Genomic DNA, 144,179 nt, shown 5'->3' on the forward strand with positions numbered 1-144,179 from the left:
TTGCTTTAGTAAAATCAGCAAGTATCCCATCTACTCCATCTGAGCTTTGTCTATTCACAGTTCACGGGGGAAAGGGAGTTTGTTTTTTTTGTTGTTGTTTTTCTTTTTCCTTTGTCTTTTCACTTACCTCTAGTATCTTGTGTATATTTTTAGAAGCCAAATCCTGTGAAGACATTCAGTGCAGTGCTGGGAAGAAATGCTTGTGGGATTTTAAGGTTGGCAGAGGTTGGTGCGCCCTCTGCAATGAGCCATGCCCTGAAAGCAAGTCAGATGAGGCAGTCTGTGCCAGCAATAACACAACTTACCCAAGCGAGTGTGCCATGAAAGAGGCAGCCTGCTCCATGGGTGTGCTTCTAGAAGTAAAGCACTCTGGATCTTGCAACTGTAAGTGAGATGTTTAACTCTGAAGGCAATCCCTAGGTAATGAAGACTTATGCCTTTAAACATAAGAAAGCTTGATTTAGAGCTTCAAGATACGGTACAGGTACCATATAAGTATGTCTCTATCACGCGTACACTTTAGTTACTGATAAAATGCAATAGATCTCCAACAACCAGTTGGCTTTCAAGTTGGAGTTTTGGAGCTATTTTGAGGACAAGTCATTTTGTCAGAAAGGGGTTGCCCTAGGAGCGTAATTCTAGTGATTTTTTTCCTGATTTGTCTGCTCTCATGTACTTCGCTGATTGCTTTATTAACATCCGGATAAACTCTGTGTCCAAAAAAAAAAGCTTAATGGTAGCACATGGGCACCTGGTTTAGCACAGTTGCCTCTACTAACTCTGAATGAAGGACACAAAGCAGTTAAACCTAGAACACGAGCACTTTTTATTTGATTTCAGGAATCTGCCAATAAAACCTGATCCATTGATTCTTCAGAACTTTCTGCAGTTACGACTTCATAGATTGTGTATAAAAAACCTTATTGCATAACAGCAGATGCCAAAGAGCATCTCACTACAAGTCACATAAAATGCAACGCTGTATTATGGCTGTTTGAAAACATGCGCTGAGCTGCTTCTGTGCTGTTGTCCTTATTTAAACAACAGCTCCCCTGTGTTCCCCCATCTAGCCATTAATGAAGACCCAGAGGAAGAAGAGGAAGATGAAGACCAGGACTACAGCTTTCCTATATCTTCCATTTTAGAGTGGTAAAACCTCCATCACTATTGGAACAGCCATTGGGCACAAAATCAATGTCCATACTGTAAATAAGTGTATGCTTATTTATTTTGGGGAGAAAAAAAGTATACATATAGTTGAGTCTGGTAGACATTTATTTATACTATGTCATGTTTTATAATTTATACATAAAATGTCTGGTTGACTGTACACCTTGTTTTTTGAAGAAATTTATTCATTAGGGGAAGAGCAGTGTTATTTATTGAGGTCTCTTGCTTGTAAAGCTAAGCTTTTCTTTTTTCTTGTAAACTATAGAAGTCCATTCCTTAGAGCTTACCCTCATGATTTCATCTCTTTGTTTCACTGATGTTAACTCTTTTCCACTTTAACAAACTTGCTTGTCCTTTTCTGTTATGTTTATTTATTGGATTTTTTGCTTGCTGGTTCTGTACATCAAAGATTCCTGGGGTTTTGTTTACAAGGAATCTTGACTGACCAAAAGGCATTGTAACTGACTTAAATATACTTCCAGGGTGCAGTGAGGTGATATTTAAGGAATCTTCTTCCACTTTACTTTTATCTACTTCTGATCACATCATGTACTGAAGTGATTTCAATGTGCTGAGCATATATACTGTACTATATGCATTCTGGACTCAAAGAAATCAGATTATGAAGGTTGTTAATAACTACAGGGCTAACTGTAATAAGAATAAAGGGTTTGTTTTATTTTTTTGGCATGCATAAATGTTTTGTCATGTGTTTCCCTTAAGATAGTCTTGCAGTACCACTTTCAAAGTTTTGTTTTCCCAATCAGTGTGTCACTAAAAGTTATATCAAAGCTTTATCAGTTCAAGTTTCTTGCTTTTCATAATACTTTTTTCTGATGTCATTTTATATTTTCAAACATGGTGAGTTAAATATAAATTCATTTAAATATATAGTTTTGTACTTTTTCTACCATGTAAATGTGCAATGTATATAAAAGTTATAATGTGTATTTGTAAATAAACAATGAGTGAAAAAATAAAAAAATGGAGTTTTCCCTAGGGGCAGTCCTCAGTTTTTGGTTCTAAAGGGTTCTGGCCCTCTGGTGTAGAGAAGACATACTGGTGGTTAGGGGAAAGGAGGCTTGTGTATGACGTAGCAGCAAAATGCACTGGTTAAGGCCAAAGCTTTCAGCTGACATTGATTCAAGAAACCCTTTTTTCAGAGAGGAGCAATGTTTCCAGTTCTTTGGTATTAATTAATTTTAAATCCAAGTACACTGATAGAGGAGAAGAGATTTGGCATTTTTGTTTCCCTCTCCATCCTCTAAATAAAAAGTCTGTCGTTTCTTGGACATACTTAATTTTCATATTTCTAGGAGGTTTTGAACATGCATTTGAATTTTTGCTAAGATTCAGATCCGTGTTACTGAGGGTTGAAGTTGTATCACCATTTTAGATGACCGATAGAAAAAGCAAAACATGGCCTAGTTGTCTAAATGCATGATGTGTAACAATTAGCACAAAAGACCAAAAAAACCCACCCCAAACCATCAAAAACACATTATCACTTGGAAATTATTTGCCCCCAAAATGAAGGTTAATTCAGAAATTCTTTTTGATGAATCAATATTCAGGCTGGACACACTTTTAAGAGTAGATACTAATGCAGTAAACTGAAGAAAGGTAACAACCATAAGCACAGCAAGGACCAAAATGCTACCTGGGTTATGCTGTTCTCCCAAATAAGGCCCCACTTATAAAAATTTCTCTATCATACTGCATAAAACCATAAAGCATCTTATTCAGAAGTGTTTAAGTACTTTGCTGAACTGAAGTTTGAGAGCAAAAGTTGACTTACCCATTTTGTTTAACTACAGATTATATTTAAAGGGTGTTCCTGCTGTAGAGTAAACTCTAATTTGTTATGGATTGTTTAACATTATCCAAAGCAAATATAATGTATTCATCTATGAATACATAAAAACTACAGGTGTGCATTTATAATATGGTATTATAATAAAAGAGAATGGGGGCTGGGAAAACAGAGGGATGGAAAAATAAACTATCAGAAAAGCTCTTGAGGAGCTAATAAACTTATGACAATGATATAAAGACAAAATGTTTAATAGATGTGGAGAGTATCAAAGGAGCTTCTTCTCAAATTCAGACAGGTGCCAGCTACTTCATTTCCAACAAAACAATGGCATTAAAAGACTGTTTTTAATTGTAAATATATTTACATTTCTTACAGAGAGACTGTAGCAGAGCAGGATTTCTGGGTTCTAATCTTATGCTGGTTGTACTAGTTTTGGCTGAGAAAGGGTTAATTCTCTTCACTGTAGTGCCTGTAGTAGTCAGGGTCCTTTCCAGCTTCCCATGCTCTGCCATGTAGGCAAGAGACCAGGAGGGGCAGGACCACAGCCAAGAGAGCTGACCCCAACTGGCCAATGGGACGTTCATTCCATACCATGTGACACCATGACCAGTATATTAATGAGGGCAGTTGGCATGTGGGGGTTGTTGTGGCTTGGGGACTGGTGGTGTTGGGTCGTCAGGTGGTGAGCGGCTGTGTCACGTGGGGTTTGTTTTGGTGGTTCATTCACCCTTTCCCTCCTTCCCCAGCCCCAGGTTTCACGCCTCTCATTGTTTTCCTTTCCATTGCATTTTTGTTGTTGTTTTATTTTAATTATTAAACTGTTCTTATCTCAACCCATGAGCTTTACCCTTCTGATTCTCCCCCCGTCCCACCGGTGGGGGAGTGAGAGAGCGGCTGTATGGGGCTGAGTTGCCAGCTAAACCACAATGTGGTTCACAAAATGACTTTGAGAAAGTCAGACAGCCAAATTCAAAAAAGCAACAAAAATGCCAAGAAGCTATATTTGCGCGTGTACATTTATGTGAAACAGCCATAAAAATCTACACCACGTTTTTGCTGATAAAATTATGTAGAAGTTCTGCTACTGCATTTCCCATTGCTATTGCTATTTCTGTACAGCTGAATATCTTGAAATGTACCTTGCACTTGCCCAGGCTTCATGAGGTAGGCATCTTCTGAGCATGCCTAACATACACCAACCTTGGCATGAAGCAAAACAGTCCCAGAGACTTTCTCACAGAAACATGTCCAGAGGTTGTGGCAGCATAACTGCCAACATTTTACATAATAGCATACTTGTAGATAAGGCACTTGTTCATGGAGTGGGAGATGCAGGTTCACTGCCATTCTTTTCCTGAGGAGATCATTCCCATATCTCCCAAGAGTGCATCCATCATTAGCTCCAGGTGAAGCTCAAGCTGGAGAACTGTCTATCATGCCTGCTGAAGCCATACTTCTGTATAGGAGAGGAAGCAAGATTCATTGACAAAGGACAAGAAGGCCAACAACATCCTGGCTTGTATCAGGAATAGTGTGGCCAGCAGGAGTAGGGAAGCGATCATACCCCTGTACTCGGCACTGGTGAGGCCACACCTTGAATATTTTATTCAGTTTTGGGCCCCTCAGTACAAGGAGGACATTGAGATGCTGGAGCATGTCCAGAAAAGGGCAATGAAGCTGGTGAAGGGTCTGGAGACCAAGTCTTATGAGGAGAGGCTGAGGGAACGGGGGTTGTTTAGCCTGGAGAAGAGGAGGCTGAGGGGAGACCTTATCGCTCTCTACAACTACCTGAAAGGAGGTTGCAGTGAGGTGGGTGTTGGTCTTTTCTCCCAAGCTACTAGTGATCGGATGAGAGGAAACGGCTTCAAGCTACATCAGGGGAGGTTTAGATTGGATATTAGGAAAAATTTCTTTACGGAAAAAGTGGTTGGGCATTGGAACAGGCTGCTGAGAGAGGTGGTGGAGTCACCATCCCTTGAGTTATTTAAAAGACGTGTAGATGTGGCAATTCAGGGCATGGTTTAGGAGACATGGTAGTGTAGGGTTGACGGTTGGACTTGATGATCCTAGAGGTCTTTTCCAACCTTAATGATTCTATTGTTGTCGTGGTTTAGCTGGCAGCTCAGCCCCACAGAGTCGCTCGCTCACTCCCCCACCGGTAGATGGGGGAGAGAATCAGAAGGGTAACGCTTGCGGGTTGGGATAAGAACAGTTTAATAATTAAAATTAAAAGAAATAACAACAGAAATGCAATGTAAAGGAGAACAACGAGAGGCGCAAAACCCCAGTGTGTGGGGGGGGGGAAGGGAGGGGGGAGGGGAATGAACCACCAAAACAAACCGCACGCACCGCAGCTGCTCGCCACCCGCCGACCCAACACCGCGCCGCTCCCGAGCCGCAAACTGCCCCCCCTTAATATACTGGTCATGGTGTCACATGGTATGGAATGAACATGCCATTGGCCAGTCAGGGTCAGCCACCCCCACCATGGCCCTGCCCCTCCCAGCCCCCCGCCATGCGGCAGAGTGAGGGAAGCTGGAAAGGTAGCCGACCCCCCACGGTGAGGAGAATTAACCCCTTCTCAGCTAATACCAGCACAGTCACCCATCAGGACCAGGTTCTGTTGGCCAGAAGCTTGCTTTAGTGCCCCAAGTATCACTTCATCGGCTTTGTCACCGTGGTTAGGAGGTCGGTAGCAGATGCCCACTGTGAGGTCCTGGTTGGAGATGACCCTTTTGACTTTAACCCAGAGGCTTTCGATAGAGCAGTCTCAATCACCATAGTTGACTTCGATACATTCAAGGTATTTCTTGATGTAGAGTGCAACTCCTCCACCTCTTCTACCCTGCCTGTCCTTACGAAAGAGCCTGTAACCATCCATTGCGATCCCCCAGTCGTTTGAGGTGTCCCACCATGTTTCAGTTACTCCTATGATGTCATAACCTTCTGGGTGGGCACAGAGCTCCATTTCCTCCTGTTTGTTTCCTAGACTGCGTGCATTCGTGTACATAGACTTGAGGTGTTTGCTCTTCTGTTTCACATCTTGGGAGACAGCTAAGGAACCTTTATCACCACACTGCTTGGTCTGACTTACTCCCCCGTTGGACGTGCTGGTGTGAGTGTTTTTGCCATGGAGCTCACCCCCCAAGTCCTTTAGTTTAAAGCCCGCCTCACCAAGTTAGCCAGCCTACTGCTGAAGATTCCCTTACCCCTTTTAGACAGATGGATTCCATCCCTCCCTAGCATGTTGTCGTCATTGAAGAACACCCCATTGTCATAAAAGCCAAACCCCTCATGGTGGCACCAGCCACGTAGCCAGGAGTTGATATACATTATGCGCCTGTTTCTGGCTGCTCCCTTCCCTGGAACTGGCAAAATGGAATAGATCACTTGGGCGCCGATGTTTTTCACTTGCTCCCCTAGGGCTCGAAAGTCTTCCTTGATTTTACCCAGGTTGTGGCTCTCAGTGTCATTCATGCCTACGTGAAATAGGAATAGTGGATAGTAGTCTGTTTTCCTGATGAGGTGTGGCACCCTCTCAGCAACGTCTCGGACCTTGGCTCCTGGGAGACATCATACCTCTCGTGACTCCCTGTCAGGTCGGCAGATGTGTGCCTCAGTACCCTTCAACAGAGAGTCACCTACCACGAGCACTCGTCGTTTCTTTTTATGATGTCCACTGTGTGTTGCTGGTACAGGTTCCCCTTGTGGGGGACTTTGCAGACCTTGCTTATGGGTATCCTCAGTCATTAAGGCTTCATATCTGTTTCTGATTGTGATGGTGGAGGGTGCAGGCTGATGTGGAATCCTGCTCCTGTGAGTCACCAGGGTCCACGGTGCCTCATTCTCGGCAGTGTCTGCCACAGGAACATGATTCTGAAGCCACCTGTCTATCTCTGCCTCAGCTCCTCTAATACTGTGCAGCCTCTTAACTGTTTCCTGCAGTTCGGCCACCTGACGTAACAGGTCATCAACCTGTGCACACCTTGTGCAGGTACTTAGCTTTTCCTCAGGAATGGGGTTTGGGCAGTTGCCGCAACCCACTGCCTGTACTGGTGTGTCCTTTCTTACCAGACCTGTCTGGGTGGTTGAGTCTGACATCTCAGGGGCTTTTGCTGAACAAACAGTGGTTTTAGCTCTGAGGCGAGTGCCCACCATTTCGCCCAAGGCCGAAGCACTTGCCTGAGCTGTAGACCTACAAGCGGGCTGCAGCGTCCCTCCTGCTCACCCTGCCTGCATGAACTGCTGTGCAAACTGCCGTGCCATGCCCTTCTGACGCGTCACGCCCTGTTTGCCTGTCCTGTTCGCCGCGCTCCCTAAGGGCCGTTTAAATCTCCCGCCGTTGCTTCAGGCAACGCCTCACGCCGCGTCAGCTGCACGTCAGCCGAGCTGCCGGCTCACTCCCGGGCTTCTCAGGTACGAGAAACCGCTTTGCCTGCCCCGATCTAGCGCTGAGCAATGGGACTTGCCCTTGCCGCCGCTGTGCTCCTTGCCGACTCAAGTTCCTTCTTCCTGAGACCTCCCTTTTTTTTAACACTCTATTTTTGATAACAATGATTCTATAAATTTTATTTGCCTGAGCTGATTTGAAATATGTTGGATCTCATGTACTGAAATGTTCAGGCAAAAATGCATAATAAGATTTACATTTTAATAGGGCTGCATACATAAGAAAAGTATGTTTTTGAGATTCAGGTGCTTCTCAAAATCATGGCTGTTTTTGTTTCTGAAACATATTACAATAGGTACACTTATCTTTTTTAGATGTGCTTTATGAACTAAAACTTTTAAGTTGAGCTCTGTGCAGAGTACTGGTTATTAACATTCTGAAACAAGTAGATTTAGAACAAATTTCACAAGCACAAGATAACTCATGATTTTGTTAAAATAAACAGTGCCCATTAGTCTCCTCAGATGTAATACCAAGAAGGAGCTTTTTGCTTGTATGCGACTGTACACATCTGTTAATTCAGAGATCTAAATGTGAAATCCAGCACTCAGGGACACCAGGTGGATATCTGATAGTCTCTGAGGAATTTGGGCTTCAGAAACCATTGTATGGATTACTCACAGCCATGCATTTTTTACATGCTTGTGACAGAAAAAAAAATGGATGAAATATTTGCATCAGTAATTAATCCTGGTATAAATCCATACAGGTTACTAATAAATGAGAAACAGAGACATGTCACTGCTAAAAAGTCAGCTGTTAATGCCTCTCCACTTACTGAAATGACATGCTACATATCACAAATGTTCTATTACTAACTACAAAATATTTCTCTAGGTGAAAGTCAGAAATATTCTCCAGCTCTACTGTGAATGCTGCAGTCATAGCACAGTATAATCTGAGATTGGATTAAATGTGCATAGAGCATGAGAAATAAGGAGATATAACTCTTTAAGTCTACTTTTAATGACTGTATTCAGAAGTACGTACATGATTTAGGAGCCTAAGGGCTCAATTAATTTGTCCACACATATAGATCTTGTTCCATTTAAAACTCATTAGGGTATCCAAGCTTCCTCATGGGGTTGTCAAATATGACACAGGAGCTACGGAAGAATTGTGTCCTTTGGGAACAGCAGCTGAAGACCAACCAGGATATCCTAGCATGCCTGAAATGCCACTAGGTGAGTGTGTACTGGCAACTGAACATTAAACCTTCAAAGTCCAGGCTGAATTCAAGCTTAGGATTTGTTCTTGAAGAAGATATCTGTGCCAATTCTAAAGAACCGAGTAAGACAGAGTCTTTTTTTCAGAGTGGCTATGCCTTTCTATTCAGTATGCTTGCTCAACATACTGACTCTTTCCTTAATCAAACATTATCTTTCCTTGCCCAAAGATCATGCAGGTGGTATGGGGCAGCCACCACCTCCCATGCTAACACTGAAGAGCTGGGCAAAACCCATAAACTTGCCTACATCCCATGATAATGCCCTGGTTATAAGATCACCCTCCTGAAAAATGGCAGAGGTGAGTGTGTCAGGGAAGTGCTCTAATCAGTAGACTGTAGCTACCAATGGATATTTTAAAGAAAATGGTGGCTCTGTCTTCAGTACATGATGGGCCTGATCTTTTCAAGATGTAATACGCACAATTCTGAAATTAATTCTCAAATGTCTCTGTATGTACCTGAGAACTTGTGCTGGTTTTGGCTGAGAAGGGGTTAATTCTCTTCACTGTGGGGGTCGGCTACCTTTCAGCTTCCTGCCCTCTGCCACATGGGCGGGAGGCTGGGAGGGGCAGGGCCAGGGCAGCTGACCCTGATAGGCCAATAGAATGTTAATTCCATAAGTTGTGACACCATGACCAGTATATTAATGGGGGCAGTTGCAGCTAGGGAAGGTGTGGTGTTGGGTTGGCGGGAGGTGAGTGGCTGTGTCACATGAGGTTTTTTTCGGAGGTTCATCCCCCTTGCCCCCCCCACCCCAGGTTTCGAGCCTCTCGTTGTTTTCCTTCCCACTGCATTTTTGTTGTTAGGGTTTTTTTTTAACTTTAATTATTAAACTGTACTTATCTCAACCCATGAGCGTTACCCTTCTGGTTCTCTCCCCCGTCTACCAGTGGGGGAGTGAGCGAGCGACTGTGTGGAGCTAAGTGGCCGGCTAAGCCACGACAGTCTTTTTGGTGCCCAATGTGGGGCTCAAGGGTTGGAGATAATAACACCTGCTGGTCACAGCACTATGTTGTCATTTTTGCAGTTGGTCTTCAAGGCTGGTGTTGGTTGGTTTAGTCTGCTGTGTTCTGCTGTGATTAGTAATGTTACGCCTACAAGATTTGTTATGCAAACACTTGTTCTCAGCATTATCTGGTATTTGGGGTTTTTGCTGAAACCATTACTGTACTTTGGATACCACCTTGATGAGGCAATATCTCACCAACAGAGACTCTCTGATCCCCATCCATGAGCACATTCAACAACTGAAGAGCCAAGGAGTCATCAGTAAGACCCACTCACCCTTTAACAGTCTCATATGGCCAGTGCGGAAGTCTAATGGAGAGGGGAGGCTAACAGTAGACTATTGTGGCCTGAATGAAGTTACCCCACCATTGAGTGCTGCTGTGCCAGACATGCTAGGACTTCAGTACGAGCTGGAGTCAAAGGCAGCCAAGTGGTATGCCACAATTGATATCGCTAAGGCATTCTTCTCAACCCCTCTGGCAGCAGAGTGCAGGCCACAGTTTGCTTCTGAAAGCTGGTTTTGCCATAAAACAAAGTAAGGTGAAGGGACCTGCACGAGAAATCCAGTTCTTAGGAATCAAATGGCAAGATGGACGTCGTCAGATTCCAATGGATGTGATCAACAAAATAGCAGCCATGTCTCCACCAACTAGCAAAAAGGAAACACAAGCTTTCTTGGGCGTTGTGGGTTTTTGGAGAATGCATATTCCAAATTACAGTCTGATCGTAAGCCCTCTCTACCAAGTGACCCGGAAAAAGAATGATTTCAAATGGGGCCCTGAGCAACGACAAGCCTTTGAACAGATTAAACGAGAAATGGTTCATGCAGTAGCCCTTGGGCCAATCCGGGCAGGACAAGATGTAAAGAATGTGCTCTACACTGCAGCCGGGGAGAATGGCCCTACCTGGAGCCTCTGGCCGAAAGCGCCAGGGGAGGCCCGAGGTTGACCCCTAGGGTTTTGGAGTCATGGATACAGAGGGACCGAAACCTGCTATACTCCAACTGAAAAAGAGATATTGGCAGCATATGAAGGGGTTTGAGCTGCTTCAGAAGTGGTTGGTACTGAGGCACAGCTGCTCCTGGCACCCTGACTGCCAGTGCTGGGCTGGAAGTTCAAAGGAAACGTCCCCTCTACACACCATGCAACAGATGCTACGTGGAGTAAATGGGTTGCACTGATCACCCAGTGGGCTCGAGTAGGAAACCCTAGTCGCCCAGGAATCTTGGAAGTGATTATGGACTGGCCAGAAGGCCAAGATTTTGGCTTTTCACCAGAGGAGGAGGTGACACGTGCTGAAGAATCCCTACTGTATAACAAACTGCCAGAAGATGAAAAGCAGTATGCCTTGTTCACTGATGGGTCCTGTCGCCTTGTGGGAAAGCACCGGAGATAGAAGGTTCCTGTATGGAGTCCTAAAAGACAAGTCGCAGAAACTGATGAATGAGAAGGTGAATTGAGCCGGTTTGCAGAGGTAAAGGCCATCCAGCTGGCCTTAGACATTGCTGAACGGGAAAAGTGGCCAGTGCTCTATCTCTATACTGACTCCTGGATGGTGGCAAATACCCTGTGGGGCTGGCTGCAGCAGTGGAAGCAAAGCAACTGGCAGCATAGAGGTAAATCCATCTGGGCTGCCACATTGTGGCACGATATTGCTGCCCGGGTAGAGAACCTGGTTGTAAAGGTACGTCATGTGGATGCTCACGTCCCCAGGAGTCGGGCCACTGAAGAACATTGGAACAACCAGCAGGTAGATCAGGCTGCCAAGATTGCAGTGGCTGAGGTGGATCTGGACTGGCAGCATAAGGGTGAACTATTTCTAGCTCGGTGGGCCCATGACACCTCAGGCCATCAAGGGAGAGATGCAACATACAGGTGGGCTCGTGATCGAGGGGTGGACTTGACCATGGATGTTATTGCGCAGGTTATCCACGAATGTGAAACATGCGCTGCAATCAAGCAAGCGAAGCGGGTAAAGCCCCTGTGGTATGGGGGACGACGGCTGAAATATAAATATGGGGAGGCCTGGCAAATTGACTATATCACACTCCCACAAACCCACCAAGGCAAGCGCCATGTGCTTACAATGGTAGAAAAAATCACTGGCTGGCTGGAAACATATCCTGTCCCCCATGTCACTTCCCGGAACACTATCCTGTGTCTCAAAAAACAAGTCCTGTGGCGACATGGCACCCCAGAGAGGACTGAGTCAGACAACGGGACTCATTTCTGAAATCACCTCATAGACACCTGGGCCAAAGACCACGGTATTGAGTGGGTGTACCACATCCCCTATCACGCACCAGCCTCTGGGAAAATTGAATGGTACAATGGACTGTTAAAAACTATACTGAGAGCAATGGTGGGTGGAACATTCAAGCACTGGGATACACATTTAGCAAAGGCCACATGGTTAGTCAACACGAGGGGATCTGCCAATTGGTCTGGCCCTGCCCAGTCAGAAATCCTACATACTGTGGAAGGGGATAGAGCCCCTGTAATGCATGCAAAATATATGCTGGGCAAAACAGTCTGGATTCTTCCTGCCTCAGCAAAGGCAAACCCATTCATGGGATTGCTTTTGCTTGAGGACCTGGGTGCACTTGGTGGGTGATGCGGGAGGATGGAGAAGTCCAGTGTGCGCCTCAAGGGGATTTGATTTTGGGTGAAAACAGTCAATGAACTGAATGGCACAATGCAAACTGCTATATTGTTGCTGTACGCTTCTATGGGAGAACTGTCTGGTAGGCCGGGTTGGAGAGGCCCCATGTCCTCAATTTGCTGATTTACTGCTCTAAGGTCATGCAGCATCCTCCATTGGTTTTTATCTTTCTTTTTTATAGCAAATATAGGGGTGTTCCAGGGGCTCATCGAAGGCTCTAGGTGCCCCGCTTCGTGCTCTCATTTTACTATAGCTCTTACAGCCTCTATTTTCTCTGTTGTCAGGGGCCACTGCTCCACCCAGACGGGCTGTTCGGTTTTCCACACCAACTTGTGCTGACAAAGCCCCTCTGAGGCAGTGGCCCTTATGCTAAATTTTTCAACCCGATCCCCATCTGGGCAAGGGCATCTCGCCCTAACAAGGGGCTTGCTACCCCATCTGCTACTAGTATGGTCACTACGGCCATGAGCAGCTTCCCTGCCTCCTCGTCCATGACTTCAAGTTTCACAGGGCAAGTACTAGTCCTCGTCTGTTGTTCTCCTCCTACCCCTATTATACGCTTTCCCATGGCGAGGGGCCAAGTTGGTGTCCACCGTTCGAGTGGCATCACTGTGACATCCGCCCCGGTATCCACTAACATTCCCAGGCATATCTGTGCTGGGCAACTCGGCTCTTGCGGGGTAATCATCACCGCTGCCATGGGTCTCTCGTTACAGCCTATGACCAAGGCCACGCGGGGGCCGTAACCTGCAAATCTTGCTGGTTCTGCTCCCCTGCCTGAAGGTTCACTCCCCCTTGGCCCGCTACGGTGGGCCAAGCTCCTGGCACTGGCACCATGATGGGGGCCATTTGACTCACAGGAGGCACGAATCCCCCTCGCTTCACCCTCCTTTGGCTGTTTCCCGACTTTGTGGCTGGACAATCTCTTGCCAGGTGTCCTGGCTTCCCACACGCCCAGCACCTCCCTACTGGGCGCACTCCTCCTCCATTAAGTCCTCCCCTTTCCCCTAGCGGGCACCCAGCTTTAAAGTGCCCTAGCTGTCCACACAAATGACATCTTGGCCCCTCCCCGGCCGCTTGTACCATCACCCTTTCTTCGCTTCCACAGTCAGGGTTCTGGCAGATGTGCGCTCCCACACCGCCATGCTGATTCAATGCCTCCTGGCGCAAGACGTGCCTGATGGTTTGACCCAATGATGCTCCTGCTGCCAGGGTGCGGAGGACATCATCTTGTGTCTGTGGATTTGCTTGACTTCGGAGGCAATCCATAAGGACTGCCTCCTTGGCTGCTGGTGGCAATTCTGATTCTATAATAGCCTTCTGCAACCTGTCATAAAACGTTGTAAACAGCTCTCCTAGTCCTTGCTGTATCTTTTGCCAAGGATCCGCTTTTTTTTTTTTTTTTTTTTAATACCTGCCCACTTCGCTATACGCTCTACGGGAACTCTCCATCACCACTTGCAGCTCCCTGCCCCTCCTCCAGGAGCTATTCGGACAGGGAATATCCCGGGCATCTCTATCCTTACTCCATCTAGGCTACAATCTCTGGCTATCAGCCGCCAGTTAGGTAACTCGACTGACTGTCGCTGGGGCGCACCCTTCATTAAGAGTCCTGTCTGCCTCCGAGTTACTTCCCCTAGTGTGCGCATAGCCTGCTGCAGCTGCCACAGCACTTCCTCCGCGGACCCCTCTGGAGCTGCAGCGCTTCGGACCTCCCATTTTGGCAGTCTCTCTCTTCTCTCACTCTGACTGGTCCTCCGAATCCCTGCTGCCTTATGTCTCTTTTTTGCGCGCTGAAGGCAATCGGCCCCATCTTCCCACATGTGGACATCGGTTTCTCCCCCTACTTCTGATTCGCTGCTACTCGAGCTTGATCTATACCCATCCTGTCCTCCCCTCCAGGCACCCCAATCCTCCTCCTCGTCCGACTCCCATCTCAAGGGTTGCCCTGGGAGCCAGTCTCGAGGGTCGGGCAGAGGGCAGCGCCGCTGCCGGCACTGATCATCCTCCTCCTTCTGCTCCGTCGCTCACGCTGCGTCCGCCGTCACGTCCCCCTCCCTGCGCACAAGTACCCGCGCCTGTGCCAAATCGTCCCAGGGGTATGCAGGGGGGCATTCCAAAGGTCCTGTTGGCTCAACAGGGAACACCGCTGCTTCCCGATCCGCCTCTTTGGGAGCCTCAGACTGAGTCGCTGGCCAGGCTACTCCATCCGAACTCTCCGCTTCTTCCCCATCCCCCGCGATGCTTGCCCCTGTCTGTGTCCCCACTGCCCATCCTGGGTCTATTTCCGGGCTACTGTCGCCTGTAGCACCGTGCAGGCACAGCCGCGCCTGCTGCCACGCCTCCTGATCATCCCAAGCTTTCAATAGCAATCGGTGTATTTTTCCCCAGAGCTGTATGTACTGGGGTTTTCCCATCATAGCCCTTTCGGCTAACTCCTCTTTAATTCTCACCCAATTATCTTTATTAAATATGTCTGCGGGACTCCGTATGAGCCCCTGAGTAATCATCCATTGGATGGCCTTTGAGGTAGGCGCCTTCGAAATCGAAGTTCCATATTCCTTCCCCAATCCCTTCAGTACCTTTACGACTGATTCCATGGCGTGCCCGCCGTCCTGCGGCTCCCCGTCCCGCCCCTGCGTGCCCCAAGCTATCTTTTCCCCCCGGCGAACTTGCCATGTCGCCCCGCCGATCATGTCAGGGTCACCACTTGTTGCTGTACGCTTCTGTGGGAGAACTTATCTTGGGCCGCATATCTCCGGGACACAGGGCTCTACCCACCCTGGGGACAGTGATGCACAGACATCAATATGATGGATACAAAATGTCCGTTTATTTAGCTGCGTCACACGCTTACATAGCTCTTGCGCTTCCTGTTCCTGCCACTCCTATGGGGAGGAGACTATCTTTCCGTCACAGCCCGTGGTCTTCCGGTCGCCGATCCCTGTCTATTCCCCTACACTATATAATATTGTGCGTCACCTCTGTGTTGTATCAATGATATCAGAGTACGAGCCTCCCAACCCATGGAAGATAAACTATGAAACAAGCCGTGCAGCAGTGATGGAATGATGACTGACTCGGTATGCAGCAACCCAACACCACACACCACCTCTCCCACCCTGACAGACTGATACGACAGATGGAGCCCAGAGTCATGGACTGGGTGAACTCAATGGACATTTTAATGGACATTTTACAGGGAAGGTCCATGAAGTAAGGGAATGATGTTTGTGTATTATGTTAAAGGATGGGAAGGGGAGGGTTGGTGGTTGGTAATTCCCTTCCCCCCCCCCCGGGGTTTTGCGCCTCTCGTTGTTCTCCTTTACATTGCATTTCTGTTGTTGTTTCTTTTAATTTTAATTATTAAACTGTTCTTATCCCAACCCACGAGCGTTAACCTTCTGATTCTCTCCCCCATCTACCGGTGGGGAGTGAGCGAGCGACTGTGTGGGGCTGAGTTGCCAGCTAAACCATGACAGTGACTTCAACTACCCAGACATCTGCTGGAAGAACAATACGGCAGCTTGCATGTCATCCACCAAGTTCCTGGAATGTCTAGAGGACTGGTTCCTGATACAAATGATTGATGTGCCAACCAGGAAGGAGGCGCTGCTGAACTTGCTATTCACAAACCAAGAAAGCCTGCTTTGTAATATCTCGGTTAGTGATAGCCTTGGCTGCAGTGACCACAATATTGTGGAGTTCGGGATCCTGCTGAGTGAGCTGAAGGTCACCTCTAAGACAAGGGTTCTGGATTTTAGGAGAGCAAACTTCAGTGCAGTCAGGGCTCAATTTGCAAGGAATCGATGGGAAGCTTCCATGGAAGACAAAGGAGCTAGTGAGCGCTGGGAATTCTTCAAGAACTCTCTCTTGGAAGCACAAAACCAGTTTATCCCCTACAAAGGAAAAGGAAGTAAGCGGAGCAAGAGGCCCCCATGGCTCAACCATGACCTCCTGGGTCTACTCAAATCCAAAAGGGAAGCACACCAGAAATGGAGAAGGTGAGGATTACCTGCTGAGAACTACAAGTGCATAGCCAGAGAGTGCAGAGACATAGTTAGAAAAGCAAAAGCCCAATTTGAATTGAAACTGGCTGTAGACATAAAAAATAACAAGAAAGGTTTCTTTAGACATGTCAACCACAAGCAGAAAAAGAAGGAAAACATAGGCCCATTGTTAAACGGAAAAGGAGAATCAATCACCAATGATGCAGAAAAGGCAGAGGTCCTCAACACCTTCTTCACCTCTGTCTTTACCAGCACTGTAGGGTCCCAGGCTTTGGGAACAAAATTGCTGATTGAACCAAACACCGACCCACCATCAGTGAAGTAAGAGTTAGTATATGAATTACTACAGGAGCCCATCAGCCTTACTTCATTCCCTGGGAAAGTTATGGAACAAATCCTTCTGGGAGCCATCACAAGTCAAATGGAGCACATGATTGGGAAAAGCCAACATGGCTTCACTAGAGGCAGATCGTGCTTGATAAACCTGGTGGCCTTCTATGACAAAGTGACTTGCCTGGTTGACATGGGGCGGGCAGTGGACATTGTCTACCTGGACTTCTCCAAGGCCTTTGATACGGTCCCCCGCAGTCTCCTGCTGGAGAAATTGATGCATTATGGCCTACGCAAGTGGTCTGTGCAGCGGGTGGGGAATTGGCTGACAGGCCGCACCCAAAGGGTGGTGGTAAATAGCTCCTTTTCCAAGTGGCAACCTGTCACTAGTGGAGTCCCCCAGGGATCGATATTGGGCCCAATGTTATTCAATATCTTTATAAGTGACCCGGATAACGGCATCAAGTGGAGCCTGATGAAGTTTGCTGACGACACCAAGTTGAGTGGGGAAGTAGACACTCCAGGAGGGAGAGCTGCTCTGCAGGGAGATCTGGATAGGCTGGAGGAGTGGGCCAGCAAGAACCTTATGAAGTTCAACAAGGACAAGTGTAAGGTCATGCACCTGGGAACACATAATCTGGGAGTGCAGCACAGACTGGGATCCACCTGGCTGGAGAGCAGCTCTGTGGAAAGGGACCTGGGTGTCCTGGTGGACAGGAAGCCCAACATGAGCGAACAGCGTGCTGCTGTGGCCAAGAAGGCCAACAGGATGCTGGGTTGCATCAAAAAGGTCATCACCAGCAGAGATAAAGAAGTCATTATCCCACTCTACTCAGTGCTTGTCAGGCCACACCTGGAGTACTGTGTACAGTTCTGGTCCCCGCTATACAAAAAGGATGTGGACAGGCTGGAAGGGGTCCAGAGAAGGGCTACCAAGATGATCAAAGGACTGGGAAGCCTGCCATATGAGGATAGGCTGGGAGAACCGGGTTTGTTCAGCCTTGAGAAAAGGAGGCTCAGAGGGGATCTCATCACCATGTACCAGTACTTAACAGGTAGCTACAAAGAAGATGGAGACTCCCTTTTTACACGGAGTCACATGGCGAGGACAAGGGGGAATGGACACAAGTTGCTCTTGGGGAGATTCCGATTGGACATGAGAGGGAAATTTTTCACATTGAGGACAGTCAACCATTGGAATAATCTCCCCAGGGAAGTGGTTGACTCGGCCACGTTGCACACCTTTAAGAGTCGTCTGGACAGGGTGCTGGGCCATCTTGTTTAGACTGTGTTCTTCCCAGAAAGGTTGGACTAGATGATCCCTGAGGTCCCTTCCAACCTAAGATTCTGTGATTCTGTGATTTAAAACTTACAGTACAGTATTTTAAAATACTGCACATTTCAGATCCTTCTATTTTCTGTGTTAGAAGTGGGAAGTTTAAGAGCATTTCCAAGCTTTTTCTCCACAACTATGAAGGCTAAAAAGATGGTCTAATGTGAAGCACAGACCTCTATGTATTCATGTTATGCAGGAACTTGAGGATTTTAAGAAACAAAAGAAAAACAAATATTGAAAAACTTTATAAAGTTGTAAGCCAGCAGGCCTGACCGCCAAGCAGAGAGGACTTTATTTATTCAGAACTGTTCTGTGTCTATGAAACCGAAGCCTTGTCTGCACTTAAGAATATCTCTTTTTATTATTCCCACATAGGGCAATCATTCCCCTCATCTAGAAATGGTAATTCTAGCTTAAAGATATTTTAAAGGTATATCCCACTTCTGGTCAGTGAAGCAAGAGTCATATCTTCAGCAAGAGCATTAGCATACCTACATCTGTGGTAGGGCAGTGTGAAGCACTGTTACGATGATGAAAAAAATTGCACTGTTAGCAAACATAATCATGCCAATAAAATTTATTAAGTATAGACCAGACTTGAATACACTATTTTCTGAAGAACCACGGAAACCAAGTTGGCATTTGGGATTTGCTGTTTCACAGGAGCAAGTAGCCACAGCTGCTTATAACGTTTTAATAGATGCATTTTTCACTACAGTAGCAAATCATATAAGAACACATCAAATAAGCTTTTATTATGGTCTTGTAAAATAGTCAACAGCATTTATCAAGCCCAAAACCTATGTTCTCACTCTTTGTTCTGATGATGCTAACAAAGAAAAAAGAAAATTTATATATATCTGATCCAGAGAAAAGGAAGAGTTTAATATGTCTGTCATTGTGAAATTCTTATATTTTTCTAATGAAAAGCAAAATATTTAAGGTCATTTTTTCAACAACTCATAGAAAAAAGCTTGTACAAACTATTTGCATATTCAGATCAAATAGCTGTCATTACTTGCACATGCAATCACTTGATGTACTGCCTGTCTCAGGCAGATTTGCTGCAATCATGTGCACAGCATCCTCAAAGCTTCCTTGGATTTCACAGAAACTGAAAATCATAGATGATATCTTTGTTTAAAGCTTCCATGAGGGGGTGGTGGCTCAACAAAGCAGAGGGAGCGTAACAACTGTTGCTTATTTTCATGAGGGAGGTTAGACAGTCCCACCATTACGTGCATTCTTTCTTCCCTCTCCCCAAGTTATGGAGCAGCAATGCTGCCAATAAATAAACCTAGGCTGAGGAAGGAGGTGGAGTTTTTGTCCTTCCACCTCTTCCATGAAGGCAAGTAGCCCTAAGCCACTGGGTTCAATACAGATAGCTATGCTGGGGCTTAGGTTAATGAGCTAGAAAGGGACCCTGAACAGTATCCTGAGGCAGGCAGAGATACAATTAAAACTTCTGATAACATTGCACTGATAAGCTCAGCAGGACCACAGCATGGATGTGTGACTGTAGCATAAAATTGTTATCAAAGTTCCTGGCATAGTTTTGGCTCAGGCCAACTACTTCTCTCCCACAATTCAAAGTCCTATTTCATGGTTTTGCACAGGCCAAGGATCATCCCCGATAATAATACAGTTAATATAGTCAGAAGGGCAAAAGAGCTAGCCATATGGACACAGGCCTTTGCATCCCAGTTAGCTTCAGGACCAAAGAACATTCCTTAGTGCATTTTAATTACTAATACAGACACAGCCTTCAAGTCAGATTTATATGCTGTATGTGTGAAACCCCTTATTTATATGGTCTAGGAATTGCTTGTATAACTTGCAAGCAATGGAATGACATGAGACAAAGCCACAAATGAGCTGTGCATGATACTCAATTCTCTAGCAAAGGCACACGTGTATCAACTTGTCTATGTTCCTTACTCCTTTAAATGTACTACAGAGATTTTTCTTGAAGAATCAGGAGAGACAACAGGTAAGTGAATATACTCAATATCTTAATATGCAAATAGTGTACAAGTAATACACTAATAACAGAACATTTTCTTGCTATTAAAATACTCAGGGAAAAAAATTGATTGATTTGAATAACTCAAGTGAACTTCACAATCTGTGTTTCTGAATAGGAGAAACGCCAGATTTGGAATAAGTTGTTGCCTTATGGAATTTTGGCATTTTCTCCTGCTAAGAAATGCAAACTGTGAAGTTCAACTGAGCTATGCAAATCATCTTGTCTTATGCTTCTTTTATTAGGCAATTCTGTTTTGATATTCTGAGTAATGAACTACATAATTCAGATTCAATGGTACATGGAATCAATGTGTTACTTCAAGAGCAGAGACACTCTTTGTAAATAATTGCTTAGAATAATTTCTTTCATGCTTAAATTAAAGAGCTGCTGTCTGCACAAATATAGCTAGGCAGACTGAAGCAAGGAATGAGAAGGAATGAATTGCTATTGGACACACCTCGTGGGTTCCTGATATCACTAGGAATATCCAGCTGCATAGCTCAGTCTGAGATGCTATCTTAGCTATGAGATGTGGGCAGATAATTCCCATTTCCTTTCTTCTATGTCACTGATCTTTCTGCATGAGAACAAGTTATCTGACCTGCTAAACATAAATACATCATAAAGCTTTGCTTTAGAAAGGATCACAGAAATTTTTAGAAGGTTAAAGCAAATGCCAAAATACATAATTAAAGGACAGAAAAAAAGGAAGAATGCATGACAATAAATCACATTAAAATAGTCAGATGGACTACTAGTCCTAGCAAGCAAGAGGAGTTAAATCACAGATGCTTATGTGCCTTTATTTTTATTCCAGAAAGTTGATTTTACAGCAGGTAATTAAAAGCTGCTTGCTTGTAGCATCCCAGTGGAGAGAAAGCACTCTAGTTTCCCAGAAGTAACTAAGCAGAGTCAATGCTATTACCTTCATACTTCAGAGCAGTAAAAGAATTGCTTTGCCTCCAGTAGGATTTTACAGGCTTAGTTAGCAGGTACTAGTCGATCCACTGGGGGAAAGAAAATCCAAGCAAAAAAAGGAAGCAATGAAACCACAGCTTCTGAGCCTTCACTGCAATGCTAGCTGGAGAAATCTGCACCTGATTTGAGCATCCAGGTTAGCCCAGGCCCAGGGAGCCCAGTGCAGTATTACTCCTCCACTCATGAGAGCTGTACTCCCTTTATATGTTATATGGAAGATCCCCTTTTATTTCCCCTGCAATAAGATGAGCTGTTCTCAAATTTTTCCATTGGATGAACTTTCTGTCTTGGGTTGAAATGTCTGAAAGTAATAGATAGCCAGCAGCACTTTGATGATTTTAGCTTAGATTTTTGCTGCAAAGGAAATGGGCAACCAGCCTTGGTTAAAGTGAAATCCAGGCTCTAGCAACATAAAGGTAAGCAGTGAGAAAGGCACAAGAAAACTACAAAGAAGTGATTTGCATTTCCGAGGCTAATTTTTGCAGTGTGATTTTCTAAGATTCATTAATTATTCCAGCAGATCTAATTGCAACTGAAGACATCTGTCATAAAATTCTCCTGATATAATCTGAAAATGAAGTCTTGATCTCACTTACTTGGTCCATGCATGGAGGAAGGAAAGACTGTTCTAGTTTTCTATCAACATGAGGATTTGTGGGCCAGTTGCCTTTTTTGACATCATCTCTACTTCCATCAAGGTATCTAGACTGCTTGTACACCCTTAAAAGATACAGCCAGGAAGTCCTTTACTGGGGAAGTTACATCCATCCCTAGAAATTATGCTCTTTAAATAAAAGAAAATGGTACCCATATTTTAAAAAAAATGATTTTTTTTCTCTATATAAAAAATAAGATTAAGAAGATGGACGTTCTGAAAAATTACTACAACCATCCTGCAAATTAACAGGGATCTTTTTGTAGTATTTTGCTATCAAAATCCATACAACTGTGGGGTTTTAGCTGTTGGAAAACAAAAATAATTATTTCGTTTTTTGAGTTGGTCTTTTTTACCAAAAAAAGCCCTCTCATATAAGAATCACAGAAAATAAACAAATGAAAATATATTTTCTCCATATATTTTGCTGAAAATAAAATACATTTTCAGCCATCATGAGACACTTCTGCAAGAGGTCTTCAAGTCATATTTGGACAGGCTACATGGTAACTGTATTCTAATTCTGGAAACCTATTGTGAGGAACTGGTGATAGGATCATCAGGTGCTTAGGATACTACAAAGAAATACAACCTTCCTTCAAATATTTAGATAGAATGATACAGAAATATAAAAGGACCTTCTGTAATTTTTTTCTGCTGACTCTTCTCCATCTACTTTTGCTATAAAAAAGAGGATGACCTATTGTCATGGTTCATCCCCAGTCTGCAACAAAACACCACGCAGCCGCTCACTCACTCCTGTTAGATGGGGGAGAGAATCAGAAGTGCAAAAGCAAAAGAAACTTGTGGATTGAGATAAGAACCATTTAATAATTAAAATAAAATAATTATTATAATAATGATTATGATACTAATAACAATTATTATAATATAATAAAAAGGAAAAGGGAAAAAGGGAAAAAATAAAAACCACAAATTATACAACCACTCACCACCTGCCGACCAACACTGCCGGTCCCCAAGTCTCGGTTGCTGCCTCCCTCCCCTGGCCAGCTCCTCCCAGTTAACATACTGGGCATAACATTACATGATATGGAATATCCCTCTGGCCACTTTGAATCTGCTCTCTTAGCTGTGCCCCCTCCCCTCCCAGCTTCTTGTGCACCTGGCAGAGCATGGGAAGCTAGAAAAGTCCTTGACTAGTATAAACACTACCTAGCAACAACTAAAACATGGGTGTGTTATCAACATTATTTTCGTACTAAGTCCAAAGCACAGAACTATGCCAGCTACAGTAAAGAAAATTGACTCTATCTCAGCTAAAACCATGACACCTATGCTAGAAAAAAAGCATGACTCGGTGACTTGTCAAAAAGGGAATGAATAATACAAAAACTAGAATAAAATTGGACTAGGCTAGAATCAACTTCCAATAAAAACATTCCCTAGGAAGTCTGAAGTTGGAGCTTATTTTTGCATGAAAGTATTTAAACTTTCACCAATATTTAGAGTTGCAGACATCCCAATGCTGTCCTTTTTCATTAATAAGCAAAGTTTAGTTTCTGTCTTACATTTCAGCTGGTTGACACAGCAAATGGCAGAAGTGAATGACATTCTGGGAAATCTATAGCTCATAATTCTTGTTTCTTAAAGATGTGGCACAAAAAGCTTCAGGTTCCATGAGGCTGCCCTAACAATGTGCAAAAGTTCATAGCAGAAACCAAGAATAAATGGGGGGGGGAAATTAAGCCAAAAAGAGACAGGTAAAATGCTAGATGTAAATTTCATCATGCTGACACTGTGTGGCCAGATACTGACATTCTTTGACCAGATAAAATATTTTCACACAAAGGAAATGCATCAGCAAAAATTGTGTTATAACACCATAAAGGAAATTTTTAGTTATGCTAGAAGAAGGTGGGGATTACTGGAAGAATGGTAAGGCAGGTAAAAAAAGGTCAAAAAGAGGAAAACGATGATTGCAAGTACTCCTGAGAAAGGAAGCATCCAACCAGAGTGTTCATCAAGTATAATGTTTAATATATTTGTTAACTTAACTTTGAGACAAAATCCAAGCATACATATGTTGATAACTCTGCTGGTTTTGGCTGAGAAAGGGTTAATTCTCTTCACTGTAGTGCCTGTAGTAGTCAGGGTCCTTTCCAGCTTCCCATGCTCTGCCATGTGGGAAAGAGGCCGGGAGGGGTGGGGCCACAGCCAAGACAGCTGATGCCAACTGGCCAATGGGATATTCATTCCATACCATGTGATGCCATGACCAGTATATTAACGGGGGCAGTTGGCATGTGGGGGTTGTTGCAGCTAGGGGACTGGCGGTGTTGGGTTAGTGGGCAGTGAGCGGCTGTGTCACGTGGGGTTTGTTTTGGTGGTTCATTCCCCCTTTTCCACCCACCCCACCCCCAGCCCTGGGTTTTGTGCCTCTCATTGTTTTCCTTTCCATTGCCTTTTTGTTGTTGTTGTTGTTTTATTTTAATTATTAAACTGTTCTTATCTCAACCCATGAGCTTTACCCTTCTGATTCTCTCCCATCTACCGGTGGGGGAGTGAGCGAGCAGCTGTATGGGGCTGAGTTGCCACCTAAACCACAACAATAACAGAAGTTAGAATACATGGTCAGTACAGATGAAAACACAGGTACCATCCGTGTAGAACTGGATGGCATCGATCATTGGTAAGTTACAACAGAAAAAAGAATGAGACTCCAGGGACTACTAACAATGATACAAGACAATTGTGTGATATGGACATCCAACAAGTTAAACACAATCCCAAGACAGGGTAGAAAGAGCAATCAAGTTCTTGAACAGTCTTCCAGGAGGATCAATGGGGCAGAAATAGCCCATATCCTCTTAAGATGGAACTTCATCAATTTATTAAAAAGACTATATGATGTGGTAGCCTGAAATAGGAGACTGGATGAGCCAGAAGATCCCCTTCCGTCTTGGTTAAAAAGACCATAACACCTTGCCACTATTTCTAGAAATGTGACTTACAAGCACAATAACCTGCATTCAATAATTTTCTATTAAAATTTATTTTCTTGTTACAGTTCATGTTGAGAAGCTATCACTGCAAAACCCTTTAAGCATTCAAGAAAAGGAAAATCCAAATACAGAAATCCAAGTTGCGATGGAAAACTTTTAACCTGATGAGGCAACAGTCAAGCCATAATAAATAGAGGAAAGAAACCATGGGCTTTGCCTTCTTTAAGCCTGAAGGCTGTGGTGATGGAGAGGGTCATAAAAATAATTATTCAAGGCAAAGTTTAAAATAATTAACATAAGAATTCCTGAAATTCCCCTTCATTTTGTAGCAAATCAGTAGCAATTAAACAAAGTTGAATATCAATGTTGAAAATTCTGGATTTTTTTCTGAATCTATAATTTTCCTGCTCACAAATCAAACACTGTACATTAACTACAGAAGTCATGTTGCATATGGACTTCATAACTTGGACATTTTTCAAGAAATATCCCTAGAAATTAAAAGTCAGAAACGTAAAAGCAAGTTTCAACACTGTTGTCTGTGTTCTTAAAGACAGAAAATTCCTTCTCTATGTTTACTATACTTTACAATTCTAGTTGTCCTTCTGAAGTGCAAATTCCAAGTCTGTGAATAAAGGGGGTATTTCAAGTCACTGCAAAATTTTGCATTTGTTTTATCCAAGCAGAAAATTGTGACAAGTTTTTTTAAAAGCTTCTTTTGAAAGTTGTATTTATTTGCCATTCTTTCCTAGTTATTTGAGGATCTCAGTTTTGTTTTACATTTCAGTTCATTGGAATTGGAGGCCTCAATTCAGCAATGTATTTACCATGTTCCAAATTTCTTTAGGGCCATGAATATCTCCACTGAATGCATGAAGGACTCTACATTATATGAATGTGAGAAATAGAGCTGGGTTTTAAACACATCTGAGGAGACCTTATAAAGTATTTTAGGTTAAAATGTGCTCAAAATGCATTTGTTTTTGAATATGCATTGCTAATCAGGTAATATAAATTAGTGGTACATTTAATATCTAAACATGAGGCTATAAAGTTCCCTTTAAACTGACTGAACCTGTTAGATGCTACTTATACAGTTGTCACATAGCTCAACAAAAACTAATCTTCGTTAATAGGTATAAATTATTTTCCATTTCTAATATTAATCAGAATTAGAAAGAAACATGAGGCATGAGATGAAATATAGGCTTCCAGAAAATGTTGCTATTTTCTTAATTTTTTTCTGAGCACCTTTGTTCTCATTGAGAATGCCAGTGATTCTCTCTAGACCACAAAGATTCAATAGAAAACCTTGATTGCTATGTCCATTTTGTTCATAAATGTACCTTTTTATTTCATCTTGTGCTCTCTTTTCAGAACAACTACCCCCTTCTGCAAAAAGAAAAACCCTAATAGCACTCTCCTCTAGTGAATTCCAGTAAAAGGGGGCAAGCAATAATAGAAGTATGGATTCACGGGCATTAAAATGAAACCATATGGAAACATGGGCAGAGGATTTGAGCAGGAAAAGTACTGTTTAAAAATTAATCTTCATGGCTTAATGTGGATTGTTAGGAACACTGCAAAAGTTCTGAAAACTATTAATTCAATGCTGCTACAAAGCTGATGCTCTGAAAAAAACTAAAACAACACTTATGTTGTCGGACTGGCTCATCAATGACAGCCTGGGAAATACACTTTGTGACCTAAACCTAAACTAACAAAAGACCATGAAGAATATTTATTGTATTTGTCACAATTTCTGTGACCACTGACATGTACATGTGTAATATTACTATCCTTCACCTTCTTATGAGGAAAACAGAAAATGAGAAAGAGGAAGGGTCTCCAAAGTCTTACATGGCAAATAAAGTACAAAGACAGACATATGAGACCTATAGTAGCATTTAGCCTGTATGAAAAGGGGGGGGAAATGTAATTTATAGCATTTGTTTTCTGTCTGTTTTTCCACTGTACTTCAAGGGTATAAAATGAAAAACATATGAGAAAAGTAGTCTCAAAGAAGGGTTTTTTCATGATACTTTCCAAATTGAGGAGAAGAATACACAGACACAACAGGGATTACAAGTCTCTCTGATGAAGTCTCTCTCATTTAAACCTGTTTCTGCTTTCTTCATGAAATGAGTTAATCTCTCAATTTATTTTTTTTTTTAATGACTCAAAGAAAGGTAATTGCTAATGTAGGGCTTAGGTCAGAACAAATGTGGGAAGAGAGGTAAGGAGAGGAATAATAAATATATAGATAAAATTCGAAAAGGGCCAAGATGAGGTAATTTCACAAACCAATTAATCTAGCAAATGCTTAACTGTTTCACTGAAGAGCAGGAAGAGAAAAAGTAATGATCATACAGCCTTTTCTATGAAAGAGCCTTTCTTACACAACACATGGATGAGTTAGATCCTCCTTGATTTAATCTCGACATGTTAATATCCGAGTCAAAAAGTACAAGTTTGAATAACTTTACTATTTGTATTAGCTAAAATTAAGCTCACCAGGAATACTGAACTGGGTGGAAAAGACCCATTTGTGCCTACAGTTTCTGTTTTAGATGAAATACAAATTTCTTTCTGTGTTTTTGTTGTATTGCAATACAACTGCCTTTGGTGGAAACTAAATCTGTCATAAAACCAAAACAACAATTTAGTCAAGAAAATGTCATAGAAAATGAAATAAAAATTGACCCCAAATTAAAAAAGGACTGCATGAACTATTTTCTATTGTCATTATATTTTAATTATATGTTTAGGGAATTGTTTTCATTTAAATGATTTATTGCAGAATAATAGTTCATTTTCATTTGACAGGGAATTAATGTCACTTTTGCTTTGCCACTTTCCTGTTGGATGTAAGTCATCTGTTCCTCAGTATGACAGTGTCCTGCATCTGAATGGCTGATAGTGGTGAGCATATTAATATGCTAAGCCTTTTAAGTGGCATAGGATAGAACCATCCTGTTCTCCCCAGATGTTGAAACAGGCCTACAACTTATAATTTAATTTTAAGACTCTGAAGTTTGACTTGGTAACACATCAAGCTAGAGTCTCCAAAATTAAGAACATAACTATTTCTTGTAAGTAGAAATCTTGTGGCATTTGTAGTCCTAATGTTATTATTAGATGACGCAATATTACCTTAAACAAAAAAGAATTGGAGTGAAATAACTAATTTATAGCACCTTTTTAAATCATCAAGACAAATTATGGTATGCAATAGAAATTGCATGACTACCAGAATGATAATCCCATAATTAACTGTGTACACTACTACTGAAAAAGTAGAGATCAGGCCTTTAGAACAAAACTATATTGAGAAACACAGATAACTAGATGACCTTTTTCAGAACTTCGTTTTTGTGATTAGTTTTATACAGGCTATAGTATCTTAGCAAGTGGATGGCACCAGTCCATCATTGGTGTCACTGTGATTTAACCAGTAAAAAAAGTTTCTAGAAACCCATTTAGAGAAGAGAAAAGAGAAAATTAATTGTGAATAAGCAATCGGGTGCCTTAATTTATAAAGCTAACAGCACATTTTGTGAAAGGTGTGGTGGGCAAGATAAATTTGTATTAAAAAAAATGTATTCCTACAGCACACAACCTGACCCAGGGTTATTTTGAGGAGGGCATAGTGTTCCTTCACCAGCGTGTTTGGTAAAACCAGGGCATTCTTCAATACCTTCTCTTATAAATGAGTCAGAAATATTTTTTTCTGGAAAGTTTCTAAATATTCTATTTAGAAAATATTCTGTCTATATATATTTTGGTAATTTACTTCCATGAAAACAGAATCATTAATTCTTAAGAATTTCAACAGCTGCTTTACAGAAATGGTATTATTTTCCTGGCACCACAATCCTTTTTGTAGAAACTAATTGTGTCTCCAAAACCAACATTCCTAGTGCAGTTAATACAGTGACAGTCACAATCAAAATTTAAAGTACTGTACAGCAGGCTGCATTTTAGTAGATTTTGATGACTTCCATCCAAATACAGAAGGTACAGAAATGCATGCGTGGCCTCTTCCAGATCCAGCATGCCAGTGCATAAGGCAGACAGATACAGAACTTAAAATTCCTTATCCAAAGTACTCAGAGCCAAAGCAAGCATAACCCAACTGGGATATTGTCTTCCTTTTCGCAGTCTCTTGGTTTCAGATTCCAGTTGCTATAGGGACATCCATCTTTCATTTCTATATGGACAGTCACAGATATTGCAGACCTTTTAGTAGCTCTCATGAATCTTAGACTCTCAAGCTGTGCACTTAAGAGAAAACTTAATTTTCATTTTACAACAAAGATCTAAAATAATGTTCATGGTTCTGTAGGGTAATTTGAATATGCAAACTGAATAAACCAAAAGGGCCCAAAAGTCTTGAGGCAACCCATGTTTTTATTACTTAAATTATTTTTTTTTTTAGCAAACTCATGACATTTTGGGCCCAACTTCTCATTTCTGAATGGATGGGGTTTGCAATGCTAGGTCTGGGACAGATGAATCAATCCTCACACAAGGTAATACTATGGTCAGCCTTTTGACCAGATGGGGACCTGGGGATTGCCACAGGAGGGGAATCCCAAAACTGCACATTGCTGAATAAACACTGCTCTTTCCCAAAACACGCTAGACACAGGAGCCAGTTGGGGCATGCTGGTAGCATGAGAGCCTGCACACCAGTGTGCTCAGAGCAACACAAGAACTCCTGCGAACAGTGCAAAGAGAGCCAGAAGTGGCCCTTTCTTCAGTCTGGTCAAGAAAACAGTAGCACAATGGCAAATCACATACAGATTGTTATAGCCAAGAGAAAAAGAAAATGCACGCCTTAAAATCTCTTGCAAATTTTACAGCACAATAGTTAGATTCTCAGTCTTTTCTGTGCTTCTGAACTGCAGAAGCCTGGGATCCAGTTCTTGCTTCTGTTCCTATGTGTGGTGGGTTGACCTTGGCTGGATGCCAGGTGCCCCACTAAGCCACTCTATCACTCCCCTCCTCAGCTGGACAAGGGGAGAAAAAATACAACAAAAGGCTTGTGGGTCGAGATAAGGACAGGGAGATCATTCAGCTAATTACCGTCACGGGCAAAAAAGACTTGAATTGGGGAAATTAGTTTAATTTATTACCAATCAAAAACAGAGTAGAATGAGAAAATAAAACCTAAATCTTAAAACACCTTCACCCCACCCCTCCCTTCTTCCCGGGCTTAACTTCACTCCCAATTTTCTCTACCTCCTCCCCCCCAAGCAGCGCAGGGTGATGGGAGGAATAGGGGTTGTGGTCAGTTCATCACACATTGTTTCTGCCACTCCTTCTTCCTCAGGGGGAGGATTCCTCACACTCTTCCCCTGCTCTAGCATGGGGTCCCTCCCCTCCCACAGTCCTCCATGAACTTCTCCAATGTGGGTCCTTCCCACGGAGTGCAGTTCTTCAGGAACAGATTGCTCCAGCGTGGGTCCCCCACGGGGTCATGAGTCCTGCCAGCAAACCTGCTCCAGTGTGGGCTCCTCTCCACAGGTCCACAGGTCCTGCCAGGAGCCTGCTCCAGCATGGCTCTCCACGGAGTCACAGCCTCCTTCAGGCACATCCACCTGCTCCAGCATGGGGTCCTCCATGGGCTGCAGGTGGATATCTGCTCCATCATTAACCTCCATGGGCTGCAGGGGGGGCAGCCTGCCTCACCATGGTCTTCACCACAGGCTGCAGGGGAATCTCTGCTCTGGTGCCTGGAGCACCTCCTCCCGCTCCTTCTTCACTGACCTTGGTGTCTGCAGAGTTGTTTCTCTCACATATTCACACTCCTCTCGCCTCTGGCTGCTGTTGCTGTTGTGCAGCAACTTTTTCTCCTTCTTAAATATATTATCACAGAGGTGCTAGTACCGTTGCTGATTGCCTCAGTCTTGGCCAGTGGCAGGTCTGTCTTGGAGCTGGCTGGCACTAGCTCTGTTAGACATAGGGGAGATGTCTAGCAGCTTCTCACATAAACCACCCCTGTAGCCTCCCCACTACCAAAACCTTGCCACACAAACCCAATACACTATGGGGTGGAAAAAAGCACGTGGCCTTGAAAGTCCCATTTATATGAAAGTGAGGTGGGGCTAATTAAAAATTTAGGACAATAATTTTAAAAACCCTATACAACACATGACTGGCTTGTGGTGTTTACTACCATAGAATATTATCAAGCTCATAAAAACTGCATCTTTAGAAGAACTTTTAGGAGTAGGAGTAATCTTGACATTTAAGGATTTTACTTAGGATGAGAACTTCAGTGTGGAAGACTCAATGTCATCCTTGCTTGCAGTGGTCTCAGAAGCATCTGGTAGTGGTGACTATTAGGGGCTACTTTCATACTGACAGGAAAGTACCTCAGTCTGATCTAGTGTTGCACTGTTTCTATATTTCTGTTCTATACCTCGGTTCTCATAAGGCTAAAGCAAATTCGTTTCATATGTATCTTATTGGACAGCCCGGTTGCTTCATCAAAATAAATTTTTATTACATATTTTAATAATTTCCTGCTAATATCTCAAAAATATTTAAAAGCCTCTGCCTTCAACAAAACTGGTGCCATTCAGTATCTATCTGTAGTTGATGCCATTCAAAAAATAGGTAAACTGAAGAAGAGAGATAATATTTAAAAACTATATTAAAAACATTTAAATTTCTCTTAAAGATCGATGGTATTCTGCACAGTACCTGATGGTGTGAGTGAAGAAAGCTCTCTCTCCATGATGACCAACCTGAAAAGTGTTTTTGAAGCCCAGTGGGCTAATGTCACTTACACGGATGGTGGATGGTGGGATCTGTCAGGGTGGCAGCCTGCGGGAAATGAGCTGCAACACCAGCAGCCAACCATCACTCTGATGGCAGGAGGTCAGCTGGATTCTTGGGTGGCCTCCTGGGCAATAGTTAAAAAGAAGATTTCGGTTCACATGTCAACATCTAGCTTGAAAACAGGGAGTACAAAAAGTGATTTTTTTTTAAAATTGTGGTTCACCAGTGGCAGCAGTGCAGCCAGGAAGGGGAGTTTCCCTGTGAGGCCATTTGATTGCATGTGACACTTACAATGGGGCTGGCACCACCTGGTTTTAATTTTTTTCTCCCCTATGAGCTGAAATGTTTTATTCCCCCATACCAAGGAGGGGTGGGGGGTGGGAGAATTAAATCCAGACAGCTCTGACTGCACTTTAAATTTCATATGCAATCAAACAGACTTTGAGAATATTGTCAGCTTCCTTACCAACCTAGTTACCATATAGAGAATGTACATAAATACTAAAATACCAAAACATCATGTTCTTATGCTAATTCATCTTTTAAAGCAGAAATTGACATCTGGGACAAAATCTGCATTAAATTTATCCTGGCACCTAAAGCATGGTAAGGCTTGCAAAGGACTATATAAGAGAAATAGTCTTTGTCCCACTGCAAATATTAACACCCCCTGCCCCCCTCCATAGGCATAACTGCAGCTGATATTTCACAGACTCACAGAATGGTAGGGGCTGGAAGGGACCTCTGGAGATCATCTTGTCCAACCCCCCTACTTGAGCAGGGACACCTAGAGCAGGGGGCACAGGACTGTGTCCAGGCAGGTTTTGAATGTCTCCAGGGAAGGAGACTCCACAACCTCCCTGGGCAGCCTGTTCCACTGCTCTGTCACCCTCACAGGAAAGATGTTTTTTCTCGTATTCAGGTGGAACTTCCTATGTTCCAACTTGTGCCCATTGCCCCTTCTCCTGTCATTGGGCACTATTGAAAAGAGCCTAGTCCCATCATCCTGACACCCAACCTTTAGATATTTATAGGTCTTGATAAGATCCCCCCTCAGTCTTCTCTTCTCCAGGCTAAACAAACCCAGGTCTCTCAGCCTTTCCTCATAAGAGATGCTCCAGCCCCCTGATCATCTTGGTTGCTCTCAGCTGGACTTGCTCAAGTAGTTCCCTGTCCTTCTTAAACTGGAGGGCCCAAAACTGGACACAGTGCTCCAAATGTGGTCTCACTAGGGCAGAGTAGAGGGGAAGGATAACCTCTCTCGATCTGCTGGCCACACTCCTTTTAATGCAGCCCAGAATACTGTTGGCCGCCTTTGCCACAAGGGCACATTGCTGGGTCAGGGTCAGCTTGCTGTCCACCAGCACTCCCAGGTCCTTCTCAACAGAGCTGCTTTCCAGCAGGTCAGCCCCCAACATGTACCGGCGCATTTCATCAGCAAAGAAATTCTGGACAGGATGCAGCCAAAAGAGTCACTACTTACAGAGTAAGGTCTTACAAAGACAGAAGATGCTTTTCAAATTAAGAATTAGTATTTTAAAAACTAAGTTCCAGTCTTATAAAATTTAATTAATGTGAATAACTTAGTGCATGTTAAGCAACTGTCATGCTTACATGTCTGAAGGGTCAGAATCTGAGTGTTATCCAATACTGAAATGATAGTTTCTGTATGTAAAAGCAGTACAACTGACAAACGAAATGGAACTGAGAATACATGTAGCTATAGCCAGAATAATCAGTTTGCTTGTATGTTGTACTCCTTTTCTACCAGTTCTTTGCCACATTAGGCTGTTGAGATCTTTGAGAGTGATGCTACTGCTTCCTACATAGTTCCTCTACACCACCCAGAATAAAATAAACCAACTCAAAGCAACAGTACATCAAGGAATATCTCTAGAACTCTGCTTGTCACTGCTAACTGTGGTTTGTTGATTCAAGACTATGAAATTAATTGTACCAAAATTTATTTGCTTGGCCATGGAGTAAAGCTGTACAACCTTACTCTAACAAGAAAAAGTAAAAGGTTAAAGTTTCCTTTCCAATTCTTACAATGTGTGCAGCTCACATATGTGAAGAGAAACTATGACTCAAACTCTGTATAGTTAAGCTAATAAGCTTCCTCACAGAGTGAGAGAACAGGAACTGTGAGCATATCATACAGCACAATAACTGCTGGCACATGAACTATTTCAGTCTTGAGGGACCGTGTTTCACAGTTGTGCTGGTTTTGGCTGAGAAGGGGTTAATTCTCCTCACTGTGTGGGGGTCGGCTACCTTTCCAGCTTCCCACGCTCTGCCGTGTTGGTGGGAGGGGCAGAGCCATGGTGGGGGCGGTTGACCCTGACTGGCCAATGGGATGTTCATTCCATACCATGTGACACCATGACTAGTATATTGAGGGGGGGGCAGTTTGTGTCTCGGGGGAGGCGCGGTGTTGGGTTGGCGTGTGGTGAGTGGCTGCATCGCGTGCGGTTTGTTTCAGCAATTAATTCCCCTCCCTTCCCCCCACCCTTCCCCCCCGGGTTTTGCGCCTCTCATTGCTCTCCTTTCCATTGTATTTTTGTTGTTTCTTTTAATTTTAATTATTAAACTGTTCTTATCCCAACCCATGAGCGTTACCCTTCTGATTCCCTCCCCCATCTACTGGTGGGGGAGTGAGCAAGCGACTGTGTGGGGCTGAGCTGCTGGCTAAACCACAACAGTCTTTTTGGCGCCCAACGTGGGGCTCAAGGGTTGGAGATAACAACAGCTGCTGGTCACAGCACCATGTTGTCCTTTTTGCAGTTGGTGTTAAAGATCGGTGTTGGTTTTTTGAGTCTGCTGTGTTCTGCTGTGAATAGTAACATTTTGCCTACGAGATTTGTTATACAAACACTCGTTTTCAGCTTTATCTGGTATTTGGGGTTTTTGCTGAAACCGTTACTGTACTTTGGATACCCCCTTGTTGAGGCAATTAGCAATTATACCTCCTCCTCTGAGAGATTTTATATGGAAGAAATACAGAATAATACCTTTGCAACTTTGTTCTATGATGTCTCTGCCTCTATTACAACCACCTTTTTGTATCTTGAACATCCTTGGGTGGTTAAGGTGCACTTATTGTTAGTTTTTGGGCATGTTGTTTTGGTTTGACTAAGCAACTTAAGAATATCACCCAGAAATCTGCCCCAAGGCTTGATAGTTACGAGTGGCAGGGCATGTGGGACAGCATGGGCAAATACCTAGGGCAGTGGGCACCCCCAGTGTTTTGGAGTTTCACCCCCGAACAAGTGCAGAATCCTAAAAAACTAGTAGAATATTTGGAGAAAGTATGTTGTTACGCTGGGAACTCCAGAGAGACACAGATAACTGCAACATGCTGGGGCCTGGCCCATGCATACCAAGCCCTGCTCAACAGTGTTCAGTGCTCCCAAGGGGAAGAGAATGTCTCTGGATTGAAAGGCAAAGTGACAGGCACTGTGGCCACTCCAGCCCTGACAACAGGCACTGCAGCCACTCAAACCCTCACGACAAGTACCGGAGCTGGCTCAGAGAATCAACCCGTACCAGTATCAGTTGCCCCCATACACAAGAAGAAATACTGGAAGCGGACGTCAACTCGTTTAGAACGGGATGATGAAAAAGCAGGGCCGTCACGAGGAGAGGAGGAAGCAGTCATAAATGAAATAGAGACCACCCAATCCCTGTCCTTAAGCGAGTTGCGAGATATGCAAAAAGATTATAGATGTCGTTCAGGTGAGCACATTGCCACCTGGCTACTCCAATGCTGGGATAATGGGGCCAGTAGTCGGGAACTAGAGGGAAAGGAAGCCAAACAACTGGGTTCCCTTTCTGGGGAAGAGGGTGTTGATAAAGCGATTGGAAAAAAAACACAAGCCCTCAGCCTCTGGAGGCGACTCCTGTCTGGAGTGAAGGAAAGGTATCCCTTTAAAGAAGATGTTACATATCACCTAGGAAAATGGACAACCATGGAGAAAGGCATCCAGTATCTAAGGGAATTAGCTGTGTTTGAGGTGATTTATGGTGACCTGGATGATCAACGGTCATCCAAAGATCCAGATGACGCCGAGTGCACACGACCCATGTGGCGGCAGTTTGTACGGAGCGCACCATCTTCGCATGCAAACTCATTGGCAATAATGTCCTGGAAAGATGACGAGACACCAATGGTGGCGGAGGTGATTGATAGACTCTGGGATTATGAAACAAATATCTCTTCCTCGCTCGTCTCTGCTGTGGAGAAACTATCCCAAGAGGTCCAGCAACTCAAAGAAGATATGTCCTACTCCCCACCTCTACAGAGTAGTGTCTCAGCTGTTAGGAATAAGCGTCCTTTGGCTCAAAGGAGGGGATACACACCACAGGCCACCCTGTGGTTCTACCTGCGTGACCACGGAGAGGGCATGATGAGGTGGGATGGCAAGCCTATCTTGACCCTACAGGCACGAGTGCGTGAACTGCAAGGAAGGACAATCACTCAGGGAGGTTCTTCCAGGAAAGCTGCTGCTCCAATTTCCAGTGAGCAGGTCCCCAGACAGAGGAGTAGAAGTGCCGATTTTATTTCTAAGCATAATAGAGAGACTCTTGATTCACATTAACAGAAAGTGAGTTGCAAATGCCATGATCAAGACTAGAGGGGCCCTGCCTCCAGCCAGGTGGAGGAAAGGGACAACCGGGCTTACTGGACTGTGTGGATCCAATGGCCTGGAACATCATGCACATAGGAGTATAAAGCTTTAGTGGACACTGGTGCACAGTGCACCTCAATGCCATCAAAATATATAGGGGCAGAACCCATCAGCATCGCTGGAGTGACAGGGGGATCCCAAGAGCTAACTCTATTGGAGGCCAAAGTGAGCCTCACTGGGAATGAGTGGCAGAATCACCCCATTGTGACTGGCCCAGAGGCTCCGTGCATCCTTGGCATAGACTACCTCAGGAGAGGGTATTTCAAGGACCCAAAATGGTATAGGTGGGCCTTTATTCTAGCTGCCTTGGAGACGAAGAGAATTAAACAGCTGTCTACCTTGCCTGGCCTCTCGAAGGACCCTTCTGTTGTGGGGTTGCTAAAGGTCAAAGAACAACAGGTGCCAATCGCCACCACAACAGTCCACCGGCGACAATATCGCACCAACAGAGACTCTATGATCCCCATCCATGAGCTAATTCACCAACTGAGGAGCCAAGGAGTCATCAGTAAGACCCACTCACCCTTTAACAGTCCCATATGGCCAGTCTGGAAGTCTAATGGAGAGTGGAGACTAACAGTAGGCTATCGTGGCCTGAATGAAGTCACTCCACCGTTGAGTGATGCTGTGCCAGACATACTAGGACTTCAATACAAACTGGAGTCCAAGGCAGCCAAGTGGTATGCCGCAACTGATATCGCTAATGCATTCTTCTCAATCCCTCTGGCAGCAGAGTGCAGGCTACAGTTTGCTTTCACATGGAGGGGCGTCCAATATACCTGGAATCGACTGCCCCAGGGATGGAAACACAGTCCTACCATTTGCCAGGGACTGATCCAGACTGTACTGGAACAGGGAGAAGCTCCAGAACACCTACAATACATTGATTACATCATCGTGTGGGGCAACACAGCAGCAGCAGAAGAATGATTTTAAATGGAGCCCTGAGCAACGACAAGCCTTTGAACAGATTAAACGAGAAATAGTTCATGCAGTAGCTCTCGGGCCAGTCCGGGCAGGATAAGATGTAAAAAATGTCCTCTACACTGCAGCCAGGGAGAATCGCCCTACCTGGAAGCTCTGGCAGAAAGCACATGGGGAGACCTGAGGTAGACCCCTAGGGTTTTGAAGCCGGGGATACAGAGGGTCCGAAGACCGCTATACTCCAACTGAAAAAGAGATATTGGCAGCATATGAAGGGGTTCGAGCTGCTTCAGAAGTGGTTGGTACTGAGGCACAGCTGCTCCTAGCACCCCGACTGCCAGTGCTGGGCTGGATGTTCAAAGGAAACATCCCCTCTACACACCATGCAACTGATGCTACGTGGAGTAAATGGGTTGCACTGATCACCCAGCGGGCTCAAGTAGGAAACCCCAGTCGCCCAGGAATCTTGGAAGTGATTATGGACTGGCCAGAAGGAAAAGATTTTGGATTATCACCAGAGGAGGAGGTGACACATGCTGAAGAATCCCCACTGTATAACAAACTGCCAGAAGATGAAAAGCAGGATGCCCTGTTCACCGATGGGTCCTGTCGCCTTGTGGGAAAGCACTGGAGATGGAAGGCTGCTGTATGGAGTCCTGCATGACAAGTCGCAGAAACTGCTGAAGGAGAAGGTGAATCGAGCCGGTTTGCAGAGGTAAAGGCCATCCAGCTGGCCTTAGACATTGCTGAACGGGAAAAGTGGCCAGTGCTCTATCTTTATACTGATTACTGGATGGTGGCAAATGCCCTGTGGGGGTGGTTACAGCAATGGAAGCAAAGCAATTGGCAGCAGAGAGGCAAAACCATCTGGGCCACCACATTATGGCAAGATATTGCTGCCCGGGTAGAGAACCTGGTTGTAAAGGTACGGCATGTGGATGCTCACGTCCCCAAGAGTCGGGCCATTGAAGAACATCGAAACAACCAGCAGGTAGATCAGGCTGCCAAGATTGCAGTGGCTGAGGTGGATCTGGACTGGCAACATAAGGGTGAACTATTTCTGGCTCGGTGGGCCCATGGCACCTCAGGCCATCAAGGGAGAGATGCAACATACAGGTGCGCTTGTGATCGAGGGGTGGACTTGACCATGGATGTTGTTGCACAGGTGTCGTGGTTTAGCCGGCAGCTCAGCCCCACAGAGTCGCTCGCTCACTCCCCCACCGGTAGACAGGGGAGAGAATCAGAAGGGTAACGCTCGTGGGTTGGGATAAGAACAGTTTAATAATTAAAATTAAAAGAAACACAATAGCAATGCAATGTAAAGGAGAACAACGAGAGGCACAAAGCCCCGGGGGAGGGGGGAAGGGAGGGGAGAGGGGGAACGAGTCGCCGAAAGAAACCGCACACGCCGCAGCCGCTCGCCGCCCGCCGACCCGACGCCGCGCTGCCACTGCCCCCCCTTAATATACTGGTCATGGTGTCACATGGTATGGAATGCACATGCCATTGGCCAGTCGGGGTCAGCCGCCCACACCACGGCCCTGCCCCTCCCAGCCCCCCCGCCACGCGGCAGAGTGTGGGAAGATGGAAAGGTAGCCAACCCCCACAGTGAGGAGAATTAACCCCTTCTCAGCCAAAACCAGCACCTTCTCCACCCCTTATTCCATACCATTTACACCATGCCCACGTCCCATACGATGCAATACAACCGTACCAACCACCACCCCTCCCCTTCCCATCCTTTAACATAATACAGACATCGTTCCCTTAGTTTATGGACCTTCCCTGTAAAATGTCCATTGAAATGTCCATTGAGTTCACCCAGTCCATGACTCTGGGCTCCATCTGTTGTATCAGTCTGTCAGGGTGGGAGAGATGATGTGTGGCGTTGGGTTGCTGCATACCGAGTCAGTCATCGTTCCATCACTGCTGCACGGCATGTTTCATAGCTGATCTTCCATGGGTTGGGAGGCTCGTGCTCTGATATCATTGATACAACACAGAGGTGACACACAGTATTATATAGCAGTTTGCATTGTGCCATTCAGTTCATTGACTGTTTTCAGCCAAAATCAAATCCCCTTGAGGCACACACTGGACTTCTCCATCCTCCCGCATCACCCACCAAGTGCACCCAGGACCTCGAGCAAAAGCAATCCCACAAATGGGTTTGCCTGTGCTGGAGGCAGGAAGAACCCAGACTGTTTTCCCCAGCATACTTTTTGTGTGCACTACAGGGACTCTATCCCCTTCCACAGTATGTAGGATTTCTGACTGGGCAGGGCCAGCTCGATTGGCAGATCCCCTCGTGTTGACTAACCAGGTGGCTTTTGCTAAATGTGTATCCCAGTGCTTGAATGTTCCACCCCCCGTTGCTCTCAGTGTAGTTTTTAACAGTCCATTGTACCGTTCAATTTTCCCAGAGGCTGGTGCGTGATAGGGGATGTGATACACCCACTCAATGCCATGGTCTTTGGCCCAGGTGTCTATGAGGCTATTTCAGAAATGAGTCCCGTTGTCTGACTCAATTCTCTCTGGGGTGCCATGTCGCCACAGAACTTGTTTCTCAAGACCCAGGATAGTGTTCCGGGCAGTGGCGTGGGGGACAGAATATGTTTCCAGCCAGCCAGTGGTTGTTTCTACCATTGTAAGCACATGGCGCTTGCCTTGGTGGGTCTGTGGGAGTGTGATATAGTCAATTTGCCAGGCCTCCCCATATTTATATTTCAGCCATCGTCCCCCATACCACAGAGGCTTTACCCGCTTTGCTTGCTTGATTGCAGCGCATGTGTCACATTCGTGGATAACCTGTGCAATAACATCCATGGTCAAGTCCACCCCTCGATCACAAGCGCACCTGTATGTTGCATCTCTCCCTTGATGGCCTGAGGTGCCATGGGCCCACCGAGCCAGAAATAGTTCACCCTTATGTTGCCAGTCCAGATCCACCTCAGCCACTGCAATCTTGGCAGCCTGATCTACCTGCTGGTTGTTTCGATGTTCTTCAATGGCCCGACTCTTGGGGACGTGAGCATCCACATGCCGTACCTTTACAACCAGGTTCTCTACCCGGGCAGCAATATCTTGCCATAATGTGGTGGCCCAGATGGTTTTGCCTCTCTGCTGCCAATTGCTTTGCTTCCATTGCTGTAACCACCCCCACAGGGCATTTGCCACCATCCAGTAATCAGTATAAAGATAGAGCACTGGCCACTTTTCCCGTTCAGCAATGTCTAAGGCCAGCTGGATGGCCTTTACCTCTGCAAACCGGCTCGATTCACCTTCTCCTTCAGCAGTTTCTGCGACTTGTCATGCAGGACTCCATACAGCAGCCTTCCATCTCCAGTGCTTTCCCACAAGGCGACAGGACCCATCGGTGAACAGGGCATCCTGCTTTTCATCTTCTGGCAGTTTGTTATACAGTGGGGATTCTTCAGCATGTGTCACCTCCTCCTCTGGTGATAATCCAAAATCTTTTCCTTCTGGCCAGTCCATAATCACTTCCAAGATTCCTGGGCGACTGGGGTTTCCTACTTGAGCCCGCTGGGTGATCAGTGCAACCCATTTACTCCACGTAGCATCAGTTGCATGGTGTGTAGAAGGGATGTTTCCTTTGAACATTCAGACCAGCATTGGCAGTCGGGGTGCCAGGAGCAGCTGTGCCTCAGTACCAACCACTTCTGAAGCAGCTCGGACCCCTTCATATGCTGCCAATATCTCTTTTTCAGTTGGAGTATAGCGGTCTTCGGACCCTCTGTATCCCCGACTCCAAAACCCTAGGGGTCTACCTCAGGTCTCCCCATGTGCTTTCTGCCAGAGGCTCCAGGTAGGGCCATTCTCCCCGGCTGCAGTGTAGAGCACATTTTTTACATCTTATCCTGCCCGGACTGGCCCGAGAGCTACTGCATGAACTATTTCTCGTTTAATCTTTTCAAAGGCTTGTCGTTGCTCAGGGCTCCATTTGAAATCATTCTTCTTCCAGGTCACTTGATAGAGAGGGCTTACGATCATACTGTAATGTGGAATATGCATTCTCCAAAAACCCACAACGCCCAGGAAAGCTTGTGTTTCCTTTTTGCTAGTTGGTGGAGACATGGCTGCTATTTTGTTGATCACATCCATTGGACTCTGACGATGACCATCTTGCCATTTGATTCCTCAGAACTGGATCTCTTGTGCGGGTCCCTACCCCTTACTTTGTTTTATGGCAAAACCAGCTTTCAGAAGGATTTGGACTATTTTCTCTCCTTTCTCAAAAACTTCTTCTGCTGTGTTGCCCCACACAATGATGTCATCAATGTATTGTAGGTGTTCTGGAGCTTCTCCCTGTTCCAGTACAGTCTGGATCAGTCCCTGGCAAATGGTAGGACTGTGTTTCCATCCCTGGGGCAGTCGATTCCAGGTGTACTGGACGCCCCTCCAAGTGAAAGCAAACTGTGGCCTGCACTCTGCTGCCAGAGGGACTGAGAAGAATGCATTAGCGATATCAATTGCGGCATACCACTTGGCTGCCTTGGACTCCAGTTTGTATTGAAGTCCTAGCATGTCTGGCAGGGCAGCACTCAATGGTGGAGTGACTTCATTCAGGCCACGATAGCCTACTGTTAGTCTCCACTCTCCATTAGACTTCCAGACTGGCCATATGGGACTGTTAAAGGGTGAGTGGGTCTTACTGATGACTCCTTGGCTCCTCAGTTGGTGAATTAGCTCATGGATGGGGATCATAGAGTCTCTGTTGGTGCGATATTGTCGCCGGTGGACTGTTGTGGTGGCGATTGGCACCTGTTGTTCTTTGACCTTTAGCAACCCCACAACAGAAGGGTCCTTCGAGAGGCCAGGCAAGGTAGACAGCTGTTTAATTCTCTTCGTCTCCAAGGCAGCTAGAATAAAGGCCCACCTATACCATTTTGGGTCCTTGAAATACCCTCTCCTGAGGTAGTCTATGCCAAGGATGCATGGAGCCTCTGGGCCAGTCACAATGGGGTGATTCTGCCACTCATTCCCAGTTACGCTCACTTTGGCCTCCAATAGAGTTAGCTCTTGGGATCCCCCTGTCACTCCAGCGATGCTGATGGGTTCTGCCCCTATATATTTTGATGGCATTGAGGTGCACTGCGCACCAGTGTCCACTAAAGCTTTATACTCCTATGTGCATGATGTTCCAGGCCATTGGATCCACACAATCCAGTAAGCCCGGTTGTCCCTTTCCTCCACCTGGCTGGAGGCAGGGCCCCTCTAGTCTTGATCATGGCATTTGCAACTCACTTTCTGTTAATGTGAATCAAGAGTCTCTCTATTATGCTTAGAAATAAAATCGGCACTTCTACTCCTCTGTCTGGGGACCTGCTCACTGGAAATTGGAGCAGCAGCTTTCCTGGAAGAACCTCCCTGAGTGATTGTCCTTCCTTGCAGTTCACGCACTCGTGCCTGTAGGGTCAAGATAGGCTTGCCATCCCACCTCATCATGTCCTCTCCGTGGTCACGCAGGTAGAACCATAGGGTGGCCTGTGGCGTGTATGCCCTCCTTTGAGCCAAAGGACGCTTATTCCTAACAGCTGAGACACTACTCTGTCGAGGTGGGGAGTAGGACATATCTTCTTTGAGTTGCTGGACCTCTTGGGATAGGTTCTCCACAGCAGAGACGAGCGAGGAAGAGATATTTGTTTCATAATCCCAGAGTCTATCAATCACCTCCGCCACCATTGGTGTCTCATCATCTTTCCAGGACATTATTGCCAATGAGTTTGCATGTGAAGATGGTGCGCTCCGTACAAACTGCCGCCACATGGATCATGTGCACTCAGCTTCATCTGGATCTTTGGATGACCGTTGATCATCCAGGTCACCATAAATCACCTCAAACACAGCTAATTCCCTTAGATACTGGATGCCTTTCTCCATGGTTGTCCATTTTCCTAGGTGATATGTAACATCTTCTTTAAAGGGATACCTTTCCTTCACTCCAGACAGGAGTCGCCTCCAGAGGCTGAGGGCTTGTGTTTTTTTTCCAATCGCTTTATCAACACCCTCTTCCCCAGAAAGGGAACCCAATTGTTTGGCTTCCGTTCCCTCTAGTTCCCGACTACTGGCCCCATTATCCCAGCATTGGAGTAGCCAGGTGGCAATGTGCTCACCTGAACGACATCTATAATCTTTTTGCATATCTCGCAACTCGCTTAAGGACAGGGATTGGGTGGTCTCTATTTCATTTATGACTGCTTCCTCCTCTCCTCGTGACGGCCCTGCTTTTTCATCATCCCATTCTAAACGAGTTGACGTCCGCTTCCAGTATTTCTTCTTGTGTATGGGGGCAACTGATACTGGTACGGGTTGATTCTCTGAGCCAGCTCCGGTACTTGTCGTGAGGGTTTGAGTGGCTGCAGTGCCTGTTGTCAGGGCTGGAGTGGCCACAGTGCCTGTCACTTTGCCTTTCAATCCAGAGACATTCTCTTCCCCTTGGGAGCACTGCACACTGTTGAGCAGGGCTTGGTATGCATGGGCCAGGCCCCAGCATGTTGCAGTTATCTGTGTCTCTCTGGAGTTCCCAGCGTAACAACATACTTTCTCCAAATATTCTACTAGTTTTTTAGGATTCTGCACTTGTTCGGGGGTGAAACTCCAAAACACTGGGGGTGCCCACTGCCCTAGGTATTTGCCCATGCTATCCCACATGCCCTGCCACTCGTAACTATCAAGCCTCGGGGCAGATTTCTGGGTGATATTCTTAAGTTGCTTAGTCAAAACCAAAACAACATGCCCAAAAACTAACAATAAGTGCACCTTAACCACCCAAGGATGTTCAAGATACAAAAAGGTGGTTGTACTAGAGGCAGAGACATCATAGAACAAAGTTGCAAAGGTACCATTCTGTATTTCCTCCATATAAAATCTCTCCGAGGAGGAGGTAAAATTGCCAATTGCCTCAACAAGGTGGTATCCAAAGTACAGTAACAGTTTCAGCAAAAACCCCAAATACCAGATAAAGCTGAAAACGAGTGTTTGTATAACAAATCTTGTAGGCAATACATTACTAATCACAGCAGAACACAGCAGACTCAAAAAACCAACGCCGATCTTTAACACCAACTGCAAAAAGGACAACATGGTGCTGTGACCAGCAGCTGTTATTATCTCCAAACCTTGAGCCCCACGTTGGGCGCCAAAAAGACTGTCATGGTTTAGCCGGCAGCTCAGCCCCACACAGTCGCTCCCTCGCTCCCCCACCAGTAGATGGGGGAGAGAATCAGAAGGGTAACGCTCGTGGGTTGGGATAAGAACAGTTCAATAATTAAAATTAAAAGAAACAACAGTAGAAATGCAATGTAAAGGAGAACAACGAGAGGCGCAAAGCCCCGGGGGAGGGGAGAGGGGGAATGAACCGCCGAAACAAACCGCACTCGCCGCCCGCCGTCCGCCGCCCCGACACCGCGCCGCCTGCGCGCTGCCACTGCCCCCCCTCAATATACTGGTCATGGTGTCACATGGTATGGAATGAACCTGCCATTGGCCAGTCGGGGTCAGCTGCCCCCACCGCGGCCCTGCCGCTCCCAGCCCCACCCCCGCCACGCGGCAGAGCGTGGGAAGCTGGAAAGGTAGCCGACCCCCACAGTGAGGAGAATTAACCCCTTCTCAGCCAAAACCAGCACAACAGGTTATCCACGAATGTGAAACATGCGCTGCAGTCAATCAAGTGTAGCGAGTAAAGCCTCTGTGGTGTGGGGGACAATGGCTGAAATATAAATATGGGGAGGCCTGGCAAATTGACTATATCACACTCCCACAAACCTGCCAAGGCAAGCGCCATGTGCTGACAATGGTAGAAACATATCCTGTCCCCCACGCCACCGCCCAGAACACTATCCTGGGTCTCGAAAAACAAATCCTGTGGTGACATGGCACCCCAGAGAGAACTGAGTCAGACAATGGGACTCATTTCTGAAATAGCCTCATAGACACGTGGGCCAAAGGCCACGGTATTGAGTGGGTGTATCACATCCCCTATCACACACCAGCTTCTGGGAAAATTGAACAGTACAATGGACTGTTAAAAACTACACTGAGAGCAATGCAGGGTGGGATATTCAAGCACTGGGATACACATTTAGCAAAAGCCACGTGGTTAGTCAACTCGAGGGGTTCTGCCAATCCAGTTGGCCCTGCCCAGTCAGAAATCCTACAAACTGTGGAAGGGGATAGAGTCCCTGTAGTGCACGCAAAACAGGCTGGGTTCTTCCTGCCTCCAGCAAAGGCAAACCCATTTGTGGGACTGCTTTTGCTCGAGGACCTGGGTGTACTTGGTGGGTGATGCGGGAGGATGGAGAAATCCGATGTGTGCCTCAAGGGGATTTGATTTTGGGTGAAAACAGTCAATGAACTGAATGGCACAATGCAAACTGCTATATAATATTGTGTGTCACCTCTGTGTTGCATCAATGATATCAGAGTACGAGCCTCCCTGTCCATGGAAGATGAGCAAAGTACAGCAGTGATGGAATGATGACTGACTCGGTATGCAGCAACCCAACGCCACTCACACCATCTCTCCCACCCTGAAAGACTGGTATGACAGATGGAGCCAAGAGTCATGGACTGGGTGAACTCAATGGACATTTTAATGGACATTTTACAGGGAAGGTCCATAGACTAAGGGAAATGTCTGTGTATTATGTTAAATGATGGGAAGGGGAGGGGTGGTGTTTGGTAACGTTGCATTGGATGGTATGGGACCTGGGCATGGTGTAAATGGTATGGACTAAGGGGTGGAGAATGTGCTGGTTTTGGCTGATAAGGGGTTAATTTTCTTCACTGTAATACCTGTGGTGGTCAGGGACCTTTCCAGATTCCCATGCTCTGCCGCGTGGGCAGGAAGCTGGGAGGGTTGGGGCCACAGCCGGGGCAGCTGACCCCGACTTGCCAATGGGATGTTCATTCCATACCATGTGACACCACGACCAGTATATTAATAGTGGCAGTTGTGGTGGGCAGTAGTTGTGGCTCAGGGACTGGTGGTGTTGGGTTGGTGGGTGTTGAGTGGGTGTGTTGTGTGGTTTGTTTTAGTGGTTCATTCCCCTGCCCCAGGTTTTTGTGCTTCTCATTGTTTTCCTTTCCATTGTATTTTTGTTATTGTTTTATTTTAATTATTAAACTGTTCTTATCCCAACCCACGAGCATTACCCTTCTGATTCTCTCCCTCAACCCACCGGTGGGGGAGTGAGCGAGTGGCTGTGTGGGGCTGAGTTGCTGGCTAGACCACATCATTTCTGCTTTGGACTTAATATGAAAACAATGTTGATAATGCACTTGCTTTGGTTGTTTCTGGGTAGTTCTTGTACTTGTCAAGGACTTCTCTAGCTTCCCATGCTCTGCTGGGTGCACAAGAAGCCAAACTGGCCAAAGGGTTATTCCATATCATGTAATGTCATGCCCAGTATGTTAACTGAGAGGAGCTGACCTGGGGAGGGAAGGAGCAATCGCGGCTTGGGGACTGGCACTGTCAGTCGGTGGGTATTGAGTGGTTGTATCAGTGGTGTTTCTGTTTTTTTTCCTTTTTCTGTTTTAATTTTTATTATTATTATAATCAATATTTGCATTATTACTTTATTCTAATTATTAAACTGTTCTTATCTCAATCCACAAGTTTTTTTCTTTTGCTCTTCTGATTCTCTCCCCCATCCCACAGTGGTGTCGGGAGTGAGTGAGCAGCTACGTGGTGTTTAGTTGCTGACTGGGGCTGAACCATGACAGTACATTTTGGCGCCCAACGTGGGGCAATAATGGTTGAGATAATAACAGTTGCTGGTCACAGCATAGACACTGTTCTCAATATTAGTTTATCTGATCTGCACCATGCTCTTGTATTTGCTGTGTCTGTTAAGGATTGGTGTTGGTTTTTGTGGTCTGCTGTGCTCTGCAGTGATTAGTGATGTTTTGCCTAGGAGAGTGGTTTTTAAAACACTGGTGTTGAGCATTATCAGTTACTTGGGTCTTGCATGGAAGCTGTTACTGTACTTCGGCTACCATCTCATGGAGACAATTAGCAATTATACCTCTTCCTCTGAGAGGTTTTTTATGGAGGAAACACAGAACGGCACCTTAGCTACCATCTTCTATAATGCCCCCTCCTTCATTACAACAACTTTTCAGTATCTTGAACGTCCTTGGGTAGTTAATATATATCTGCTGGTATTGCTTTGGCAGACAGTGTCAGTTCTGTCTAAGGTTAATAAGCAATTTAAGAATATCATCCAGAGATCTGCCCCAAGGCTCAATTGTTACGAGTGCCAGGGCATGTGGGATAGCATGGGCAAATACCTAGGGCAGTGGGCACCCCCAGTGTTTTGGAGCTTTACCCCTGCACAAGTGCAGAATCCTGAAAAATTAATATAATATTTGGTGGAAGTATGTTGTCACCCAGGCAATTCGAGAGAGATACAAATCACTGCAATGTGCTGGGGCCTGGCCCATGCCTATCAAGCTCGACCTTCTTCAGTGCTGGTGATGGGGGACCAACAACTCCTCCACCCTTTTCCTTCTCCCCTTTCCCTAGCACTCTCTCCATCGCACGTTATCCCCCTCCCTGCCCGCCCCTTTTGCTCCGTCTCGCTCCCTCTTTCCGCTCCTGCCTTCGCGTTTCCTGTCTGGGAGGAGCAGGTTTCGCCTTGCGACGCCACCGTCCCTCAGTGGCTGCGGCAAGCGTCACGGCGGCGGCTCTCTCAATGTCAGCGATTCTGAGACATCTTGTCGCGGCGAGTGGGGTTGTCGCGGCCCGCCTGTAGCCGGCCAGGTAACGGGTACCGCGGGCGCTCCGCCGGACGGGTAGCCGGTACCGCCGCAGCGAGGAGCCCGCCGCGCTCCCGAGGAGCCTGATCCGGGCCTAGGGCTTTGCTGCGGCCGCCTCGAGCGCTGGGCCGGCCTCCACCGCGAACGGAGGGCGGCCGGGCTGCCAGCGGGTGCCTGGCCGAGGCCTTCCTCTGGGGTTGTCCGTGTCTGTCTCGGGCTGTCCTTGCTGTCTTCCTCGTTGTGACCGCCCGCCCGGAGACCTTGCGGCGCTCGGAGGCCGGGAGCTGGTCGAAACGGCAGAGGAGCCCTGGCGTGATGAGCAGCGTTTGCTCCGTAGCCAGGGAGCCGGAGGCGGCGATGGCTCCTTCCAACGCCACCACGATCTTCCCAGAGATTTACTCCCCTTTGCCCTTTTCTGTACCCTGTAGCTTTTCCTCTCCTTTCCCTCCCCAAGTTCTGTTACTTTTTTCAGGGGATACCTAGTTGCTCTTTCTGCTCTTTACTCCTGGAAATAATGCTAGAAATTGCTTTATAATTTTTGGTGGTGCTTTGTTGTTTGTTTTTTTCAGTGCAGAGACCTGTGCTGAAAGTCCAATACATGACCCAACCTGTAACTGAAGATGTGTGCATGTGTTCTCTTCTGTGCATGTTGCAGGACTTAAGTTTTTGTAAGATTCCCTTCTAGTCAGGAGGAAAAAATATAGTTCAATGGCATTTACTGTGATTTGGAGGGTTTCCTTTTCTGTGCTACTTAAATCTTTAAATATAAACATGTATAAAAGATAATTTCAGTAGTTTTTTTTATCTGGGGGTTTTATATGTATCTATATTAAAAACTATACATACAGAAAGCTATATGTACACACATATACAAAGAAAGGAGGACTACAGCCGTATTATTTTTTCCCCCACTTCTTATGCTCTGTCCCATTGGTTACTGCTGCTTTTTCCCCTCTTAAAATGGCACCTGTTTTATAGTGATGAAAATTAATCCTCAGTCTCATAAAAATGCTTTGGAATCTGTGAATATGAAGTTAGGACTTCCTCTATGCTAATGCAGAAACTTACTGTTCATGTTTGCTTGTTTCTACCCTTCTTTTAGTCCTCTCTGGTGTTAACACAGCTGTTGTCTGTGCCATGTGGTAAATTTGATCAGTCAACTGATTAAGGTTAAAAATAATTTTGTTTGTTTTAAAGTTGTACCACTCTACCTTTTAAGCAGTCCTTCCAGAACAAATAGTAGGATTTAGCAGGTGTGGGAATGAACAGCATGAAGATGTGAGGTAAAGACTCTTAAGTTGGCATTTTTTCCAGGAAATTTTTTATTTTAAATAGTGCCCCAGATTCCTTCCCTGCCACAGAGAGAGACTGAAGTATTCATGTCCCTTAATATTTTCAATAAGAGGGAAGTTGGAGATATTTGCCTGAGGGGGACTGGAGCTTACGTTTCGCATTCCTTAGGAGAATGGCCTGATCATAAATCTGCAGGTTTCTTGGAGAAGAGGCACTATGAGTCTCTCTTATTTAAAGTTTTATACCTTTGCAATCATTGCATATTGGAAGAGTGAGAATAAAATTTTCCTTGGAACAAGGAGAAGATGTTTCAGAATAAGTAGTTTTGGCAGAATGAAGGAATAGTTAAGGTTGTCATTCATTGCATATTTTTTTTCAAATAATTATTTTCTTGATGAAGTAGGCACTGAAACTTCTCTCTCCTTTTTTCAGTTACTGTTTTATACTAAAAATATTGTTAAGCAGCCTCTGCAGTCTCCCTACTTGGAAGGGAGAATCAAGATGCATAATTTAAGAAAAGGATTAATGGCTCTAAGTTTTAAATTCAGGATGTCTTCCTGCAGCTCATAGTGAGGTTATAAAATTAGATAGAGGTGCAAGAGAGAAAGTGTATCTCTTGCTTCCAGTATAATAAATTTCAGTAGACTGGTATATGCCTCAAAGCTTAGTAATATCAAAGTCCCATTTTTAGCTTCAGTATCTAACGTCTCATTTTGTAAAACAGGGATAAAGGAACTTCCCTGCCTCACAGAATTGTGAATGGTCTTATGATACAAGCCACTTAGGCTTGTTTTCCAGTTATAATGATCAGCAACTATCCAAAAGCCTACTTTGAGAAGCTGGTGGTTTGCAACATATCTTGCAACTGGATATATAGATCCTGTGATGCTGGCTTCCTTGCAGGAAAGCATTTTGGCAGATATGGTTTGGTGCAAGTAACTTCTTTGTTACAGCAAGTTCAGAGCATATTTAAAGTCTTTGTGTATCTAATTTATTATTGGAGTAATCCATGTATTTGTCAATCTGTAGAAAGAATGCACTGTACCTGTATGCAAGATATGAGTTTTAAAGTAAATATAGGTGTTAGGATTACTAACAATAAAAGATAACACTGTTCTTAGATGACTGAAGAAGATGCTGGAATTGTCAACTGTGAGGGCATTTAAATGATTCTTCTGTCACTTCAGCACTGTACTTTTTGTTTACTCAGATTAAGAGTAAGGTTTGGTCTAGTTTGGTACAACTTTGTTAAATTACATTTTCAAGTTGTTTGCCTAAATTATGTTATGAGAGTAATAGAGCTTATTGTTTCATCACTGTAGGATTAAAGTTAAAACCTTCAAGCAGTAGTTTTATTTGTAGTGGGTTTTTTTGCATGTGAAACTTCTGATAGTTCTTCAGTTTTCAGAACTTCAATTACAGAATAATATAGCTGCCCTCTGATTTTGAAGAGTTCCCAAGATCACTTTCCAATAGTCACAAGAGAGACTCTATACCGATTTCCATGAGTTATACTTGATTCTTACAAATATTATGACTTCCTCTAATGCGAAGATTAAATTAATCAGTGCATGTTTAAGCACTTCAGAAATACGCGTGCCCAAGTTGCTTGATGATTCTGAACTGGTGACTGGTAACACAACAAGAAAATAAGCGTTCAGCCCTAAGTTAAGAGAACATGCAGTAGTGTTTCTGATATCTTCAGGAAGTTCTGTGTGCCTAGTTTAAATCACTGAAGCAGCGGTTATTGAGTCCATCATTCTTCTGTTTAGTGATGAGCCTAATAGACCATCAGCAGATGGCTTGAGCTTATACAGAAAGTAGAAGTGCCTCTTTTGCTTAGATAGCAGTTTTGAAGTTTTCATGCTGTAAGAACTGTCAAGGTTTCAGGAGCTTGAAATTAGGTTGAACGTGCTGTTTGAGTTTGACCTTTTTGGGAAGAAAGATGCACCTTGTTTGTTTGTCTTACCTAATTAATTCAAATTTTACCTCTTAGTTATCTTCAGCCAAACTTTGATTAAAGGGTATAATTTAAATAATACAGTTACATTTCTTCAAGTTTCATGTGAATAGGAGGAAAGCAGAGGAAGGGACTCTTAAATGTCTTAATCTTGGGAAAGATTGCAGTGTTTCCTTGCAGTAGAAAATATGTGTAGGCAGAGCTGGGAAAAAAGAACTTCAAACAAATTTCTACTGAACTGGGAATCAGCTATTTATTCCAAAATCACTTAGTAGTTCATAGGGTCCCTTTATTTCACAAGGTATCGTAGTCAGGATACAAAGATACTAATTTCTGTTGCAGAAACAGAGTATTTTGTGTGTGCAGGTGTAATACCTGGCCATGCAGTCCCTACATTTCACAATAATAGATTGTTCTTGTCACTTTTCAGTGATAGATGATGGTGCTAGCCAGTATGACATTTTTCTCAGGTTTGGAATAAGTAGTACGTTGTAGCAGTCTTATTTTTTATTATATCATCCACCTGTAGTGTGTCTGCTGTTCTCATATGCTGTGCAAGATAACATACGTGTGGTGTTGTCAGGTTCAGACACATCAGAAGCTTTCATTTTCTTTAATAAAAAAAATGTAGTTAACTTCATTTACCTTAATCAAAATTAATTCCAGTGGCTAACTGTGCCTGCAGACACTACCTGGAATAAAACCTCAAGATAAGACCAAGGAAAAAAGTTCTTTGAGGCCTTGCTGTATAAGTGGTGTTTATACATAATTTCATTTTGGTTATTCATAGGAGAAAAAGACCTTTTAAAATACGTATTTAACTTTAATTTTACAGTTTTATCTTGAATATCTAGTTTGTTTTTAACGCATATCAGAAAAAGTACAGTGAATCAGACTTTATTACAACACAATGGTACAACTGTAAACTGAAACGTAAAATAAAGCTCCAGGGAGTTTCTTGATCATAAGATTGTGGTGATATGAAGGTTTAGAGCACGCTAAAGGTGAAAGATGCAGAGAGACAAACGGACCTAGCAAGTGGAAAAAAAGATGAGAAACACTGCAGTTTGTATGCTTAACGAGGACAAGATTAAAAACAAGGCTCCAGGCAGCAGTGAGTGTTCATCTGATCTTGCAGATAGCTTGAAGCAGTAGTTTGGGAGAAGTAGATGTTTCATATATCCAAGTGTATAATTCATTTAAAACCCGTTCCCTTTGACTCTGTCCACACTGTTCAAATAATGATTGGCTGGATAAGAGAGGGTCTAGCAGCCAAATCTTGCGTATTCACTGTGACTGAAAGCATCATCAGTGGTTATTTTTTATTTTCACGTCTTTTGATGATGATCTGGTGTCTGGCTCCCATGATGGAAGGCCCTCTTGTCCCATCAGTTTCACGTGCTTTGAGAGAGAAAGGAGGAGATTTCTGTCAAGTAGGATGACTTGAGTCCTTTTGCAGTACTTTATGTAGGATCTCAAAGTTGCTAATCCATCACTACTTGCTTCTGTCCTGTAAGAGCTGATGGGCCAACAACATAGTCTTATTCATGACTGGTGTGTTGTTTGTGGATATGCACCTTTATTACTTGGTCAGAGTGGCTCCAGTAAACCAGAATGGTGTTTTTGATTTCCTGCTTTTGGCTTCCCTGTTTGGCATTATGGGAAGTAGGGTGTAGGAGTGCTCCCCGTTTCCTTTAAAATGAAAAGAGGAAGCTTTAGAAAGGCCCCATGGAAGAAAGAAAATGTTGGATGTAATGAAGCATTAGGATGTTGCTGTCAAAGTGAAGAATTCTGTCACAGATTAGAAAAATGAAAAAGTGAAAACTACCATGTATCATGTAGTTCAGCCTTCTAATGCACCACTTGTCTCCTAGGGAGCTAAGATCAAGATCATTCTTGTTCTTAAATTTGTATGGGATTCCCATGATGTTTCTTAAAGTTCAGGTAGTTTCAGTATTGGTCCGTGTGAGGAAGAAGATGGGTAGAAAGATGCGAAAGTAAGAGGGGAAAAGAGGTTGGGAAAGTCAAAGTTTGAGAACGGGGGCAAGGGAGGGATGTGTTGTTCTGGAAATGGCTGTTTTTCTAATGTTGTTGCAGAAAACTAAATAGAACAGGAGGTGATGACAGCAAAATGTTCCTGATGAGACTTATTAAATTGCTGCTCATTATTTGGCATATAACTTGGAGTGATGTATTTTAATTGCATTTTGTTCCTTCACTTTTGGAGTTAGAAACTCAAAAGGGGAGGAATGACAGCCTTTTTAGCAAGAGAAGGTTTAATAGAGAGGAGGAGGACATTTAAGGTATGTTTATATTGAAAGATAACCAGTAAATAAGCAGTGTTCTTGCTTCTGCACTAGAACAGCTGAAAGCTTCTCTTACCACCTCCGTGGCAACTAGTCATTGTGGGCTCAAAACTCCAGGTTACTTACCTAAAGTCTGACATATCTTGATATAGATTGATAGAATTGATATGGATCTTGATATGGATTGATAGAAAGATTATGAAATGCCATATGGATACATGGAGAAGGGAATTTGAATGCCAGCTGTCAATAGATACAATCAAACCGATGTTAAAATAAATTTTGCTTTAGTGGTGGTGGTTTAATATATACTGTTTAGCATGTTTAACTTATACTGGAAAAATACTACTTTTTGGGTTACAAAAATGACCTTGATGTTGCTTTAACGTAGGTTTGAGTATTATGATTCAGTTAACCATGTTATTCCGCTATACATCTCAGCTTGATGCATATTTATATATGATTAGAAAAGCCCAGAAGACAGTTGAGCTGGGTTGTATTTCTGACTGATAGGAACTGTCACATTCAAAGCTGTTTTTCACAAAAACAGACAGTATCAAAATGCACAAGTGAGATTCAGAAGTTAAGTTCCAAAACCCAAAGTAACTTGAGAATTTAATTGATACCATCTACCTCAATAACATGCTGCTTTGGCCTTTCACTCACAACTAGACATGAGCAAAATCAGTATCTGGGGTTTCTTTTTTTTTTTTTTTTTTTGAGGAAATAAATACAGATCAAATAAGCAGTAAGCAGTAGGAATTATTAGACCAGTGTATAGCTCTGTGTATTAGACCAATGTAATAGGTCTCCCCTGTGGCACTGTGGGAAATCTCACCTGTTAAGCATATGTTGATGAATGGTGAGGATGGAAACACTAATTACATTAATATGGTTGGTATTTTTAACTTTGAGCTGCATTCTCAATTTTGAATGTTGCTTTTGCTGACATCTTTTTATAACTTATTCTGTGGACAAATAATCTGCTTAGTATGGTAATAATTTATAATCATCCTCAACCTTGTGACTGTTTCTGTAAATTTTTAATTTTTTTTTTTTAAGGAGTCTGTGAACTGTGCTTAAGCACACTTGAAAACAGTGTAAGGCGTAAGGTAAATTTCTGGACATATAAAAGCAATGTCACTACTCAGTTCTGTCTGGGAGTAGCACACAGTCTTGTTCATAGTTATGTTTTATGAAATTCTTTGTAATGCAGGAAAATATCTGTTCCTGAACTTGTGCATTTTTGGTTCTTTAAAAATGAACCATGTCTTCCCACCTCTTTTAAATTTTTTTTTTTAATTCATTGTCATTACCATAGGGCCTGAAATTAAATGTTTAGAATTCTGAGAAAAAGAAGAAATTAAAGATATCCCACTCTCCCAGAAGCTATTGATTTTTCTGCTGTTGATGAAATTGTTGTAGAATAAATTGACTGTTGTGAGAGACTGAAATGGTGAGGGGCTTATAGAGTTAGCAGGGAAGCTTGAACCTGCTCACAAATAGTTTAAAAAAACTCCAACTTTTTTTAAAAAATCATCTTTTATACTAACAGTTTCAGTAAATTTGTATAATCCTTAAGAGCTTATTGTTTAATACATTTTATTCATGTGCATGTTTTAATTCTCATGACAATACAGTGGATTTTGATATGCTTTTTAACTTTTTTGTAAGAATTTGATTATGAGTGTGTTACAAAATACACCTCCAAACTGTCTTAAGATCACATCCTTTACTGTTTCTAATGATATTGTTAAGCTAGCAGGAGGCAAGTTGAACAGTTAACATTACCTTCTTTATAACGCATATTTCCTAAGAAATGAATGGCATACCTCTGTCTTGAGTTTCAAAGTGCAGTTGTTCCCTCCTGGCCAGTATAAAAGTATGTTTAGGTACAATTTTGTTAACAAGCCACTTCCTAGCTGCAGTAATTTGTGTCTGTCTTAATCTTCCCTTGACCTGTGAATATATACTCAATATGTATATTGAGTGCAAGAGAGACCACCTATTCAAACTGGATCCTCGCAAATCCATGGGCCCGGATGCGATGCACCTGCTAGTGCTGAGGGAGCTGGCGGATGGCTGAAAAACAAGTGCACATATATTGCATGCACTTGATGAAACTGAGTTTGATAGGAATTAATGACTAGCAAAGTGTCAGGGAACAGCAAGGGCTGGCTGCTCCTGAAGTGAAGGCAAGCTGGAAGCTGAAGGTGATCCCAGCAGGGACAGTGCCCTTGCTGACCAGGGCACAGTCCCACAGCATTTATACATGAGGAGAGCTGGGTGATGGTAATAGGGTCCATTGACAGTCCCAGGCACAGCAAAGTTATGAGCTAGGTCCAGGGTCCATCCAGGGAGTCCAGTCAGGAGCAAAAGGAACCAGAGATAGGTTTGGAGACAAACTGCAACGTGTGTCTGAAGTCCATCTTGGCAATAGGGTCTAAACAGGACTGGAGTCACACTGAAGCTTGGGTGAGGGGTCTAGCCAGGTTTGGAGACAGGAGCCAGAGCCAGGGCTGGAGACAGTATACTTAATGATATTGCTCAGGCAAGGACTGAAGACCCAGAGCTGAGCTTAAATGGAGCTTCAGGGCCACAGGCAGTGTACGTTCATGGAGGCCCTGGGTGAGGCTGGTCAGGTCTATTACGACCTATTAGTGCCCTCAGGGCCCTGACTCATGGTCTGACAGAGTTTGTCTTCAGACTGTTAATATTACAGCATAAACTGACTTGAAAACGCAAATTATATTCTTGCATGTAAGATGGCACCATTGGTATATCTTCTGTGCATGTAACTCAGTAGGCAAAGAATTACTGACATATCATGGGGATTGTTCCACTCAGAGGTGCGTGAAATGGAGGAGTTGGAAATATCTCAGCAAAGGAATGATGTGGACAGGCAGAAGAAGAAAAAAAGGGCTGTGGTGTGATTAAGGTGTGTGATATACTGGAGAGTAGCAAAGGTACCTGATAACTGGAATGGCAACAGTTCAAAGAGGAGTTGAGGACAAAAGCTTGGTGTCATTGTGCTGGTTTTGGCTGAGAAGGGGTTAATTCTCCTCACCATGGGGGGTCGGCTACCTTTCTAGCATCCCTCACTCTGCCGCATGGCGGGGGGGCTGGGAGGGGCAGGGCCATGGTGGGGGCGGCTGACCCCGACTGGCCAATGGCATGTTCATTCCATACCATGTGACACCATGACCAGTATATTAAGGGGGGCAGTTTGTGGCTCGGGAGCGGCGGGTCGGCGGGAGGTGAGCGGCTTTGTCACGTGCAGTTTGTTTCGGCGGTTTGTTCCCCTCCCCCCCCCCCCCGGGGCTTTGCACCTCTCGTTGTTCTCCTTTCCATTGCATTTCTGTTGTTTCTTTTAATTTTAATTATTAAACTGTTCTTATCCCAACCCACGAGCATTACCCTTCTGATTCTCTCCCCCATCTACCGGTGGGGGAGTGAGTGAGTGACTGTGTGGGGCTGAGCTGCTGGCTAAACCATGACAGTCAGGAAGGGAATTGAAGAGTACGGTGGCTTAGGTAAGGCGAAGTTGACAAAGCAAGGGTGAAATAAAATGATCTGCAATATTAGCTAGATTATCCTATTCTCATCTAGAGCAACTACTAAGAGCATACAGTTCTGAAAAGTGACTTGCTTCTGTATGTTCTGTTCCATTTGTGAGGCATTATGGCTGTCTCTAAGTGGCTTTTACAAAGTACTACAAACATAAATGGATAGCTCTTAAATACAGTTTTTCATAGCTGCCCAAGAATTGAGGCTTACTAGACAAATAGATTCATTGATTCCTGTGAACTGTTATAAACCAAGATGTAGTTTTCCAGTAACACTTTAAAGGATTCTTTTTTGTACTATAGTTCAAAGTTTACAGTTGAAATGTTTGAGGTCATTAAATAAGAAGGAACTTGCCTTAATTTATAGGTCATGTTTTATAGACCTTGCTATCACCTTAGATTATTAGAATAAGTATTACTTAAATCTGTAAGCTCAGTTGAATAGAAAGGCTAAATCAAGAGGAAAGGACTGTACTATGCCATAAAACAGTTTGCAAACACAGTGAAATCTTTAGTCTTTTTTTCTTTTTTTCTTTTACATGATTTTAAAGGCTCTGTTCAAAACGCATAGACTTCCCTAAGACAGAGGTGGGTTGTGGAATGTTAGTTTTGTTCCTCTCAGTTTTGGAATGAAACCCTTTTACTTTTGTTGCTCTTACTATAAAGAGAGCATAGTTTTTAGTTATTGACTAGTTATATGAATGCCTGAATGTGTATGTGTGGGGAGAAATTTCACATTTAGAAAGCGCAAACAGAGCAAATAAGTCACCTGTGTATTTTGTCTTTACTCCCTACGTAACTGTTGTGGTGTAGCCAGTAACTCAGCCCCACACAGTCGCTTGCTCACTCCCCAACCAGTGGGATGGGGGAGAGAATCAGAAGGGTAAAGCTTGTGGGTTGAAATAAGAACAGTTTAATAATTGAAATAAAAAAAAAAACACAACAACAAAAATGCAATGGAAAGGAGAACGAGAGGTGCAAAACCCGGGGGGGGGGGGGGAGGAATGAACCACCGAAACAAACTGCACGTGACACAGCTGCTCACTGCCCGCCGACCTGATGCTGCGCCGCTCCCGAGCTGCAACTGCCCCCCTTAATATACTGGTCATGGTGTCACATGGTATGGAATGAACATCCCGTTGACCAGTTGGGGTCAGCTGCCCCAGCTGTGGCCCTGCCTCTCCCAGCCTCCTGCCAACGACGTGGCAGAGCGTGGGAAGCTGGAAAAAGGTCCCTGACCACCACAGGTACTACAGTGAAGAGAATTAACCCCTTCTCAGCCAAAACCAGCACAGTAATTTTTCCCTCTTCCTTTTTAGCTTTATTAGGCTTTCTAACTAGATAACATAAAATTCAGTTGAAGGTTGATATGGGCTGTGCAGCATTTCTAGTATTATTTGCCTTTTGGCTGACTTGCCTACAAGAGGTTTCTACTGGTCCATGGGGAATCTGCTATTCTCAGATTGTGATTTGAGGTTAATTTCTAAGACTATATCTTCTGGTTTGGAGAGTAGCATGTAATTGCTGATCAGCAACTGTAGAGATGGCAGTAGTTCAGAGCTCCTCTGTCACCTGACAGCAGGGTCTTAAAAATCATATAGTCTTTTGCTGTAAAAGTGATACACCAGATCTCCTTTCATAATGAGTTTCATGATTTTTGCTACAAAAATATTTAAGTAATTTGGGGTCATTTTATTCTTAACATGTTAAGCTGCTCTCTCGAAAGTGTTTCTAGTCTGTTCACTGCTATCTGGGATAGGCCATTGGCATACTTTGAGTCTCATGCATATGTGACTTGAACCCAAGCTGGCTCTGGATTTTTGCCCAAACTATTCCTCAGCTCAAGCTGTTTTCATTGTGTGTATGCTTGCGCCATGCATGTACCCATCTAATTAATGCTCCTACAAGGCATAGCTCTCAAAAGCATGGTGGAGATGCCTGCATAGCTTTGCAGGAGTAGGTTGAGCCTTGCCTGTGCTTACTGTCTGGCCATTGTGGAGCCTTCTGAAGGGCTCCCTTGCTCTTTGTTGTGTGCCTGGTGGCATTAGCTCAAATAAATGGCCAGAGGGCAACTCAAATGGGCCCGGTTTGGGTCAGAGGCAGTGCAGGCCTGGCACTAAGTCAGAGCTAACTTTCCTCATTCCTTGTTGACCCTATGAAAGCTGTTTTAATGAGTGAAACTGATGGTGGGCAACTCAAGCCATGGGTTAACAGAGCTGACTTTTGTCCTGGGGACTTAACTGGGGTGCCAGGAGTGGCTATAGTGCTCTGGTCCTATGGTAGTTCTGGAAGGGACTACAGCTGTCTTTGCATAGTGCTGTGGTTCAATGGATAGCTTGGCTGTCTGTAGATATGTTAATAGCATTTCCTTATCAATTGGATAATTCAAGTAGAACCTAAAATAACTAAAATTTGACTGTTTCCTACTTAATAAAGTATTTACTACTTTGAAAGTTAACTAATTTAATATTTTTAAAGGCAGATGAACTTAATACTTAGCTTTGAAGATACACGCTGTTACAAGCCACAAGTCAAATGCTAAAAGTTATTTTCTTGTTTATTCAGTATATTTAGAAGACCAGTGCTTCTTTTCATAATGCAGATTTACCTAACAGAAAAGCACAATCAGTTCCTGCCCTGTTTTCCAAACCCACACCTGGTGTGTCTATATATATTTGTATATGAACCTTTTAGCAAGTAGAAGCAGTGTTTTTATATTTCTATTTCAATTTTGATCTTTTTTTGCCACTTAATACAGACATTTCAGTAGTTTAGATTAAATAAATTGGTATTCCTTTCATCCATTCAGAAACATAATTTACTGTGTTTATAATTTAACATCATTTTGTAGGCAAAGGAAAAATTATGATGTGCCAGTATTGTCTGAGAATGTAACTATAAATAGGCAACTTGCTTCTCCTCCAAACCAAAAAGTTACTCATGCAGTTTATCCTACAAAATAGAACTACATGGTTTCCAGAGGCAGTGTTTGGCATTATATTCCATATTTTGTTTATGTTGGGTTGTTGTAAGAATAGTAAATGTATCCTGGTAAAAATAAAATACCATTGACTAATAAGTCATTGTGACTTTAATTACAATAGTAAATCTACTACCAAGGAAGTATTATCTCACTGTATTTAAGTTCATCTCTCACAAGTTCAAATTTACAAGCTGTCTTCATAAAAATGCATTATATTGGGGCTGAATACCATGATCTGTACTGTATCTGACATGATATAACAGGCAGTCATTAATGTCTGTATTTTATATGAAAGAACATTATACTAATTTGACTTTAGTCTACTTAATTGCAGCATGTGACTAGGTTGGCTGCTCTGGAAGTTCTGAGCTGGCAGTTTTTCCATGTTCTTTTTGATCAGAATTTCAATGTTTTGTCAAGCTTATGTTATTCCTGATAAATGCCAAAATATTTAAAAAGTTGGGTTTCTAGGAATGATTGTCTGTTCAGTGTATTGAATGAAGTGTTCAGTAAAGCTTCTGCATATATTTATATGCACACCTACTGTTGTTCTGGTCATTCAGTATCAGAATACTTAAAACTTCACGAGGCACATGAGATTTTCTTCAAGACTTTGTTTCATCTCTGTGTTGTGATCTGATTACCTGTGCTGTGATATCTGGTTTTAATATATCTCCAATAGTTGACCAAAAAGGGGTGCTAATATATCGAAGTCAAATGTGTTGAATAAAGATGTTAAGAAGCGTTTTTTCATGCAATGAATTAAAAAAAATCCAGGTACTAACTTAGATTGGGTAAATATACAACACCCGGATGCAAAAACTTGTAACGTGCCAGTAACAACGTTGCCCTTTATGGACGGCAAATTCATGCCTTGTAAATCTTGCTGCTTTTCACCTTCCACTAGGCTTGTGGGGGGTTCTTCGTGACATTTTCAGAGGCTCTGTAGCAGATATTCTCCTCTGTAAGACTTCAATGTATTTTTCAACTTATGTGATTAAACAAAAGCATATGGGGGTAAGCATGGGTTATTTAGCAGATATTTAAGAAGATCAAAGTTGTTGAATTTTAGAGATTGAATACAGATATTCAAAATTACCAAGATAAATGTTTGTCAGATGCCTCAATTTCCTTCATCCAGTGTAGCTGTACGCTTCTACGGGAGAACTTATCTTGGGCCGCATATCTCCGGGACACAGGGCTCTACCCACCCTGGGGACAGTGATGCACAGACATCAATATGATGGATACAAAATGTCCGTTTATTTAGCTGCGTCACATGCTTATATAGCTCTTGCGCTTCCTGTTCCTGCCACTCCTATGGGGAGGAGTCTATCTTTCCATCACAGCCCGTAATCTTCCGGTCGCCGATCCCTGTCTATTCCCCTACAATCCAGATATCACAAAAGACTTCTGCTGTCCAGTTTTTTACTGTTTGGTTTCTCCAGTTTAACAGAACTAGTTAATGGCATCAACAAAGCAGGGGCCTCTAATGTAGGAGGGGAAGAGGAGACATAAGAATGTCCCCTGAAACAAGGAACACTGTTACGTCCTTATCCCACAGTGGGATAAGATGGCCAAGAGATCTGAAACTGGTGTAAATATTGTAGCGAGGACAGGACAACTTAAAATGGCTTCTCAGTGGACCCCTCTGTTTGCATAGCAGAGATGCAGAACCCATTTATGACTTCACTGGAAGGGGGGGAGTACATGCTTCTCATGGAAGACACACATCTGGTTAGATGATCACATGATTTGTTTTTCCAAGATATGCAAAACCTATATAAATTTTTGAACTCTACAAATTCACATTTTCACTAGTAATCATTCTTAATTCATTCCATGTTACTGAGCTAACGTAAGATTATTTTTACAAGTATTTAAAAAGAAGACCATGTAGTTAAGTCTTTGCCAAGATTTTACTCTTGTCTCTCCGCTCAGTATAAAAGAAATTTAGATTTACTGTGAGATTCTACAATAACAAGTTGTAGCCGTGACCCAGTCTGGATGCAATGTTCAGGTCTATAATGCCTCTCTCAAGAACTGTGCACTGTGGAAGAAAAAGTGACCTTAACCTTTTAAAAATTCCTAACACTGTGTCGTGGTTCAGCCCCAGCTGGCAACTAAACACCATACAGCCACTCGCGCATTCCCCCCACCTCTGTGGAATGGGGGAAAGAAGTGGAAGGATCTTTTTCAGTTGGAGTATAGCGGGCTTTAGACCCTCTGTATCCCTGACTCCAAAACCCTAGGGGGTCGACCTCGGCTCTCCCCTGGCGCTTTCTGCCAGAGGCTCCAGGTAGGGCCATTCTCCCCAGCTGCCGTGTAGAGCACATTATTTACATCTTGTCCTGCCCGGACTGGCCCAAGAGCTACTGCATGAACTATTTCCTGTTTAATTTGTTCACAGGCCTGTTGTTGCTCAGGGCCACATTTGAAATCATTCTTCTTCTGGGTCACTTGATAGAGAGGGCCAACAATCAGACTGTAATTTGGAAGATGCATTCTCCAAAAACCCACAATGCCCAAGAAAGCTTGTGTTTCCTTTTTGTTGGTTGGTGGAGACATGGCTGCTATTTTGTTGATCACATCCATTGGGATCTGACGATGTCCATCTTGCCATTTGATTCCTCAGAACTGGATCTCTTGTGCGGGTCCCTACCCCTTACTTTGTTTTATGGCAAAACCAGCTTTCAGAAGGATTTGGACTATTTTCTCTCCTTTCTCAAAAACTTCTTCTGCTGTGTTGCCCCACACAATGATGTCATCAATGTATTGAAGGTGTTCGGGAGCTTCTCCCTGTTCCAGTACAGTCTGAATCAGTCCATGGCAAATGGTAGGACTGTGTTTCCACCCCTGGGGCAGTCGATTCCAGGTGTACTGGACGCCCCTCCATGTGAAAGCAAACTGTTGCCTGCACTCTGCTGCTAAATAGATTGAGAAGAATGCATTAGCAATATCAATTGTGGCATACCACTTGGCTGCCTTTAACTCCAGTTCATATTGATATTCTACCATATCCGGCACAGCAACACTCAATGGTGGAGTGACTTCATTCAGGCCATGATAGTCTACTGTTAGCCTCCCCTCTCCATTACACTTCGGCACTGGCCATATGGGACTGTTAAAGGGTGAGTGGGTCTTACTGATGACTCCTTGGCTCTCCAGTCGACAAATGAGCTTATGGATGGGAATCAGGGAGTCTTAGTTGGTGCGATATTGCCGCGGATGCACTGTTGTGGTGGCGATCGGCACCTGTTGTTCTTCGACCTTCAGCAACCCCACAACAGAAGGGTCCTTTGAGAGACCGTCAAGGTAGACAGCTGTTTAGTTTCCTCTGTGTCCAAGGCAGCTACACCAAAAGCCTACCTGTACCCTTTTGGGTCCTTGAAATACCCTCTCCTGAGATAGTCTATGCCAAGGATGCACGGAGCCTCTGGGCCAGTCACAATGGGGTGCTTTTGCCACTCATTTCCTGTTAGGCTCACTTCGGCCTCCAATACAGTTAGCTCTTGGGATCCCCCTGTCACTCCAGCAATACTGATGGGTTCTGCCCCTATATGGTTTGATGGCATTAAGGTGCGCTGCGCACCGGTGTCCACTAAAGCTTTATACTCCCGTGGGTCTGATGTTCCAGGCCATCGGATCCACACAGTCCAGTAAACCTGGTTATCCCTTTCCTCCACCTGGCTGGAGGCAGGGTCCCTCTATTCCCGATCATAGTATTCGTTATTCACTTGTTTTAGGTATGAATCACAAGTGTCTCTGTTAAGCTCAGAAATAAAATCAGCGCTTTTACTCCTCTGTCTGGGGAACTGCTTACTGGAAACTGGAGCAGCAGCTCTCCTGGAGGAACTCCCCTGAGTGGCTGTTTTTCCTTGCAGCTCATGTACCCACGTGTGCTGGTTTTGGCTGAGAAAGGGTTAATTCTTTTCACTGTAGTGTCTGGGACCTTTCCAGCTTCCCATGCTCTGGCACGTGGGTAAGAGGCTGGGAGGGGCATGGCCATAGCCAAGACAGCTGTTCCCAACTAGCCAATGGGATATTTATTCCATTCCATGTGACACCATGACCAGTATATTAATGGGGGCAGTTCACATGTGGGTCATGTGTGGTTTGTTTTGGTGGTTCATTCCCCCTTCCCCCCCCCCGGCTTTCACACCTCTCATTGTTTTCCTTTCAATTGATTTTTTGTTATTTCATTTTAATTAAACTGTTCTTATCTCAACCCGCAAGCTCTACCCTTCTGATTCTCTTCCCTGTCCCACCAGTGGGGGAGTGAGCAAGTGGCTTTGTGGGGCTGATAAACTGTCAAAACCACAACACCATGCCTCTAGGGTTGAGGTAGTTTTTCCATTCCACTTCTTCATGTCCTCTCCATGGTCACGCAGGTAAAACCACAGGATGCCCCATTGTGTGTGACCTCTCTCTTGAGCAAAGGGACACTTACTCCTAATGGCTGAGATACTGCTCCGTACAGGTGGGGAGTAGGACATATCTTGTTTGAATTGCTGGACTTCCTGGGACAGTTTCTCCACAGCAGAGACAAGTGAGGAAGAGATGCTTGCTTTGTACTGCTGGAGTCTATCAATTAATTTCTCCGCTGTTGGTGCTTCGTCATCTTTCTAGGACATTACTGCCAATGAGTTTGCATACATCGATGCTGCGCTCCGTACAAACTTTCACCAGATGGGTTGTGTGCACTGGGCTTCATCTGGATCTTTGGATGACTGTTGATCGTCTGGGTCACTATAAATCACCTCAAGCATGGCTAGTTCCCTCAGGTACGGGATGCCTTTCTCCATGGTCATCCATTTTCCTAGGTGATATGCAATATCTTCCTTGAAGGGGTACCTTTCTCTCACACCGGACAGGAGTCGCCTCCAGAGGCTGAGGGCTTGTGTTCCTTTTCCAATTGCTTTGTCAACGCCCCCTTCCCCAGAAAGGGATCCCAGTTGTTTGGCTTCCTTCCCCTCTAATTCCAGGCTACTGGCCCCATTATCCCAGCATTGGAGCAGCCAGGTGACAATGTCCTCACCTGAACGCTGGCCAAAATCTTTTTGCATATCCCACAACTTGCTCAAGGACAGGGATTGTGTGTTCTCCATTTCTTGTGCGAGTTCTTTCTCTTCCTGCTTCTCCTTGTGATGGCCCTGCTCTTCCATCATCTTTTTCTAAACGAGGTGACTTTCTCTTCCAAGATTTCTTCTTGTGTATAGGGACGACTGATAATGGCACGGGTTAGTCCTCTGATTCAGCTGCAATGCTTGTCCCTGGGGTTGGAGTAGCTGCAGTGTCTGTCATGGGGGGTTGAGTGGCGGCAGTGCTTCTTGCTTTCCTTGTCTTTGTCTTTTTAAATCCAGAGGCCTTCTCTTCGCCTTGCGGGTACTGAATAGTGTTAAATAAGGCTCAATAGGCATGGGCAGGCTGCAGCACATTGCAGTGATTTTTCTCTCTCTGGAATTGCCAGGGTGACAACATACTTCCTCCAAATATTCTACTAATTTTTCAGGATTCTGCACTTGTTCAGGGGTGAAGTCCCACAACACTGGGGGTGCCCACTGTCTTAGGCATTTGCCCATACTATCCCACATACCCTGCCACCCATAGCTATCGAGCCTTGGGGAAGCTGTCCGGATGATATTCTTAAATTGCTTATTAACCTTAGACAGAACTAAAACCGTCTGCCAAAGCAATATCAACAGGTATATCTTAACTACCCAAGGATGTTCAAGATACTGAAAAGTTGTTGTAATGTAGGAGGAGGCATTATAGAAGATGGTAGCTAAGGTGCCATTCTGTATTTCCTCCATAAAAAACCTCTCAGAGGAGGAGGTATGATTGCTAATTGTCTCCATGAGGTGGTACCCGAAGTACAGTAACAGCTTCCATGCAAGACCCAAGTAACTGATAACGCTCAAGGCCAGTGTTTTAATAACAAATCTCCTAGGCAAAACCTCTCTAATCACTGCAGAGCACAGCAAACTACAAAAACCAACAGCAATTTTTAACGTGTACTTTACAATCAGCATGGTGTAGATTGGACAAACTGATATTGAGAACAGATTAATAAATGCTGCGACCAGCAACTGTTGTTATGTCAAACCCTTTGAGCCCCACGTTGGGTGCCAAAATGTACTGTCGTTGTTCAGCCCCAGTCGGCAACTAAACACCACACAGCTGCTCGCTCACTCCCCCCACTGCTGTTGGATGGGGGAGAGAATTGGAAGAGCAGAAGAAAGAAAAAAAATTTGTTTGTTGATATAAGCACAGTTTATTAATTACAATAAAAATAATAATTATAATAATAATTATTATTATAAGAATAACAACAATGATAATATAATAAAAAGGAAAAGGACAAAATGGAAAAAACCAGAAACACAAACGATACAAGCACTCACCACCCACCGACTGATGCTGCTGGTCCCCAAGCCGCGATTGCTTCCTCCCTCCCCTGGCCAGCTCCTCCCAGTTAACACACTGGGCATGACGTTACATGATATGGAATATCCCTTTGGTCAGTTTGAATCTGCTCTCTTAGCTGTGCCCCCTCCCCTCCCGGCTTCTTGTGCACCCGGCAGAGCATGGGAAGCTAGAAATGTCCTTGACTAGTACAAGCACTACCCAGCAACAGCCAAAACATCTGTGTGTTATCTCGGAACAGGGTAAGAAATGGAACTTCCTGCTCTTAAGGCCTCATTCCAAGATGTTATGATAGAAAAAAAAATGCATAAGCAGTCAAAAAAGGCAAAATGGGATAATGTGGCCCCATATTGCTTACAAAGAGAAAGGAAGAAAGCATATTACCTTTCCAGAGGTCAGTAATAGAAGAAAGGAGGAGAACTGTATGAGAGTGGAACTGTAAAAAGTATGTTTTATACTTCTGCAAGTTTATCTGTCACAAAAGCTACCTAAAGGTCAAGGTGGGTGTGGGCAGAAGCAACTATTAATTGGGAATTTTGTGAGAATTACTTTACTGTTGGAGACAGAATAAAAGGTTTAAATGGAGTTGTCACTTAAGTGATTTAGATTGCATATTCATTTAATTTGAAGGTAAAATAAGCGTTGTCAAGTTTATATGATTTCTAAGGGGAAATTTGAGTGTTAAAATGATACTTGTCATTGTGGGAGTTTGAAAAGAGAGGATTGCATGAAAGAGGACTGTTTCCTGGTTATCTCCTCAGTTAAGTGCCTGACATTAGGGACAAAATTGCAGTGAAACTTGTTGAAAATTAAACAAGTGCTCTGGGATCCAAGTAACACTTTCTATTAAATTTTAAATAGTAATATTTCAGATCACATGATATTTCAAAGTTGCCGGTATTTCTAAGCTCCAGGTTACTTTCCTGTGCAACAAATGGAAATATCAACAGCTTGTCATCTTTAAAGCAAAACTGGTGTTTTATGTGTTCTTACACAGAGACACCTCCATGGACTTACGGTTCACATTCCTAGTCTAGCCTAAATGCCAGTTTTCAAATAGGAAGTTCTTAAGGAAAACATATTCTTTCCAACTCATTGCAGTCCAGGGATGGGCAGAAGGCTGGGCATTTAAGAAGCATACAAGGTTGCAAATTACAGTAACAGTTGAGCTTTTTCCATAATGGTGTAGTCAAGAGAAAGGACTGAAAAATGATGAAGAGGAGCAGAAACTGATTTAGGTTAGTAAACTGTCTGTCTGCTTTTGTAGAAGAGCTAAAACATCATCATGGAGAGCTGTAAGGTGTGATGCCTTGTGATTTATACCAGTTGACAGAGGTACTTTCTGCTAAAAGAATCATCATATGCAGTGTAGAGGCATCTCAGAGAGAGATTCTGCCCACCTTTAATCTGGTGGGATTTTTACCCTGCTCTTCCCTACTGACTATAATGGTGTCGTGGTTCAGCCTCAGTCGGCAACTAAACACCACGCAGCTGCTCGCTCACTCCCCCCACCCCTGTGGGATGGGGGAGAGAATCGGAAGAACAAAAGAACTTGTGGGTTGAGATAAGCACAGTTTAATAATTACAATAATAATAATAATGATTATGATAATAATAAAAATAATGATAATATAATAAAATGGAAAAGGGAAAAAAAAAAAGAAAAGAAAAAACCAGAAACAAACGATACAACTGCTCACCAGCTGCTGACCAATGCTGCCTGTCCCTGAGCCACCATTGCTTCCTCCCTCCCCTGGCCAGCCCCTCCCAGTTAACATAACGGGCATGACGTTACATGATATGGAATATCCCTTTGGTCAGTTTGAATCTGCTCTCTTAGCTGTGCCCCCTCCCATCCCGGCTTCTTGTGCACCTGGCAGAGCATGGGAAGCTAGAAATGTCCTTGACTAGTACAAGCACTACCCAGTAACAACCATCTGTGTGTTATCTCAACATTGTTTTCATACTCAGTCCAAAGCACAGCACTATGCCAGCTGCAGTGAAGAAAATTAACTCTATCCCAGCTAAAACCATGACAAATGGTATGAAGTGTCTCCAAATTTTTTTTATGGCAAAGACAGAAATTTCAAAAATGAGCAATCTGAGTAAAAATTATGTCAGATGACATAATGCTGAATTGAAATAATTCTGGAAGGGCATGGCATTTATACTTTTCAAAGCTGATTAATTCTTTTCCAAACTAAAAAAGACACAACCCAAACTCAAACTGAATTGTGCTAAATTTTGTTCTGACTTGCATTTATATTACAAGAAAAAATGTGATTCTGATTTGCCTAATTATTCAAAACCTGGCATACTCAAACCATTACACATTCATCAAACCTCTCCACAGAGCAGGGTTCAGAAAACATCTTGATTCATCTTTTAGACTATTTCTATCCAGGAAGGACCAATTTGATTGCATAATCCAATATCGTTCTTTGGCCATATATTACGTAGTGCAGTGAACACCATATCACATGAAGTTCTAGAATACCTGCAGAATACTACTTTGATACTAAAATTCCTGGAATGGGGGGAAACTAATTTTCCTATTACAGTGTTTCGCCTTGTTTAAGGTTGGAAATTGTGTGGCTTCAGCTACTTGTCATTGGAACTCAAGTATTATGCTGCTGTTCAGGAGACTTTTAGGATAACTTCTCCTTCAGAGTGTTTTTGAAGAAGGACCATCTAAAAGCCATTTCTTTATAGCATATTGCAGTATCAGTCTATCCTGTTTTTATGATTTTTTTTATATGTACAATTAAAAAATGACAGCTGTTTTGAGCCAGAAGCTCTCTGGGACAGAGATTTTGAGGTAATAGTGTAGTTATAATCTAGATGTTTGTGAAATTATTGTGCTCCTTTGCTTCCCTGAAAACTTCATCTTGTTCTTCAAAGTACCCTTGAAGACAAATTTTGTCATTTCAAATAGGAGTAGATGTGTCTGTCCATGTTGCAAAGTTGGGTGATTCTATAAACTTTGTACTTTGAGTTTGTTTTTCATTATGTGGAGATTTTTTGTAGTTGTTATTGACAAATGGAAGGTAATTTAGTAGAGTGTAATCTGTGTTAAAGTATAGATTTGTGAGAATCTGCATTTGAAATATTACTGAACTGAACTTTGTTCCAGTTGCTTAGTTTTATAAAATTCTTGTGGCTTGCTTTATAGTCACTAATTTCAAATTCCTTTCTAGTGTAGGTTTTACCTCCTAAAAACTTTACTATGCTAATGTTGTTTGAAAATTGAATGTTCATTTAGTTAATGTGTTGAATTCAGTGCAGCTAATCTGATATTAATTAGCATTATGAGTTATTATGTCTCCATATGATCAAGTTAATATCTTCAAATGCATTCTCACCAGAATCCACAAAAATTGGAGATTAGAAGACACAGGTAGATGCATGTGTTACAGGGACTGTTCCCCCAGTTAGGTCTTCCATGTTCTCGTGGCTTAGTAGAATGCAATATAAGATACACTGGTTTCATTCTACAGGTTTTGAATGAGTGTGTGCAAGTTATCTGGTCCTGATACACCATTCACATTATTGACTATTTAACAGTTATAGTTTATTTGGAGAGGGGTTTAGATAGTATTGCAGATGTTCTAAAAGTCTTGGAATTCTGCTTTAAAAGCTGTGGTGCTTTTTGAAGGCATTTATGGATGGTTTCCTCAAAAATTAGGTAAAAGTTACCAGTAACGTTAAATTACTACAGGTATGGTTGTGAGCATCCCATGGGCAAAATCTCAAAGTTCATTTGCATCTGCAAGTATATCTGGCTTCCCAAATTAAGTAATCTTCTGAAGAACAGTTGAAATGAAAGTGGCTTAGTCCCTCTTACTGTTTAGTACTGTATATTTTTGCACTTTTGTGCCTCATTTGTTTAAAATGACCTTAATTAAACATGAAGCACACTATTAGTTTAGAGAATTGGGCTTTTTGGCTTGTTTCACTTGCTGTTGTGTGTGTTTCATCAAAAGATGATTTGCACTCAAAGGGCCCAATCCTGTCATTAGTGACATAATGCAAATTAAGGGCAAAGTTTACTTCTCAATTCAGTGACACGGGATTGGATTCCGTGTTTCCATCTGTACCTTACGGGTTTAGTAATTATGCAAGAAGATTAATTGTATTTCTTGGAAGCTAATAAGATGACCCATACTGATTTAGAAATTAAGCAAAATAGTTGTGAGATTTGCTCACTCAAAGACAGAAAATTTTGTTTGAATTATTAGCTTAGGGTTTGCTTTGTGTTTTGTTTTGTTTTTAAATTTGTTAATATTCTGTTATTAAAGTGTAGAACTGGAGCTTTACCATTACAAATAGATTTAGGATTTTTTTTCCTCTGATGCCGTCATTTTAAGAATCAGAGTTCCAGAATGCTTGCATCAGCCTTGTATTTTTCTGTCCGTTCATGACAAACCAGCTACCGTGCATTCATATAGAGCAGTACAGTCCTTGCCACTGGAAGTCTCACTGTGACAGAGAGCGTGTAGGCTGACATAAAGTGCAGCCTGTTGTGAACTGTAGGAGTCTGCCAAAAACTCAGCAGACAGAACTAATTGGGGAGAAAAAGGATTTTTGTGTCCTCACCTCTCTCTCTCCAATTTTTTTTACAAGATGGATATTGTTAAAGTAACTTGTTTACATAAGATTTGTCTGCCTCTATTTTCTCATTGCATGAATCATTTTTTAACTTCAAGTCTTGTACCACAGGTCACTGAGCACTTCCACATGGTGGCTAGCACAGGACCAAACTTGAGATGAGCAGCTCATCACAGCTGATGAAAAATTGGTAAGGGTTATCTATTGCATACTGCTATGATAGAGCCTTCAGGGTTATTTCTGCGCTATAGGCATTCAGTATGGTATTCTGCATTCTTCTAGGAAAGCCATATAAATGTGAACTACAAAGTGACAATCCTTCATACGTTTTTCAAAGGGGAACATTAGTAAAACATAAGTATGAGAAGGAAATATGGCATTCAAAGCTTTAAGCAATATAAAATGATGAGTACCTTGTTTGTTATTATTATATTGTGGTCAAAGATCACTATGAGCTGTAATTTATAACAAGTTTGTACTTTTTGAAATCTGGGTATATTTCTGTGTAGTGAAATTATACAGAATTTTCCAGCTTCCTGAAATTATCTTCATTAGGACCCATATTATTAAAGAAAGCATGTAAAGAAGCATCATGCAAGGTTATTGTTACTATGGACATATACTCCAGCTTTTGAATATGCATGAAGGCTAGATTACAACTAGGAACAAATGCATAACATTTTTCTGCTAATCAGCAGCAGATCAGAAATTTGGCAATCTTTTCTTGTAAGTTCTTGTGTGTGGTCTGTTACTCTAGATGCAACTTGACGCTTATGATTGCATTATTCAATAGTATAGTTTTTGTAAGACTTCCAGGAGGAATGTGTCACAGCAGAAGCATGCTTTTCATTGATTTTCATATTGCTTTTGAATCTTCAGGAAAAAAATATTTCCCATCATATGTACCAGACAGTTCATATTATATGTACTTTCTTGTATCCCTGAAGCTATATTAACTATGTAAGAAATATTTGGATATTGTATTTATAAATTGAACATTTGTAATGATAACTACAAGCTGAGACAGCTGAAGTTTAACAGGCTATTGGAAAAAACACACCTACTTTAACAACTAAGGCATTTTTATCTCTCATGCTTTGTAATATAGATGTAGCAATAATAATTTTTTTTATCTGTCAGTAGATTCAGATCTTTTGTAAACTTTTTTCTGAATTTAAAAAGTAATAGCATAATTCTAGATTTAAAAATTAGGTAAAAAATTAATATTGTATTTTAGGACACATGATTATCTTGCTAATCTAATTGTATAACTTCGGATTCAGGAAGTTTCATTTAATGTGCAAGAGTTCATGAGTCACTATGTAAATAAGATTCACCAAGTCAATAGACCTACATTTCCCTAAGCATATTATGAATTGCATTTGATTATTGTAGCACTGTTCTTTAACATAAAAAAATAAAGTCATCTAAATAGAGTTTTTATAATGCCTTAATTTACAGTGTCACATTTCCCTATTGTGACATCAGGTGATGGATATGTAGATCTGAAAGAGACTATAGTGCAAAGACAGACCCACAAAATAAATACTCTTCTATCTTCCATTTTGTATTTAAATGTACATTATCCTAACTTAGGGTCTTACATTACCCTGTCTAGCTATGAGAGTTTATACTTACAGTTGAGTTAGTGATACTAATTTGAAATACAGTTGTTCTGTTCTCTCAGTATTAGTGTAAATGAATTCTAAGTGAAGTGGTTATTTCTAATGTCATTATGTGTTCTCATCAAGTTGAAGATGCTCATATCATAGTTGGGTTTTTTGAGATGTGATGCTAGCAGCCATTGAATCATTTTGTTTAATTCCATTGTTTGCTTGTCAGCTTTTAATACATGTAAAATAAATTATTATTTTATCCTCAGTTCTTTCAAGTATTAGGTTAAATGTCAGACTGAATAGTTTTTTCTTTCAATGCTGTGCATCTAGGTGTACATTCTAGATGCACAAAACTTTTTTGGAGTTTCTACAGGCTAGACACTTGTGAAAGTTGCTGTCTGCAATTGGAAGGTGCCATACCAAATTACCCCCAAATATTTGCCAATAAAAGGGCTTTTTGTAGTGGTTAAATGATACTGATATTGCAAGGATGTTTCAAAATTAGAACAACTGCCAGATAATGTATATGCTGTAGCTCAAAGCAAGAATTAATGCAAGAGCAGTTGTAAAGTTGGGAGACGCTAGAAACATTGTGGAACTGTGGTTAAGGATCAGCTATTAGTTGGAGCCATCTCACAGATGTTTTTATTCTGTATCAGGCCAAGATAAAATATGATGAGTTGCTGCATAAAGCATTCAAGAGCAGTGCTATCAAGTGCAATTGAAATGGAACTAAAGTAGTTTTTGCAGCATTGTGAGACCATGTAGGGATGGACTCTATTCAAGCATGACAGGCTAACTACAGTGATGCTATTGACATTTTAGCTGCTGTCCTGAAATTGTTTTGTTTTGTCTATACTGTTAATTAAGCTTTTTTTTCAGTAATGGTTCAGAAGTTTCAGTACTGAAACTCAGTAGAGGGCCAGTTTCCCTCTGTAGACAAAACTTCTACATATCTCATTAAAGATAACTTGCTGCAGTATATGTTGAATTTTGTGCCGAAAATCTGAACCCCTTTCTGGGGATGAGCAGTTCATACTTTTCAGATGATGTTCAAGAGTAGCAGTAAATGCTGCATACTGCAGCAGCCTAGGCCAAAACTGATTAATAACTATTGTGAAATTGGTATCAAGAGTCTTAGTGGCTTCCTCTTGGCTGTCCAGAGGTAGCAGTTAGTGTCTGTTGTAAGTTTTTACTACTGGATAATCAGTATTGTATTAATAGGATTCTTGGAACATGAACCTCTTCAGCAAAAAAGTTGCAGAAACACTGCAGTCCATTTTTTCTAGAAGATTGCATCACATGGTGTTTTCAGGATTGAATCATAGTTTGTTCATCTTCATCCAAATCCCAATTTTGGCTAGGCTTGGAAAGTAGTGAAATTGTATAATCTTGGTTTGATTAGAGAAGCATAGATTTTGCTATAATAAACAGTGATAATACTGCAACTTAAAATACAATATACAAAAAAGTGAAAAATAGCCTGGAATGATGAACCTTCTTAAGATCTCAATCTGATAGTCTGCAGTGCTGTGAAACAAAGGACAGCAAATCAAGCTTTAATGTGCTTTTCAAAGTATGATTGTCACTAGCAGCCTTTCCCAAGAACCGAGAGTATATAATATACTTTACTCTGAAAAACAAAGCAGTAATGTGCCATAAAATTATGTGCGAGACAGTGTGACATTGTATTAAATACAGTACAAGCTTAGGTGTAGGGGTGTGTGTAGTTGAGATTATCTAGCTACATACATGTTTTCAGCACTGCAAATTCACTATATTTCGGTGTTTGGCAATTAAATCCCTCTTTAATTGGAATATCCCAGCTCAATTCAGCCTATACTGCTTGCTACAACTTGGTTTTGTAAGCAATTATAGTTTGATGAAGCTCACATTGGTTTAGAAAACCCGGTCCTGGTTGGCTGGATACTGATAAAGAGCTTTCTGTAAGAATGTCTGTGGGCAGCAAGTTACTCCCCAAGATAAAGCAGCTTTCTATAACTCTGACAGTCCAAGTAAAGAAATTACCATCTCCTTTAGCTGTCTTTTAAGAGCAATAAATATTGCTGTGTGACTAAATTGTAGCTTGAGATAATTTTGTTTTTCATTTAAAAAAACTGCACATTTTGCAAGTAACTCGGAATCTAGTATAAAGTGATACATAGTTGTATCAATGAGCTGCAATTGCACTTTCATCCCTATTTAGGTTTATTTGCTTTTAGGTATAGGGTAAAGGATTTGGATTTCTTTCTCTGAGAGCCTTTTCTTTTGGTGCATGGTAGCACTATCCCTGCTGGTTATTGGAAGGAGGAGTGTCTGAGATTGAGGTTACATAACCTTCTACCATCCTGAGTATCTGTTTTGTCTGGGCTTCCTTTGTGCAGCATTCTTGTGCAAAAATTTCAAGGCTTTAGTCTGGAGCATTGGGTCAAAGAATATGTCTCTTTGAAGGGTATGCAGACGATTTTTTTGTTTCATTACATAGCATTTAATTTTCTATCAAAGTATACTGTTTTTTAAGAGCTTGCTATGATGGCTGCTCAGGACAAATTAAAGGAGTATCATTGTGCCATGTTTAGTTTGTCTGGTTTCCAAAGGGTTATTCAACATAAATATGCAGTCTAAATGTGTTTCTAATCTGCTAGAAAGAATAAAAGTAATCCATTGATATAGTCTAGTAATCAACAGGAATAAGAAGTAACTTCATTTTTGGAGCTGTTTTAGTTAGTAGTTTTGCTTAAGACTAGATAGTATTTTCATGTTCTCATAAAATATTACCATTACCTGAACTTTTTCTAGAACACCTAAGTTAGTATCCCCATTATGAAATATTTCTGTAGATATCATGAATTCTTCTTGCCCTGTCAGGAATAGTGAATAAACAATTCCTTGTAGAGCCCTTGCTTTTCTGTTCAATAAAATGTCTCTTTCTGCATTTGTATAGTATATCAAAGTTGTAGAGTTAAGACATAAATCCTAACCTAACTGCTTACTGTCTGAGAAAGTTCTGTGTACAGACTTGAAAGCTGTTTCAAGTCGTGAAGTTCTAGCTGAATCATTTTAAGTCAGAAAGGAAAAGCTTTCCTTGTCTGGAAGGGAAAGCTGCAGCTCAGTAATCCTATGGGAATCCTTGAGCATCTTGTTCATGCTGCAAGAGAGCTTGGTGCTTCTTCACCACTATTTGTTTCTACTCAGAAGATCAATGATGAAATGAAACCAGATGCTCTTCCAGTTCTTGATGGCTTGTTTGTTAGGTACCTTTGAACTACTTTCATAGCTGCTTTCTCAAATCAGGAGTGTTAACCTGTGTTAAGTGAGGGTGTGGACCATGGAGAGAGCATCTGATGTTCAGATCCACAGAGTTTTAATATGCAGTTTAGTTCTTGCATTGTGAAGCATGCACTGTAGGGAAATTGTATCTTTTTGGCATACTCAGTTCTATTTACTTCATAAAGCCCATTGGCTTACTTTTTCTGCAAAAGAAAATCTTTGCTTGACAGGGAAATAACTTCTATTACCTGTTAGCCTGAAAACTGGGTTAACAAGTGAGAAGAAGCTGAGCTATAAGGAATTTCTACAAAGTGCTGATAAGAAATAATGAATACTGTATTTTTTTAAAAGATGCTATAATTATGTTGCAAATGTTTTTAAAAAAACATTAATATGAGTAATTCTGATTATAATGCCTGAAGAGGTGGATAGTTTTTCCTTACAGACCCATTTTATATATGTGCTCATATATTCACATGTAAAATTAGATAGCTGTGTATTTTTCTATATAGGCCAACGACATCATCATCATAAAATCATATATTTTAAAGAGTTCACTGAGTAGAATGTTAACCAGGCAGAAGCTTTTTTTTAAGATTAAAAATGTAGTAGGTACCACAATTTTGCTGCCATGCCCACTCCATTTGAAAGCATTCTTGGGTCAACTAATTCTGTTTCTCTGATAAGTCAAAAGTTTAATATCTTCTTCTGTAATGTCTGTTTCCAAAACAAATTCTTACTATTTTATCACTGTTTAGTAAACATAATTGTACATTGTAGTCTCCTTTTGATTTATCCCCCCCCCCCCAGTAGTAGAAAACTGAAAGGAAAGATGTAGTGTGTCAAATTGAATTACTGAATTTAAATACCAAGGTTTTTATCAGAAAGTATAAGACCATGATTTCTGTCCTATAAGTAACCTTAAAGGTCAAGCATATAAAGGCCAAAGCACAAATTACAAAGATAGACTTTCTGTCACTGAAAGCTGGGAATAAAACTCCTTAACACCGGGTGTATTAAAGAGCAGGCATTACTTTATTCGGCACCGGGTGCATGGGGGTAATTCCTCCTTTGTCGCCTTCTTAGCTACTCAGTAGCCGGCTTGTCCTAGAAAATTTAACAGCCTAACAGTTATTTGAATGCACTCCTCCTGCGAGGGAGCGGCTATCAGAATGTCATCCACATATTGGAGGACAGTTAGATTCTCATTCTCCCTTTTCCATACTTCCAGCTCGTTTGCCAACTGATTTCCAAACAAGGTAGGGCTATTCTTAAACCCTTGTGGCAACACAGTCCATGTGAGTTGTGTCTTTCTTCGTGCTCGGACTTTCCCATTCAAATGCAAAAAGTGCTTGACTATCCAGCTCGAGAGGTATGCAGAAGAAAATATCCTTCAAATCTAATACTATGAACCATTTATCATTTTCTTTGATCGTTGTTAATAGAGTATACAGATTAGCTACTACTGGGTGTATATCTTACACTATCTGCTTAATGGCTCTAAGATCTTGTACTAACCTGTACTCCTCTGACTGGGGTTTCTTTACTGGCAAAATGGGAGTGTTGTAAATTGATTGACACTCTGTCAATGGTTTATATTGTATAAACTTATTAATCAAGTTCTCCAATCCCCTCCTCCTAATTTTAAAGGATATTGTTTCTGCCTTACCAGTCGGGCATCAGGTTTCAGTTGTATCCTTACTGGTTCCGCTGCTTTTGATCTCCCTGGAATATCCGTGGCCCAGACCAATGGCATGACTGCATTTTCCACCTCCACTGGAATCTCGTTCTCCACCTTCGGCTGCTGTAACATAAAAACCTGGGCCTCCAGAGCTTTACTCTCTGGAATATGTACCTGTATTTGTTCATTATCAAGTTATTTGAGCCTCCAATTTGCTTAGTACGTCCCTGTCTAGTAAGGCATTGGGCACTCTGGCATATACAGAAACTGATGTGTCTACCACTTTTTACCTGTTTTGAATTTCAGGGGTTGGAAAAATGGTCGATTTTCCCCCTTCCCTGTGGCACCAACTACATTCACAGTGTTTTGACTCAAAGGCCCTTTACAGATATTTAAAATGGAATATGCAGCTCCGGTGTCTACTAGGAAATCCACTTTTCCATTCCCCAGTGTCAGGGTAACCAGAGGCTCAGCTGGGGATGAGCCTCCCAGTCCCTTTCATGCTTCATCTAGAGTTAATAGCCTAGCAGCCTGTTCAGGAATTGCTCCACCAACTCGATTTCCCCGCGGACATTCCCGTTTCCAGTGTCCCCTTTCTTTACAAATAGCACATTGATCTTTATTCAGAGCTTGGTGCTGGAATACACTCCTCCTCTCACCTCCCTGGCCTCGGCCTCTATGCCCTGTTCCCTGTGATCCGTGCCCAGTCAATGCAGCAATCAACTCCCTTTTCTGACCCCTTTCTACAGTCTCTCGGTTATTATAGACTTTCCAAGCTGCTTCCAGCAATTTATTTAGATTCCTAGAATCTTCCCCCTCCAATCTCTGAAGTTTCTTTCGAATGTCTGGTGCAGACTGTCCTACGAATAAAGTTACCAACTGCAAAGCATCTCCCTCTTTCTCTGGCTCCAAATTTGTATACCTCCTAGCCACAGACATTAATCGCTCATAGAACTCATAGGGAGATTCTTCCTTCCCTTGTATCACCTGATATAGTTTAGACAAACTGATAGCTTTAGGGATAGTATGCTGTCGTGGTTTAGCCGGCAGCTCAGCCCCACACAGTCGCTCACTCACTCCCCCACCGGTAGATGGGGGAGAGAATCAGAAGGGTAACACTCGTGGGTTGGGATAAGAACAGTTTAATAATTAAAATTAAAAGAAACAACAACAGAAATGCAATGTAAAGGAGAACAATGAGAGGTGCAAAGCCCCGGGGGGGGGAGGGGAACAAACGGCCGAAACAAACCGCACGCGACACAGCCGCTCCCAAGCCGCAAACTGCCCCCCCTTAATATACTGGTCATGGTGTCACATGGTATGGAATGAACATGGCATTGGCCAGTCGGGGTCAGCTGCCCCCACCATGGCCCTGCCCCTCCCAGCCCCCAGCCATGTGGCAGAGTGCGGGAAGCTGGAAAGGTAGCCGAACCCCACACAGTGAGGAGAATTAACCCCTTCTCAGCCAAAACCAGCACATATGCTTTATTTCAAACATCACCAACCTTTGGTATCTAGTCGATAATTCTCTTTGAGCTAGGTTATTAGGATCTCATCGGGGATCCACAGATGGAAAATGATCATTCACAGTTCCTGGCTGGGCGCTTTGGGCATGTATCCTTTCAGCCTCCTCCTTTTCCTTAGCCAAGACCATAGTTCTCTCATCCAAAGTTAACAAAGTGTCCAATACTACCTGTATATCATTCCAATCTGGATCTTGGGTTCTAACTATAGTTTCAAATATTTTTTCTGCTTTTTCTGGGTCCTCCCTATATATCACAGCTAACTCCTTCCAATATCTTAAATCTGTCACTGAAAATGGAACCTTGGCAGTGACCGGCCTGTCATTCCCAACTGCTTGCTGGAGAGGGGCTTGGAGTGCCTCCCTCCTTTCTGGATCACGGTGTCTCATTCCCCTTCTAGTTTGCCCTGCAACAGGGCTAAAATCCCCTTCCTCTTCTGAACTTAACTCGTCTGCTCCCCCTCTGCTCCTTTCTTGCCATGGCGATTCCTGTCTCCTTTGCCCTGAGGCCACCAATAACTCTACCTCCTCCTCCTCTAGTCTCCCATATTTGATGCAGCATTTCCCAATACTACAAGCTGAACAGCACCTCTTAGGCTTTCTCCCCTGATCCTTTTCTAAAGCTAAAACCATAGGATCATTTGGCACTAAAAAGCAATCCTTCTGCCATTCCAGGTGATTTTGCAATGTAAAGAACAAATCAACATAAGGCACTTCATCCTGTTTCCCTTCCCATCGGCAAAACAATATTAGTTGCAATAGGGCATTATACTTTAAAGTTCCATTCTTAGGCCATTTCTCTTGATCTTCCAAAGTATACATCAGCCACCAATGATTAGATTACAGTATTCAGTTAACTGCTTCCTTGTGAGGGGATTGTAACCAGGGTGATAGAATTAACCAACCATGGATGTTGCTATACTCCTTGTACAGCCCTATACAACTGGACATTAAGTCTGGGGACATGGAGTATACCAATCAGTGTATTTGGTGATCTGTATTTTAGTCTCTAGGTAATCATTAATGCGAATGAAATAATAGACAATGTGCTTCTGTCAGAAGAGGATGACAAAATGTGGTTTCGTGCAGTAGACTGAGAAAACTGGCCAGGACTGCCAAGATTAAGAACCAAGTAGGTAAAAGGTAATTCTGGCAGGGGGAGATCACGACCACCGACTCACGGACCACCTACCCAAGTAATACCACCTACTCAAAAGAGGACAATGGGAAAGGACAACTGAGTCTGTGCAACAATTTACATGTGAAGCGAGCAAGTTTGTGCCAATCACCAAAGAGAATAATATTGAATATGTATGGATAAAATGAATATGTATATTTTTGGTCTATATAAATCACATGGGAAGGGTATGTAAGGTATGCACGTTAGGTGGAGGGATCCCCCGTGCATCTGGCGCCGTGAATAAAGAATGCCTGCCTTTTAACACTACATTGCTGTTACGAGGTTTATTCCCGATTTCGGTGACAGGATCACGCCCCACCTCCGTCCAATGCTTCAATAAACATCCTAAAGGTGATTTCTTTAAAATTCCTCCCTCAACTGATTGATTCAAACCCATCTTAGTTCCGATTTCTTCTCAAACAAACCTTAATTATAATTTCTACTTAAATAAACCTTAATTCCAGTTTCTGCTTAAACCAAACTGTAGTTCCAATAAACAGACTGTAATTTCCAAGTTACCAGTTAAACAGACTGTTAGTTCTGGTGGGACTCAAACCCACAACCAGAAAACACACTTGCAAAATTATTTTTATCTTAATAATTGACCAAAACCAATATTACAAGCACTGGTACGTAAAACAAAATTATAATTACGATTTCCAGTTAAATAAACGTTCCCTTCCCACGCAGGAAGACCTTTGCACTCACACCAGCAAGCACTTAATTTCTTTACCTCGCTGGGGCTCGAACCCAGTGCCAGGACTCTAACCCAGACCCTTGGCTGGCACTCCAGGCGTCCCCGTAGTAATGTGCAAACAAGTCTTCCCTTACCCAGGTCCTCTTTTATTTCCCTTACCCAGGTCCTCCTTTATTTCCCTTTACAACCCAATCTGGCGGGAGATTACTCTCCTGGTTTACAGATGGGTTTACCCTCAGTAATGCCTTAACAAATCCCAGGGGTCTTGCCCTGAACTCACCGGACCAGGGGATCAGAGGATCTCCCCAAAAAACCCTTCGGTAGTATTGGAGTCCTCTTGATCCCATGGATCCATGGAGCTTCAGAAGTGGAGTCCCACCTGGGTCATCAAATTGTCACCGAAAGCCGGGAATAAAACTCCTTAACACCAGGTGTATTCAAGAGCAGGCATTACTTTATTTGGCGCCAGGTGCACAGGGGATAATTCCTCCTAGCGTGCATACCTACTGGAGTTGAGTTCATTTTTGATATTTATACATGAAAGCTAACACAACACACCTATCTAGTATCATTGACCTGGCTGGGCATCCCCTTCTTCCATTGATCTATATCTTCTCTGCTTAAGTTTAAAGGTACAGTGTGATTTTTAATTCACTGTGTATGCTCAAGGCCGGGGGTGGGGTGGGTAGTCTTTTCATCCCTCAGTTGAGTCAGTGGTCACAATCTCCCCCTACCAGAATTAACTTTCCCCTAGTTTCCATGCTTCGGCACCTTCTGGGCCAAGATGTTCCCTGCTATCACTGCTGACTGATTTGTGGCCTTCCCTTATCTTCACAACCTTCTTTGTAGCAGGATGTTCCCACTGTTAGTCCTTGAAGTTCTACTGATTTGTATTCTTTTAGGAGGTTCTTGTTAATGAGACATTCACTGCTAATACCCTCCTATCTGGCCTAAGCGTTATTTGCTACCTTGTTAAAAATCTCAGGTGTCAGTTGCTACTCCTAACTATGATTCTTTCTTAACTACTACTAACTCCTGCACTATTCCATTTCATCCAAGAATAATATACATATATATACATGTTTGAGGTAACACTTCCAGATAGAGCAAGCTAAAAAATTATGATTCAGCTTTTTAGAGAGAGACTGTAGAAAGCTTCCATTTTAACTAACCATAAATTTAAAGAAACAGCTTTTGTCCAGTGGTATTCAGCCACATATTTTATTGATTATGATCAACCCTTCCCATTCCCCACCAGGGAATAATGACTGTGTTACTGTTAGAAAAGATCCTCTAAAACACATTTAAGGCTTAAAGCTGTACGCGCTAATTAACAAAACGCAGTGAACATTTAAGCTGTTAATAGCCACAATATCCCTGATGCATAGACCTTCAGTATGCTAACACTGCACAACAGGTCTCTATTGTGCATCTCTTTAAGGAAGGTAACTGCGTCAGTTCTTTTCTTGCTTCACTACTGTATGGAAATTGTGCACACTATTCAGCACGCACTTTCAACTTTTTAAGTCCATGCATATTGCACAGAAGCATTACATCTTGTGTTAGGGTAAGAGACAGCTTTTAACAGGTCTGGCTTCCTTTTAATTTCTTAAATGCAACTTTTCTTCTAAAAAGCATGCACCAACAGGGATTTTGCTCTAAATTTGCATTTCTTGATTGGGAACTTGCTTCTGTGTTTCTCCCCTATGTCTCAAACCACTTGTTACTTTGTAGCAAAGATCCGTTGCAGAAATCACTTTCTTTATAAAGGGGATGTAAAGAACAGAAAATATGCATCACAGTGAAGGCAGACATTGGTTTGCATGAACTCAGGATTTCTCGATATTGTTCTTAGTAGCAGACCATGCACTACTGTGACAGTATTGTCAAGTGAAACTTTAAAAAACTACTTTTTGCTTTTTTTCACCCCCACCTTTGATGAATACCTTGTTTTAATAAACAAAAGCCTAGTTTGTTAAGTTTTAAACCTTAAAGTTAAATGGTGTTCCACAGCTTCCATTAAATAGGGAATGAATAGGTAGTTGGGAGGTGAAAGGAAAAGGACACCAGAATGCATAATAATGAAATATTAAAAACACCCAAAACCAAACAAACAGTATTGTGTGCTCTAGCTACCAGCCCATGGAGATTGCTAGCTAATTAAAACTGAATCCACAATAGGTGTTTCATATACTGTAGTTGTATTGGGTTTGCGTGGCAAGGTTTTAGTAGTGGGGGGGCTACAGGAACGGCTTCTGTGAGAAGCTGCTGGAAGCTTCCCCTATGTCGGACAGAGCCAATGCCCAGCTGGCTCCAAGATGGACCTGCCTCTAGCCAAGGCTGAACCAATCAGTGATGGTGGTAGCGCCTCTGTGATAACATATTTAAGAAAGGGAAAAAAACCTGGGCAACTGTAGCCAGAAAAGAGGAGTGAGACTATGTGAGAGAAACAATTCTGCAGACACCAAAGTCAGTGAAGAAGGAGGGGGAGGAGGTGATTCAGGCACCAACTGAGAAATAGTACCTGTAGGAAGAGTTGCTTATGGTAGTAAAGCAGTAGAGTATTGCCCTAACTGTAAATTATTCTAAGAGGAACCAGATTATTTCAGTTGTTCAGTTAGCCTCTTTCTTTTTCTAAATGCAGGTAAATTAAGACTGCCTCTCCTTTTATTTGAAAGTTTACAGTCTAAACACTTTGCTGTTGTCTTATTCTTAACTACTTGGTTTTTGTTGCACTTTTTAAAATCTGAGGATTGTGAAGTTCTTGTAGAATACTTAAAAATCATGTGCTGTAGAAAACTCAGCATTTTTAAATGCCTCACAGGTAATAAAAAAACCCCAGCCACTTGTGAGTGTGTAAGCAAAAGATTTGCTTACATATGCTTTGAATGAGTTCTAAAAAGTACGTTCTATCTAAATCTAGTTGTGTTGAAAGGAAAAGTAGTTTACAAGATCTGCTGTAAATAATTCAGACATTTTCCCCACCTTGTTCAAGAGAAGTATGTTGTTTATAATTTCCTCAATCTAAAGAATGTCATGACCACACTGAAGTCTCCTATGACTACTAGTAGCAACATCAGTCTATTTTAATGAAATATATTCTTCTCTCCTTTTTCCTCCTCTGACAACCTCTACTTCCCTCCATTTAATAATGATTTTCTTAATTTCAGTCATATGGAGAAACTGCAAAATGTAAAACCAGATATCTGATTACCCTTTAATTTAATGATATTTACCCAGACAATAACTACAAAACTAACATGTACTGTTCTAGGGAAAAATACATTATTAATAATTAAATAATAATTTTTGTCTTGGTCTTTGATTCTTTCTTGGCAGAAAAACTATACTGAGCATGAAACATCTGTCTGTGCTGAAAGCAGGACTTATGTGTTTCAAATGCTTCATTTTTAAATTTCTAAAATGTTTTTTACCTGTCCATCAAGAATGCAGGCTGAATGATAGGTATTTTTTGCACATTTGTCATGCATCATTGTTTGTCAAGAAAAATGCCTCTGTGTTTTGAGGCTTGTCGGGGCACTGATGGGTGCAAAATCTGAGATTATGGGTTAGTTTAATTTTAGTATTACAGTTTAAACTAACAAAAGCACAACTCAGCAGCCTTTGCCATAAATTTTACCATTAATCACTTATTTATAAATATAATAATTTTTTTATTTTTGCAGATGTGAATACAGAGTTTGGGAATGTAATGCAGAGTGTAAGTGAAGTGTTTTAAGATCTGAAAGAAGGGTTGATGAGGGGGAAGTTTTCTACTTAGTGTGAAGTCATGTTCCAATTTGTACAGAGCACCTGGGATATTTAGAAATCCAGTCAATTTTTCCTGTTTACTCTTTCATTATGTTCTCTGAACAAATCCAAGTGACATTGGTTTAATGGTGTGTGGGATGTGTTATGCTGTTATGTTTGTAGTATCTCATTCAAGCAGCATGAAATAATATTAGGCATGCAAAATATTGGGAAAGTGGACTGAGCCTTTGTGCAGTGGGACGACAGGGAAGTTGTTAAGGAGGTTTTGCGACAACAGCAAATACTTAACCATTGTGTCTGTTAGAGTAGTATCTCTTCAGTTGTGAAATACACAATGTTGAGTAGAGCTTGCTGAAGCTAACAGCACTTTCAAATGTTGGACTGCTTTGGATGCTGACGCCTCCTTTGCATAATGGCAGTCAGTAGACTAAAAAGTATTATAATGGACTAATGTTGATTCCAGTAATGTAACAATTTCTGCTTCTGTTAGACCCGCTTTTCAGCATATCATTTTCTCCATATCCAGTTTCTCTTTAGTGTTTTCTGCTAACTGCCTATGTAAAGAAATTTTATTTAAATAGAAGCTTTCTTGCAATCATTATTATTATTATTATAATTGAATCCTGTTTCCTGTTTACAATGGTCATTTTTCTATTTTTAAATATGGTTCTTTCACTGCTCTTCTCAACTTCTTTGTTAATCATTCTGGAGGATGGTTAGATGGGAGAACACTGTATGGATAACACATGTTGTTCATAGATTACTGTGATAATGCAAAAATATTGCAAAGTGTGAAAGCAAGCTGTATTCTGTGTGATACAGAGCTTCCTAAGGGCAAATATGCTTCTTTCCATCTTCTTATGTCTGTAGCTGTTAGATAAATGTTGTCTGACCATGTTTAGTTCATTCTGCTCAATTTTTCCACTTAAAATTTGCATAATATATTCTGTTCTCTTACATTTGTTTCAAAAGTACTGTATTAAAGTGTAGAAATGTAAATGTTCTCATCCTGATGTACAGTCTAAGCAGCTGAGCACACTAAATAAAAAGCTCATTTCACAACAGCTATGTTCTGTGCTTTGACATAACAGTTCATAAAGAAAGTGTATTGCAATATGAATTTATAGCAAAACTTTATGCACTTAGTCTGGTAAAGCATGTTGGGGGTGGGGAAGAGAGGAAGCTGTTGTAAACCTCTATAAAGTACAGTAAACAACTACTTTCTCTCCTTTCTAACAAGTTTAAACTATTGAGGTTAAGTAGGTGGGGCAACTGGAAGTAGTTACTAAGGCCAGTGGCATTTTTGTGGTTTAATAAAGGCAGAAACTAATTATTCAGTTTTTATTTAAGTGAAATGATGCCAAAAAGTAGGTTCCTGCAGAGCAGCTGCACTCCTTAAGTGTTACCCTAATTTACCAGACACAACTGTTAAAAACAGAACTTTTAAACTTGATATATAGCCACGAAAGTAAGGAGCCCTTTGTCTGGAGTGCATGCAGAACTCCTCCTTTATACAAATCAACTGGCAGATGAAGGACAAAGACAAAAATTTGATTCTTTGAAGTCATAATGGTTACTGAAATGTGTGAAATTCTGGTATTGAAAAGAGAGTGGCTAGCAAGACTCCAAATCCTGGGTGGTTGGCTGGAAGCTTGCTGGGAGGTTTTTCTGTGTTTTGACATCAACATTCCATTGCTTGTTCCCCATTTTCTTTATTAAAAAACAAAAAAAAAAAAAAAAAGAAAAAAGGAGGGAGTGCTAAACAGTAGATAGTTGATAGCGGTTATGTACAGTTTTTGTCTATGCATGGAAAGAAATGCTGTAGGAGAAACATAACACCTTTTTGCACGCCTGACCGATTATTCAAAAACACTTGGTTTCAGAGATATTTTCAATTGTTTTGTGTCTTTCCCTTGAATTATAGAGTTCCATTTCTTGTTTCCTTTGGAATTTGTGCTGTTAAAAGAAGGAAATTGTTTCCTTTAAAAGTCATCTTCATGCTGAATCCTGCTTTCATTGGTGCTGCATCTGTGAGCCAGTTTTTCTCCCTGCTGTATAGCATGTCTATCATTTCTTATTACTCTTTCCAGAACAACTTTACCAGGCTTTCCACTGTGACAAGTGCTTTAAATCATGTAAGTTATAATAAAGACAAAAACTCCTCTTGACCTCTAAGCAATTTGATGCGATTTCTGCTGTTTAAAAAAGTGAGTTGTTTTGTCCCTCTCAGCTTATTCCAGGAAGAGCCAAAATGCCTCAAAATTATTATTTAATTTTTTTAATTTAAAATAAATTCAGAGGTTACTATATAAAAAACCCCAAACCTTTCTATATATATTAAGAAAAACAGAATGGCAAATGCATCTTTTAGGTGATAGCCTGTGTTAAAAATGTGAAGCAGGGTTGTTAATTTTCAGTAAAGCAAATCTATACAGTTCAAATCTCAAGTCTTTTACATTGTCACCTTATTATTTAGGATTTTGAATGTCAAACACCTCACTAATATTTTAATATGCTAATATAACAAATTCAGTAAGGAAGGAACACACAAAAAAAGATAGTAACGTGAAACTAGCTGTCAAAACCATCTTTGTTTTGGAAAGTTGGTTCACAGGTAGTTTCAGTGAGAACTTGAACTCAGAACAAAGCACTAAAGACACAGTAAAGACTTCAATCCAGTACAGCATATTTCTTTTCAAGTATTATGTTGTTTTAATGTCATCTTGGAGTGGGAGCTTTAGCCCATTGAAATGGCACTTAAAGGGCAGTGTCGTGGTTTAGCCGGCAGCTCAGCCCCATACAGTCGCTCACTCACTCCCCCACCGGTAGATGGGGGAGAGAATCAGAAGGGTAATGCTTGTGGGTTGGGATAAGAACAGTTTAATAATTAAAATTAAAAGAAACAACAACAGAAATGCAATGTAAAGGAGAACAATGAGAGGCGCAAAGCCCCGGGGGAGGGGGGAAGGGAGGGGAACGAACCGCCGAAACAAACCGCACACTACACAGCCACTCACCGCCCGCCGACCCGACGGCGCGCCACTCCTGAGCCACAAACTGCCCCCCCTTAATATACTGGTCATGGTGTCACATGGTACGGAACGAACATGCCATTGCCCAGTCGGGGTCAGCCACCCCCACCATGGCCCTGCCCCTCCCAGCCCCCCCGCCATGCGGCAGAGTGCACCTACACAGTGAGGAGAATTAACCCCTTCTCAGCCAAAACCAGCACATTCTCCACCCCTTAGTCCATACCATTTACACCATGCCCACGTCCCATACGATGCAATACAACCGTACCAACCACCACCCCTCCCCTTCCCATCCTTTAACATAATACACAGATATCATTCCCTTAGTCTATGGACCTTCCCTGTAAAATGTCCATTAAAATGTCCATTGAGTTCACCCAGTCCATGACTCTGGGCTCCATCTGTTGTATCAGTCTTTCCGGGAGGGAGAGGTGGTGTGTGTGGCATTGGGTTGCTGCATACCGAGTCAGTCATCGTTCCATCACTGCTGCACGGCTTGTTTCATAGTTGATCTTCCATGGGTTGGGAGGCTCGTGCTCTGATATCATTGGTACAACACAGAGGTGACACACAGTATTATATAGCAGTTTGCATTGTGCCATTCAGTTCATTGACTGTTTTCACCCAAAATCAAATCCCCTTGAGGCACACATCGGATTTCTCCATCCTCCCGCATCTCCCACCAAGTGCACCCAGGTCCTCGAGCAAAAGCAATCCCACAAATGGGTTTGCCTTTGCCTGAGGCAGGAAGAACCCAGACTGTTTTGCCCAGCATACTTTTTGCGTGCACTACAGGGACTCTATCCCCTTCCACAGTTTGTAGGATTTCTGACTGGGCAGGGCCAGCTCGATTGGCAGATCCCCTCGTGTTGACTAACCACGTGGCTTTTGCTAAATGTGTATCCCAGTGCTTGAATGTTCCACCCCCCATTGCTCTCAGTGTAGTTTTTAACAGTCCATTGTACCGTTTGATTTTCCCAGAGGCTGGTGCATGATAGGGGATGTGATACACCCACTCAATACCATGGTCTTTGGCCCAGGTGTCTATGAGGTTATTTCGGAAATGAGTCCCATTGTCTGACTCAATCCTCTCTGGGGTGCCATGTTGCCACAGGACTTGTTTTTCAAGACCCAGGATAGTGTTCCGGGCAGTGGCGTGGGGGACAGAATATGTTTCCAGCCAGCCAGTGGTTGTTTCTACCATTGTCAGCACATGGTGCTTGCCTTGGTGGGTCTGTGGGAGTGTGATATAGTCAATTTGCCAGGCCTCCCCATATTTATATTTCAGCCATCGTCCCCCATACCACAGAGGCTTTACCCGCTTTGCTTGCTTGATTGCAGCGCATGTGTCACATTCGTGGATAACCTGTGCAATAACATCCATGGTCAAGTCCACCCCTCGATCACGAGCCCACCTGTATGTTGCATCTCTCCCTTGATGGCCTGAGGTGTCATGAGCCCACCGAGCTAGAAATAGTTCACCCTTATGCTGCCAGTCCAGATCCACCTCAGCCACTTCAATCTTGGCAGCCTGATCTACCTGCTGGTTGTTTCGATGTTCTTCAGTGGCCTGACTCTTGGGAACATCAGCATCCAAATGCCGTACCTTTAAAACCAGGTTCTCTACCCGGGCAGCAATATCTTGCCACAATGTGATGGCCCAGATGGGTTTGCCTCTGCGCTGCCAGTTGCTTTGCTTCCACTGCTGCAGCCAGCCCCACAGGGCATTTGCCACCATCCAGGAGTCAGTATAAAGATAGAGCCCTGGCCACTTTTCCCGTTCAGCAATGTCTAAGGCCAGCTGGATGGCCTTTACCTCTGCAAACCGGCTCGATTCACCTTCTCATTCAGCAGTTTCTGCGACTTGTCGTATAGGACTCCACAGAGCAGCCTTCCATCTCCGGTGCTTTCCCACAAGGTGACAGGACCCATCAGTGAACAGGGCATACTGCTTTTCATCTTCTGGCATTTTGTTATACAGTGTGGATTCTTCAGCATGTGTCACTTCCTCCTCTGGTGATAATCCAAAATCTTCACCTTATGGCCAGTCCACGATCACTTCCAAGATTCCTGGGCGACTGGGGTTTCCTACTCGAGCCCGCTGGGTGATCAGTGCAACCCATTTACTCCACGTAGCATCAGTTGCATGGTGTGTAGAGGGGATGTTTCCTTTGAATATCCAGCCCAGCACTGGCAGTCAGGGTGCCAGGAGCAGCTGTGCTTCAGTACCAACCACTTCTGAAGCAGCTCAAACCTCTTCATATGCTGCCAATATCTCTTTTTCAGTTGGAGTATAGCGGGCTTCGGACCCTCTGTATCCCCGACTCCAAAACCCTAGGGGTCGACCCCGGGTCTCCCCATGTGCTTTCTGCCAGAGGCTCCAGGTAGGGCCATTCTCCCCGGCTGCAGTGTAGAGCACATTTTTTACATCTTGTCCTGCCCGGACTGGCCCAAGAGCTACTGCATAAACAATTTCTCGTTTAATCTATTCAAAGGCTTGTCGTTGCTCAGGGCCCCATTTGAAATCATTCTTCTTCTGGGTCACTTGATAGAGAGGGCTTACGATCAGACTGTAATTTGGAATATGCATTCTCCAAAAACCCACAACGCCCAAGAAAGCTTGTGTTTCATTTTGCTAGTTGGTGGAGACATGGCTGCTATTTTGTTGACCACATCCATGGGGATCTGACGACGTCCATCTTGCCGTTTGATTCCTCAGAACTGGATCTCTTGTGTGGGTCCCTTCCCCTTACTTTGTTTTATGGCAAAACCAGCTTTCAGAAGGATTTGGACTATTTTCTCTCCTCTCTCAAAAACTTCTTCTGCTGTGTTGCCCCACACGTTGATGTCATCAATGTATTGAAGGTGTTCTGGAGCTTCTCCTTGTTCCAGTACAGTATGAATCAGTCCATGGCAAATGGTAGGACTGTGTTTCCACCCCTGGGGCAGTCGATTCCAGGTGTACTGGACGCCCCTCCATGTGAAAGCAAACTGTGGCCTGCACTCTGCTGCCAGAGGGATTGAGAAGAATGCATTAGCGATATCAATTGTGACATACCACTTGGCTGCCTTGGACTCCAGTTCTTATTGCAGTTCTGGCATGCCTGGCACAGCATCACTCAACGGTGGAGTGACTTCATTCAGGCCATGATAGTCTACTGTTAGCCTCCACTCTCCATTAGACTTCCGGACTGGCCATATGGGACTGTTAAAGGGTGAGTGGGTCTTACTGATGACTCCTTGGCTCCTCAGTTGGTGAATGAATTCATGGATGGGGATCAGAGAGTGTCTTTTGGTGCGATATTGTCGCCGGTGCACTGTTGTGGTGGCAATTGGCACCTGTTGTTCTTTGACCTTTAGCAATCCCACCACAGAAGGGTCCTTTGAGAGGCCAGGCAAGGTAGACAGCTGTTTAGTTTCCTCCATGTCCAAGGCAGCTAAACCAAAAGCCCACCTGTACCCTTTTGGGTCCTTGAAATACCCTCTTCTTAGGTAGTCTATGCCAAGGATGAACGGAGCCTCTGTGCCAGTCACAATGGTGTGCTTTTGCCACTCATTCCCAGTTAGGCTCACTTCGGCCTCCAATACAGTTAGCTCTTGGGATCCCCCTGTCGCTCCAGCAATGCTAATGGGTTCTGCCCCTTTACAGTTTGATGTCATTAAGGTGCACTGTGCGCCGGTGTCCACTAAAGCTTTATACCCCTGTGGGTTGGACGTGTGTCCTGGTTTCAGCTGGGATAGAGTTACATTTCTTTGTAGTAGCTTCTATGGGACTATGTTTTGGATTTGTGCTGGAAACAGCGGTGATAATGTGGAGATGTTTTAGTTGTTGCTAAGTAGCGCTTACACTGATCAAGGACTTTTTGAGCTCCCCGTGCTCTGCCGTGTGCACAATAAGCTGGGAGGGGCACAGCGGGACAGCTGACCCAAACTGACCAATGGGATATTCCATACCATATGATGTCATGCTCAGTATATAAAGCTGGGGGAAGAAGAAGGAAGGGGGGATATTGGGAGTGATGGTGGCTGTCTCCGAAGTAACGGCTACGCGTCATGGAGCCCTGCTTTCCTGGAGACGGCTGAACACCTGCCTGCCCATGGGAAGTAGTGAATGAATTCCTTGTTTTGCTTTACTTCCATGTGCAGCTTTTGCTTTACCTGTTAAACTGCCTTTATCTCAAACCATGCGTTACCTCACTTTTACTCTTCCGATTCTCTACCCCATCCCACCAGGGGGGAGTGAGCGAGCGGCTGCATGGTGCTTGGTTGCTGACTGGGACTAAACCACGACAGCGTGCCAGGCCATCGGATCCACACAGTCCAGTAAGCCCGGTTATCCCTTTCCTCCACCTGGCTGGAGGCAGGGCCCCTCTAGTCCTGATCATGGAAGTCACAACTCACTTCCTGTAAATGTGAATCAGGAGTCTCTCTATTACACTTAGAAATAAAATCAGCGCTTCTACTCCTCTGTCTGGGGGCCTGCTCACTGCAAACTGGAACAGCAGCTTTCCTGGAAGAGCCTCCCTGAGTGACTGTCCTTCCTTGCAGTTGACGTACTCGTACCTGTAGGGTCGAGGTAGGCTTGCTATCCCACCTCATCATGTCCTTTCCGTGGTCACGCAGGTAGAACCATAGGGTGACCCATGGTGTGTATACTCTCCATTGAGCCAAAGGACGCTTATTCCTAACAGCTGAGACACTGCTCTGTTGAGGTGGGGAGCAGGACATATCTTTTCTGAGTTGCTGTACCTCTTGGGATAGTTTCTCCACAGCAGAGTCAAGTGAGGAAGAGATATTTGTTTCATACTCCTAGAGTCTATCAATCACCTCCGCCACCACTAGTGTCTCGTCATCTTTCCAGGACATTACTGCCAATGAGTTTGCATGCGAAGATGGTGCGCTCTGTACAAACTGCCACCACATGGGTCATGTGCACTCAGCTTCATCTGGATCTTTGGATGACCGTTGATCATCCAGGTCACCATAAATCACCTCAAGCACAGCTAATTCCCTTAGATACTGGATGCCTTTCTCCATGGTTGTCCATTTTCCTGGGCGATATGTAACATCTTCTTTAAAGGGATACCTTTCCTTCACTCCGGACAGGAGTCGCCTCCAGAGGCTGAGGGCTTGTGGTTTTTTCCCAATTGCTTTGTCAACGCCCCCTTCCCCAGAAAGGGATCCCAGTTGTTTGGCTTCTTTTCCCTCTAGTTCCAGACTACTGGCCCCATTATCCCAGCATCGGAGCAGCCAGTTGACAGTGTGCTCACCTGAAAAATGGCTATAATCTTTTCACATATGTCGCAACTCGCTCAAGGGCAGGGATCAGGTGGTCTCTATTTCATTTATGACTTCTTCCTCCTCTCCCCGTGACGGCCCTGCTTTTTCATCATCCTGTTCTAAACGAGTTGTCGTCCGCTTCCAATATTTCGTCTTGTGTGGGGGGGCAACTGATACTGGAATGGGTTTATTTTCTGAGCTAGCTCAGGTACTTGTTGTGGGGGTTTGAGTGACTACAGTGCCAGTCACTTTGCATTTCAATCCAGAGACCTTCTCTTCCCCTTGGGAGCACTGAATACTGTTGAGCAGGGATCGGTATGTGTTGCTGTACACTTCTGTGGGAGAACTTATCTTGGGCCGCATATCTCCGGGACACAGGGCTCTACTCACCCTGGGGACAGTGATGCGCAGACATCAATATGATGGATACAAAATGTCTGTTTATTTAGCTGCGTCACATGCTTATATAGCTCTTGCGCTTCCTGTTCCTGCCACTTCTATGGGGAGGAGTCTATCTTTCCGTCACAGCCCGTGATCTTCCGGTCGCCGATCCCTGTCTATTCCCCTACATCTCCCCCTCCCCATGCCGCTAAAAGTTCTACAAAGCTACTTGCGTAAGCGGATGCATATTGCGGTCAGGGCTATGTTAATGTAACTCTTGCAGGCGCTCCCTGATTTGTCTTATAACACAGCATAACAATGGCAGCCCACAAGTAACCATGGTTACTACACACAACAAATTCCCCCAATTATTACTTTCCAATCCCAGTTCATATCTCTCTTTTGCTGCCCTTTCCCAGTGTTGCTCTCATTGCAATATTGCTTGCAATCTTGTCAAGGAGCTCATTTCTTTTCCCAATGGTACGGCTAGCATGAGGATCCATGTCAGCAGACCCTGCAAAGAGACAACTCAGAAAGGGATTATTCATTGTACATCCTTGCACAGTTCTGCTTTCACACACTTTGCAGGCACCCATTCTATGCGCCCTTCATTCTCAACCGCGGCGTAGCCCCTTCCCAGGCATCTCAGTTTCCATCCTCTCTCCCATTGCTCACTGCCTGGGAACCTTACTCATACCTGCGGATAGCGCTTGAGCTTTGCCAAAGTGCTTCTCCACTGCTGTAACTTGCTCCTGCCCGCGTATAAAATGATTAAGCGAATATAGTGCACGCATTAAAATAGTTTGCTGAGCTGCTACGGGTATAGCTCCCTTATACCCCTCCCCCTCCCCAGGCTGCATTATCTTTGCTTTCAAGGTGCGATGAGCGCGTTCAAGTATTGCCTGCCCTGTGCTATTGTAAGCAATGCTCTGTTTTAATACAATATTCCAAGCTTTACACCATTCTTGGGTACTTCGAGCCCAAAAGCATGGTCCATTGTCTGTTTTTATCTCGGTAGGCTTTCCAAGCCACGCCATCACCGTGGTCCAATGCGCAGCCAACTGCGTTGCGGTCTGCTTCCGATGTTGAGTAGCCATGATGACTCCACTGTATGTATCAATTGTAATTGCCAGGTGCCGTCCGGGGGCCAACTGTGGACATTCAGTAAAGTCAGTCTGCCAGATAGCATTTGCTTCCAGTCCTCGAGGGTTGACTCCTGCCTCCCACAATGGCGAGCGCTGACAGTAAGGACAGGTGGCTACTACTTCTCTTGCTGCTCTTATTGAGATGCCACACTCCTTTGCCAAGGCTTTAGCACCCAGGTGCAGTTGTTCATGCAGTTTCTTTGCCTCCGTCAATGTCCAGACTCCCGCGGCTGCCTCATCAGCCATGCGATTCCCCTCAATCAGTGGTCCAGGCCCCGTCTGATGACTGCGAATGTGAATTACTGTCACAGTTGCTCCTCGCTGCGATAAAGCAACCTCTAGCATCAAGGCAATTTCCGTGTGTGGTACACCCTCTCGTTTCATGGACGTGACTAATTTATACACACATAAGGAGTCCGTGTACACATTTATATCCCAATCTATATCCTTTCGCAGGGCCATCTCTAGCGCTTTTGCTTCTAGCCACTGCACACTTTTACCCCGCTCCTCATACGTCTGGCGCATCCAACTATTCTCTTCTTTCCACACTACCGCCGCTCTGTTCGTCTTCGAGGAAGCGTCTGTGAAATATGTTGGTCCTGGGTGAGGGGTATCCAAAACTCTACTATCCACACTCAAACCCACCACCCTGGCTGTCTCGGCCCACCTCTATACCGTGCCTGTAGCGATTTTTCCTGGGTACGAGTATACCGCCAATTGTATATCCTCTTCACTCTCTACCACCTTCCACCATTTCTCCCCATTGCATGGCACTGTGAGCTTATCTGGCTCCTTCCCAAAGATTCCCTTGCTTTCCCTTCGCAGACGCCAAATCTTTCCCCCGGCTGCCTTGACTTTTGTGGAGAATGCATCCTTGGGAACCTTGTGATATACCCATCGCAGTGGTTTTTCTTCCCCCGCCCGTATTTGATATAGCAATCCTAATCCTCCACCGGCAGTCAGAATCCAACCTGCGATTAATTCCTCCTGAGGGTACCACCGCCATACTCCTTCCTTTTGCATTCGACGTTCTATCATTTGCAACTGCTGGACTGCCTCGGCGTCTAAACTCCTGGGCTCCCATGGGTCGGTCCCTTTCAGCAAAGCATAGAAAGGTTTCATCTCCTCACCGGTGACGCGCACAAACCTCCGCAACCACTGCAGTGCTCCTACCAGCTTCTTTACATCGTGTAAATTTTTGACCTTAGGTGTAAGTTTAATGGGCTGAGCTTGTATGCAATCCCCTTCTATCCTAGCACCCAGAAATCCACACACTGGTCCTCGCTGTACCTTTGCCTCAGCTATCTTGAGGCCCTGTCCCTCAAGGCCCCTTTGGGTGTCTGAAAAGACTTGTTCACATAACACCTCGGTGGGTGCAGCTATGAGGACATCATCCATGTAGTGGATCATGTAGATTCTCTCCCGATACTGTTGCCTTACTTGCTGCAATGCGGAAGCCGCATACCTCTGGCAGATCACTGGAGAGTTTTTCATCCCCTGCAGAAGTACTGTCCACTGCCATCTACTATCTGGTTCTGTGCGGTTCACCGCGGGCAGAGTAAAGGCAAATCTCTTTCTATCATCTAGATGTAGCAGAATGCTGAAGAAGCAGTCTTTGATATCTAAAACAATGACTTGCCATCCCTTTGGGACAGCACTCAGATCTGGTAGGCCGGGTTGGAGAGGCCCCATGTCCTCAATTTGCTGATTTACTGCTCTAAGGTCATGCAGCATCCTCCATTGGTTTTTATCTTTCTTTTTTATAGCAAATATAGGGGTGTTCCAGGGGCTCATCGAAGGCTCTAGGTGCCCCGCTTCGTGCTCTCATTTTACTATAGCTCTTACAGCCTCTATTTTCTCTGTTGTCAGGGGCCACTGCTCCACCCAGACGGGCTGTTCGGTTTTCCACACCAACTTGTGGTGACGAAGCCCCTCTGAGGCAGTGGCCCTTATGCTAAATTTTTCAACCCGATCCCCATCTGGGCAAGGGCATCTCGCCCTAACAAGGGGCTTGCTACCCCATCTGCTACTAGTATGGTCACTACGGCCATGAGCAGCTTCCCTGCCTCCTCGTCCATGACTTCAAGTTTCACAGGGCAAGTACTAGTCCTCGTCTGTTGTTCTCCTCCTACCCCTATTATACGTTTTCCCATGGCGAGGGGCCAAGTTGGTGTCCACCATTCGAGTGGCATCACTGTGACATCCGCCCCGGTATCCACTAACATTCCCAGGCATATCTGTGCTGGGCAACTCGGCTCTTGTGGGGTAATCATCACCGCCGCCATGGGTCTCTCGTTACAGCCTATGACCAAGGCCACGCGGGGGCCGTAACCTGCAAATCTTGCTGGTTCTGCTCCCCTGCCTGAAGGTTCACTCCCCCTTGGCCCGCTACGGTGGGCCAAGCTCCTGGCACTGGCACCATGATGGGGGCCATTTGACTCACAGGAGGCACGAATCCCCCTCGCTTTGCCCTCCTTTGGCCGTTTCCCGGCCTCGTAGCTGGACAATCTCTTGCCATGTGTCCTGGCTTCCCACACACCCAGCACCTCCCTACTGGGCGCGCTCCTCCTCCATTACATCCTCCCCTTTCCCCTAGCGGGCACCCAGCTTTAAAATGCCCTAGCTGTCCACAGAAATGACATCTCGGCCCCGCCCCGGCCTCTTGCACCATCACCCTTTCTTCACTTCCGCAGTCAGGGTTCTGGCAGATGTGCGCTCCCACACCACCATGCTGATTCAGTGCCTCCTGGCGCAAGACATGCCTGATGGTTTCACCCAATGATGCCCCCACCGCCAGGGTGTGGAGGACATCTTGTGTCTGCGGATTTGCTTGACTTCGGAGGCAATCCATAAGGACTGCCTCCTTGGCTGCTGGTGGCAATTCTGATTCCATAATAGCCTTCTGCAACCTGTCACAAAACATTTTAAATGGCTCTGCTAGTCCTTGCTGTATCTTTTGCCAAGGTTACGCTCTTTATTCGTACCTGCCCACTTCTCTATACGCTCTGCGGGAACTCTCCGTTACCGCTTGCAGCTCCCTGCCCCTCAGTGCCGCTGCTTGTAACTGCGGGGTTTCCAGCCCTTGACCTCTTCCAGTAAGCCAGTCAAGAGTGGTCCCTCTCAGCAGGTGGCCCGGAGCCGCTGCCGCTTGCTGTACGAGGGCATGGCAGGCACTGTGCATCGCCTCCTTCCAAAGTATGTACATTGTGGGAGCCAATATCGCTTTCGCCAACTGCCTAGCATCAGAGGGGGTCAGTGGCACTGCGTGCACAGCATCTATCAGCAATCCTACCCCTTCATCCTTTAGCCCCTTTTCCCTAATTTCTCGCCATAAACTTCTGTCGTGGTTTAGCGGCAGCTCAGCCCCACACAGTCGCTCGCTCACTCCCCACCGGTAGATGGGGGAGAGAATCAGGAGGGTAACGCTCGTGGGTTGGGATAAGAACAGTTTAATAATTAAAATTAAAAGAAAACAACAGTAGAAATGCAATGTAAAGGAGAACAACGAGAGGCGCAAAGCCCCGGGGGAGGGGGGAAGGGAGGGGAGAGGGGGAACGAACCGCCGGAACAAACTGCCCGCGCCGCAGCCACGCGCCGCCCGCCGACCCAACGCCGCGCCGCCTCCGTGCTGGCGCTGCAGCTGCCCCCACCTCAATATATTGGTCATGGTGTCACATGGTATGGAATGAACCTGCCATTGGCCAGTCGGGGTCAGCCGTCCCCACCATGGCCCTGCCCCTCCCAGTCCCCCCCGCCACGGGGCAGAGCGCGGGATGCTGGAAAGGTAGCTGACCCCCACAGTGAGGAGAATTAACCCCTTCTCAGCCAAAACCAGCACAACTTCGCACTAGCTCTACCCCTCCTCCAGGAGCTACTCGGACAGGGACTATCCCGGGCATCTGTATCCTTACTCCATCGAGGCTACAATCTCTGGCTATCAGCCGCCAGTTAGGTAACTCGACTGACTGTCGCTGGGGAGCACTCTTCGTTAAGAGTCCTGTCTGCCTCCGAGTTACTTCCCCTAGTCTGCGCATAGCCTGCTGCAGCTGCCACAGCACTTCCTCTGCAGACCCCTCCGGAGCTGCAGCACTTCAGACCTCCCCTTTTGGCAATCTCTCTCTTCCCTCCTGATTGGTCCTCCGAATCCCTGCTGCCTTATGCCTCTTCTTTGTTCACTGCAGGCTATCTGCCCCATCTTCCCACATGTGGACATCGGTTTCTCCCCCAACTTCTGATTCGCTGGTATTTGAGCTTGATCTATACCCATCCTGTCCTCCCCTCCAGGCACCCCAATCCTCCTCCTCGCCTGACTCCCATCTCAAGGGTTGCCCCGGGAGCCAGTCTCGAGGGTCGGGCAGAGGGCGGCACCACTGCCGGCGCTGATCATCCTCCTCCTTCCGCTCCGTCACTCCCGCTGCGTCCACCGCCACGTCCCCCTCCCCTCGCACAAGTACCCGAGCCTGTGCCAAATCATCCCAGGGCCATTCCAAGGCTCCTGTTGGCTCAACAGGGAACACCGCCGCTTCCCGATCCGCCTCTTTGGGAGCCTCAGACTGAGTAGTTGGCCAGGCTATTCCATCCGAACTCCCCACTTCTTCCCCATCCCCCGCGATGCTTGCCCCTGTCTGCGTCCCCATTGCCCATCCTGGGTCTATTTCCGGGCTGCTGTTGACTGTGGCACCGTGCAGACACAGCCACGCCTGCCGCCACGTCTCCTGATCAACCCAAGCTTTCAATAGCAATCGGTGTATTTTTCCCCAGAGCTGTATGTACTGGGGTTTTCCCATCATAGCCCTTTCGGCTAACTCCTCTTTAATTCTCACCCAATTATCTTTATTCAATATGTCTGCGGGACTCCGTATGAGCCCCTGCGTAATCATCCATTGGATACCCTTTGAGGTAGGCGCCTTCGAAATCGAAGTTCCATATTCCTTCCCCAATCCCTTCAGTACCTTTACGACTGTACCCATGGCACGCCCGCCGTCCTGCGGCTCACCGTCCCACCCTTGCGTGCCTCAAGCTATCATTTCTCCCCGGCGAACTCGCCATGTCGCCCTGCCGATCATGTCGGGGTCACGACTTGTTGCTGTACGCTTCTGTGGGAGAACTTATCTTGGGCCGCATATCTCCGGGACACAGGGCTCTACCCACCCTGGGGACAGTGATGCACAGACATCAATATGATGGATACAAAATGTCCGTTTATTTAACTGCGTCACACGCTTATATAGCTCTTGCGCTTTCTGTTCCTGCCACTCCTATGGGGAGGAGTCTATCTTTCTGTCACATCCCGTGACCTTCCGGTCACTGATCCCTGTCTATTCCCCTACAGGTATGCATGGGCCAGGCCCCAGTATGTTGCAGTTATCTGTGTCTCTCTGGAGTTCCCAGCACAACAACATACTTTCTCCAAATATTCTACTACTTTTTCAGGATTCTGCACTTGTTCGGGGGTGAAACTCCAAAACACTGGGGGTGCCCACTGCCCTAGGTATTTGCCCATGCTATCCCACATGCCCTGGCACTCGTAACTATCAAGCCTTGGGGCAGATTTCTGGGTGATATTCTTAAGTTGCTTAGTCAAACCAAAACAACCTGCCCAAAAACTAACAATAAGTGCACCTTAACCACCCAAGGATGTTCAAGATACAAAAAGGTGGTTGTACTAGAGGCACAGACATCATAGAACAAAGTTGCAAAGGTACTATTCTGTATTTCCTCCATATAAAATCTCTCCGAGGAGGAGGTATAATTGCTAATTGCCTCAACAAGGTGGCATCCGAAGTACAGTAACGGTTTCAGCAAAAACCCCAAATACCAGATAAAGCTGAAAACGAGTGTTTGTATAACAAATCTTGTAGGCACTTGTAGGGGGAGTGAGCGAGCGACTCTGTGGGGCTGAGCTGCCAGCTAAACCACGACAAGACACGTAAAGCCAGAGTGTTTTATTTAAACTTGTTTGCCTTTTCATTCAAGTCATGCCACTACTGGCCAGATGAGTTCAATATGCCCGAAGTTCTGCTGCACTTTTTTTGACTTTTACCAGTTTACTATTTGTTCCTGGAGAGAGGAGGGGAGGGAAGGAGGGAGGCCAAGGAGCTCCCACTGGCAAGTATGTAAAGAACAGGAGTAGTTTAGCATCCTTAGAGAAGGATTTGATGTTTGATTTCACTCTCTTTACTGTACTAAGGTGAACTGACAGGTTAATTTTATGTAATTACTGTCTAGTTTTTAGAAAGTTCAATTGAATTATATCAGATGCTGCTGAGAGTAATTTTTCATAGCGGTTCTTGTGAGGATTTTCCCTATCTTATTCCTTGTTAAAGTCAGCTAATATTTTTAGGCTGTTTTTGTGATCCTTCAATTTTTATCTCTGTTAGGTTTATTTGTTGAGGGCTCACAAGACAAGCATTAGTAGAGGAGGGTATCCTACTACTGACTATATAAAATGTTATAAGCCTTTTTTTTTCCAGATTGGAGTCTCCTAAACCCATATGTCCTTCACAAAAATACCTAAGAATATTACCAGTATCAAATGTTCCTCTCTTGATCTTGAACATCAACAGAAGAATTGACTGATATTCATAGCTTGAAACACTCCTGGCCTTATAATTTAAAGACGAGGAGGTCAATTTTATGTAATAACTAAGGGTTAGAGAAATGAATTCTAGTACCTGCTCTGCGGTCTCAAATAATCAATTGATTATTGTGGGAAAGATAACCTCGTGCCTCTTGTTGAGAAGGACCTGGGAGTGCTGATGGACAGCAAGTTGACCATGAGCCAGCAACGTGCCCTTGTGGCCAAGAAGGCTAACAGTATCCTGGGCTGCATTAAAAGGAGTGTGTCCAGCAGATCGAGAGAGGTTATCCTCCCCCTCTACTCTGCCCTGGTGAGACCACATTTGGAGTACTGTGTCCAGTTTTGGGCCCCCCAGTTTAAGAAGGATGTGGAACTGCTTGAGCAAGTCCAGCTGAGAGCAACCAAGATGATCAGGGGACTGGAGCATCTCCCTTATGAGGAAAGGCTGAGAGACACCTGGGTTTGTTTAGCCTGGAGAAGAGAAGACTGAGGGGGGATTTCATCAATACCTATAAATATCTAAAGGTTGGGTGTCAGGATGATGGGACTAGGCTCTTTTCATTAGTGCCCAATGACAGGACAAGGGGCAATGGGCACAAGTTGGAACACAGGAAGTTCCAGCTAAACATGAGAAAAAACTTCTTTACTGTGAGGGTGACAGAGCAGTGGAACAGGCTGCCCAGAGAGGCTGTGGAGTCTCCTTCCCTGGAGACATTCAAAACCTGCCTGGATGCATTCCTGTGCCCCCTGCTCTAGGTGTCCCTGCTCAAGTAGGGGGGTTGGACAAGATGATCTCCAGAGGTCCCTTCCAACCCCTACCATTCTGTGATTCTGCGATAGCTTCTTGAGTCAGTGTGGATGTTGGTGCCTCTTAATTATATGCAGACTTAAGCTCAAGTGAAAACACTTACACTGCAGTACATAGTTAGCTGGCTAGGATTTTGGTGAATAGTCCTGTTCATATGAAGTTTAGGCTCCTAATGGTAATGTAAATATTCAGCATTTGTTGGTGTTTCAGTCTGTGCTCTAATATTTTCTTTAAGGGAGAAAGAAGAGCTTATGATACATTTCCAGAGCTGCTTTAGCTGGTGTAAGTTGGAGCAGTCCTGACTTTGCAGCTATGGTCAGAGGATGGGAGGAAGTGTCCTGTCCCTCCTCTGACACTAGCAGTTGCGTAGCTGGGAGATGAGCAGGTTCAGGTAACTGACCCATGCAAAATCTAATTCAGCCAGGGGAAGCAGGATGATGGCAGCCCCAATGTGAATCAACTTCAGTTTTATAAAACTAGACTTATAAAATACTTTTTTTTCTTTTATTGGCATTTAAAAATTAAAAATCAAGCATGAAATTGTATAAAAAGCCTAAGAACTATTATTTTACAAGTCTTTTACATGAACCCTTTTTTAACAAGTTCCATTGTATTTTTCTTAGGATATCACTGCTTTAACCGGTTGTGCTGGTTTTGGCTGGGATAGAGTTAATTTTCTTCATAGTAGCTAGTATGGGGCTATGTTTTGGATTTGTGCTAAAAACAGTGTTGATAATACTGTTGATTGATACTGGGATGTTTTTGTTATTGCTGAGCAGTGCTTACACAGAGTCAAGTCCTTTTCTGCTTCTCACACTGCCCTGCCAGCGGGTAGGCTGGGAGTGCACAAGAAGCTGGGAGGGGACACAGCTGGGACAGCTGACCCCAACTGACCAGAGGGATATTCCATACCATATGACATCATGCTCAGTATATAAACTAGGGGTGAGGTTGGTGGGGGAGCTGTTGCTCACAGGGACTGGCTGGGCATCAGTCAGTTGGTGGTGAGCAGTTGCTTTCATTTGCATCACTTGTCTTTCTTGGGTTTTATTTCTCTCTGTTTTCTCACTTTTACCCTTCTGATTCTCTTCCCCCATCTCGCTGGCGGGGAGTGAGTGAGCAGTTGTGTGGTGCTTAGTTGCCGGCTGGGGTTAAGCCATGTCATCGATGATCCAGATGAGCATATCAAAACAAGAAAAGTTCACATTTTTGTTCCAACACAATGTAATGCAGGCAGGAGTGAAAAATACAAAGAAATGGAAGATGGAATTTATTAACAGGGAGTGCTGGGAGAACCCTTTAATTGGTTGTGCATCTACATGAGTAGTTACTGAATTTGGAAATACTTTTCTTCTATATTTGGCTCTTACTAGTCATGTAAATTTTAAGTTTGAAATGTCCTTTCTACCTGTAAATCTACTTGTGTTTTAACAGTGCTTACAGTGAGTGGTTGAGTTTGTTAGTCATATGTTTAAAAGCAGATTTTAGAATCATAGAATCATTTAGGTTGGAAAAGGCCCTTAAGATCGAGTCCAACTATTAACCTAACACTACCAAGTCCACCACTAAACCATGTCCCTAGGCACCATGTCTACACGTCTTTTAAATACCTCCAGGGATGGTGACTCCACCACTTCCCTCAGCAGCCTGTTCCAATGCTTGACAACCCTTTTGGTGAAGAAATTTTTCCTAATATCGAATCTAAACCTCTCCTGGCACAACTTGAGGCCATTTCCTCTTGTCCTATCACTTGCTACTTGGGGAAAGAGACTGACACCCACCTTGCTACAACCTCCTTTCAGGTAGTTGTAGAGAGTGACAAGGTCTCCCCTCAGCCTCCTCTTCAGACTAAACAACCTCAGTTCCCTCAATCTCTCCTCGTAAGATTTTCTCTCTAGACCCTTCACCAGCTTTGTTGCTCTTCTTTGGACACGCTCTAGCACCTCAATGTCCTTCTTGTAGTGAGGGGCCCAAAACTGAACACAATATTTGAGGTGCAGCCTCACTTCCCTACTCCTGCTGGCCACACTATTCCTGATACAAGCCAGGATGCTGTTGGTCTTCTTGACCACCTGGGCACACTGCTGGCTCATGTTCAGCCGGCTGTCAACCACCATCCCCAGGTCCTTTTCCGCCTGGCAGCTTTCCAGCCACTCTTCCCCAAGCCTGTAGCATTGCGTGGGGTTGTTGTGACACAAGTGCAGGACCCCTCACTTGACCTTGTTAAACCGCATACAATTGATCTCGGCCCATTGATCCAGCCTGTCCAGATCCCTCTGCAGAGCCTTTCTACCCTCAAGAAGATCAACACTCCTGCCCAACTTAATGTCAAACTTACTGTGGGTGCACTCAATCCCCTCATCCAGATCATTGATAAAGATATTAAACAAGACTGACCCCAACTGAACACCACCTGTGACCGGCTGCCAACTGGATTTAACTCCATTTACCACAACTCTTTGGGTCCAGCCATCCAGCCAGTTTTTAACCCGGTGAAGAATATGCCCATTCAAGCCATGAGCCGCCAGTTTCTCCAGGAGATTTCTGTAGGAAAGGGTGTCAAAGGCTTTACTAAAGTCCAGGTAAACCACATCCACAGCCTTTCCTTCATCCATTAGGCCAGTCACCTGGTCATAGAAGGAGATCAGGTTGGTCAGGCAGGACCTGCCTTTCCTAAACCCATGCTGACTGGGCCTGATCATCTAGTTATCCTGTATGTGCTGCATGATGGCACTCAAGATGATCTGCTCCATAACTTTCCCCAGCACTGAGGTCAGTCTGACAGGCCTGTAGTTCCCCGAATCCTCCTTCTACCCCTTCTTGTAGATGGGCGTCACATCAGCAAGCCTCCAGTCAACTAGGACCTCCCTAGTTAGCCAGGACTGCTGATAAATGACTGAAAGTGACTTGGTGAGCACTTCCGCCAGCTCCTTCAGTTCCCTTGGGTGGATCTCATCCAGGCCCATAGACTTGTGTGTGTCTAAGTGGTGTAGCAGGTCGCTAACCATTTCCCCTTGGATTATGGGGGCTTCATTCTGCTCCCTATCCCTGTCTTCCAGCTCAGGGGGATGGGTATCCAGAGAACAACTGGTTTTACTATTAAAGAGTGAGGATGGAGATTCTCCTTAGCCCTCCTTCTGTTATTAATGTATTTATAGAAAGATTTTTACTGTCTTTTACTGCAGTAGCCATATTAAGTTCTAGTTGGGCTTTGGCCCTTCTAATTTTCTCCCTGCATAGCCTCACAACATCCTTGTAGTCCTCCTGACTTGCTTTACCCTTCTTCCAAAGCCCATAAACTCTCATTTTTTTTCCTGAGTTCCAGCCAAAGCTCTCTGTTCAGCCAGGCCAGTGGTCTTCCCCGCCAGCTCATCTTTCAGCACATAGGGACAGCCTGCTCCTGCGCCTTTAAGATTTCCTTCTTGAAGAATATCCAGCCTTCCTGGACTCCTTTGCCCTTCAGGACTGCCTCCCAAGAGACTCTGTCAATCAGGTTCCTAAACAGGCCAAAGTCCAAGGTAGCAGTTTTGCTGACCCCCCCCCTCCTTACTACTCCAAGAATTTAAAACTCTATCATTTCATGATTGCTGTGTCCTCCAACCATCGCATCACCCACAAGTCCTTCTCTGTTCACAAACAACAGGTCCAGCAGGGCCCCTTCCCTAGTTGGCTCACTCGCCAGCTGTGTCAGGAAGTTACCTTCCACACGCTCCAAGAACTTCCTAGACTGCTTCCTCTCTTCTGTATTGTATTTCCATCAGACATCTGGTAAATTGAAGTCCCCCATGAGAACAAGGGCTAGCGACTCTGAGACTTCTCCCAGCTGCTTACAGAATATTTCATCTGCCTCTTCATCCTGGTTGGTTGGTCTATAACAGACTCCCACCATGACATCTGCCTTGTTGGCCTTCCCCCTGATTCCTACTCATAAACACTCGACTCTATCGTCACCATCATCAAGTTCTAGACAGTTAAAATACTCCATAACATACAGGGCTACCCCCACCGCCTCTCCTTCCTTGCCTATCCCTTCTGAAGAGTTTATAGCCATCCATTGCAGCATTCCATCTGTGTGAGTCATCCCACCATGTTTCTGTGATTGCAACTATATCACAGTTTTTCATCTGCCCAATGGCTTCCAACTTCTGTTTGTTGCCTATGCTGCTTGCATTGGTGTAGATGCACTTCAGTTGGCTATTGATCCTGCCAGCTTTTTTGGGGGGGGAAGCCCTAATTCCTATGTGCCTGTTCTCAGGTGCTTCCATGGTTTCTAACACATCAATAACCCTTACATCTTTGCTGCTGCGCAGATCTCCACCCCCTACCTCCACTGAGGTGTCTAAGGTGCTGTGTGCATTAGTACAGAGATATTTCAAATGTGCTCCAGGGTACTCAGCACATTGTGGAGCAGACTGAAGGACCTCACTAGCATACTGTCCCTCAAACGTTGGCATGCCACCCCCAGACTTATCCCTAGTGAGCCTGGTTTTATCCCTTTCCCCCTTTAAATCTAGTTTAAAGCTCTTTCAATGAGCCCTGCTAACTCCTGTGCAAAGATCCTTTTCCCCCTTTGAGACAGGTGTACCCCATCTGTCACCAGCAGGCCTGGTGTTGTGTAGACCGACCTGTGATCAAAAAACCCCAAATTCTGCTGGTGACACCAGCCTCGGAGCCAGGTATTGATCATCTGGGTCTTCCCGTTTCTTCCAACATCATTCCCTGCAACTAGAAGGACAGAGGGAAAAAACCACTTGTGCTCCCTATCCTTTAGCCAGTCATCCCAAGGCCCTGAATCTCTTTTGATTGCCCTTGGACTTCTTGTTACAACTTCATCACTGCCTACATGAAAAAGCAATAAGGGATAATAATCCAAGAGCCATACCAGGGTAGGAAGTTTTCTTGTCACATCTTTAACCCAGGCCCCAGGGAGGCAGCAGACTTCCCTAAGAAGTAGGTCCCATCTGCATATTGGGCCTTCTGTTTCCTTCAGAAGAGAGTTTCCTATGATAGTAACTTATCTTTTTTTCTTAATGGAAGTGGTTTTGACACAGGGCATAGGCCAACTTAACCTTGGCAACACCTCCAACCTAGATGGACCATCATCCTCATCACTGTTTGATTCTACTTGCAGAGCCTCATACCTATTATACAAGGGTACCTGGGAAGGTGGGGTAGTCACAGAGGAGATGCACTTCTTCTGTCTTGGAAGGTTTTCACTAAACTTGCGGTACTGAACAGGTACCAGTCCCTCACTAGACCTCAGACTTAAACTTTTTTGTTTCCCACTTAACAGCACTGAGTAGATTTTAACAACTCCAATAGTGGAAGATAAGAACAATAAGCAAAAGCTGTCTCAATGCTGCCATATACTTGAGTCGCTTGATTCTCCATGGACTAATTCTTAGTTCCTAATTCTCATTACTACCTTTATAAGATAAATCTTTAAATGTCTTTAAGAGACTCCATCTTAGTGCCTTGTGAAAGTGTAATTTCTGCTTTATCCTGGTTTGTTTGGTTAGGTTTTTTTATTGGGGAATATATTGGATATATAGTGAACTCCATTCTTCCATGTGTACATCAGATAAAATTACATTGTTGTCTTTGCTGGAAGCTAGATTCCCCCTCTTCCCCTCCCCCTCTGCCAGTCACAGGCTTTGTCCTTTATTGTAGAGAGTTCAATGTATCTTTGGTTGCTTTTTCTCTTCATTTACTCTTCTAGCTTCAAAGAGAGAACAGTTGAGAGGCAGCTCCTTCAATAGTTTGTTGCAATTTGGTCTTGTCATCCCAGTTGTCTCCCAGGCTTGTGTGCAGAGTTGTCTCAGAGAAGCATTTATGTAATCATTGTGCTGCTACAACCAGTATCTTATTTCTCTAAAAGTTTCATAGATAAATTTTTAGAACCCTACTTTTTTTCATCCTTTGTCGTTGTTCTTAAATTGAGCTTTTATAGCAACAAATAAGGGAGTTTGGTTTTTTAATTGAGATTTTAATTTGTTTCAAAAAGCTTTTTGCTTATTTGATTCCTTTCAGAAATGCAGTTGAGGAATAGCTGATTATCTAAAACTAACCACTATGTAATTAGTTAGCTAGCAGTTTGAATTTCTGAGCTTTGTTTTCAGTGGTGGCCTGAGATCTGCTTGCTGTACTGGAATAATTTGTGGATGTCATGATGTGACCTCAGACATAGCTGAACTTTGAGTTTGTTCACATACTTTTCAGTCTCTGATTAAGTCCTGCTCTGCTCACTTTGATACTCTGCTCTTTTCTGTATAAGATTATTCTTCCCCTAGCTGCTCTACAGACTTCTGGCCTCCTTGAATTGTTCAAAATTGCCTTAAGCCTCCCAGTCTCCCAAGAGAGGGACTACACAGCTTTAAAAATTAGAGATTGTTGCAGAGCACTTGTCTAACCATCTGCTGAAGTTATATTTGTCTAATAAAAAAACTTAAAACACTAATTTCTGCAAGGAGTTGGGAGAGAAGTTCAATAGACTGAAACAATACTCTGCACAAGGTAAGTGTTAATCCTGGAAATAATAAAAAATAAAGGGATTTTGAATGGCTGGAATTTAGAAATGCTGCTTGTGAGGTGTTGTACTACAAAAAGTTGTGTAATATAGCATTTGGCTAGAGTTTGAGATAGTTATAATTATTTATATTTCAAATATGCTTAAAATTTGTCATCTGATTTCTTACAGAGCTGATCCTTTATCCAACATGGTTCTTACTTTCTCTACTAAAGAAGATGCCATTGCCTTTGCTGAAAAAAATGGTATTATATGTATTAAGTATGAGGGATTCAGCTTCCTATAGACAATCTTGATCTCAAAGTATTAACAACAGAAAAAGTGCAGGATAAAGTACCTTCCCTCTATTCCACAAAATTTCTAGTGCTTTACTTGAGGAGGAGGAAAACAGGGGAGTGATATTTCTGAGGATGCTGAAGGCATTGAATCTAGGCCTTCCATGTTCTGGAAAAGTGACCCAGCCTCTTAGCATTACTTTTGCAAGTATCTGTGCTTTGAATGAGAACTGAGCCTTGCTTAGGTCTTGGAGGAAAATTAATATTAATACTTTAAGATAAAACCTGAATCCTGGCCATTATATTAATGAGTTATGTCATTTCTTTGGACATGCTATATTTTGTCCCTTTGAAATGCAGATTCAAGTAAAATACTTGAGTTGTTCAGTGTATGAAGTTTATGCCTCCACTGAATTAGTAATGCATCTCCATTGTGCGGGAAAACTACAAAGAAATTTTACCAACTAAACTAAGGCTGCGACTTAGTATTAATATTTATTAGTTCAATATTCACTTAGTTTGCACCCATAATTTTACCATAATTGAGATGTACACCACTTTTCTTTGGATACTGGCTTACCTAAATTTTATTTTTATTTAAGGTGTTATAGTTTTATGTGCATGTTATGTTCATAGTATTTTCTGTAGTAGTAGCTTCAGTACCAGATATAATTGGAAATATAAATTTTACAATATTTAGTTCTGCTTTTAGAAAGAAGTGAGAAACTTAGGCACACATTTACAATGGAACTTGGCTTCTAAACTGAGGTATTACTGAAACATGTCTTACGGTTTAGAAACACAGTATTCACCTCTCTGTCTTTCCTATATGAACCATCCAAGTTTTCCATAATGAAATTCTTTAAGAACCTCAACTTAAGTTTCTGCAAATCCTAGATATTGGAGCTATTTTGATACGATTGGGAAACCTACCAATTCTTTCTCACCTAATAACTTCAGCAACCTGAGGCAAGCTATCTTTCTGCCTGTCCCTTCTGATGTGTTTTCTAATGTAGGAATAACAGCACTGAATACAGTAACAGGAGAGATCTCTGGCCAAAATATGGCAGCTGAGGATGGTCTGAAGTCAAAACAAGGAGGAAACACTTGTAACTGGATGAAATTAAAAGTTTAGCCTGTGGACCTAAATTCTTTTTTTGTCCTGTCCGACATCACTGAGGCAGTTATTTAAAAACATACAGCTTTAGTAACAAGGATGCAGAGTTTTTCTACTCCACAATAACCTTTAGTCAGGTGATGAGGGTGTTCTTCTAGAAGCGATGAAATCTGCTTTCTATCCGCTTGGCTTGTGTGACAGGCTTCTGGGCAAGAATAACCTCTCCCACCATTGTGGGGTTTTTATAACAGTGACCTCTGCTCTCTGTCATGAAAAACTGAAGGTGCCTTACTCAAGGAGACTGTTCCAGAGTGTGAAATATTATCACATATGGCTGCCTCTTGCAATCAAAAGTTAGATGTAACGAACTTTGTGGATTTTGGATAGCTATGGCAGCCCAAGTCATTGTTCTGGCAGTTGTGAATCTCTTTTGGAGGCATTCAGCTCCTCTCTATCTAGTGTATAAAAAGATGAAACAATAAATTGGGGCTGTAGATTCCATTCCAGCAGCCAAGTGCCTCAAAGTTAGGTGTTATAATGCTGAATGTTGCAATACCAAATTCTGTCTCTGGATCTAGTTCTGGCTGTTTACTCAAGTTTATATTTTTAATCAGCACAGTAGGCAAAAGTCAGTGCTCTCACAGATGGAAATAATATGTTTTTAAAACCTCTAGTCCAGTATTTCTTATGGAGAATAGTTAACTTGGAAATTAACATTGGTTCAGCCTAATAAACATTAAGAAAGTGTTTGTGTGACATTTGTGATTAACAAAATTGAGACACAGTGACATGACAACTTGTGTATCTTATGAAACATGTTCTGATGTGTAGATGTATCATGAATGTTTTCTGTGAATATCTTAAATGTAAAAATTCGGATATATGTTAAACCTTTTAGGATTTATCAAGTTTTTGTTTTAAAACTAAGGAAGAAATGTATTATCTTATTAGTATCAGTTAAAACTGTATACTTACCCACTTCTAGCTTGAACTCAAGTATCTCAACTTCGAGTGAAATGTTGCAGCTAAAGAGATCAAACTTCGTAATACTGAGTGCTGCCCTGGCAACTTTCCAGGTACCTGGAGGCTGCAGCCAACTTGCATTTTGATTTACATAAACACTAATGTCTCCACCTCCTCTTTTCTGACATTTTTTAGCATTTCTCTTGCTTAACTATCACATAATTTACTTGTCTACTATCACTTCATTCCCTTCTCTTTTACTCCTAATTCTTTATGTTCTTATAAAAATGTTAAGTATTAAACTCCTTTCCAACACTGAAGTTGGTTTTGGTTTTGGGGGTTTTTTTGCTCTTCCTTTCTTCAGTCCTCCCACCCTTCTTTTTTTTTCTCTAGCTTTCCAAGGTCTTCATTCTCTCCCAACCTTTTTGGATTGATCTTCTGTATACTATTTTTTTCCATGTTACCTTATCTTTATTTCTTGTCCCAGCATACACAAAATCTTAGTGCTTTTGTGATGCTATGGAGTTGTGGAGCCATGAACTTGCAAGACTGCATACAGCAATGGCCAGTGTTCCTTGTTGAGCTTTTCACTGATGACTCTCAAGTTTTTTGCAGGAGTAATGAAAGTGGAGTTATGCAGTATGGTCAAGTTTCTCAATTGTGAGAACAGGCACATCACATCTATGGTATTTCAGTATTCTCTGCTGCCAACTACAAAGGAATAAACTAGTAGATGCCTATCTGGAGAAAAAGATATTAAAGTTAAAAGGTTTAACTTGCATTTGCTCTATATTGTATGCTGAGAATATTTAGAATTCTCTTTGTTTCTTGTTTCATCCCGCCCCCCACCATTTCCCCTGTAATGTTCAGGTTGGAGCTATGATGACGAAGAGAAGAAGATTCCAAAAACCTAAATCCAAGTCTTACGGTGCAAATTTTCTTGGAACACAAGAACAAGGGTATCTACAAAATAGGTTGGCATTGGCTGTGAATAAATTCAGCTGTGCTATATTTATAGTCCATATATAATACATCTCTTAATCTCCTAATAAATTTGACCTTTAACCTACAGATGCATTTTATGATGTCTATTTAAAATGTTTTTGATGTCTCCAATTGAATGTGTTGAAAACTTCCCTATATATAGAATTGGGGTGTTCATACTTGTAAAAAATTAATGTACTAGGAATCTATCAAAAGGAATGTTTGAAATAAGCTGCAACTTTAAAGATTATGGTTTATCTTTGATGGTAATTTTATATTCACTATCTTGTTTAAACTTATCAGCCTTGCATATACAAATTCTCTCAGTAGAAGCTGGTTCTTTTCTTTATATACAAGAGAAGTTTGTCAAATAAAGAGCAAAGTATGATATAAAGAACTTAGCATTTCAGTATAACTTAGACTATTCCATATAAATATATGTTATATAAGCTCCTTTCTGCCTAGATGTTGTGGTTTAGCAGGCAACTCAGCCCCACACCGCTGCTCGCTCACTCCCCCACCGGTGGGATGGGGGAGAGAATCAGAAGGGTAAAGCTCGTGGGTTGAGATAAGAACAGTTTACTAATTAAAATAAAAAAATAACAACAGCATCAACAATGCAACGGAAAGGAAAACAATGACAGAGGCATGAAACCTGGGCCGGGAGGAAAGGGGAATGAACAACCAAAACAACCCGCACGTGACATAACTGCTCACTGCCCGCTGACCCAACGCCGACAATCCCCGAGCTGCAACTGCCCCCCCTGCACACCAACTGCCCCGATTAATATACTGGTCATGGCATCACATGGTATGGAATGAATATCGCATTGGCCAGTCGGGGTCAGCGCTCATGGCTGTGGCCCTGCCCCTCACGGCCCCCTGCCGACGTGGCAGAGCATGGGAAGCTGGAAAGGTCCCTGACTACTACAGGCACAACAGTGAAGAGAATTAACCCTTTCTCAGCCAAAACCAGCACATTCTCCACCCCTTATTCCATACCATTTACACCATGCCCAGGTCCCATGCCATCCAATACAACCTTACCAACCACCACCCCTCCCCTTCCCATCCTTTGACATAATACACAGACATCATTCCCTTAGTTTATGGACCTTCCCTGTAAAATGTCCATAAAAATGTCCATTGAGTTCACCCAGTCCATGACTCTGGGCTCCATCTGTCGTATCAGGCTTTCAGGGTGGGAGAGATGGTGTGTCTGGCGTTGGGTTGCTGCATACCAAGTCAGTCTTTGTTCCATCACTGCTGCACTTTGCTTGTTTCATCAAGGATCATCTTCCATGGATTGGGAGGTTTGTACTATGGTATCCTTCATACAACATATAGCAACCACAGAAGAGATGACACACAATATTATATAGCAGTTCGCATTGTGCCATTCAGTTCATTGACTGTTTTCACCCAAAATCAAATCCCCTTGAGGTACACACCGGACTCCTCCATCCTCCTGCATCTCCCACCAAGTGCACCCAGGTCCTCAAGCAAAAGCAATCCCACGAATGGGTTTGCCTTTGCCTGAGGCAGAAAGAACCCAGCCTGTTTTGCCCAGCATATTTTTTATGTGCACTACAGGGACTCTATCCCCTTCCACAGTATGTAGGATTTCTGACTGGGCAGGGCCAGCTCGATTGGCAGATCCCCTTGTGTTGCCTAACCAGGTGGTTTTTCCTAAATGTATATCCCAGTGTTTAAATGTTCCACCCCACCATTGCTCTCAGTGTAGTGTTTAACAGTCAACTGTACCGTTCACTTTTTCCAGAGGCTAGTGCATGACAGGAGATGTGATACAACCACTCAATGCTGTGCTCTTTGGCTCAGGTGTCTATGAGGCGATTTCAGAAGTGAGTCCCTGTCATGGTTTCAGCTGGGATAGAGTTAATTTTCTTCACTGCAGCTGGCATAGTGCTGTGCTTTGGATTTAGTATGAAAACAATATTGATACACTGATGTTTTTGTTGTTGCTAGGTAGTGCTTATACTAGTCAAGGACTTTTCCAACTTCCCATGCTTTACCAGGTGCACAAGAAGCCAGGAGGGGAGGGGGCACAGCTAAGAGAGCAGATTGAAACTGGCCAAACGGATATTCCATATCATGTTACATCATGCCCAGTATGTTAACTGGGAGGAGCTGGCCGGGGGAGGGAATCAGCAATCGTGGCTCGAGGACAGGCAGCGTCAGTCGCAGGTAGTGAGCAGTTGTATCGGTTGCGATTCTGGTTTTTTCCCTTTTTCCCTTTTCCTTTTTATTATATTATCATTACTGTTATTGCTATAATAATCATCATTATTATCATTATTATTTTATTTTAATTATTAAACTGTTCTTATCTCAACCCCCAAGTTTTTTTTTATTTCTTTTGCTCTTCCGATTCTCTCCCCCATCCCAGAGGGGTGGGGAGAGTGAGCGAGCAGCTGCGTGGTGTTTAGTTGCTGAGGCTGAACCACGACAGTCCCTCAGGTACTGGATGCCTCTCTCCAGGGTGGTCCATTTTTCCCTGGTGATATATAATATCGTCCTTGAAGGGATACCTTTCCTTCACTCCAGACAGGAGTTGCCTCCAGAGGCTGAGGGCTTGTGTCCCTTTTCCAATTGCTTTGTCAATGCCCCCTTCCCTAGAGAGGGATCCCAGTTGTTTGGCTTCCTTCCCCTCTAATTCCAGGCTACTGGTCCCGTCATCCCAGCATCGGAGCAGCCAGGTGACAATGTGCTCACCTGAACGATGGCCAAAATCGTTTCACATATCACGCAACTCACTCAAGGATAGGGATCGGGTAGTTTCTGTTTCTTATACAAGTTCTTCCCTTTCCTCCTCCTCTTCTTGTGATGGCCCTGCTTCTTCATCATCTCTTTCTAAACAAGTTGACGTTCTCTTCTAAGATTTCTTCTTGTGTGTAGGGATGACTGATACTGGCACAGGTTGATTCTCTGATTCAGCTGCAGCGCCTGTCGTGAGGGCTTGAGTGGCCACAGTGCTTGTCACTGGGGTTGGAATAGCCACTGTACCGGTTGTGGGGCTTGGAGTGGCTTCTGTGCTTATCGCTTTCTTTTTCTTTGTTTTTGTAGATCCAGAGGCCTTCTCTTCCCCTTGTGGGTACTGAATAGCGTTAAAAAGGGCTCGACTGGCATGGGGCAGGCCCCAGCACATTGCAGTGATTTGCATCTCTCTGGAATTGCTAGGGTTAGAACATACTTTCTCCAAATATTCTACTAGTTTTTCAGGATTCTGCACTTGTTCAGGGGTGAAGTCCCAAGACACTGGGGGTGCCCACCATCCTAGGTATTACCCCATACTATCCCACATAACCTGCCATGCATAGCTATCGAGCCTTGGGGCAGCTGTCCGGATGATATTCTTAAATTGCTTATTAACATTAGATAAAAATCGAAACAATACGCGCAAGATATACCAACAGATGTATCTTAACTACCCAAGGGTGTTAAAGAACCTGAAAAGTTGTTGTAATGAAAGAGGAGGCATTATAGAAGATGGTAGCTAAGGTGCCATTCTGTAGTTCCTCCATAGAAAAAACTCTCAGAGGAGGAGGTATAATTGCTAATTGTCTCCATGAGATGGTACCCTAAGTACAGTAACGGCTTCCATGCAAGACCCAAATAACCAATAAAGCTCAACGTTAGTGTTTTAATAACAAATCTCCCAGGCAAAACATTGCTAATCATTGAAAAGCACAGCAAACTACAAAAACCAACACCAATTTTTAACATGTACTTCACAATCAGCATGGTGTAGACTGGACAAACTAATATTGAAAAAAGATGAATCAATGCTGTGACCAGCAACAGTTATTATCTCAAACCCTTCAGGCCCCACACTGGGCGCCAAAAAGGACTGTTGTGGTTTAGCCCCAGTCAGCAACTCAATATCGCACAGCCACTCGCTCACTCCCCCCACCCCTGTGGAGAGGGAATCAGAAGGGCCAAAGTAAAAAAATTTGTGGGTTGAGATAAGAAGAGTTTAATATTTAAAATAAAACAGTAATAACAATAATAATAAAAATAGTAATATAATGAAAACCAAAAAAACAAGAGAGGGAGATGAAATCTCGGGGCGGGGGGGGAAGAAACAAGTGATATATCCGCTAACCACATGTTGACCGACGCTGTCAGTCCCCAAGCCACAATTGCTGCTTCCCCCGGCCAACTCCCCCAATTAATATACAGGGCATTACATCATATGATATGGAATATCCCATTGGCCAGTTTGGATCTGCTCTCTTGGCTGTTCTCCCTCCCCTCATGGCTTCTTGTGCACCCTGCAGAGCATGAGAGGCTGGAAAAGTCCTTGACTAGTACAAGCACTACCCAGCGACAACCAAAACATCTATGTGTTATCAACATTATGCTCATACTAAGTCCAAAGCACAGCACTCTACCAGCTACAGTGAAGAAAATTAACTGTATCCCAGTTAAAATCATGACAGTCATGAATCCTTCTGGAATAATGACAATATTAATTTAGTGTGCTGGTTTTGGCTGAGAAAGGGTTAATTCTCTTCACTGTAGTGCCTGTAGTAGTCAGGGACCTTTCCAGCTTCCCATGCTCTGCCAGGTGGGCAAGAGACTGGGGGGGGGCGGGGCCACAGCCAAAACAGCTGACCCCAACTGGCCAATGGGATATTCATTCCATACCATGTGACGCCATGACCAGTATATTGACTGGGGCAGTTAGCACACAGGGGGGCAGTTGTGGCCTGGGGATTGGTGGTGCTGGGACAGTGGGTGGTGAGCGGTTGTGTCACGTGCAGGTTGTTTTGGTTGTCCATTCCCCCTTCCCCCCCCAACCCAGGTTTCATGCTTCTCTCATTGCATTCCTTTTCATTACATTATTGATGCTGTTGTTATTATTTCATTTAAAATTTTTAACTGTTCTTATCTCAACCCACAAGCGTTACCCTTCTGATTCTCTCCCCCATCCCACCGGTAGGAGAGTGAGTGAGCAACTGTGTGGGACTGAGTTGCCAGCTAAACCACAACAGTCTTTTTGGCCCCCAACGTGGGGCTCAGAGGGTTTAAGATAATAACAGCTGCTGGTCACAGCACCATGTTGTCCTTTTTGCAGTTGGTGTTCAAGATTGGTGTTGGTTTGTTTAGTATGCTGTGTTCTGCTGTGATTAGTAATGTTTTGCCTAAGAGATTTGTTATGCAAACACTGGATTTCAGCTTTATCTGGTATTTGGGGTTTTTGCTGAAACCATTACTGTACTTTGGATACCACCTTGTTGAGGCAATTATAAATTATACCTCCTCCTCTGAGAGATTTTATATGGAGGAAATCCAGGATGTTATCTTTTCATTGCAACAACCTTTTTGTATCTTGAACATATTTGGGTAGTTAAGATATAGTTACAGTTAGTTTTGGAACATGTTGTTTTGGTTTAGGCTAAGCAACTTAAGAATATCACCCAGAAATCTGCCCCGAGGCTTGATAGTTACGAGTGGTGCCAGGGCATGTGGGATAGCACGGGCAAATACCTAGGGCAGTGGGCACCCCCAGTGTTTTGGAGTTTCACCCCCGAACAAGTGCAGAATCCTGAAAAACTAGTAGAATAATTGGAGAAAGTATGTTGTTATGCTGGGAACTCCAGAGAGACACAGATAACTGCAACGTGCTGGGGCCTGGCCCATGCATACCGAGCCCTGCTCAACAGTATTCAGTGCTCCCAAGGGGAAGAGAAAGTCTCTGGATTGAAAGGCAAAATGACAGGCACTGTGGCTACTGAAACCCCCCTGACAAGCACTGGAGCTGGCTCAGAGAATCAACCCGTGCCAGTGTCAGTTGCCCCCATACACAAGAAGAAATATTGGAAGTGGAAGTCAACTCGTTTAGAACGGGATGAAGGACATCACAAGGAGAAGATGAAGAAGTCATAAATGAAACAGAGACCACCCGATCCCTGTCCTTGAGTGAGCTGCGAGATATGAAAAAGATTTCGGCCCTTGTCTAGGTGAGCACATTGCCACCTGGCTGCTCCAATGCTGGGATAATGGGGCCAGAAGCCTGGAATTAGAGGGAAAAGAAGCCAAACAATTGGGATCCCTTTCTGGGGAAGGGGGTGTTGACAAAGCAATTGGAAAAGGGACACAAGCCCTCACCCTCTGGAGGCGACTCCTGTCTGGAGTGAAGGAAATGTATCCCTTTAAAGAAGATGTTACATATCGCCCAGGAAAATGGATAACTATGGAGAAAGGCATCCAATATCTAAGGGAATTAGCTATTTTTGAGGTGATTTATGGTGAACTGGATGACCAACAGTCACCCAGAGATCCAGATGAAGCCGAGTGCACACGATCCATGTGGCAGCAGTTTGTATGGAGCACACCATCTTCGCATGCAAACTCATTGGCAGTAATGTCCTGGGTCAGCTGTCTTGGCTGTGCCGCATCCCCTACCCACTTCTTGCGCACCTGGGAGAGCATGGGAATCTGGAAAACTCCTTCACAAGTATAGGCACTACTTAGCAAAACTTAGCAGCTACTTAACAAAAACTAAAACATCAGTGTGCCATGAGCACTATTCTCATACCAAACCCAAAACACAGCACTCTACCAATTAAATCTATCCCAGCTAAAACCAGCACATAGATATACAGAACTGTGTGGATTCGATGGCCTGCCGCATCCCATCCACAGGAGTATAAGGCTTTAGCGGACACGGGTGCGCAGTGCACCTTAATGCCATCAAACTAGATAGGGGCAGAACCCATCAGCATTTCTGAAGTGACGGGGGATCCCAGGAGCTAACTGTATTGGAGGCCAAAGTGAGCCTAACTAGGAATGAGTGGCAAAAGCACCCCATTGTGACTGGCTCAGAGGCTCCATGCATCCTTGGCATAGACTACCTCAGGAGAGGGTATTTCAAGGACCCAAAAGGTTACAAGTGGGCTTTCTGTGTAGCTGCGCTGGAGACGGAGGAAATGAAACAGTTGTCTACCTTGCCCAGTCTCTCAAAGGACCCTTATGTTGTGGGGTTGCTGAAGGTCAAAGAACAACAGGTGCCAATGGCCACCACAACAGTGCACCGGCGGCAATATCGCACCAACTGAGACTCCCTGATTCCCATCCATAAGCTCATTTGTCGACTGGAGAGCCAAGGAGTCATCAGTAAGACCCACTCACCCTTTAACAGTCCCATATGGCCAGTCCGGAAGTCTAATGGAGAGTGGAGGCTAACAGTAGACTATCGTGGCCTGAACGAAGTCACTCCACCGTTGAGTGGTGCCGTGCCAGACATGCTAGAACTTCAGTATGAACTGGAGTCAAAAGTAGCCAAGTGGTATGCCACAATTGATATCGCTAATGCATTCTTCTCAATCCCTCTGGCAGCAGAGTGCAGGCCACAGTTTGCTTTTACTTGGAGGGGGGTCCAGTACACCTGGAATCGACTGCCCCAGGGGTGGAAACACAGTCCTACCATTTGCCATGGACTGATTCAGACTGTACTGGAACAGGGAGAAGCTCCCGAACACCTTCAATACATCGATGACATCAACGTGTGAGGCAAAACAGCAGAAGAAGTTATTGAGAAAGGAGAGAAAATAGTCCAAATCCTTCTGAAAGCTGGTTTTGCCATAAAACAAAGTAAGGGGAAGGGACCCGCACAGGAGATCCAGTTCTGAGGAATCAAACGGCAAGATGGACGTCGTCAGATCCCCATGGATGTGGTCAACAAAATAGCAGCCATGTCTCCACCAACTAGCAAAAAGGAAACACAAGCTTTCTTGGCTGTTGTGGGTTTTTGGAGAATGCATATTCCAAATTACAGTATGATCGTAAGCCCTCTCTAACAAGTGACCCGGAAAAAGAATGATTTCAAATGGGGCCCTGAGCAATGACAAGCCTTTGAACAGATTAAACGAGAAATAGTTCATGCAGTAGCCCTTGGGCCAGTCCGGGCAGGACAAGATGTAAAAATTGTGCTCTACACTGCAGCCGGGGAGAATGGCCCTACCTGGAGCCTCTGGCAGAAAGCACATGGGGAGACCCGGGGTCGACCCCTAGGGTTTTGGAGTCGGGGATACAGAGGGTCCGAAGCCCGCTATACTCCAACAGAAAAAGAGATATTGGCAGCATATGAAGGGGTCCGAGCTGCTTCAGAAGTGGTTGGTACTGAGGCACAGTTGCTCCTGGCACCCTGACTGCCAGTGCTGGGCTGGATGTTCAAAGGAAACGTCCCCTCTACACACCATGCAACTGATGCTACGTGGAGTAAATGGGTTGCACTGATCACCCAGCGGGCTCAAGTAGGAAACGCCAGTCGCTCAGGAATCTTGGAAGTGATTATGGACTGGCCAGAAGGCAAATGATTTTGGCTTATCACCAGAGGAGGAGGTGACACATGCTGAAGAAGTCCCACTGTATAACAAACTCTCAGAAGATGAAAAGCAGTATGCCCTGTTCACTGATGGGTCCTGTCGCCTTGTGGGAAAGTGCAGGGATGAATGTCATGGAGTCCTGACAGATGTTTTGCAGAAAACCTTTATTCTCAGATTTTCACTGCTTATATCTTTTCGACACATTCCTCACGCGATCACGCGCACAATTTCTGTTACTCATCAACTAGCTCTAAGCATGCACCTTATGCTACATTCTAATAGGCTGTTCTATTTGCGCTACTTTATTAGTTTTTGCCTACTTAAATTGTTCTTGGCATTTCCCACAGGAAAGCACCGGAGATGGAAGGCTGCTGTATGGAGTCCTACACGACAAGTCGCAGAAACTGCTGAAGGAGAAGGTGAATCGAGCCAGTTTGCAGAGGTAAAGGCCATCCAGCTGGCCTTAGACATTGCTGAACAGGAAAAGTGGCCAGTGCTCTACCTCTATACTGACTCCTGGATGGTGGCAAATGCCCTGTGGGGCTGGTTACAGCAGTGGAAGCAAAGCAACTGGCAGCGTAGAGGTAAACCCATCTGGGCTTCTGCATTGTGGCAAGATATTGCTGCCCAGGTAGAGAACCTGGTTGTAAAGGTACGTCATGTGGATGCTCACGTCCCCAAGAGTCGGGCCACTGAAGAACATCGGAACAACCAGCAGGTAGATCAGGCTGCCAAGACTGAAGTGGCTGAGGTGGATCTGGACTGGCAGCATAAGGGTGAACTATTTCTAGCTCGGTAGGCCCATGACACCTCAGGCCATCAAGGGAGAGATGCAACATACAGGTGGGCTCGTGATCGAGGGGTGGACTTGACCATGGATATTATTGCACAGGTTATCCACGAATGTGACACATGCGCTGCAATCAAGCAAGCGAAGTGGGTAAAGCCTCTGTGGTATGGGGGACGATGGCTGAAATATAAATATGGGGAGGCCTGACAAATTGCCTATATCACACTCCCACAGACCCACCAAGGCAAGCGCCATGTGCTTACAATGGTGGAAGCAACCACCGGCTGGCTGGAAACATATCCCGTGCCCCATGCCACTGCCCGGAACACTATCCTGGATCTCGAAAAACAAGTCCTGTGGCGACATGGCACCCCAGAAATAATCGAGTCAGACATCGGGACTCATTTCCAAAACAACCTCATAGACACCTGGGCCAAAGACCATGGTATTGAGTGGGTGTATCACGTCCCCTATCATGCACCAGCCTCTGGGAAAATCAAACGCTACAATGGACTGTTAAAGACTACACTGAGAGCAATGTAGGGTGGGACATTCAAGCACTGGGATACACATTTAGCAAAAGCCACCTGGTTAGTCAACACGAGGGGATCTGCCAGTCCAGCTGGCCCTGCCCAGTCAGAAATCCTACAAACTGTGGAAGGGTCTAGAGCCGCTGTAGTGTACATAAAAAATATGCTGGGCAAAACAGTCTGGGTTCTTCCTGCCTCAGCAAAGGCAAACCCATTTGTGGGACTGCTTTTGCTCGAGGACCTGGGTGCACTTGGTGGGTGATGCGGGAGGATGGACGAGTCTGTTGTGTACCCCAAAGGGATATGATCATCTAGTCCAACCTTTCTAGGAAGAGCAGAGTCTAAACAAGATAGCCCAGCACCCTGTCCAGACGGCTCTTGATAGTATCCAACGTGGCTGTGTCAACCTCTTCCCTGGGGAGATTATTCCAATGGTTGACTGTCCTCAATGTGAAAACTTTCCCTCTCATGTCCAATCGGAATCTCCCCAAGAGCAACTTGTGTCCATTCCCCTTTGTCCTCTCCATGTGACTCCATGTAAAAAGGGAGTCTGCATCTTCTTTGTAGCTACCCCTTAAGTACTGGTACATGGTGATGTGGTCCCCTCTGAGCCTCCTTTTCTCAAGGCTGAACAAACCCAGTTCTCTCAGCCTATCCTCATATGGCAGGCTTCCCAGTCCTTTGAATATCCTGTTGGCCCTTCTCTGGACCCCTTCTAGCCCTGCCACATCTTTTTTGTATAGCAGGGACCAGAACTGTACACAGTACTACAGGTGTGGCCTGACAAGCGCTGAGTAGAGTGGGATAATGACTTCTGTTGGTGATGACCTTTTTGATGCAACCCAGCATCCTGTTGGCCTTCTTGGCCACAGCAGCACGCTGTTCGCTCATGTTGGGCTTCCTGTCCACCAGGACACCCAGGTCCCTTTCCACAGAGCTGCTCTCCAGCCAGGTGGATCCCAGTCTGTGCTGCATTCCCGGATTATGTGTTCCCAGGTGCATGACCTTACACTTGTCCTTGCTGAACTTCATAAGGTTCTTGCTGGCCCACTCCTCCAGCCTATCCAGATTTCCCTGCAGAGCAGCTCTCCCTTCTGGAGTGTCTGCTTCCTCACTCAGTTTGGTGTCATCAGCAAACTTCATCAGGCTACACTTGATGCCGTTATCCAGATCACTTATGAAGATGTTGAATAACATTGGGCCCAATATCGATCCCTGGGGGACCCCACTTGTGACAGGTTGCCACTTTGAAAAAGAGCTATTTACCACCACCCTTTGGGTGTGGCCCATCAGCCAGTTCCCCACCCACTGCACAGACCACTTGTCTAGGCCATAACGCATCAATTTCTCCAGGAGGAGACTTTGGGGGACCGTATCAAAGGCCTTGGAAAAGTCCAGGTAGACAATGTCCACTGCCCTCCCCACGTCAACCAGTGTGTTAGCACCCTTATTCTCATCCTAAATCCAAAACACAGCACTGTAGCAGCTACTAGGTAGAAAATTAACTGTATCCCAGCTGAAACCAGGACAGCACCTTAGGGAATTATCTCAATACCGGATTTTGCTTCTTGCGTTCTTTTCCCATATGGCATAACGGCTTATCTTCAAAGCATTCCCATTTCACTATCTTCAGGCAATTCTGTTTTGCATGTGGAAGCTTTTTGTTTTTCCTCAGTGTTGACCATTACCATATGGTCTTTCATACGTGCTCAGGGTCTCTTTCCAGGATCATGATCCATTTTTCTCTTCCTGGACAGTTTTTCTGACCAGGTCTCTGTGCAAAAAAAACGAGATAGGAAGCGATGTAGTTCTTAGGAGTATTTTGGATTCTAGACAGAAATAGTTGTATGGTGCCAGGGACACCATCCATGGCCTGGCCTGGGGATGAATGTTATCAGATATGAGGTCTTATCTCAGAGCAATGCTAACCTAAGATAGCAATATCAATAATAGAAAACAAATAGTGTCACAGAAACAAAAATCCAGTTCTTACTTGGCACCTCTTTGGCCTTTTATTCTTTTCCATAGGCATTGCCTTAAAGACTCACAGTCAGTCCTTGAGTAATGTGGTTATGTGTGGTCCATCCTGGTGCTACATTTTCTGGAGCTTGGAATTTTTTTTTTTTTTTTGGCCCTATTGGCAAAATTGGCTCAGCATCCCACGTCTGTGCACTTGAATCACCTTCACCATCTCCTGAGGGCATAAAATGGCAGAGTATAGACAACTGTCTCATCTGTGATTAGAATTGCTAGTCATATCTAGGTGCTTAAAATCTTTTTATCTGTTGCATATCATTAATATAGTACTAGGCTAGCTCCAAATGGTTTTATTTTTAGGCTTCATTTTAAAATTATTTTTAACGTATTAGAGTCCTGCTGTTTGAGTTGTCAGCAACACAAAAAGTTCTCTCAATCTTGGCAGCTTGGAAAATATTCTGTAAAAAATTAAGTAATATTGAGAAGTGTTGATTTGTTGAAATCGTTGTGATTTGTGGGAAAATTCTGACTTAGGTAAACATTAGTTTTGAAATATTTTGCAGCCCAGGCATATCTTCAGATCAAAACCACTGAAATTTCATGAGACTAGCCAATAGCTGGAAAGTACAATATCTGGAATGGCACAGTCGAGGGACTGGCACCCATTGCTGCTACATTCTGGGTGAATTCCCTAACTGTTAGGCTAAGTAATTCCTCTCCATTTTGCTAGCCCAGCACAGCTGTCTGCACAGAATAGGACTGCTCCAAAGAAGTGACTGAGGCTGGCAATGACTCTAGACACTGTTAGGATATTCGTCTTGTATGAGAATGAAACAGGCCCTAATGTCTGATTTGGAGCCAGAACTTCAGTCTGGATCTTGTGTCTCCTAGGTAGCTGCTGTGACTGCTATTTGCTCTAGTTTGTTTCTCTGTTGCTCTTTTAATTTTTCTTTGCAATGAAGTTCAAAAGCTCCAGGGTTTATTTCCAGGCAAGATCCTCAGGGATAATATTTTCCCACCCACTTCTAGTTAATTTAGACTATCTTCTTTGCTAGTTCACAGAAAGAATATGCTGCTTTTCAAACTCTGCCAAATTTTGGCTTAGAATGAAAAAGAAATATAATTTATGATGCCATCCTGCAGAACAGAATTTGCATCTCTGGATTTCAGAGCATCAACAGGAATCAGTAAAACTCACTTCAATTTTAGAGAAATCCTTGGGCAATAAGCCTGGATCTAAGAATACTTAGTCATGTGCCATTGGGCATGTCCATTTCTCTTGAGGCCAGATTTTGCCTTTGTTATATGTAAGAATTTCTGGCCTGACATCTTGGTTCAGAGACTAAAACATTCTAGCGTGTCTGGTGCAAGGATCCTGTTACAGTACATGTAAGGCTGTTCTTGCAAGCTTCACCTGCAGTGATGCTGATAATAAAATTTGCACTCTTATGTTCATCCAAATAAGCTCTCCTCCTATTTCCCTGAGACCTGGGGAGTCTGATTAGGCATCAACATTTCTTTGTATTTAACAGCAATCCATCCAGCTTGTTATAGTCTCAAAAAATTGCTGTGTGTGTACTCTGCAGTTATTGAGCCCTTCCTTTCTAGCATCATAGGTAAAAGGAATGGGGACTGTTTTTTGACTCATTAATTTTGTTTCTTAAATTATCTTTGTGTGAATATAGGACCTTTTATGAGCATTTTAATTTTGCTTCTTGAGAACCAATATAGTCCCCCTTACCTTAATCCCGAAGCAAAATTTCTCCTTAAAACACTTATAGCCTTCCATGTCAATCACTTAAATGCTACTTAAAAAGTCTGTATGTACTGTATATGTTAGAACATTTTTTGATGACTTGTATCTTACCAAAACATTCACAACCTGATTGAGGTGACTGGTTTTGTTGAAAGAGTAAAAGAACAAGCCATTTTGCAAGCAAGGCTGCACACTTTCTCCCAAAACTAATCCATATGGATTGCTAACTCAAATACTCTGCGTTAACAGATAGCTAAATGAGAACCTTCTCTCCAATCAGATAAAGATTTACTCCATAAAAGCTTCTGCAGCTTTGTGCTGGTTTTGGCTGAGAAGGGGTTAATTCTCCTCACTGTGGGGGTCGGCTACCTTTCCAGATTCCCTCGCTCTGCCTCATGGCGATGGGGGGGGGGTGGGGGTTGAGAGGGGCAGGGCCATGGTGGGGGCGGCTGACCCTGACTGGCCAATGGCAGGTTCATTCCATACCATGTGACACCATGACCAATATATTGAGGGGGGCAGTTTGCAGCGCGGGGGTGGCGCGGCGTCGGGTCGGCGTGTGGCGAGCGGCTGCGGCGCGCAGGCGGTTTGTTTCGGCGGTTCGTTCCCCCTCTCCCCTCCCTTCCCCCCTCCCCCGGGGCTTTGCGCCTCTCGTTGTTCTCCTTTCCATTGCATTTCTGTTGTTGTTTCTTTTAATTTTAATTATTAAACTGTTCTTATCCCAACCCATGAGCGTTACCCTTCTGATTCCCTCCCCCATCTACTGGTGGGGGAGTGAGCAAGCGAATGTGTGGGGCTGAGCTGCCGGCTAAACCACGACAGTCTTTTTGGCGCCCAACGTGGGGCTCAAGGTTTGGAGATAAAAACAGCTGCTGGTCACAGCACCATGTTGTCCTTTTTGCAGTTGGTGTTAAAGATCGGTGTTGGTTTGTTGAGTCTGCTGTTTTCTGCTGTGATTAGTAATGTTTTGCCTACAAGATTTGTTATACAAACACTCGTTTTCAGCTTTATCTGGTATTTGGGGTTTTTGCTGAAACTGTTACTGTACTTTGGATACCACCTTGTTGAGGCAATTAGCAATTATACCTCCTCCTCTGAGAGATTTTATATGGAGGAAATACGGAATAGTACCTTTGCAACTTTGTTCTATGATGTCTCTGCCTCTATTACAACCACCTTTTTGTATCTTGAACATCCTTGGGTGGTTAAGGTGCACTTATTGTTAGTTTTTGGGCATGTTGTTTTGGTTTTGACTAAGCAACTTAAGAATATCACCCAGAAATCTGCCCCAAGGCTTGATACTTATGAGTGGCAGGGCATGTGGGATAGCATGGGCAAATACCTAGGACAGTGGGCACCCCTAGTCTTTTGGAGTTTCACCCCCGAACAAGTGCAGAATCCTGAAAAACTAGTAGAATATTTGGAGAAAGTATGTTGTTATGCTGGGAACTCCAGAGAGACACAGGTAACTGCAACATGCTGGGGTCTGGCCCATGCATTACGAGCTCAACAGTATTCAGTGCCCCCAGTAGGAAGAGAATGTCTCTGGATTGAAATGCGAAGTGACTGGCACTGTAGACAATCCAGCCCTGACAACAGGCACTGCAGCCACTCAGACCCCCACAACAAGTACCGGAAATAGCTCAGAGAATCAACCTGTACCAGTATCAGTTGCCCCCATACACAAGATGAAATATTGGAAGCGGACATCAACTCGTTTAGAACGGGATGATGAAGAACCAGGGCCATCGCGGGGAGAGGAGGAAGCAGTCATAAATGAAATAGAGACCACCCGATCCCTGTCCTTAAGCGAGTTGCGACATATGTGAAAAGATTATAGCCATTTTTCAGGTGAGCACATTGTCACCTGGCTGCTCCGATGCTGGGATAATGGGGCCAGTAGCCTGGAACTAGAGGGAAAAGAAGCCAAACAATTGGGATCCCTTTCTGGGGAAGGGGGTGTTGACAAAGCAATTGGAAAAGAAACACAAGCCCTCAGCCTGTGGAGGCGACTCCTGTCTGGAGTGAAGGAAAGGTATCCCTTTAAAGAAGATGTTACATATCGCCCAGGAAAATGGACAACTATGGAGAAAGGCATCCAGTATCTAAGGGAATTAGCTGTGTTTGAGGTGATTTATGGTGACCTGGACGATCAACGGTCATCCAAAGATCCAGATGAAGCCGAGTGCACACGACCCATGTGGCGGCAGTTAGTACGGAGCGCACCATCTTCACATGCAAACTCATTGGCAATAATGTCCTGGAAAGATGACGAGACACCAACGGTGGCAGAGGTGATTGATAGACTCTGGGATTATGAAACAAATATCTCTTCCTCGCTCGTCTCTGCTGTGGAGAAACTATCCCAAGAGGTCCAGCAACTCAAAGAAGATATGTCCTACTCCCCACCTCGACAGAGTAGTGTCTCAGCTGTTAGGAATAAGCGTCCTTTGGCTCAAAGAAGGGGATCCACACCACGGGCCACCCTATGGTTCTACCTGCGTGACCACGGAGAGGACATGATGAGGTGGGATGGCAAGCCTACTTCGACCCTACAGGCACGAGTACATGAACTGCAAGGAAGGACAGTCACTCAGGGAGGCTCTTCCAGGAAAGCTGCTGCTCCAATTTCCAGTGAGCAGGTCCCCAGACAGAGGAGTAGAAGCGCAGATTTTATTTCTAAGTGTAATAGAGGGACTCCTGATTCACATTTACAGGAAGTGAGTTGTGACTGCCATGTTCAGGACTAGAGGGGCCCTGCCTCCAGCTGGGTGGAGGAAAGGGATAACCAGGCTTACTGGACTGTGTGGATCCGATGGCCTGGCACGTCCGACCCACAGGAGTATAAAGCTTTAGTGGACACCAGCGCACAGTGCACCTTAATGCCATCAAAGTATATAGGGGCAGAACCCATCAGCATTTCTGAAGTGACAGGGGGATCCCAGGAGCTAACTGTATTGGAGGCTGAAGTGAGCCTAACTGGGAATGAGTGGCATAAACACCCTATTGTGACTGGCCCAGAGGCTCCGTGCATCCTTGGCATAGGCTATCTCAGGAGAGGGTATTTCAAGGACCCAAAAGGGTACAGGTGGGCTTTTGGTGTAGCTGCCTTGGAGACAGAGGAAACTGAACAGCTGTCTGCCTTGCCTGGTCTCTCAAAGGACCCTTCTGTTGTGGGGTTGCTGAAGGTCGAAGAACAACAGGTGCCAATCGCCACCACAACAGTGCACCGGCGGCAATATCGCACCAACAGAGACTCTGTGATCCCCATCCATAAACTCATTCACCAACTGAGGAGCCAAGGAGTCATCAGTAAGACCCACTCACCCTTTAACAGTCCCATATGGCCAGTGTGGAAGTCTAATGGAGAGTGGAGGCTAACAGTAGACTATCATGGCCTGAATGAAGTCACTCCACCGTTGAGTGCTGCTGTGCCAGACATGCTAGAACTTCAATATGAACTGGAGTCAAAGGCAGCCAAGTGGTATGACACAACTGATATTGCTAATGCATTCTTCTCAATCCCTCTGGCAGCAGAGTGCAGGCCACAGTTTGCTTTTACTTGGAGGGGGGTCCAGTACACCTGGAATCGACTGCCCCAGGGGTGGAAACACAGTCCTACCATTTGCCATGGACTGATTCAGACTGTACTGGAACAGGGAGAAGCTCCCGAACACCTTCAATACATTGATGACATCATTGTGTGGGGCAATACAGCAGAAGAAGTTTTTGAGAAAGGAGAGAAAATAGTCCAAATGCTTCTGAAAGCTGGTTTTGCCATAAAACAAAGTAAGGTGAAGGGACCCGCACAAGAGATCCAGTTCTGAGGAATCAAAAGGCAAGATGGACGTCGTCAGATCCCAATGGATGTGATCAACAAAATAGCAGCCATGTCTCCACCAACTAGCAAAAAGGAAACACAAGCTTTCTTGGGCGTTGTGGGTTTTTGGAGAATGCATATTCCAAATTACAGTCTGATCGTAAGCCCTCTCTAACAAGTGACCCGGAAAAAGAATGATTTCAAATGGGGCCCTGAGCAACAACAAGCCTTTGAACAGATTAAACGAGAAATAGTTCATGCAGTAGTCCTGGGGCCAGTCCGGGCAGGACAAGATGTAAAAATTGTGCTCTACACTGCAGCCGGGGAGAATGGCCCTACCTGGAGCCTCTGGCAGAAAGCACATGGGGAGACCCGAGGTCGACCCCCTAGGGTTTTGGAGTCGGGGATACAGAGGGTCCGAAGCCCGCTATACTCCAACTGAAAAAGAGATATTGGCAGCATATGAAGAGGTTCGAGCTGCTTCAGAAGTGGTTGGTACTGAGGCACAGCTGCTCCTGGCACCCTGACTGCCAGTGCTGGGCTGGATGTTCAAAGGAAACGTCCCCTCTACACACCATGCAACTGATGCTACGTGGAGTAAATGGGTTGCACTGATCACCCAGCGGGCTCGAGTAGGAAACCCCAGTTGCCCAGAAATCTTGGAAGTGATTATGGACTGGCCAGAAGGCAAAGATTTTGGATTATTACCAGAGGAGGTGACATGTGCTGAAGAAGCCCCACTGTATAACAAACTGCCAGACAATGAGAAGCAATATGCCCTGTTCACTGATGGGTCCTGTCGCCTTGTGGGAAAGCACCGGAGATGGAAGGCTGCTCTATGGAGTCCTACAAGACAAGTAGCTTGCAGAGGTAAAGGCCATCCAGCTGGCCTTAGACATCACTGAACGGGAAAAGTGGCCAGTGCTCTACCTCTATACTGACTCCTGGATGGTGGCAAATGCCCTGTGGGGCTGGCTGCAGCAGTGGAAGCAAAGCAACTAGCAGCATAGAGGTAAACCCATCTGGGCTGCCACATTGTGGCAAGATATTGCTGCCCGGGTAGAGAAACTGGTTCCAAAGGTACGTCATGTGGATGCTCATGTTCCCAAGAGTCGGGCCACTGAAGAACATGGGAACAACCAGCAGGTAGATCAGGCTGCCAAGATTGAAGTGGCTGAGGTGGATCTGGACTGGCAGCATAAGGGTGAACTATTTCTAGCTCAGTGGGCCCATGACACCTCAGGCCATCAAGGGAGAGATGCAACATACAGGTGGGCTCGTGATCGAGGGGTGGACTTGACCATGGATATTATTGCACAGGCTATCCACGAATGTGACACATGCGCTGCAATCAAGCAAGCGAAGCGGGTAAAGCCTCTGTGGTATGGGGGAAGATGGCTGAAATATAAATATGGGGAGGCCTGGCAAATTGACCGTATCACACTCCCACAGACCCGCCAAGGTAAGTACCATGTGCTGACAATGGTAGAAACAATGACTGGCTGGCTGGAAACATATTCTGTCCCCCATGCCACTGCCCGGAACACTATCCTGGGCCTTGAGAAACAAGTCCTGTGGCAACATGGCACCCCAGAGAGGACTGAGTCAGACAATGGGACTCATTTCCAAAATAACCTCATAGACACCTGGGCCAAAGACCATGGCATTGAGTGGGTGTATCACATCCCCTATCACGCACCAGCCTCTGGGAAAATTGAACGGTACAATGGACTGTTAAAAACTACACTGAGAGCAATGTGGGGTGGAACATTCAAACACTGGGATACACATTTAGCAAAAGCCACATGGTTAGTCAACACGAGGGGATCTGCCAATCGAGCTGGCCCTGCACAGTCAGAAATCCTACATACTGTGGAAGGGGATAGAGTCCCTGTAGTGCACATAATAAATATGCTGGGGAAAACAGTCTGGGTTCTTCCTGCCTCAGCAAAGGCAAATCCATTCGTGGGATTGCTTTTGCTCGAGGACCTGGATGCACTTGGTGGGTGATGCGGGAGGATGGAGAAATCCGATGTGTGCCTCAAGGGGATTTGATTTTGGGTGAAAACAGTCAATGAACTGAATGGCACAATGCAAACTGCTATATAATACTGTGTGTCACCTCTGTGTTGTATCAATGATATCAGAGTACGAGCCTCCCAACCCATGGAAGATCAACTATGAAACAAGCTGTGCAGCAGTGATGGTACGATGACTGACTCGGTATGCAGCAACCCAACACCACACACCATCTCTCCCACCCTGAAAGACTGATACAACAGATGGAGCCCAGAGTCATGGACTGGGTGAACTCAATGGACATTTTAATGGACATTTTCCAGGGAAGGTCCATGAACTAAGGGAATGATGTCTGTGTATTATGTTAAAGGATGGGAAGGGGAGGGGTGGTGGTTGGTAAGGTTGTTTTGGATGGCATGGGACCTGGGCATGGTGTAAATGGTATGGAATAAGGGGTGGAGAATGTGCTGGTTTTGGCTGAGAAGGGGTTAATTCTCCTCACTGTGGGGGTCAGCTACCTTTCTAGCTTCCCATGCTCTGCCGCGTGGCGGGGGGGGCTGGGAGGGGCAGGGCCATGGTGGGGGCGGCTGACCCTGACTGGCCAATGGCAGGTTCATTCCATACCATGTGACACCATGACCAGTATATTGAGGGGGGGGAAGTGGCAGCGCGGGGGCGGCGCGGTGTCGGGTCAGCAAGCGGCTGCGGCACGTGCGGTTTGTTTCGGTGGTTCGTTCACCCTCTCCCCTCCCTTCCCCCCTCCCCCGGGGCTTTGCGCCTCTCGTTGTTCTCCTTTACATTGCATTTCTATTGTTGTTTCTTTTAATGATTAAACTGTTTTTATCCCAACCCACGAGCGTTACCCTTCTGATTCTCTCCCCCATCTACCGGTGGGGGAGTGAGTGAGCGACTGTGTGGGGCTGAGCTGCCATCTAAACCACAACAAGCTGCTTTTGCAAAGACTCCCATTTTGGGAGTATGTGCTGTGCCACCTGCTTATGCATTTATGAAACACTGCTCCCTGCAGGACAAGTCTAGGAGGTATGCTTATTTTGATAAAGTGGTACTTTAATCTTCAGTCAGACACTAAGTCGTGTCCAAGAGTAAAACATATGATACCTTTTCTCTCTCCTTTGAATTATTTCCACAAATTAACTGTTCTTTGTGTTGTATACAGTACCCTGCTATTATAAAGCTTTTAACAGATTTAGAAGTGAAGGAACTACCTGGGACTCCAATGAAGACTATCTAACAGCTCTGAATTAAGTAGTCTGACTGTGCATGTATGGCATATGCACAGCAGATAAAGATCTATTGCACAAATTTTTTTTTAAAAAAAACCAGCAACTGTAGGAGAAGCAATAATTTGATCTTTGAGTGAGTGTTTATGCATTTCTGTGTTGGTACTTTGCAGATGCTAATCCAGTGATAGGAAGAGATGCTTACCGTCTAGCCAAATAAAGGTTGAAATGCTGCTTAATCAAATAAGCTTATGTTTCAAATGTTTCCCTAAGGGCATCCAAGTGTTTTGATGCCTGCATACCATTAACCAGCACTGGGTATTGTCTCTACATCCCATCCTATTTTATCCACAGCTGAGCTGTAATTCCAAATAGATCTTATTCACTCAATAACAAATAAGGATATATAGATGCTTTTTCTTTTAAGGGATCTTCACAATTCTGCTCAGAAAATGGATATTATATTAGCTTCAGCAGCTTGGTTCATGGTGGTTTTACAAGCTTGATCCTTTCTTGAACAACAGATCTGTTCTGGTCAGTCAGTAGGTTTGACAGGGTATTCATAATACATGGGAAAATCACTTTTAGCCCTCTCTGGCATTTCTTATGTTCTAGGAAGAACAGGGTTTCCTATTGCTGTGTGCACAGCAGTGCCATCAAGGTGCAGATGAACACATAGACTCTGCTGGGTTAGTAGGAATTACTGTTCTTCTTCCAAAAATAGCTCACTCAACCTCTAGTTCTACAAATAGATTTATGATTTTTTTGCATCTGGAAGCAACAAACAAAGTCACCTATAGTCTCCAACTGTCAAGACTGAGGATAATAGGAGGTGGCAAGTGATGTGATATAAAGCTGAGCAAGGTCCCTACTGTAGTTTGTCCAATCTTTTATGCCGCTTTCTGAATGGTATAAAAAATAGTGATGGGTAAGTTGCAGTGATCCTTTTTATGCCACCTGGCATAGAAGGCTATGACGCTAACATCACATCTTCAGTATAACTGTCCCAAGACCAAATCCTGCTATGTTGCCAATCTGCCTACATGATGAAGTCAGAATGGAAACCTAGATTAAGTGATTATTATATTCCTGCATCCCTAGAAGCTAGAACTTATTCTTCTAGATGATGAACAGATGAAACAGAGCCTGGGATGTTTTATTACAAGGGCATAGGAGTGCCTACATTAAAAAAAAGGTCACATCTCCACTGTAAACTGCATGTTTTCAGTATGTTCAGGTAAAGAACATATGGAGCAATTTCCTATGTTTAGTGTTCTTTAGGGCTTGTTGTGGTTTAGCCTCAGTCAGCAACCAAGCACCACACAGCCGATTGCTCACACCCCACCCTGGTGGGAGGGGGGAGAGAATCGGAAGAGTAAAAGTGATGAAACTCGTGGGTTGAGACAAAGACAGTTTAATAGGTAAAGCAAAATCTGCGCATGCAAGCAAAGCAAAACAAGGAATAAATTCACTCCTTCCTATTGGCAGGCAGGTGTTCAGCCATCTCCAGGAAAGCAGGGCTCCATCAAGCATAACAGTGGCTTGGGAAGACAAATGCCATCACTCCGAATGTCCCTCCCCTTCCTTCTTCTTCCCCCAGCTTTATATACTGAGCATGGCGTCATATGGTATGGAATATCCTTTTGGTCAGTTTGGGTCAGCTGTCCCGGCTTTTTCCCCTCCCAGCTTCTTGTGCACCTGGCAGAGCACGGGGAGCTGAAAAAGTCCTTGACTAGTGTAAGCACTACTTGGCAACAACTAAAACACCTCTGCATTATCAACACTGTTTCCAGCACAAATCCAAAACATAGCCCCATACTAGCTACTATGAAGAAAATTAACTCTCTCCCAGCTGAAACCAGGACAGGGCATCAAACATATTCTAACTAATCACCACTCACAGAGATTCAACAACTATTTGGTGAACTTAAATACACAGAAACATAGATACCATAGATCTTTGGAGGGACCTGGAATCAGTCACAGCCAACCATGAATAGATATGCCACTGCTGTCTACAAAAATATCTGCTCTTACTGCCCTAAGTATGCAACCATGCACTTACCTACGAAACCTAAAAACACTATATTAAAGTTTCTGGCACTCTATAACTAACCCAAAACATTCATTAGAAAGACAAAAAAACCCATCAAAAAAGATAATATGTGAGATTAAATTAGGAAAAATTAAATATGTCACCAATGTCCCAACCATGGCCTTGGCAACAGTGGGGCATTTGTTACGAGAAAATGCCTAGGGAATCCTAGAAAGTAAGCATTGCCTGACACTACACAGAAAGGCAGAAACCAGAAGAACCTCAGCACACTGAATTTGGGGAGAGGAATCCACATTACTCCAAAGCTGACAGTCAGGGTCTTCCTAAACAGTTGAGTAGGGCCAGAAAACGTTTCTTTTCAATATCACAAAAATACCAGTTAATTCTGCCCCAATATCCTGTCACTTTCTGTGGCCATTGTCTAATGCCTCAAAAGAAAGTAACCCTGTCTACTCTCATTCCCTAAAAAGCCAAATTATACACTGAGGGGAAATGCAAATCTCTCTGGCTCCCGCAGGTAAACAGCTGGCAGGATTAAAGTATCTAAAATACAGTCTCCTTTCAAGCCTCTGTGATATAGATACAAGAAGTTAACCACCCAAAGATACAAATCACAAGTTTTAATTCTCAACAGCAGGATGACTTCTGTCCTGTCATCAAATCACACTTACACATTTGTGAGTTGCTAGCATGAAACATTATGTTCTTTGTGGTCCTTATTGCATTTCAAAGACCAGTCTAGAATGGCTCATCACCAAAATACTGATTTTTCTATTGCCATTTCCAGACTAGTTTTATTTATAACCAGTTCATACACCTTTTTACTTAGCCAAAAATTTTACCCTGTCTGGTAAGTGCTTTCTGAATTAAAATACTTAATCAGATTCCTTTTTAGTGTTTGATTACTAAACATATCAAATTTTGTTTAATCTCCTCTCATGTCATTGGTTTGCCATTTCCCAAATAATTTTAGTAGCCATTGCTGTGTTAAATTATATTTTTTTTTTGTAAAATAAGTGGTAAGAGCTATTCATATTCTGAACAAAGCATTATCTTTGTTAAAGGAGAAGCCGCAGCCTGAGCATTCACACACCATTCAGGGAGTTGCACACATACCACCGGAGATTTTAACTGCTAGGACCAGAGTACCTTTGGGTGCCCCTTTTTGACTCCTCGCTCACACACACTCACTGTCGGGTGCTTTTTCTCCTCTCAGGCTTGGCCCTAAGTTTCCCTGAAGCAGAGTCTCAACACAATGTATGCCAGACATATTTATTGAGTGGTACAGTGGTAAAGAACAGCTCGAGCTGGGTGAGAGGGACCCCAAACAAAGAAATCCCTGGGCAATTATACCCTTACAGTCTAAGTTCCCCTCCCCTCACATGATGGTTCAGTCCAATAGCCTGGGGTCTTCTTGTTCCTTATTGGATCCTTTCTCTGTCGCCAGGCAGGACTTATCTTATCTTAATGTAGCTAAGTAAAAGTTCACTATACAGCCAGCCTATCTAGGTGGAAGTTCACAATTAGCAAGCCTTGCTACTAATGCTATGTATTGGATTCTGTTTGAGCTAGAAAGTGACTTCTACAACATCTTGCTTTGGATGCTGTTCACTTTCAGAGCACTAATAATCTCATAGTAGTGTATAGTTGCCTTCAATATTAATAAGACCAACTAGTCTATTAGACAGCAAGACAAGCACCGCCAAGTTGAGCATACACAATTTTAGCCACTGACACATTTTTTCTTTTGACAAGAGTTTTCTCCGTAGCTTTGTCTTCAGACAGTGTTAGAAGATAAATGTATCTCTAAAGCATATTTTGGTTTGCAGGGCCATACATAAAGAATGAGCCTCTTCCTATACTCAAAGTACATTTCAGCATGAAGACAAAAGGGAAGGCTTACCTGAAAGTTTCTATTCACCCAGTTACCATTCATCTGTAAATCCTGCCCAATGCACAGCCAAAAAGAGTATTCAGAATGTGAACAGAAATCCTTTTTGTTGTCATTAGAGTTGATGATGCTCTGGGTGTTTCTGCCCCGAAGTGCAGTTAAGCCAAACCAGTATTTTATATTATTATAAGTATGAAACATCACAGCAAATTTATTTCAATATGGGTGACATTTCCATGCACCTAGATTAGACTAACTACAAAAATAAGATATTTATCTTAAAGCAGAGTAAAATTTAGAGTATTAAAGGTACTGAGGATAGATCTCTGTTTCCAATTTTTTTGTTGATTTGGTGTTTTTTTTTTAAAAAAAACCCTCTATCATCAGTTGGCCTAAAAATGTTATCACCTCTCCCTACAAACTTTCTTATAAACTTTAAAACAAGGAAAAAATCAGCTGACTATAGTCAACAAATAAAAAATGGGAGTTGTTTTCTTACTAGAAGGACAGTGCCCATGGTGGTGATTGTACTACCAATATTTACCTTCCATTTGCAACACACCTTGCTAATCTGATGATTATTTGTGTATAGTCACAAATAAGATAGATGAAGGAGAAAGGGAAGTTATTCATCAAGACTGCAGACTGCAATGTGACAGTGGTCAATTGCAACTGTTGAAACAAATGCTGATTTGCTAAGCCCAAATTGTTTAGGAAAGGCAATATGTTAAAATAGTCCTTTGATAGCTTTACTGTTCTGTTCCTTATTTAATGACTGAAGAAAGAAATGTTTATTATAAAAAGTGTAAGCTTTCATTGAAAGCGTATTCCCTTAATCATGCAGCTAAATGAAATATAACTTAGTCTTAGAGTTAAGAATACCATAGCTAAATTTGTAGGTTTGGATGAAATTAATATTAACAACTCAGTTAAATAATCAAACTGCCTGTTTCCAGTGGATCAAGACTTTAGCTTCCTCCACAACAGTAACAACAACAGTTTCTTCTAAAAGAAGCAAAGAATGTAAGCAGTCAATTGCCATCAAATTTTCATCAGAATTCAAGCAAAGTTCACTTTTGTTAGGGTGCTAAACAGAATATGAGCTTTAACTTGAAATTCCAAAATTCTGTGGCAAAATTTATCCTTTGAAGTTGCTGGTTCTCAAAAACTACCAGCAATATATTGAATAGCTTACTGTGTAGTGCATAGCTATTTTAATTAGACAGTTGCTTTACTAGAATAGCTTTCAGGAACAAGTCCTTTAAATACAGTGCAGTGCAATAAGTAGAGGTAGTTTCGTACAGAGGGTGATGCCAGATGAGTTATACACACATATATATATATTTTTATATATTTTAGCTTGGATAAAGGAAGGGAAGAGGGAAGTGTGTGACGAGCCGAAATTTGGCTATGGCCATAAGACGTTCCATTTTGTTCTGGCATTAAAGTGGTTTTGGAAACTACCGATCAATCAGATGGTATTAGCAACACATTTTTTTGTGTGTGTACATGTTTTCAAAAAACTTGTGTCAAGAAATTAAGTGACTGCTTATCACAGATGTAAAGTTGTAAACTTTGTTTCATGATACTGAAACTGAACACACTGAAAAACAATGAAAAATAAATGCATGATGAAGTACACATGCACACAAATCTGTTTGGTTTTTTTTTAATCTGAAATGTGGTGGCTACAATATGCTGTTTCTTAGGATGTTCCAGTGAAGAGGAAACTAATGGTCCTTGCACAGGAAGAGCTGTTGTGTAACCAGGGCGATAGAATTAACCAACCATGGATGTTGCTGTACTCCTTGTACAGCCCTATCCAACTGAACATTAAGTCTGGGGACATGGAGTATGCCAATCAGTGTATTCTTTGATCTGTATTTTAGTCTCTAGGTAATCAGTAATGTGAACGAAACAATAGACAATGTGCTTCTGTCAGAAAAGGATGACAAAATGTGGTTTCGTGTAGTGGACTGAGAAAACTGGCCAGGACTGCCAAGATTAAGAGCCAAGTAGGTAAAAGGCAATTCCGGCAGGGGGAGATCGCGACCACCGACTCACGGACCACCAACCCAAGTAATACCACCTACTCAAAAGAGAACAATAGAAGAGGACAACTGAGTCTGCGCAGTAATCTAAATATGGAACGAGCAAGTTTGTACCAATCAGTAGAAAGGACAATAATGAATATGAATGAATACATAAATTTTTGATCTATAAATTGGATGAGAAAGGTGTGTAAGGCATGCACGTTAGGAGGAGCGATCCCCCGTGCATCCAGCACCGTGAATAAAGACTGCCTGCTCTTTAATGCTAAATTGGTGTTAAAGAGTTGTTTCTGATTTTACCGCGTTTTTCAGTAACAGTTGGAGGGACATTAATATTCTGAAGTCGTCAGAAATAACAACCCTAGACTGTCATATAAAATAATAGCATGCAAACAATGGAAATAAAAAGCTAAGAATAAAGTATACTGTTGAAGCTAAACAATCCTCAAGGCTCTGCCAAAGTTACCATTGTCATTAAGAGCAAGCTGAAGGATTCCAGAAGTGAGACAAAGCTTGTACAGATGAAATCACCAAAACGGACTGTGACTGTCTGGTTCTTTGTTGAATTATGAAGTTGCTGCTGTATTTTTGAACATGCAATCTTGAAGAGCATCCAGAACTGGTCAACTAGAAGAAGCAAGTGTATTCATTACAATGAATCCTGTTGCTCTTACATCATCTGCACAAAAAGTATCTGGCCTAATCTGCCAAGACAGCATTGCCTTTTAGAACTCTGCACCAGTAAGCATTTATTTTCTTTATGCATTTTATGTGAGATTAAAAATGTAGTTGTTGGTACTGTGAGCCCATGATAACTTCTCAGGAAGATGGCTGTCACAGAGCTTGCAGAGATGAGTGTGCAGCAGTTTGCACTGCAAGTGGAAAGGGGCACATAGGAGAGAGTTACAAGATAATGGACATTTTTCCTATATTCCAACAAATTATTCTCATGTTAATATTATCTGTATAATGAATAATCTATACTATTCTTGCTTTGTAAAAAATGTTATTTAAAACCTCCATTGCCTCACATACATACACACTCTCTCTCTCTCTTACAAGTCCACTAGAAAATTTTCTGCTGAGGTCCCTAGCACTGCACAGCACCATTATAAGGAAGATCTTGTCACAGTTTCTGGTATTAAAATCCACTTTCTCAGAAATTAATCAACCTGCTGCTATAAAATTCTCCATAAATGCTCTTATTCTTTGGGTTGACTATATGTGAGTAATAATTAAAGCAGGCATGTGTGCTAATGAGGAAGAAGGACAATGCCTAGAACACAAAATACCTTTGGGGAGGGGTCAGGTGCATTTCTTTGTCATACTCTGAAAAAAATTATGTATAATTCAGATCTATCATTTTAGCTACTATACTACTATGTTGTTACTGTACTGTACATAAGTTATGATTTCTAAGTCAGTCAGTCATTGAAACTTGCTACATGTGTGTACATTGAAACTTGCTACATGTATGAATCCTGTGTGGATTCTTGAACACATCACATGTCCCCACTAGAGTGACATGGAGAATTCCACTTTACCAAGAGAGTAATGTCAATATACTCTTCTATTTGAAAATATGTGTAACATGAAAATTGAGGGGTTTGTCGTAGCTTCTGGCTCCTGTAATGCAACATATCGCAGTTGCTCTGAAACCCCAGAGGCTGTAGCTTTGAGTTGTCTGTCTTTTATTACTTTGCATGAGCTCTCTTTTACAACTGGGAGGGGAGGAGGGGTTAGAAATGCAAACATAAAACAAAATGGTCAATGATACCTATATGGAAACATCCATTTTCAAACCCAGACTTCAGTTTTGTCTCCCAGTGTTAGACAGTTGCCAGCTCCTGTTTGCATCACTGTTATAGTGGACTAACAGAAAATGTAACCATTTCTATATTGTCTAAGAAATACTATTTTAAAACCTCTAAAATATAATAATAAAAAAAAGTAATAAGTACACTAGAGCTAAGAACTCCAAACAGCCCATAGAGTAAAAGAGTGTATGAAAAATCACAAATATTTTTAAAATCTAATAATGAAAGGATGTTAAATTCCAGCTGAGTATGAGGTTGGAGAGATTCAGAAGTCTATTAGACATTCATCTACACTTTCTTACCTCTTTTGGCTGCTTGTCTTCCTGGCCTTGAAACAACAGTCTTAATTCACTTTATAATAATCTATGTGACTCAAAGGAAGATCATATGGTTCATAAAGATAAAACAAACCACCACCACCCCCCCCCAAAAAAGGCCTAATTGGAGATCAAAACAGTCTAATATTAAGTACTTCAAAATGCTGAATCTGTTTGTAAGTCAATCTATGTTTTTCCAGCGAAATTACATTCACTTTTGCAGAGTTCATTCCTGAGTTACTATTCAAGCAGAGGTAAAAGCTCCTCTAGAGTAGTTATTTAGTATGTTATTTTATGCCACACAGACAAAAAAGTATCCTAATTTTTTTTCAACCTTTAAGCATTATAGGTGAGCCTTTCAGAGGAACAGACAGTGCCTGAATAAATTTATTTCTTGCTTAGGCAGACTTATGACTTTCATTTTTCTGTTTGACTTTGAGGTTGTAAAGTATGTTCAGATCCCCTTCCTTTACACTATATGTGTATGAAAGTCAGGAATTAAACTTCCCTTGAGCTTTTCCACAATAAATGAAATGTTCTTGGAACATGTTTTGCTAAGAATCATTGCAAGAACATGATGATCCCTGATAGAAATAAATATTAATGGTGTCACAGTGTTCCTAAATATTTTCTTCTGCCAAAAGGTTACTTATGTTTTCCTGATAATGACAAGAGAAGCATTGTTGAAATTAGTAGCTACATTAGATGTTAAACATACCAGCATTTTCACTTATATTTATCTGTGAGTCAGTCTGGTCTAAGGACTGACTGCTGGCAATTATTTAGAACATCAGTTATTTTATTCATACACGTTAGATAATAACTTCATGTTATCAGAAAACACATTTCTGAAGCTGTTGATTCAGTGAAGGCTAATGACTGGAATTTATTTTAGAAAAGCTAGAAGAGGACAGAGAATAAAGTAGTAATCTAGTTCTTTCCAGGCTATTTTTGTGCTTCTGGAAAAAAATAGTGCAGGTTTCAAAAGACCATTTTGGTAAAAGCAACATCTTTTTCAGTTCACAGATTGTAGCTTTAGACTAAAAAAATATTTTTGGGTTGTTTTTTTTTTATGTATGCATGTCTGAACTGTGCTGTGAAAAGAAAGATTAAAGAGGAAGGAAGTGAAAGAGGGGAGGAAGAAATTAAAACAGAGGCAGGAATGTAATTAACTTTTTTTTCATGATATTTGGAATTTCTAGTCATTTTTCATTATGCAACACTGAGCCCTATCCAGGAAGATAAACTAGTGGAAATGGAACATATTACACTTGAGGGAAAGGAGCTTTCAAAGACAGTGGCCAAATCTGAGCACTAACACTTATGTGAAGATGATGAATAGAATAGAATAGAATAGAATAGAATAGAATAGAATAGAATAGAATAGAATAGTTCAGTTGGAAGGGACCTACAACAATCATCTAATCCAACTGCCTGACCAGTTCAGGGCTGACCAAAAGTTAAAGCATGTTATTAAGGGCATTGTCCAAATGCCTCTTAAACATGGACAGGCGTGGGCATCAGCCACCTCTCTAGGAAGCCTGTTCCAGTGTTTGACCACCCTCTTGGTAAAGAAATGCTTCCTAATGGCCAGTCTAAACCTCCCCGACACAGCTTTGAATCATGCCCACATGTCCTATCCCTGGATACCAGGGAGAAGAGATCAGCACTTCCCTCTCCACTTCCCCTCCTCAGGAAGCTGTAGAGAGCAATGAGGTCACCCCTCAGCCTCCTTTCCTCCAAACTAGACAAGCCCAAAGTCCTTAGCCACTTCTCATAGGACATGCCTTCCAGCCATTTCACCAGCTTTGTTGCCCTCCTCTGGACACATTCAAAGACCTTCACATCCTTCTTAAATTGTGGGGCCCAGAACTGCACACAGCACTCAAGGTGAGGCTGCACCAATGCTAAATACAGTGGGATAATCACCTCTTTTGACCAGCTGGTTATGCCGTGTTTGATGCACCCCAGGATGCTGTTTGCCCTTTTGGCTGCCAGGGCACACTGCTGACTCATGTTGAGCCTACTGTCAGCCATCCCCAGATCCCTTTCTGCAGGACTGCTCTCCAGCCACGCCTCTCCCAATTTACACTTGTGTCTGGTGTTACTCCATCCTAGGTGCAGAATCCAGAATGATGTCAAAGCCTCACACTCCCCCCCCCCCCTTTTTTTTTAAGGGGGGATTTTGCATTGAAATTTGGAGAGAAACTTGGTTCTAAAATTAATTATATATTGCTATCCCATAGGACTACTGAGAAGTACCACTGAGGCTACGAGTCAGGAAGGTCTTGTGGCCTTAACTAGCATGGCCCCGCAGGCACAAACAAAATGTCCCAAACCCTGTGTTTAACTTATGCCTATAAAAAAACCCATTAAGATGTGGAGAAATACAACTCAAATGACTGAAAGGAAAGGCATTGGAGCTTAAACCTCGTGGCATATGATGAAAGGTCTGAATGGAAATGTAAATGAGAGCAGACTAGAGCAATTAGCAGTACAAAAGTATTTATGACTATAGAAAGGTGTGTAGCATAAAGTGAGTATAGACACAATAAGAGCTATAGAACAGATCAGTTATACTTAACTGGGAACACAGAACCTGACAAGCAAAACAAGAAATAAATAGATACAGCAAGAGATGAGGAAATTAAAAAAAGGGTAGGAAAAAGACATGGACGGTGGAGGTAGAAAATGGAGAGAAAGAGGAAGGTGGAAGAACAATTTTGTTTTAGAAGGAGAAAATTGATAACATCTTATTTTTCAGTATGGGGTGGGGAGGGAGTTTGAAAGGGGGGTGTAATGGCTTTAGCTGAGATAGAGTTCATTTTCTTCAGTGTAGCTGGCATAGTGCTGGGCTTTGGACTTAGTATGAAAACAATGTTGAGATAACACACAGATGTTTTGGCTGTTGCTGGGTAGCGCTTGTACTAGTCAAGGACATTTCTAGCATCCCATGCTCTGCCGGGTGCACAAGAAGCTGGGAGGGGAGGGAGCACAGCTAAGAGAGCGGATTCAAACTGACCAAAGGGATATTCCATATCATGTAACATCATGCCCAGTATGTTAACTGGGAGGAGCTGGCTAGGGGAGGGAGGCAGCAATGGTGGCTCGGGGACTGGCAGTGTCAGTTGGCAGGTGGTGAGCATTTGTACTGCTTGTGGGTTTTTTTTTTCCTTTTCCTTTTTATTATATTATCATTATTATTTTATTAAACTGTTCTTATCTCAACCCACAAGTTTTTTTTTCCTTTTGCTCTTCTGATTCTCTCTCCCATCCCACAGGGGTGAAGGCAGCGAGCGAGCGGCTGCGCGGTGTTTAGTTGATGACTGGGGCTGAACCATGACAGGGGGAGTATGGTGGAGACTGTGCATGGGAAAAGAAACCACAGAGAGATATTTAGGGAGACATTTTAGGGTCATTCATTTCTGTATATTGGCAGTAATCCATTGTGGAGAAGAGACAGCTACTGTAGTGCTTAGTAAAGATAACTGTCATTGAATTATAGATGAACATAATGGAAAAGCTTCATCTCTAGCCATTGTGTAAAATTAAGAGTGGGACATACTGGCTGTGTGGGCCTGGTGAATGCCATGTGCATGGATGAGTAGTGAGCATTGGGAAAGGGAGTCCTATTCAAGTGGTCTATTCAGCTCTTACACCAGCACTGTAATGTAATTATTTTTTCTGCTCTGGTTTCTGAATACAAACCAAAGTATAGTAAACACTAAGTACATTGATGACTATCTCAGCGTGTCCATATGTTTCTGCTTGCATGTTCA

The 144,179-nt window shown here is 43.6% G+C and overlaps 1 protein-coding gene and 1 long non-coding RNA gene across 4 annotated transcripts in view; both read left to right on the top strand.

Moving 5' to 3' along the window:
- LOC104051440 (follistatin-like) overlaps positions 1 to 2,026 on the top strand; it is a 7,064-nt gene extending 5,038 nt beyond the window's left edge. Inside the window, exons 5-6 of the mRNA XM_064439898.1 lie at positions 154 to 384; positions 1,071 to 2,026. Of these exons, the coding sequence (XP_064295968.1) occupies positions 154 to 384; positions 1,071 to 1,153 (314 nt within the window). The 3' untranslated portion in view covers positions 1,154 to 2,026. The remainder of the gene's footprint in view (positions 1 to 153; positions 385 to 1,070) is intronic.
- A 45,659-nt stretch (positions 2,027 to 47,685) lies between these two features.
- On the top strand, positions 47,686 to 111,869 carry LOC135310842 (uncharacterized). Of its 3 annotated transcripts, XR_010370823.1 has the most exons (4): positions 47,686 to 47,818; positions 71,068 to 71,146; positions 108,617 to 110,913; positions 111,671 to 111,869. It is a non-coding gene; the product is annotated as an uncharacterized LOC135310842 (long non-coding RNA). The 3 variants fall into 3 exon arrangements; XR_010370822.1 differs by lacking the exon at positions 71,068 to 71,146; XR_010370821.1 differs by lacking the exon at positions 71,068 to 71,146 and having other exon boundaries at positions 108,617 to 108,690.
- Positions 111,870 to 144,179: the final 32,310 nt, after the last annotated feature.

Source organism: Phalacrocorax carbo (assembly GCF_963921805.1).
Source record: "Phalacrocorax carbo chromosome W unlocalized genomic scaffold, bPhaCar2.1 SUPER_W_unloc_2, whole genome shotgun sequence".
Classification (NCBI taxonomy): domain Eukaryota; kingdom Metazoa; phylum Chordata; class Aves; order Suliformes; family Phalacrocoracidae; genus Phalacrocorax; species Phalacrocorax carbo.